Genomic DNA, 144179 nt, shown 5'->3' on the forward strand with positions numbered 1-144179 from the left:
ATTGGAAAGTGATTAATTTTTCAAAAAGCAAACTACTAGTGCCTTCTCTGACATAACAGGGAAACTCTGGTTTTATAAACTTGGTGGCACCAGGTTCTTGAAGCAAAGGTTGATTGGTTCTTAAAAATAAACACAATATAAGCAGATTATGTACTAATAAATTATAAAATAATTTCCTATTTGTTATCAAACATACAGAATAATCCAATGTATTTATTTTCACTTAATTTCTCAAACCCATTAATTGGAAATGAGATTGCTGTTATTCTTTTTCAAAAATGACCTCTAAAGTTAACTTAGAGCAGAAGAATGTGTCCACTTCCAGCAGTGGGAAGAAGTTAGAAATATTTGCCTTGCCCATCAGAGCTCCAAAGATTATTGCTAAACAATTTGACTATAGGGTAAAAAAAAAAAAAAAAAAAAAAAGAAAAAAAAAAGGTCTTCTTATATCTGAATTCAGAACTTTTTCTTTAGAAAGAAAGAGGGCAGGGATTAGCTAAATTTGTACTCTATTGCCTAAAAGGTGCTAAGAGAGGTTTTCTAATAGGAAATTAGGTATAGTTTTCTGAATTCAGAAAAAAAAAGTCTGTGTTAAAAATAAAAGATTGCTAATAGGTACTACATTTTGGCAAAGAAATGGTTTATTAAGTGAATACTTTTATGATACCAGTATAATAAGAATAACTTGAAAGGGAAAGTCCAAATCTTTGCAGTATGATATAACATAATGTACAAGGATAGTAGTAATATTCAGTTCTAATTTTATTCTTTCTTTTACACCAAATGGAAGAAAAAGAATTGGATAAAAATAATTTCAAAGAACAGAAATGTGTGAAAAGTATTTGTTGAAAACTTAATTTCTTCATAGTACTAGTATAATTCTATAGAAAATAATACACATAGAAAATGATACTTGTATATCTCTATAGAAAATAATATATATAGAAAATAATTTTGGAGTGCCTGGGTGGCTCAGTGGGTTAAGGCCTCTGCCTTTGGCTCAGGCCATGATCCCAGAGTCCTGGAATCGAGCCCCCCATCGGGCTCTCTGCTCAGCGGGGAGCCTGCTTTCTCCTCTCTCTCTGCCTGCCTCTCTGCCTACTTGTGATGTCTGTCTGTCAAATAAATAAAAATAATCTTTAAAAAATAATAATTTTATCCTTCAGTTTTGCTAAACATTTAATTAATTTAACCTATCATGGGACAGACAGAAGAGTGATTGATAATTCACAATTTATAGAGATGATACTTAAACACAATCACAAGATTATAGCTCAGAATAATTTCATAGGATAAAAATCACATTTTGACAAACAAATCTATGTCAATATCAGAGGAGCACCTACAACTCCATGAATTTGTCAATGGAAATTTATTGGAAATTTAATCCTTCCATCAATAAAAATTAAATGTAACTCTTGTGTTATCTATTGAGATCTTTAATGATTGTTTATAAATAGTATTTAAGTAACTTAGCCAAATACTTTAATAATATGCATAAAAATACCTTTAAAAATCAGAAAAACTCAATGAGTATACTACTATAGAGAAACAAATTATACAAAGTCAAATTGACCAGGAAATTCAAATTAAGTATAAAAATAACCAACAGGTGTTTAGAACTGGTTTAACAGCATGTTGGAGGAAGGGTCAGAAAAAAATCTTGGAATTTTAATGAAGATAAACTAGCAAAATGGTTAAAATATGTGCTAATATCAATTACCAGTGACTTCCAGATCAAGAGAAGGAACACCCTTGTATCCCATTTTAAAGATCATACTTTAAGTAAAAATCATGGATAAGTTAGAATGTGTATGTAAGATAAACATAGTAGTATATGGGGGAAAAAAGCATATTAAGTTGAATATTAAGGAATAAGGTTTTAATATGGAGAAGTGGATGCGTGTAGAGAATGTATAAAAACTCCATGGCTAAACTCCTGGACTACTAACCAGGTGATCGACTGACGTTGCAAATGTTCTGCAGTTTTCAGCTTCCATAGTTTTCTGTTAATCCCTCAAACTGTAATGCCTAATCACTTTCTTCACTTTTAATTTCCAATGATTAATTCCAATGATGCTTTAAAGACAATCTCTAAAACTATCTCCTGGACATGTCTCCCTTCAGGAACATCTTCCTCTTTCTTGAATTCCAATAAAACAGCACATTAGAGATCACATTCTCTCATGTATAACATCCTGGAAGTTTATTTCATCCCCACAGAAAAAATAAGAACATGTCTTGTTCAACTTTATAACTCCCGTGGTCTTTGTACAGTCTAACAAATACTTAACAGAAACATTCCGTTAATTAAATATCAAGATTATTCACATTTCTTTATATAAACATGACATAGTCATAGTACAAAAGAGAGAGGGCATGAATGATTTTATTGAGAGAAAAAATTATGGGAAATGATTAAATTTCACATGTTTTAGAAATTTAATGATGGTTATTTAAAGAAAGTAGGCTGTTATTCATGAATACATAAGGAGAGGGAATTTAAATTAACATTGGTAAAATGTATTTAGAAATAAAGGAAACTTTCAGAAAGATACAGCTCAAACAATTGTACAAATTAGAGGTGAAATGTCCTTTTGCAATAATGAAGAATAAATCTTTGATAAATTTCAGATTTTAATGCTTTTAATGAATTTAAATTTTCATGGGATCAGTAATAAAAATGAAGTAGTGTTAATATATATTTTTGATAGCATGACCATTTTATATAGGATGGGAGATTATATATATTACATACATTTTTTGGATTTTTTCCAAAATACTCTTCATATTAATAGTAAATCAATTTGTTTTACTATTTACCACATTTTATTTTATTTTTTAAAAGATTTTATTTATTTATTTGTCAGAGCACAAGCAGGGGAAACAGCGGGGAGAGGCAGAAGCAGGCTCCCTGCTGAGCAAGAAGCCTTATGCTAGACTTTATCCCAGGCCCCTGGGATCATGACCTGGGCCAAAGGCAGATTCTTAACTGACAGAGCAACACAGGTGTCCCACATTTTGTTTTAAATTAGAAGTAATTGGTTGAAATCAACTTAGATAACATAAGTATACTATCTGAATTCCTTATAAGAAAGAATTACTAGTCATTCATGGGGATAAAAATGAAGCATAGGGAATATAGTCAATGGTATTATATAGTATTGAATGGTGATTGATGGTAACTATAGTTGTGGTGAGCATAGAAGAACATCTAGATTCGTCAAATCACTGTGTTGTACACCTGAAACTAACACTATATATTCCCTGTACTTCAATAAGAAAATTACTAGTCATTGTCCTGATAACAGTCCTACATATTAAATGCTTAATTAGGTTGATTTTTACTTTAGAAAAAGTTAGGGTATTGCTATTAGAAATTATTGGACATATAGAGGTGCCTGGGTGGCACAGTGGGTTAAGCCATCAGACTCTTGATTTGGGCTCAGGTTATGATCACAAGGTCAGAGATCCAGCCCCACATTGGGCTCCAAGCTCAGTCAGCTTGGGATTCTCTCTGTCTCTTCCTCTGGCCTACGACCCTGCACAAACACTTGCATGCATGCACTCTCTCTTTCTCTCAAATAAATAAATCTTTTAAAAAAGAGAAATTATTGGACATATGGAAATGACTAATTTTTGAGAATTGAAAATTTTTAGTTTTGGTGAACATAGTAAGACTAGAAGTTTGAGGAGATTTAATGATGAGAAAAGAATTTGATAAATCACGGTAGCCTTTACATAGAATCATAAGGCATTCCATATCAGAATATGTTCTGTTTCTGGAAACTTCAGAGAAAGTTATTGTTTTTTAATTCTCAACTCAGATTTTTTTTTTGTCATTACAAATTGTGTTTAATCCTGAAAAATTATTAAAGTGGTAAAGGATACAGAAGGTTCAACTAATCAATATTAAAAAATTTTGTCTAGGTTTTTATCCTATAAAGTACTCACATTGTGTGGTTAAATGTTACTTTAAATATTAAGTATGTTTTTTGAATTTCCATTTGAGTAGAAAATTTTAATCTTCTGAAGACTAACTTATTTTGGGAAATACCAATAGGTCTTTTAGTGCCAAGTAGGAATATAGTGCATGATCACTGAAATAGTATTTGATGTCCAATATTGAGCCTTGCTGTAAAGTGAGAGTTTAAGCTTTCTTAAGTGGTTTCTGTAAACTGAAAGGACCCAATCAAAAAAGGATTTCTAAAGTCATTTTTAGCAATAATAGCATGTAGATTTAGGCTGTAATGTAATTCTTTTGGTATCAGAAATAAAGTAGTGTTGTAGTAGTGAGCAATGATCTACAAAGGGGAACCAGGGAAAGACAACTCTGATTTGGATGTTGTGTTTCACTAAAATCCATTTTTGCACTTCCATGACATCAGCAAGAAATATTCTTTAATGCTAATTCAGAGGACAGCTGGAGCACATTAATACTTGGTCACAGCAAATGGATGGTAAAAATCTTGTGGTCCTTATAAAAAATATATATAAATACTAAATCTTTAGCACTGTGAGGACATTTGGCACAGCAGAATCATTTGTTTATGATGCACCTTTTCTTTCTGGCATTAATTTCAGTGGTATTCACTAAGGGGAAAAAATGCTTGGCATAAACAGCAAACTATAGTCTTTCAAAGAGGTTCTTGCATGACGCTATTCTTGAGATTTGCTTCAGCTAAAAGCATTCTTCTGTCCTGTGGATATTTGTGTACATGTCTGATTGAGTGGAAAAAAGTGCTGGAGAGAAATGAGATCACAAATGTATGTTTTGGCTGCCATCAAGTCAATACAGTAATAGGTTGGTGAAAACATCAAAACACAATTTAAGCTGCCTTCGGTGTCTGAGTGCAGAATTCACTGGGCAGTCAGCCAGAAAAGGTCATTTTTTCTTTTTTCCCATCTCATCAGTAATCATGAAGGAAATAAATATGAGGATCATGGTTTTTATAAAAAAGTTTAAGTGATTGCTCTACAGCAAACAGTTTTTGAATACTCTGGAGTATATGTGCTCATTTGACTTAGGATAGTAAGTGGAAATGTAACAAGGAGGTATCAAAAACCAGGTGAATTTGTGCTTGCATATGTTTAACACAGAAAAACTGACTACAATTCAAGACATTAGTTATGGAAATTGACACCTATTTAACATGTCAATCCTTGAAAAATCCTTTGATACATTTTTGAAGATGTTAAGGAAAATGCAAATGTATCTCACAAAGTTTGTAATCAATAATTTCATGCTAATTATAACTTGAATCTGAATAAAGGCTTTGTGTGATCAAATCAATATTACTTTGCACAGTCAAAACGGTAATGCTTTTTTATATTTTTTCTTCAGTGTTCCAAGACCCGACCCCCCTCCCCTCCAGAACCCTCAGTTTGTTTCTCAGTGTTCAGTCTCTAATGGTTTGTCTTCCCCTCTGACCTCCTCCAATTCACTTCTAAAACAGTAATTCTTTAATAATTTTGAAATATAAATCACAAGAAAAAAAATATGGTACCTGAAAGTTTGAAATCCTCATCCGTTACTATGTTGAAAATCTGTTCGTTTAGTAAACATTTTAATTATATGCCTTACTGGAAAAAACAAATTCTAATATATAAAACAATTTTAAAATTTACTGCTCATTTTTATAAATTATGCAATGTGCTAATTGGTAACCATTTAAACCATTAAACTAGAAACTAGAAACAATGTTTCTCTTTGAGCAGTAATGTAAAAACACACAGTGGTTTTACTATGGGACCATGCTTACATTCAACATGCATTTTACACAGGGTGAATAGCTTACATGTTAGAATAACTCAGATTTTTATTATGAGTGGGAAGGATAAAAACATAAATATAATGCAATGTAATAATTGTTAGGAAAAGCTGTGGAAAAACAAAGATGAAAACACCAACTCTGTCAAATTTGACAATATTTTTATAAATTGGCAAATGTTGAATATTTTTACTAAATTACATTGTGCTTAATCAGGGTACTTGATACTATTTGTATTATGTGGGGGTGGCAATAGACTACTTTACTTAAATATATAATAACATATAGCGAATATATAGTATATAAAACATCAAAATAAATTGCATGTAGTATTTTGTAATATTTTATTTCAGTTATATCTATCTACACACACCCTGGTGACCAAATAAATTATACTTTTTAGGATTGTTGCCTTAAAACTTGGAAAAACATAATTTTACTTATCTAGCAACTTATAAAGTGGAAAAAAAATCTATAAAGAAAGACAACTGCTACAAACTTAATGTCTATTTCCAGAGATACTTACAGGGACTATTTTGGCCTTTATGCATTCACAATAAAATTGTGCTGTTAGACATCTAAGACTTATATACTTTCATTCCAGTTTTTTTTTTTAGCTTTGTTTATTTTTTATTGAAGTACATAAACAATATCACATTGATTTCAGGTATATAATATAGTGATTTAATGCTTACATAAATTAAGATCACCATGATAAATCTCGTTACTGTCTTCTACCATACAAAGTTATTACAAGATTATTGACTATCGTCCCTATGCTGTACTCTCCTCTGACCACTAACAGTTCTCTTTATGAGTCTGGGTTTTTTTTCCATGTCTATCTTTTTAGATTCAACATATAAGTGAAGACATATGATATTTTTCTATCTCTGACATATTTCACTTAGCACATTACCCTTTAAGTCCAAATATATTGTCACAAATGGCAAGATTTCATTCTTTATGATGGTTGAGTCATGTTCCACTGTGCCTGAGTGTGTGTGTGTACCAGATCTTTATCCATTCTTCTATCAATGGACATTTATGTTGTTTCCATATTGTTGCTATTGTAAATAATGCTGCCATGAACATAGGGGTGCATGTCTTTTCGAATTAGTGTTTTAATTTTCTTAAGATAAATGCGCAGAAGTGGAATTTTTAGACCATATGGTATCTATATTTTAATTTTTTAAGGAATCTCTATACTATTTTCTGTAGTGGCTTCCCAGTTGACATTCCCCCTAGCAGAGCATGAGCATTCCTTTTTCTCCAAATCGTCATCTACACTTATTTCTTGCCTTTTTGATACTAACCATTCTGAAAGATGTGAGGTATATATCTCATTATGGTTTGGATTTTCATTTTTCTGATGATTAGTGATATTCAGCATATTTTCATGTTTTCTTGGCTTTCTGTATGTCTTCTTTGGAAAAATGTCTATTCAGGTCCTCTTCTGATTTTGTGATCAGATGGTTGGCTTGTTTGGTTTTTGGTATTGAGTTGTATGAATTCTTTATATATTTGCATATTAACCTTCATCAGATATAGCATTTGCAAATGTCTTTTCCTATTTAGTAGGTTGCCTCTTTGTTTTATGGATGGTTTTCTTCCCAGTGCAAAAAATATTTAGTTTGGTATAGTCCTAATTGTTTATTTTTGCTTTTGTTGCCCTTGCCTGGGAACACAGATTCCATGTATATATATTGCTAAGACCAACAACCAAAAATTTACTGCTTATGTTTTCTTTTAGGAGTTTTATAGTTTCAGGTGTCTTGAATCCATTTAAAAAAAAAAATATATTTATTTATTTGACAAAGAGAGATCACAAGTAGGTAGAGAGGCAGGCAGAGAGAAAAGGGGAAGCAGGCTCCCTGCTAAGCAGAGAGCCTGATGCGGGGCTCTATCCCAGGACCCTGAGATCATGACCTGAGCTGAAGGCAGAGGCTTTAACCCACTGAACCACTCAGGTTCTCCTCTTGAATCCATTTTAAGGTTATTTTTATATATGGTATAAGAAAGTGGTCTAGTTTTATTCCTTTGCATATAGCTGTCTAATTTTCCCAATACCATTTGTTAAAGAGACTGCTTTTTTCTCCATTGTATAGTCTTGTCTCCTTTTATGTAAATTAATTGACCATATAAACATGGATTTATTTCTGTGCTATTTTGTTCCATTGATCTATGTGTCTGTTTCTGTGCCAGTATCATATTGTTTAGATTGCTATAGCTTTGTAGTATAGTTTGAAATCTGAAAGCATGACATATCTAGCTTTGTTCTTCTTTCTCAAGAGTGCTTAGGCTATTTGAGACTTTTTGTGGTTCCATACAAATTTTAGAATTATTTGTTTTATTTCTGTGAAAAATGCTAGTGGTGTTTTCATAAGTATTACATTGAATTTGTAGATTTTTTTGGAATAGTGTAAACATGTAAACATTAATTCTTCTTATCCATGAGCATGGTATATCTTTTCATTTATTTTGTTACCTCTAAATTCTTTCATCAATATCTTATGGTATTTAGAGTACAGGTCATCTACCTTCTTGGCTGCATGTGTTGACTAAATGTATTTCTAGGTATTTTATTCTTACTGATGCAATTATAAATAAGATTGTTTTCTTAATTTCTCTTTTTGATGGTTCATTATTAGTGTATAGAAATACAATATATTTTCTATGTTAACTTTGTATTCTGGAAATTTACTGAATTTATTAGTTCTAATTGCGTTTTTGGTAGAATCTTTAGGATTTTGTATATAAAGTATGTCATCTGGAAATAGGGACAGTTTTGCTTCTTACCAGTTTGGTTCTTTTATTTTTGATTCGTATCTGATTGCTGTGGCTAGAATTTCCAGTACTGTGTTTGAAAAAAAGTGGTAGGAGTAGACATTTTTGTCTTGTTCTTGATCTTAGAGGAAAAAGTATCAGTTTCTCACCATTAAATATGATGCCAGTTGTGGGTTTATCATATATGGCCTTTATTATGTTGAGGTATATTGCCTCTACATCTACTTTGTTGGGAGTTTCTAATAAAGTGATAGTGAATTTTGTTACATAGTTTTTGTATGTAAATACAAATGATCATAAGATATTTAGCCTTTACTTTGTTAATGTGGTATATCATGTTGATTGACATGCATTCTGGACTAAATCTCACCTGACTGTTGCTGTATGATCCTTTCAATGTATTGATGAATTTGTTTAATATTTCATTGAAGAATTTTGCATCTACATTCATCAGTAATATTAGCTGTAATTTTCTTTCTTTCTCTCTCTCTTTCTTTCTTTCTTTCTTTCTTTCTTTCTTCTTTCTTTCTCTTTCTTTCTTTCAATTTGCCTGGCTTTGTTAAGATAATACCGGCTACATAGAATGAATTTGGAAGTGTTACTTCTTCTTCCATTTTTGGTGAATTTGAGAATGATAGGTATTAACTCTTCTTTAACTTTTTGGTATAATTCACCTGTGAAGCCATCTGGTCTAGGGCTTTTCTTTGTTAGATTTCTGGTTATTGAATCAATTTTATCACTAATTGTCCATTAAGATTTTCTGTTTCTTCCTGATTCAGTCTTGGAAGATTGTATATTTCTAGGAATATACACATTTCTTCCAGGTTGTTTAATTCATTGGTGTATAATTGTACCTAGTGGTCTCATGATCTTTTTTTGTTGTTTTGTTTTGTTTCTGTGATGTTAGTTGTCACATCTTTCATGTCTGAGATTAATTATTTGAATGTCCACTTTTTTTCATGATGAGTCTGGGTAAAGTTCTTCCTTTTTTATTTTATTTTTTAAAATATTTTATTTATTTATTTGACAGAGAGAGATGACAAGTAGGCAGAGCAGCAGGCAGAGAGAGAGAGGGAAAGCAGGCTCCCTGCTGAGCAGAGAGCCTGGTGCAGGGCTCGATCCCAGGACCCTGAGATCATGAGCTGAGCCAAAGGCAGAGGCTTAAACCACAAGCCACCCAGGTGCCCCCAAATTCTTCCTTTTTAAATCTTTTCAAAGAAATTGCTTTGTTTCATCATTTTTTTTTCTTTTTTTAGTGCCTATTTCATTTATGTCTACTTGGATTTTTATTATTTTTCTTCTATTAACTTTGGGTTTTGTTTATCTTTTTCTAGTTCCTTTAGAAGTAAAACTAAAGGAAACTTTCAGATTTTCTTTTTTCTTAAAGTAGGTGTATATTACTATAAACTTTCCTCTTAAAACTGCTTTTTTGTGTCCCATAGATTTTAGAACATTCTGTTTCCATTTTCTTTTTTCTCAAGGTATTTTTTTTATTTCCTCTGTGATACCTTTGTTGAGTCACTAGTTGTTTAATACCATGTTGTTTAGCCTCCACATGTTCATAGTTTTTCCAGTATTTTTTTTTTGTAATTGATTTCTAGTTCATATTGCTGTGATCAGAAAAGATGTTTGATATGATTTCGATCTTCTTAAATTTATTGTTAAGTCCACTTGGTCTAATGGGTCATTTTAGGCCACTGTTTCCTTAACGATTTTCTGTCAGAAAGATTTATTCACTGATATAAGTGAGGTGTTAAAGTCCTCTACTATTATTGTATTATTGTGAATATCTTCTTTTCTCTCTGTTAATATTTGATTTATACATTTAGGTGCTCCTGTGTTAGCTGTATAGATATTTACAATGGTTATATCCTCCTGTTGGGTTTATCCCTTTATCATTATGTAATGTTCATCCTTGTCTCTTGTAATAGTCTTGATTTTAAGTCTATTTTGTCTGATATAAGTATGCTATCTCAGCTTTTCATTCATTTCCACTTGCATGGAATATATATTTCTATCTTTTCACTTTAAAAAATATACATCTTTAGGTCTGAAATGAGTCTCCTGTAGGGAACATATAGGTGGGTCTTTTTTTTTTTTTTTTTTTAAATCCATTTTCCCATCCAAGTACTAACCAGACCTAACCCTGCTTAGCTTCAGAGATCAGACCAGTTCGGGCGTGTTCAGGGTAGTATGGTCATATACTTTTTATCCATTTTCAACTAATGTCTTCTGATTGGAAATTTAGTTCATTTACATGTAAAGTAGTTATTTATAGGTTTTGACATATATATACTTATTGCTTTTTTGTTAATTGTTTTCTGGCTGTTTTTATAGTTCTTCCCATTCCTTTATTCTCTCTCTTTTCTCTTGCTATGTGATGGTTTTCTTCAGTGTTATATTACAATTTATTTCTCTTTGTTTTTTGTGCATTTATTATAGGTTTTTGGTTTGTGGTTACCATGAGATTCATATATAACATCCTATGTTTATAGCTGTTTATATTAAGTTGATGGAAGCTTAAGTTCAAACACATGTTGGAAGCATTACATATTTTATTCCCTTCCCCTCAACATTTTATGCAATTGATGTCATATTTATATATTATTATCTTGTGTATTTCTTAACTAATTAATTAGGTATTATTGGTTATACTATTGTGTTTTAACCTCCATACTATCTTTATAAGTGATTGATCCACAATTTTCAGTGTCTGTTTGCTTTTACAGTGTGATCTTTTTCTTTCACAATTTTCTTTCTACTAGTTCTAGTTTACAATTAAAGAAATCCTTTTAACATTTCTTTTAAGGTTAGTTTAGTGGTGATGAATTCCTGTAAACTTTGTCTGGGAAACTCTTTATCTGTCCTTCAATTTTGAATAATATTTTTCTGTGTAGGAAATTCTTGGTTTAGATTTTTTCCTTTCACCATTTTAAATAAATCATGCTGTCTTCTTCTGGTCTGGTAAGTTTCTGCTGAAAAAACAGCTGATAGCCTTCTGGGCTTTCTCTTATCTGTAATTAATTTCTTTTCTCTTACTGCTTTTAAGATTCTCTCTTTACCTTTAATCTTTGACATTTTAATTATTGTGTACCTTTGGGTTCATCTGGTTTGGGCTCTCTGTGCATCTGGACCTAAATGTCCTAGGTTATTGAAGTTTTCAGTTATTATTTCTTCAAATAGTTTTCTGCCTTGTTTTCTCTTCTTGGACCCATATAATGTTAATGTTACTATTCTGATGTTGTCCCAGAAGTCCCTTAAACTATCCTGATTTTTTACTGTCATACTTGTTGCTGTTGTTCAGCCTGGATGATCTCTGCTACCCTGTCTTCCAGATCACTGATTGATTCTTTTGTATCATTTAATATGATGTTGATTCCCTCTACTGTATTTTCATTTCAGTTACTGAATACTTCAGTTCTGGTTGGTTCCTTTTTTATATTTCCTATCTCATTGTTGAAATTCTCCCTGTGTTCAGACATTTTTCTAAGTTCAGTGAGCATCTTTATGACCATTACTCTTAAATCTTCATTAGGTAGATTGCTTATCTCCGTTTTGTTTAGTTCTTTTTTTTTTTTTAAGTTTTTAAGTTTTTATCTTGTTCTTTCACTTGGAACATATTCCTCTCTCCCCTTATTTGTCTGATTCTCTGTGTTTGTTTCTATGTATTAGGCAGATCAGCTACAGCTCCTGGTCTTGAAGGAGTTGTTTTATGTAGAAGTCTTCCTCTGGGGCCCTCTAGCACAAATCTCTCTTGATCAGTAGAATCAGGCACTCTGGGGGTCCCTGGGTGGCTCAGTTGGTTGAATGCCCAACTCGATTTTGGCTCAGGTCATATCAGGGTTGTGAGATTGAGCCCCATGTGGGTTCTATGCTTAGCAGGGAGTTTGCTTGAGATTCTTTCTCTCTGCCCCTCTCCTACTCATGCTCTTTCTTATTGTGAGTCTCTTGCTCTCAAATAAATAAATCTTTAAAAAAAAAAAAAGGAATCAGGCACTCTGAAGTATCCTCTGTGTGGGGTCATTCATGCTCCTGTTGTGGCTAGACTGTGACTGCTATGGGTGTGCTAGCCCCAAGTGAGGCTGGCTGAGGGGCCCAGCTTCAGCTACTGTCAGTTCACTGCTGGGTGGGCCTAAATCGCCCACAGCCAGGGTGGGAGCTGCTTTGGAGGGACACTAACTATCTAAGGCAGCCTGCCTGACATAGTAGGGCAGGAGCCACTTTGCCAGGGGTACCAGTCATGGCGAAGGGCATCTTCCGTTGTGGCAGGGCAAGAGCTGCTTGGGTGGAGGAGGAAATTCTGCCCTGGTCAATTCTGCTCATTGTGTGTGAAGAGGCAGGAGATACTTTGGAAGGACCCTGTCTGGAGTGGGTGGGTTGGGTGAGATAGATCCATGGGGAACAAAGGACAGGCTAAGTTTTGCTAGGGAGATAAATGGAGAGTGTCAGAACTAGTTCCTGCCAGCACGAGGCCAGCGAGGCTGAAGCATGGCAAGAAAAATTCTGCCTGCCACTACATACATTATCTGAGAAAGTTTCTTCAGATCCCTACCCTTCTAGCGCACAACCTAAAATTAGTCAATAAATCTCTTTTATGTATGGCCCAGGCATTTTTCAGACTGCTGCCTCTGTGTTGGGTCTAAGAACAAGTGAGTTTGTGTGCAGGCCCTTTAAGAGCAGAGTCTCAGTTTCCTATAGTCCCCCCCACCCCAATCTCCCAAAGTTAGACCCTGCTGCATTTCAAGGCTCCCAGAGTAGAGCCCTGATTTTCAAAGCCAGACATATGTGCACCCATCCTTCTGGTACAGATCAAGGACAGGGGATGGCAGGGAGTGCCTAACGTGTGCTTTGAACTCTTGCTTCCCAGGTAGAACTTCTACAGGTGCAATATGCCTCCTGCTCCTCAGTCACTATGCCAGGGGTGTGGATCCTCACCAGACTGCAACTCTGTCCCTCCTAGTTTTCTTGATGTGGTTTTTATTTAGTTGTGGAGGAGTTTTCTAATAGTCTTCAACTTATTCTTAGAGTTGCTCTAAATGTAGTTGCAACCTCAGTGTAGCCCTGGAAGGAGGTGAACTTTGGATCCTCCTACTCTGCATTCTTGATACCAAGAACCACCTTCAGCCCAGTTTTAAAGTGATATTTACCCCTAATAGTTCCTTATTATTCTCTTAGTTTATAACAAAAATATTATTTAAGAAAGAAAACCATAACACCTAAAGTATATAGGATGATGAGGATGATAATGATGACAATGATGATATTGTTTTGATTTGATGGTAGAGGCATACATTAAGAATTGTGTTTGCCTACTTAGCAGGAGAGTGGAGATTAATATATAAGTCAGGATTAATAAAAGAAACCAGAAATAAAAATGGCAATAAGAAGCATATTGAAGAAGTAAAGATTTTATATATACACAGTTGCTCCATATCAGATGTAAGAAGCATGGACTAACATGGACTTTCAGTTTAATCATAGATGTAATTATTTTGGCATGCCAATGAAATTTTTATAGATGTAAGAGACATAGTATTTTGGTTTGCATATTATTAAAGGTGTACAGATTACTGACAAGAAGATTACCTTAGGTCACTCAGAATTGATGCTTTGTTTCAAGTATTTTGCACTGAATTATAAAAGACAACATTTTTGCAAAAGAACTTTTGACGGAATAGGTATGGTATAGGAAAAAAAATACTGAAAACTTGTATAACTAATATTCAGATTAAGACATAAAACATTAGTATCTCTGAAGCCTCCTCTCTTGTCAAGCTTTTTCTTTATCCCCTGATGTGGTTAACAAAGCTTTAATTTACATGATATGGCAAAATGCAAAGCCAGTTTCAGCACTCATCTTACCTTTCCTGGTTTCTAGATTCACTCAGTTTTTGGAATATTCGTTCTCTACTTTCTTGCCACCTTATCTTTACATTTATGAGACAACCTTTTTGAAATATGTTATTCCACTATCATAATTGTTTACATTAGAAAGTCTGCTCAGTGTGCCATAATTCTTATTAATGTACCAATTAGTTATATGTTTTTATATTTGAAATATAATAATAAGTATCAAGTTCATTTTAATCCAAGAAGGTCCTATTTTATACATGCAAGTGGATTTGTAGATAATTATAGTAGATAGCAGGAAGATGGATAAACCATTTGTTGCTTTTATAAAGGAGAAAATAAGCATTTACTCCTCCAGAAGTGCTATTTTAAATACTATCCTGAAGATAATAGGCGAGAGCATTGAACCTAGAGCAGTTTTCCATGCCTACCAAATGTGGCAACAAAACAATTCCAAAGCAGGAAAAATTTGTATTTTTACTAAAATGGGCAGAATACCAGTGCTGATAACTGTTAAGAGAACCGAAAGAAAAAAAAAAATAACAATATTATGATTTAAAGAGATATGAAATTGTGGTGCCTTCATTTCAAGAAATGTTTTCTCTACCCAAGCAATTTTTGAGAACTTAATACAAAAATAAAGAAAATAGATAGGGAGCTGGAATAAAAAATAATGTCATCAGGACAGATGTTTCAGGCTCAGTTAAAATGGTTATTGTGGCAATAACTCAGCAGTAGTCGGACAAAGAACAGAAGATAAGCAACTGCGTTGTAGATATAAGGAATGACAGTGTTCCCTAAACCAGCATCATAGATGAATCAGAATGCATCTAACAAATAATCAGTAAAATATTTTAAGGTACATGTATGTACATATCACCCTGATAATCACTCTTAAGGAATATCTAAAAGAATCAAAAAGAATGTTAGAATTTGACCTATTTCTTTATCTTTTCACCTAAAACGCACCTATAATTATAAAATTTAAACGATAAAAAAAAATTCTGTATATCTTTTCATATCATTGTTCTATTAAAATGTAAATCATTCCAGGAACTATTTGAACAGTTAGGTCTTTCTTCCTTAATCCTTTCCTGCCCTTTGGAAAACAGAACTCAAAATCTCTTTTTCTTCTAAAGCATACTTAATTTAGCTGCATCTGACATATTGATTGTTTGCATTTCATTCCTGTCTGTGCATAGGCTTGAAATAATCCTTGAAGTATTCAGGAGGAAGGTGTAGGCTGGAGGCTTCCACCTACATCACTCCTTGCTCTAGAACTTTTTATTTTTTAGCTGTAAATTGGTAATTCTATGTTAATTTTCATTTAGAGAATTTCTTGGCTTCCATAATCTGAAACATAAAAAAAAAAAAAAAAAGAAACCACATTTCTGTGAATACAGGATTGATACAGAGATTGTTTTTGTTCTACTTTAAGGTTGACTCTGGATTTGAGCAATTAATTGTTCAGTTATTCTTAACAATTATTATAATAATCAAATAAGGATTTCTATTTAAAACTATTTATACATGTAAAATTTCTTATTTAAGTGATTTTAGAAATACTTCCATCAGTATGTATATTTGACATTTTCAATATAAGATTCATTTACTAAGAGATTAATTAGCCCTGTTTTCCAGTCTATGCTCAATCAAAAATATACATTTTAAATAATGTCTTTTTTTAGAAAGTGAAAAATATAGATTTTTCAAATATAGCTGTCTTTTTTTCTGAAGCTTTTTCTTATATAAAACACTCTGAAGATGGTTAACAAGTATGATTCATTGCTGACAAAAAAAAAAAAACAAGAAATGTGAAAGATTTTCTAAGTATCTCGGCTTAAAAAAAAAAGTAGTATTTTTGCTGTTCACTTCATTATTCCATAGTTGACATTTTCAGTGGTGGGAATTTAATGGTGTTTTGTTATTCATTGTTAACCTGACATGGCCTTTGTTTGCTGTAATATGTTATTGGTAGGAATCAATACATCTATAGGATTTGTAGCTGTTAACATGCAAGAATAAAAATTATGATTTTTAATTATTTTAGAGTTTAAAAATCACTGAAAATCTCTGTAATAGCAATATATTTGTTTAAAAAAAACTGCATTAAGGCACAAGGAATTGTATATATATAACTTCAGCTTTATTCCCAAATATTATACTTATTTCTTTCTTGTTAGTAGAAATTTCCCTGCTATAAAACTTAAGGATACTTTTAATTCTTTTTTTAATTTTTAAAAAAAATTTTTAAAAATTTTATTTTTTTTTTAGTGTTCTAAGATTTATTGTTTATGCACCACACCCATTGCTCCATTCAATATGTGTCCTCCTTAATACTTAACCACCAGGCCCTCCCAATTCCTCACCCCTCCCCTCCAAAACCCTCAGTTAATTTCTCAGTGTTCACAGTCTCTCATGATTTGCCTCCCCCTCTGATTTCCCCCAACTCACTTCTCCTCTCCTTCTCCCAATGTCCTCTGTGTTATTCCTTATGCTCCACAAGTAAGTGAAACCATATGATAATTGACTTTCTCTGCTTGACTTATTTCACTCAACATAATCTCCTCCAGTCCTGTCCATGTTGATACAAAAGTTGGGTATTCATTCTTTCAGATGGAGGCATAATACTTCATTGTATATATGGACCATATCTTCTTTATCCATTCATCAGTTGAAGGGCATCTTGGCTCTTTCCACAGTTTGGTGACTGGGGCTATTGCTGCTATGAACATTGGAGTATAGATAACTCTTCTGTTCACTACATCTGTATCTGTGGTGTATATACCCAATAGTGTAATTGCAGGGTCATAGGGTAGTTCTATTTTTAATTTTTTAAGGAATCTCCACACTGTTATCCAAAGTGGCTGCACTAACTTGCATTCCCACAAACAGTGTAAGAGGGTTCCCCTTTCTCCACATCCTCTCCAACATTTGTTGTTTCCTGTCTTGTTAATTTTGGACATTCTAACTGGTGTAAGATGGTATCTCAATGTGGTTTTGATTTGAAACTCCCTGATTGCTAATGATGATGAACATTTTTTCATGTGCCTGTTAGCCATTTGTAGTATTTTTTGGAAAAGTGTCTGTTCATGTCTTCTGCCCATTTTTTGCTGTGATTATCTGTTTTTTTGTGTGTTGAGTTTGAAGAGTTCTTTATACATCTTGGATATCAGCCCTTTGTAGTGTCATTTGTGAATATCTCCTCCAATTGCATGGGTTGCCTCTTCATTTTGTTGACTGTTTCCTTTGCTGTGTGGAAGCTTTTGACCTTGATGAAGTCCCAAAAGTTCATTTTTGCTTTTGTTTCCTTTGCCTTTGGAAATGTCTCTTGAAAGAAGTTGCTGTGGTTGATGTCAAAGAGGTTACTGCCCATATTCTCCTCTAGGATTTTGATAGATTTCTGACTCACATTCGGATTTTTCATCCATTTTGAGTTTATCTTTGTATATGGTGTGAGAGGATGGTCGAGTTTCATTCTTCTATACACAGCTGTCCAGTGTTCCCAGCACCATTTATTGAAGAGATTGTCTTTTTTCCATCTTTTTTCCATTGCATATTTTTTCCTGCGTTTTCAAAGATTATTTGACCATAGAGTTGAGGGTCCATATCTGGACTCTATATTCTGCTCCCTTGGTCTATGTGTCTTTTTTGTGCCTGTACTATGCTGTCTTGGTGATCACAGCTTTGTAGTAAAGTTTGAAATCAGGCAACGTGATGCTCCAGCTTTGTTTTTCTTTTTCAACATGTCCTTAGCAATTTGGTGTCTTTTCTTGTTCCAAACAAATTTTAGGATTGTTTGTTCCAGCACTTTGAAAAATGCTGGTGTAATTTTGATCTGTATGTCATTGAAAGTACAGATTGTTCTAGGGTGTATAGACATTTTAACAATGTTTATTCTCCTGATCCATGAGCATGGAATGCTTTTTCATCTTTTTGTGTCTTCTTCAATTTCTTTCATGAGTGTTCTGTAGTTCCTTTAGTACAGATCCTTTACCTCTTTGGTTAGGTTTATTCCCAGGTATCTTATATTTCTTGGTGCTATAGTAAATGGAATTGATTCTCTAATTTCCTTTTCTATATTTTCATTCTTACTGTATAAGAAAGCAACCGATTTCTGTACATTGATTCTGTATCCTGCCACATTACCAAATTGCTGTATGAGTTCTAGTAGATTGGGTGTGGAGTCTTTTGGATTTTCCATATAAAGTATCATGTTATCTGTGAAGAGAAAAGTTTGAGTTCTTATTTGCCAATTTGAATACCTAATTTTGTTGTTGTTGTTGTTGTTGTCTGATTGCTATTGCTGGGACTTCTAGTACTATACCGAACAATAATGACGAGAGTGGGCATCCTTGCTGTATTCCTGATTCAATGGAAGGCTGCCAGGTTTTCCCCATTGAGAATGATATTCACTGTGGGTTTTTCATAGATAGATTTTGTGAAGTTGAGTAATGTTCCCTCTATCCCTATACTTTGAAGAGTTTTAATCAGGAACGGTTGCTGTATTTCATCAAATACTTTTTCTGCATCATTTGAGAGGACCTTGTGGTTCTTCTCTCTTCTCTTATTGATTTGTTCTATCACACTGATTGCTTTGTGAATGTTGAACAACCTTGCATCCCAGTGATAAAACCTACCTTGTCATGATGGGTAATGTTTTTAATTACTGTTGGATCCTATTAGCTAGGATCTTGTTGAGAACCTTGGCATCCATATTCATCAGGGATATTGGTCTGAAATTCTCCGGTTTGACAGAGTCTTTGCCTGGCTCAGGGATCAGGGTAATGCTGGCTTCATAGAAAGTGTCTGGAAGTTTTCCTTCTGTTTCTGTTATTTGAAACAGCTTCAGGAGAATAGGTACTATTTCTTCTTTGAATGTTTGGTATCCATCAGGTCCTGGGCTCTGGTTTTTTGGGAGGTTTTTGATCACTTCTTCAATCTCATTACTCGATACTGGTCTATTCGGCTTGTCAGTTTCTTCCTGCTTCAGTCTTGGAAGTTTATAGGTTTCCAGGAGTGCATCCATTTTTTCTAGGTTGCTTAACTTATTGACATGTAACTGTTGATAATAATTTCTGATGATTGTTTCTATTTCCTTGACGTTTGTCATGATCTCTCCCCTTTCATTCATAATTTTATTGAGTCCTCTCTCTTTTCATTTGGATAAGTTTGGTCAGTGGTTTATTGATCTTATTAATTCTTTCAAAGAACCAGCTTCTAGTTTCATTGATGTGTTCTAGTATCTCTAGTTTCTAACTCATTGATCTCTGCTCTAATCTTAATTACTTCCCTTCTTGTTTATGGGGTTGGCTTAATTTTTGTTGATTTTCCAGTTCTTTAAGGTGTAAAGAGAGCTGGTGTATTCTGGATTTTTCAACTTTTTTTGAGTGAGGCTTAGATGGCTATGTATTTCCCCCTTAGGATTGCCTTTGCTGTATCCCATAGGCTTTGGACCAATGTGTCTTCATTCTCATTGGTTTCCATATATTGTTTTAGTTCTTTGATTTCCTTGTTGATTCAAACATTCTTGAGCAGAATGTCCTTAGCTTCCAAGTGTTTTAATTCCTTCTAAACTTTTTGTTGTGGTTGAGTTTCAGTTTCAAAGCATTGTGGTCTGAGAATATTCAGGGAATAATCTCAGTTTTTTGATATTGGTTAAGCCCTGATTTGTGACCCAGTATGTGGTCTGTTCTGGAGAAAGTTCCATGTGCACTTGAGAAGAATGAGTATTCTGTTGTTTTAGAGTGGAATGTTCTGTGTGTGTGTGTGTGTGTGTGTGTGTGTGTATATATATATATATATATATATATATATATATATATATATATGGTTCATCTGGTCCAATGTGTCATTCAAACCTCTTGTTTCTTTATTGATTTTCTGCTTATATGATCTATTACTGAGAATGGTGTGTTTAGATCCCCTACTATTAGTGTATTCATATCAATATGACTCCTTATTTTGATTAACAGTTGGCTTATGTAGTTGGCTACTCCCATATTGGGGACATAAATATTTACAATTGTTAGGTCTTCTTGGTGGATAGACCCTTTAAGAATAATGTACTGTCCTTCTGTATTTCTGACTATAGTCTTTAGTTTAAAACCTAATTTATCTGATATTAGAATGAGTAACCCAGATTTCTTTTGAGGCCCATTGGTGTGAAAGTTGCTTCTCCATCCCTTCACTTTCAGTCTGGATGTACTTTAGGTTCAGAATGTGTCTCTTGTAGACAGCATATGGGTGGGTCCTGTCATTTTATCCAATCTACAATCCTGTGCCATTTTATGGGAACATTTAGGCCATTCATGTTGAGAGTGATTATTAAATGATACATTTTATTGACATCATGTTGCCTGTGAAGTCCTTTTTCTATAGATTATCCCTGTAAATTTCTGTTCTATGTCACTCTTGGGTTCTTTCTTCTTTTATAGAACTCCCCTTAATATTTCTTATAGTGTCAGCTTGGTGGTCACATACTCTATTAAACTTTGCTGGTCTTGGAAGCTCTTTATCTCTCCATCCATTTTGAATGTCAACTTGCTGGATAAGTATTCTTGGCTACATGTTCTTCTCATTTAGTGTCCTGAATATGTCTTGCCAGCCCTTTCTGGCTTGCCAGGTTTCTGTGGACAAGTCTGATGTTATTCTGATGGACCTTCTTCTGTATGTACGGAATCTCTTCCCCCTAGTTGCCCTTAGAAGCTCTTGTCTAAAATTATGGTTCATGAGTTTCTCAATCAAGTGGCTTGAGATCTTTTGGATTCATTAATTTTGGTGGATGTTCTTTCTGCCTGTAGGGCACAAATACTTGATCCATTCTCCAGACTGGGAAAATTTTCATCCAGTATTTGTTCAACTATATCCTCTAGTCTACTGTCTCTTTCCATACCCTCAGGCATCCCCAAGGTTGGAACATTTCATGGCATCATTTATTTCCCTAATTCTGTTTTCATGGTTTCTAAGCTGTTTGTTCCATGCCTCCTCCTGATCCATTTTCTCTATCATTTTTCCTCTAGATCACTAATTCTAACTTCTGCCTGGTTACCCTATCTATTAGAGTATTTAGATTAGATTGGATCTCATTTATAGCATTTTTAACTTCTTCCTGGGTGGCTTCCACTTCTACCCTTAGAGATCCTAAGAAGTCACTTATGGTTTTCTCCAACTTAGCCATTGCCTGGATAATTGTTACCCTGAATTCCCTTTCCAACATACTATTTATGTCCATATCCAGTAGTTCTGATAGAGAGGGCAGAGTCTCTGAACTTTTCCTCTGTTGGGTGTTCCTCCTCCTAGTCATTTTGGTGAGAGGTGGTTAGGGGATGTATAACTGAATATATCAACCATCAACCTTTCAGTATAGCTGAATATATCAACCACAGAGGCAATTCTGTGTGCTCAGAATTCTCATTAGAATCTTGGATAGGGTCTCCTCTGCTGGTGTATCCTCAGTAGATATGAGGCATAGCCTATGTGAACAAACTGTATGAAACCTTAGGTTTACTACCTTAGTGTAGAAAACCTTTAGGTTATAATCTCCCACAAGCCTCTCTCTCCCAGCCCACCTAGCTCCACAGGAAACAAATTTGCAGGACACTTTTAATTCTTAATACATTTCAAAGCTTTCATTAAATTACCTCAGCTATGCATATTATACCTTATTGTCCTATAAAATAATTTATTTGCCTCAATTTAAAGAAAAAACAGAAATTACATTGAATTCCAGTGTACAAGTCAGATTCACATGGTATTAATTTTAATTGAAAATACTTATTCAAAATCATGATCTCCTTCTTCATATTGTTGCTAGGTGACTATTAGTTGCATCAGATAATTTGGAGAGAATTTAAGGAAAAAAGATCTTCATATACCTTTGCAAAAAATATAATTATTTTATCGTCAAAGACAAAAATTCGCACCATTCTAGAAAAAGAATAGAAAATAGGTTAATAATGACATGTCAGTAGAAATATAACTTTTATGTTTACCACATTTTTTATGTACATCACTACAACCCATCCCAAAAAATATCTTTGTTGAAGAGGTAGTGAAACTGAGGAGGAGGATGGGCACCTGGGTGGCTCAGTAGGTAAGTATCTGCCTTTAGCCATGGTCATGATCTCAGGCTCCTGGGATCAAACCCTGTATCAGGTTCCCTGCTCAGCAGGGAGTCTCCTTTCCCTCTCCCCCTGCCCCTCCACCCAGCTCATGCTCAGTTGGGTTCTCTCTCCCTCAAATAAATAAATAAAATCTTAAAAAAAAAAAAAAAAAGAAGAAGAGGTAGTATAAACTGATTATTGATGATCATAAGGAATATTATTTATAAAGAGAAATTTCTTGAGTTGAAAAGTTGATAAAAATGAAGATAATAAAGATATTGAATAAGGGACAAATTTCTGATAATCATGGCTCTGTAAAAAATCTATGTGTATAGAAAACTGACAATTTCTATGTCAGTTGGAATGACAGATGTCCCTCAGTAAAATAACTGATATTAACTAGATAATATACATATTGCATAGATATTGAAATTAATATAAAACATTTTGAATAAAGAACACAAATAGTGTTGTATGGTTATTTAGAATTAATTATGGTTATAGCAGTAATGAATGCTTGCCACTGTAACTTAAGAAACATTCTATTGGGACCTGGGATCTAAGCAATGTAATTCTGATAAATGGGACAAGTGATAAGCTTAAATCAGCATAGTGTTGGGTAGTAACATCTCCAGGAATCTATAAGGAAATGCACTTGAGAATGGTTATGTAAGAACAGCATTTGTACCTAGGAGAAGGGGAAGAACTGGTGCATAAACAATGAATTCTGGAACACTGAAAAGAAATAAAAAAAATTAACATTAAAAAAGAAAAAAAATACTTCTAAGAAGTAATCAGAGGAAAAAAATAATTTTTGAGCAAGAAGGAGATTAGAGAATAAAATGGTGACAGAAGTGAGAGTGGGGAACTGCTGAGTTTCCTTCTTTTTCCTTTTCATATAATGGACCTTCTACAACTTAAAAAAAAAAGTTAATTATAATCTTTGATAGTATTACTAAGGCATTTGAGTGGTTCTGCACACTTTTTACTGCTATACAATGTTTAAGAAAAGCCATGCTAGTTGAAAACTTTACTTATCTGTCCTCTCAGAAAGACTGAAACTTCAACTCAATTATCTAGATGTCCATCTTCATTCCATCTCATGAACTAAGTTTTTGTTTTATTTTAAATATTTTATGTATTTTTTTGAGATAGCAGAGGGAGAGCTAGAACTTGAGATGGGGGTGAGGGTGTGGGCAAAGGGAGAGGGAGAATCAGACTCCCCACTGTGCTGGGGGTCTCATGACCTAGACTGATCATCACCTGAGCCCAAAGCAGATGCTTAACTGACTGAGTCACCCAGGCACTCTCCATCATGTGAACTTAGTACTGGACTATGAGTAGGTGTACAGGTGGTTGTTGAATTCTAGATCAATGTACTCACCAGTGAGAAATCTGGAGCCATTAGATAACCTAGTCGGTAAGCACTCCTCTGGAAAATTAATCTGTAGTTTCCTTTTTCACACTCTTGGGAATATCTTCAGTTAATTATTAAAGAAGAATCATTTATTAACTGAATTGTATTTTTTCCTGTTATAAATGAATTTCCAATGTGGAGCTTAGTAACACAAAGATCTCTTACTATGGCAGTAACAAAAATTAGTGTATTAGTAATTATGGAATAATATTTTTGTTTTCTTTATATTGTTATCCCATTAACTGATAAGATCCATATTCTTCTAGGGTATATGGTTAGAGAGTATTGGTTAAACAGATTTTCCCATTTGTCACAATTATAGACATTCTAGGAAACCTGGAGAAAAATTATAGTCATAAGTAGAAATTAGTGTCAGTGACTCTTGGAAAGAAAGTAATTCACATATAATAATATAAGTAAAATAACCACGGACTGAAATATTAAATCAATAATTTATTTACTTAAGACTCATAGTATGGTCTTATCACAAAGTAGTTAATATAGCAAATACAATATAATGGACATATAAAGAATATTAAGACTGAGTAAAAATATAAAGACTGAAGCTAAGACCTGAACCACTGAGATCATTGTCAGAATCTTTATAAAGAACACAGATTTAATTTTTTCTCATACTTCTAGGAATGTATTTTTATATTCTAAATGTTCTCAAGGAGCCTGCTATGTAGTCTGCTCAGAATGACCCATGTTGTATTCTTATAGATTGTCACATACCTCATTTTATCTAATATGTAACACAAAATTTGCTTTATTTCAGGCAGTCTAGTAGCAAAATCATTCAGAAAGCTAGATTACTTTTTCAGATCTATTTGATCCAATTTTTATTGGATTATTATTAAGATATACCAATGGGCTTTGCTCTATTTGATTTTTCAACTCTTATAAAATATCATTAGAAAAAAAATTCTATTTATTCCTGCAATTATTAAACCAGAAAGAATGCTTTTTTGTTTTATTTTGTTTTGTGATGAATGTATTTGAATCATGATAGATTTATGGAAAACATCATTTCCTAACTTGAAAAAAATATATAATTATAGAAGTGTTGTGTTGTGCATTGAATTATGTTCCCTCTCCCCCAAATTCACATATTGAAGTCCTAATCCCTAGCAACTCATAATATAACCTATTTGGGCATAGGCAATTATGTTTAAATGAAGTCTTATTTATGACCTTAATCCAATCAAATTGGTGTCTTTATAAGGAGAGGAAATTTGGGCACTCAAAAAAGATATCAGAAAAACAGGCTATATGAGGAGAGTTGAGAAGGTGATCATCTGCAAGCCAGGGTCTTCAAGAGAAACAAAACATAATGACAACTTAATCTTGAATTTTTAACCTCTAGAGCTATGAGAAAATAAATTTCAATTGTTTAAGCCACCACTCTGTAGTATTTTGTCATGGTAGCTCTTGCATATTACTATAAGTGGGTAGGATGGCACAATTGATATATTTAATAGTTGAGAGAAAATAAAAGATCATATGCAATTAATGGCATGTACACACAGACACAAAAGATGTGACATTTTCTGATTGGAAAATTCTGAATATGGTTTGAAAGACACAACAGGATGTCAATTTGGTGATTGAGAAGGTATCAAATTGTGAAAAGCTTCCTATGCCATGGTATGTGGTTGGTTTTTAATCTGTAGATAATGAAGATCTATCACACACATTTTCAAGGAAGAGCTATAAGATTGAGTAGAAGAATACAAGGGTCAAGGGATGAAAGAAAATTTTGTGTTCAGGAAACACATTCAAAGTATTTTTTTTTTTTAACACTTAAAAATAGTCATGTGATGTCCTTGTCCCAGAAAAATCTAGGAAAGGTAACTATCAGGAATACTCCTGAGTCAGAAATGATTTAAAATAAATTCTAAACAAATAATTACAAATACTTTTCTTAATGGCTAAATTAATGAATACATTTGGCAGAAGCATTGCCTGGTTTTAGCATGATAAGGTTATTAATACCTGGTGTGACTTTTTGCTGCCCCAGTCAACCAATCATAACTGTTTTTCTAAATTTTTATTTTAAGCAGTGTTTCTAAATAGATATGACTGATGTTTAGTATTTGTCAAAAAAAGGAAGTCATGAATAGATTCAAGGAATCCATTGTTTTTTCTCATTTGAAGAATGGTGAGATGAAGGAATTCCATTAAAATTTTGAGGTATTTTAGGAATCTTAAAGATAAAATCCAGTGGAAAAAAAAAAAATGCCGTGAGCTGACTGAAACTTGCCTGAAACACCAAGATATAAAAGTAGTGTAAGTTATTTGTGATATAGAAGTACCCGTAGCTCTGAGATCCAGGAAAGAAAGAAAACAGAAAAAGAAAAGGACTTTGATAGATGCTCTATAGCCCTCAGATTCCCAACAGTTTTGATTCTGTTTCTTTCTTTATCTTTCTTTGGACTGTTATATAATCTGATGTCTGAGCCACCAAAACACCTCTGAACTAATGTTTAAATAGGCCACTGAGCCCTGAGTCTTTCAGGGTTAATTATGGGGAAAATATAGTACTTAAGAGAAAGGTAAAAATGAATTACCTACCTGAAATATCCTTTCAGGTTTATGACTCTCTGGATGCAGAAATATTTTGTTCCCAGTTGCTAATGGCATCCATGATGCCAAGATTTAGTGTAAGAATGCACTCAAAGTGACATTTATATTAAAGAAAGCTGCCAAGATGAAGGTATCTAGAAAATTGGTTCACTATGAGAATTGCCTTACAAAAGAAATGCAAAAATCCATGCAGCTGTGTACTGAGTGTGATATACAATGTATAGTTGGAACATCATTTGATTTCATTTTTATTTAATAGGATCTTTGGAAAAATAAGCTGTCTTACCTCTAAGTATGTTTGAATGTGCAGACTGCTTTATGAAGAGACTGGTTTAACTTATGGTCACACCAAATTCATTATGAATATTTTGGGGAGAAGAAAATCTCACTGAGATGACTCTTCTGTAACAGGAATTCTGAAAGTGATTGAAAAACTATGCTGGGTGTCTAGGTTCTCATAAATCCCTATAAAGGCAAAAATCTATTACAAGCATATTTCTAAGTTCCTGTATTTTTCAATGTAGTTTAAAAAAAAAAAACAAGAAAGCAGTCAATAAAAAAGTCAAATGCCATTTTTAAATAAAGAAGCTAGCCTTAGATAGCAAAATAAATTGTTTTTGTTTGTTGTTAATGTTCTGCTAGAAAACCGGGATATCTTGCAAGTACATCTCTGTGGCTCTTCAAGGAGATGTAATGATGAGGAAGGGATATTCTCATTATTAATTTTTTTCCTGCAGGAAACATATTTGCACATTCATTTCTTTCAACCTGCCTCTTTACTCTGTACAAGTGAACATCTATGCAGCTTGAGTAATTTTTTGGTCTGGTTGTGTGACATTCTCAAGTGACCTTTTTCCAGGGTCCATGAAAAATTTAGTGGTAATGTGAATGAGAACTTCTTGAACTGGTTATAAAACAACAACAACAATAACAGAAAAAAACCTTCAAATTTCAACAGAAAAATACCAATAGGCAATAAGAAAATATATTTTCTCTTCTCTGAGCAGGCTTATATGTTTGAGAGGATTCTACTTTGTCCCTACTTTTGTTTTTCTCAGTTTCACAATTGTCACAGCTACAAGTCACTCAAATTGCCTTTCACATGGGGAAGGTTTGAGGTTCTAATCAGATCTAATTCCAGTGATTGTGTCCTCTATTACTATGTCAAAGCGCCTTAATGATTTGAAGGATTTAAGTAGTATACTCTTAACTAATTTAATTAACATTTGATTTTGAATTGCTTATTTTTTTTCCACTGGAACAATAGTATGGAAGTCAGAATTATGTAAACAGAATAATTGCAGGGTTCCATTTCATTTCCAGGGTAGAGTCTAAGCAATTAATTATTTTCTGATTGGTGGCTGGGGGTGTGGCGGGTGAGGGTGAGGGGTGAGTGTTGGAGTGGGTTGGGTAAAATTCCCAAAGGAAGGCAGTGTGTGTTTTATCTAGACTGCTTTTCTCTGAGTATTTCTCACAGGTATTGCTAACAGCCAAATGAATCCCATTTTAATATTCTAATAACCATTAATTTACTCATTTGTTATTTTTTTTTTTTTCATTCAATGACTGTTAAGCTATATTCTGGGACTCATGCTGGGCACAAGAAATACAAAAATGGAGGTTATTAGCTGGTTATTTATGGAGGTTATTAGCTGGTACTGAAATATTTCAAATTCAATATTTAAAAATGTTTAAAGAATTTATTCTCTGTGATGTATCATAGATTTACTAGACAATATTATAACTAGACACAGTTTCATGATATTGTTCCTGGCTATCCTTATAGTCTTATTTCTTATCACTTAGCCTTACTTTTTATGTTATATGAATATTAAACATTTAACTCTTCAAAAATCCTCATGTTATCCCCTTATTTTGCATAGTGTTTTTTTTCCCTTCATTCCCTTTATCATAATCATTTTTGACACAGTCAATAAAGTAAGCAGGCATATCATTTAATTTTATTAATGGTGACACTTGAGAGTTGTATGTTTTTCTTCTGTTTTTTAAAAAGTATTTAAAATACACTCTGGAAACAATCCCTTAACAAATATTATTAAACTTTATTTAATAGTTTGATTTTTAATTTATATTTTAGAAGGTAAGAAGTAGAAAATACAATTTATACATCCAAAAATACCCACAAAAATATTTAAAAAATCACTTTTTATATTAATTCCTGTTAGTTAACTGTTATATTAGTTTCAGGTGTACAGTAGAGTGATTTAACAATTCCATATATTATCCATCACAAAAAATGTATTCCTTAATCCCTATCACTTATTTAACCCATTACCCCACCCCCCACTCCTCTGGTAACCATCCATGTGTTCTCTATAATTAAGAATCTTTTTCCTAGTTTCTCTCTCCTTTTGCCTTTGCTTTTTTGTTTCTTAAATTCCACATATGAATGAAATAATATGTCTTTCTCTGAGGACTTATTTTACTTAGAATTATGCTCTAGTTCCATCCATATCATTACAAAAGGCAAGATTTTCTTCTACTTGGTTGAAAAATATTCCATTGTGTGTGTGTGTGTGTGTGAGTGTGTATGTGTATGTGTGTATGTGTGTATATATATGTGTGTATATATGTGTACACACACATATACATACATGTATACATGCATGTATATACATATATGTACCTATATGTATGTGTATATACATGTATGTAGATATACACACATGTATACATGTATGCACATGCACATACATTCCCCATCTTTATCTATTCATCATTTGACAGACACTTGGGTTGCTACCATATTGGGCCTACTGTAAATAATGTTGCTATAAACATAGAAGTGCATGTATCCCTTTGAAACACTGTTTCTGTGTTCTTTGGGTAAATATCCAGTGGTTGCTAGAACATAGGGTAGTTCTATTTTTTAACTTTTGAGGTACCTTCATACTGTTTTCCACAGTGCCTGCACCGGGTTGCCTTTCCACCAATAGTTCAAGGAGTTTCCTTCTTCTCCTTTTTCTCCACAACCTCATCAGCACCTGTTACTTCTTGTATTGTTGATTTTAGCCATTCTGACAGGTGTGAGGTAATATCTCATTGTAGTTTTGATTTGTATTTCCATGATGGTAAGTGTTGATGAACATCTTTTCATATGTCTGTTGGCCATCTGTTGTCTTTGGAGAAATGTCTGTTCCTGTCTTCTGTCCATATTTTGATTATTTGTTTTTTTAGTGTTGAACAGTATAAATTCTTTCTATAATTTGGAGAGACACTTTACTGGATATGTCATTTGCAAATTTCTTCTCCCTTTCCGTAGATTGCTTTTTGGTTTTGTTGATTGTTTCCTTTGCTGTGCAGAAGCATTTTATTTTGATAATGTCCCAATAGTTTATTTATTTATTTATATTCCCCCCTTACCTCAGGAGACATATCTAGAAAAAAGGTTTCTATGGGCAATAAGAGGTTACTACCTGTGTCCTCTTCTAGGATTTTTATGGTTTCAGGTTTCACGTTTAGGTCTCTAATCCATTTTGAATTTGTTTTTGTGTATGGTATATGAAAGTGGTCCAGTTTTCTTTTTTTTTTCTTTTGCATGTTACTGTTTAGTTTTCTCAATACAATTTGTTGGAGACTGTCCCTTTCCCATTGGATAATCTTTCCTACTTTGTAGATGATTAATTGACCATATAATTATAGTTTTATTTCTGGGCCTTATATTATGTTCTATTGATCTTTGTGTTTATTTTTGTGCCAGTACCATACTGTTTAGAGTATTACATCTTTTACTATAACTTGAAGTCTGGAATTGTGATGCCTCCAGCCTTGTTTTTCTTTTTAAAGAATGTTTTGGCTTTTCAGGGTCTTTTCTGGATCCATACAAATTTTAGAGTTGTTTGTTCTGGTTCTATGAAAAATTCTGTTGGTATTTTGATAGGGATTGCTTTAAATGTGTAGATTGCTTAGGGTAGTGTAGACATTTTAATGATATTCATTCAACCCATGAACATACAGTGTTTTTTTTTTTTTCCATTTCTGTGTCATCTTCCATTTCTTTCATCAGTGTTTTGTGGTTTTTAGAAGATAGATATTTTACCTCTTCGATTAGATTTATTCCTGGGTATCTTATTATTTTTGGTGAAATTGTAAATGAGATTGTTTCCTTAATTTCTCTTTCTGCTCCTTTGTTGTTGGTGTGTAGAAATGCAACAGATTTCTGTACATTGATTTTGTATCCTGAGACTTTACTGAAGTTGTTTATCAGTTCTAGTATTTTTTGGTGTCGTCTTTCAGGTTTTCTATATATAGTACCATGTCACCTGCAAATAGTGAAAGTTTAACTTCTTCCTTACCAATTTGGATGCCTTTAATTTCATTTTATTTTCTGATTGCTGTGACTCAGACTTCCAGTACTAACTATGTTGAATAAAAGTGTGGTTAGAATGGCAATCCTTGTCTTTTTTCTGACCTTGGGGGGAAGCTCTCATTTTTTTCCCACTGAGGATGATGCTACTTGTAGATTTTTCATATATAGCCTTTACTATATTGAGATATGTTCTCTCTAAGTCTACTTTATTGAGGGTTTTTATCTTGAATGGATGTTGTCCTGTCATATGCTTTTTCTGCATCTACTTAAATAATATGTTTCTTTTTTCTTATTGATGTGATGTGTCATATTGATTAATTTGTGAATATTGGACGACACTTGCAACCCAGGAATAAATCCCAGGTGGTGATGGTGAATGATTTTTTTTTTTTTTTGATATATTGTTGGATTTGGTTTACTAGTATTTTGTTGAGGATTTTCACATCATCGAGGGATATTGGCCTGTGGCCTGTGGTCCTCTTTCTTAGTGTTGTCTTTGTCTGGTTTTGGCATCAAGATAATGTTTGCCTCATATAATGAATTTGGAAGTTTTCCTTCCTTTTCTATTTTTTGAAATAGTTTGAAAAGAATGGATATTAAGTCTTTAAAGGTTTGGTAGAATTTGCCTGTAAAGCCATCTGGTCCTGGACTTTTGTTTGCTGGGACTTTTGCTGTTTGATTACTGAAACATTTTATTTGCTGGTTACCAATCTGTTCAAATTTTCTATTTCTTCCTGATTTATTTTGGTAGTTTATATGTTTCTAGGAATTTATCAATTTCTTCTAGTTTGTCCAGTTTGTTGGCATATAGTTTTACACAATGTTCTCTTATAATTGTTCGTATTTTTGTGGTTTCAGTTGTTATTAATCCTCATTTGTTTTTTTGGGGGGTTTCTCTTTTTGATAATTCAGGCTAGCTTTTATCAATTTTATTGATTTTTTTCAGTGAACCAGCTCCTGGTTTCATTGATCTGTTCTATTGTTTGTTTAGTTTCTATGTGATTTATTTCTGCTTTAATCTTTAATGCTTTATTCTGTTGGCTTTAGGCTTCATTTGTTCTTTTTCTAGGTCTTTGAGGTGTCATGTGAAGTTGTTTGGGGTTTGTCTTGCTTCTTGAGATAGGCCTATATTGCTATAAATTTCCCTCCTACAACCACTTTTGCTATGTCCCAGAGGTTTCAGACCACTGCGTTTTCATTTGTCTCCATCTGCTTTTTGATTTCTTCCTTTATTTCATGTTTGACCCATTAACTGTTTAGTAGCATTTATTTAACCTCCCTGTATTTGTGGCCTTTCCAGATTTTTTTTCTTGTGGTTAACTTCTAGTTTCATAGTATGCATGGTATGATTTCACTCTTTTTGAATTTGTTGAGCCTTGTCCAGTGGGCTAATATGTGATCTCTTCTGAAGAAAGTTCCATGTGCACTTGAAAAGAGTGTGTATTCTGCTGTTTTAGGATAGAATGTTCTGAATACATCTGTTAAAGTCATCTTTTCCAGTGTGTCATTCAAAGTTATTTTTCCTTATTGTTTTTTTTTTGTTTGTTTGTTTGTTTAGATGATCTGTCCATTGATGTAAAATGGGGTGTTAAAGTCCCTTGCTATCATCCTATTATTATTATTATTGGTTAGTTCCTTTCTATTTGTATGAACTGTTTTATGTATTTGGGTTCTCCTATGTTGGGTGCATAAATATCTATAATTGTTGTATCTTAATGTATTGTCCCCTTTATTATTATATATTGTCCTTCTTTGTCTCTTGTTATAGTCTTTTTTTTTAATATTTATTTTGTCTAATGTAAGTATTGCTTCTCTGGCTTTCTTTTGACATCCATTTGATGATAGATGTTTCTCCATCACCATACTTTCAATCTATAGATGTCTTTAGGTCTAAAATGAGTCTCTTTGGGGCAGCACATAAATGAGTCTAGCAGAAGCTACTGTTTCTTTAGGGGTAGAGATCCAGCTATCACTTGTTCTCCTGGCTTGCCCTGTCCTGAGTCAGCTGAACTTTAAAGCTCTGGCTCTAAGTCCCACTGGTGTTAAATTCTGTGAGTTTTTAAAGTCAAATATTATGGGGTTAGTCTTCTCTGTATAAGTTCCTTGATGCAAAGGATAATTTCTCTGCCCTCTCCTCACACACATCTCCCTCCCTCCTGCAGTGAGCCTTCTACCTTTCTGACTTTCCTAACTTTTCAGATGTAGCTTCTTCTCTATATTTAGTTGTGAAGTTTGTTCTGCCAGTCTTCATTCTCTAGTTTATTGACTTGGATGTGAATGGTATCTATTTGTAAATGTAGGCCATGGAGTGCTCCTAGTCCTCTACTCCACCTTCTTTCCCAGACCCAGTACCAGTTTTGATGAGCTTTTGATGCTGACATTTAAGTTGAGTGGTATTATTCCTCCTCAGGTTAAATCAGTTCTCTTTTATTGTAGTGTCCTTATCTGGCTTTGGTATCAACAAGGTAATGCTGACTTCATAAAATAAGTGTGGAATGTCCCTTCTTTTTATTTATTATACTGTGTAAAAAAAATCATATTAGTTTTTCTTTAAATGTTCAGTGGAATTTCTAGCATAGCCTTCTGGTCCTGGAATTTTTTTTGGGTGCTGTAGTGCCCATTAAGAACTGCTTTTTTATTTGCTACAGTCCTGTGTGATACATAAATGCAAATCCCATTGGTTATCAGAGCCAGGCTCTCTAGGGTCCTCAGGCAGAAGCCATAAAAGCTGTAAACCATAAATGTATGAAAGCTCTTCCAGGCAGTTATTAGTATCTTGGTGTGAAGCAGAGAAAGAAGCGGCAGATGTCTACCATTTTTCCCAGTCTTGGGAAAATTATAGCCAGCCCCTAAATATGTGTTAAATTAGAAGTCTGGTCCTCAAACCATAGCTTATAAAATATGTAGCTAGACTCCTTTCAGAGAAAAACTTAGAGATGGTCAGATTTTGCCTGTTCCCTATACATTGAGACCAGGGGGAGTATCTGCTGCGAGTGCTCATGTGCTTGTTAGCAACTGCTGTTTGTTTACTGTAATCATGTGGGTCTCCTGGATACAAGCCTCATTGGTTTTCGGGGCTGGGTATATTGGGGGACACATCACTTAGGAGGAACTCTTAAAGGTTGCGGCACTGGATATATGATCCAAATGCTTTGCTGCTCAGGGAGAAGCTGGGTGTTGGGGTTTCTCTCCCAATTGGATGTTACTGTGTCCGAGGTAATGTTTATGGTGGGAGTGCCTCAGATTTTCCTACCTACTTCAGTGTGACTGTATTCCCACTTACCCACTCTGTAAGGGTTGTTCAACTCCTTTTGGATTTTCTTCAGTGGTAATTGCTTCATGTATAGTAATGTACATGCAATATACCTATGGTCAAAGGTGAGTTTGGGACCCTCTTATATTGCTATCTTCATATATCCCCAACTGTAATTTTGATTTTTAATTTAAATACAAGTGTAAGGGTCTTGTTTTCATCCTACTAAAATAACTAGTACTAGAGTTGGTCCTTTTTCATAAGCTACTAAAAAATTGGGCAAAATATAAAACAAAACAAGTACTTTCATGCATTGGACCATTAGGGACTCTAAGGGAAACATACGATGAGAGTCCTACAATTTCCCTGGCTGATTTCTGAGGTGATTTTCTAAGCAGTAATGTATTTAAGAAGTCCATACAAAGTACAGCAGTTTTGCTGAGTGGAGGAGTCAGAGATTAGAATATAGGAAGTATTTTGGATGGAAGTTGTGGACAGGAATGGAAGTAGATTGGAAAAATGGACTGCACAGAAAAAGAACTCCAGAAATCTGCATGAAAGTATTATCTTTACTAGTTTAGACTGCTATAACAAAAATACCGTGGATTGAGTGGCTGGAAAAATAGACCTTAATTTCTCACAGTAGTGGAGGCTGAGAGGTCCAAGATCGAGGTGTCAGACTATTTAGTCCCTCATAACAGTAATGTTCCTGATTGCAGACAGATGCCTTCTTGCTATATTCCCATACGTTGGAAAGGAAGACCATCTCTCATGTTTCTTTTTATGGGGATACTAACTTCATTCACAAGTGCTCTAACCTCATGATCTAATTACCTCCCAAAGGTCCAACCTCCAAATACCATTACACTAGGAATAAAGCTTCAACATATGAATGAGACAGATATTGTCTGGAGCAGGTATCTTTGAATCTATTGCTTGAATACTAATGCATTCATGCATAGGGTAAAGTGTTATATGACGTCAGATGGCAAATGTCAGGAATACTATCAGGTAAACATTTGTAAAAGCTCACACAGTCTAGATGTCTTCATTGAATACTTGGGAGTTTAGTAATAAAACAGGGCATTTCTTAGTAGTAAGGTTAACATAGTACTAGAATAATTTAGACACTATACTTAACAAAGCTTACAAAGTCTTAACAAGATCAAATTGATTTATAAATAATCAAAATGTCTGACAAACATCAACAGTATTAAATAAAAGAAAACAAAATTCTGTTACATATTCACACTGTTGGTCTGCAATTAAAACAAACAAACAAACAAACAAGTACTTTATGAAGAAATGGGAAACTGAATGACAGGAGAAAAATCAGTTCTTACAAACAGACACAGAAATGATAGATATGATGGATTGCAAACATGATTTTGAATCACCTATTATAAGTATGGTCAGCCTAGGGATGCCTGGGTGATTCAGCCCATTAAATGACCAACTCTTGATTTCTGCTCAGGTCATAACCTAGGGGTCATGAGATTGAACCCTGTATTGGGCTCCATGCCTAGTTTGGGATTCTCTCTCTCCCTTTTTCCCTTCCCCCATTGCTTGTGTGCATGCACTTGTGCTCTCTTTCTCTCTCTCTCTCTCAAAAAAATGTTATCAACTTGCTAAAATATTTAGAAAAACATAAACAATATGTGGACAGAAATAGAAGATATAAAATGAAACAAAGAAAATTCTTAAGCAGAAAACTATACTATAGGAAATCTGAAAGCTGCTGACTGAGAATAACAAGTGATTAGATCCAGTTGAAGAAAACACTAGTGAGTTTAATGACATGGTGATCAACAATATGCAGAAACTCAAAGAGAAAAATGTTGGCAAAAGAAAAAAAAATGAACAGTATTTCAGTGAATTGTGAATCAATATAAAGCAGTCTAATATATATTTAATTTGTGTTGACCTCAGGTAGTCTAAAAACACATTTAAGAAAATGTTTAAAAATTTCCCAATTTATAAAGGCATCCAAATTGGCAAAGAAGAAGTCAAACTATCACTCTTTGCAGATGATATGATACTATATGTGAAAAATCCAAAAGATTCCACTCCAAATCTGCTAGAACTTGTACAGGAATTCAATAAAGTGTCAGGCTATAAAATCAATGTACAGAAATCAGTTGCATTTCTTTACACCAAAAACAAGACAGAAGAAAGAGAAATTAAGGAGTCATTCCCATTTATAATTGCACCCAAACCTGTAAGATACCTAGGAATAAACCTAACCAAAGAGGCAAAGCATCTGTAATCAGAAAACTATAAAGTACTCATGAAAGAAATTGAGGAAGATACAAAGAAATGGAAAAAAATATTCCATGCTCATGGATCGGAAGAACAAATATTGTGAAAATGTCTATGCTACTAAAGCAATCTACACATTTAATGCAATCCCTATCAAAATACCATCATTTTTTTTCAAAGAAATGGAACAAACAATCCTAAAATTTATATGGAACCAGAAAAGACCTCGAATAGCCAGAGAAATGTTGAAAAAGAAAGCCAAAGTTGGTGGCATCACAGTTCCGGACTTCAAGCTTTATTACAAAGCTGTCATCATCAAGACAGTATGGTACTGGCACAAAAACAGACACATAGATCAATGGAACAGAATAGAGAGCCCAGAAATAGACCCTCAACTCTATGGTCAACTAATCTTCAACAAAGCAGGAAAGAATGTCCAATGGAAAAAGACAGCCTCTTGAACAAATAGTGTTGGGAAAATTGGACAGCCACATGCAGAAAAATGAAATTGGACCATTTCCTTACACCACACATGAAAATAGACTCAAAATGGATGAAGGACCTCAGTGTGAGAAAGGAATCCATCAAAATCTTTGAGGAGAACACAGGAAGCAACCTCTTCAACTTCAGCTGCAGCAATTTCTTCCTAGGAATGTCGCCAAAGGAAAGGGAAGCAAGAGCAAAAATGAACTATTGGGACTTCATCAAGACCAAAAGCTTTTGCACAGCAAAGGAAACAGTTAACAAAACCAAAAGACAACTGACAGAGTGGGAGAAGATATTTGCAAACAACATATCAAATAAAGGGCTAGTGTCTAAAATCTATAAAGAGCTTAGCAAACTCAACACCCAAAGAACAAATAATCCAATCAAGAAATGGACAGAGGACATGAACAGACATTTCTGCAAAAAAGACATCCAGATGTCCAACAGACACATGAAAAAGTGCTCCACATCACTCGGCATCAGGGAAATACAAATCAAAACCACAATGAGATACCACCTCACACCAGTCAGAATGGCTAAAATTAACAAGTCAGGAAATGACAGATGCTGGCGAGGATGCGGAGAAAGGGGAACCCTCCTAAACTGTTGGTGGGAATGCAAGCTGGTGCAACTACTCTGGAAAACTGCATGTAGGTTCCTCAAAAAGTTGAAAATAGAGCCACCCTATGACCCAGCAATTGCACTACTGAATATTTACCCTAAAGATACAAACGTAGTGATCTGAAGGGGCACGTGCACCTGAATGTTTATAGCAGCAATGTCCACAATAGCCAAACTATGGAAAGAACCTAGATGTCCATCAACAGATGAATGAATAAAGAAGAGGTGGTATATATCTACAATGGAATACTATGCAGCCATCAAAGAAATGAAATTGTGTAATTTTTGATGATGTGGCTGGAACTAGAAGGTATGCTTAGCAAAATAAATCAATCGGAGAAAGAAAACTATCATATGATCTCCCTGATATGAGGAAGTGGAGATGCAACATGGGGGATTTGGGGGATAGGAAAAGAATAAATGAGACAAGATGGGCTTGGGAGGGAGACAAACCATAAGAGACTCTTAATGTCACAAAACAAACTGAGGGTGGCCAGGGGGAGGGGGGTAGGGAGACGGTGGTGGGGTTATGGACATTGGCAAGGTTATGTGCTATGGTGACTGCTGTGAATTGTGTAAACCTGGTGATTCACAGACCTGTACCCCTGGGGCTAATAATACATTATATGTTTATTAAAAAATTTTTAAAAATTCCCAATTTGATAAAACTTATACAAATCTTAAACAATTAGAAGGAAAATAACATATAAATTTGGATGGCACATAATAATTTAGTTTTTGGAAATAATAGAGAAATAAGTCACAAAGGCAGCTGATAGAAATATTACATAAAATAGAATAATAAAATGATTGGTATTCTTATTCAGAAACAGTGGAAGCCAAAAATATGAAAAAAAGAATTTAAGGCCTTAATGAAAAAAAAAACAAACTTCTTTATTAAGCATAAATATTTTAAAAATACATTAACCAATATCATTTGGGGAGGAATATGGAATATTCAATAGCTTAATACATTGTTGATGAGAGTGTAAAGTTGTATTGTCACTTATCAATAACTGAATTGTCTGAGATTCACTGTAACTTGCAAAGTAATATTTTTTAAAGATTTATTTATTTATTTATTTGAGAGAGAGAGAGAGAGAATGTGAGAGAGAGAGAGAGCGTGAGACATGAGAAGGTTAGAGGGAGAAGCAGACTCCCCACTGAGCAGGGAGCCTGATGCGGGACTTGATCCCAGGACTCTGGGATCATGACTTGAGCTGAAGACAGTTGCTTAACCAACTGAGCCACCCAGGTGTCCACAAACTTACATTTTAATCTTTTACTATTTCCAGCATGCCAACAGAAAATGCAAGATTTCTGGGCCATATATAAATGACTTTATTACTCAGGGCACAGTAAGCAATTAGGCTTCATGTTTGCATGTTTCCTCTGTCTTCCAAGTCCTATAAAAGCAATGCAGAGTGATCCCAATACATGGGTCCAGTGGGTCACATCATAACTGAGGAATCACAAACTTCAGGACTTTAATTATTTTATAAAGTGCAATATAGCTGTCTGACCTTTGCCTTTTAGGAAGACATATTTTCACTTTGGATACTAAATGAATCTGGAGGGAGAGTGAATTCTCAGTCTGCTCTCTCTCTCTTTATATATATCTGTGTGCATGTGTATGTATGTGTATACACAGAAAAAAATGGAAAAATGGTCTGAAACAAAGACTGTCAGTGTCTTTGGAAAGAAATATAGAAATATAAGAAACCCATAAAGAATTATCCTGAATAGCACTCTGGAAACTCGCTGTCAGTTTCTTATAAATCTAAATATATATCTTATAAATAATAAATAAATACAAATATATATCTTATAAATCTAAATATATATATTTAGATTAAAAAAAATATATATATACTCTGTGACCCGGAAATTCCAATTCTAGGCATTTCTTCAAAAGAAATGAATATATATATATATATATACACATATATGTATATGAATATATATGTATATATACTCATCAAGGCATGCACAAGAATGTTTATAGTAAAATGTATGAATAATATTTACAACTCAGTAATAATTCAAACAACTCAAAAAGTGCGTAAAAGAATTAAAAACATTTGAAAGGCTAAGAAGCAGATAAAAGGATGCTCTAAATTGTTATCCATTAGGGGATTAAAAGTTAAAATCACTCTTTGTTTTGTTGACTGTTTCTTTTGCTGTGCAGAAGCTTTTTGTCTTGATGAAATCCCAAAAGTTTATCTTTGCTTTTATTTATTTGCTTTTGGAAATGTGTCTTGAAAGAAGTTGCTGTGGCCGATGTCAAAGAGGTGACTGCTTTCTTTTCCTCTAAGGTTTTGATAGATTCTTGCCTCACATTCAGGTCTTTCATCCACTTTGAGTTTATCTTTGTGTATGGTGTGAGAGAATGGTTGAGTTTCATTCTTCTATACACAGCTGTCCAATTTTCCCAGCACCATTTAAAAGACAAAAGATAAAAGATAAAGATAAAAAAAAAGACAGAAGAGACTGTCTTTTTTCCATTGGATATTTTTTCCTGCTTTGTCAAAAATTATTTGGACATAGAGTTGAGGGTCCATATCTGGACTCTCTATTCTGTTCCATTGGTCTATGTGTCCTCTTTGTGCCAGTACCATGCTGTCTTGGTGATCACAGCTTTGTAGTAAAGCTTGAAATCAGGTAACATGATGCCCCAGCTTTGTTTTTCTTTTTCAACATTTCCTTAGCGATTTGGGGTCTTTTCTGGTTCCAAACAAATTTTAAGATTGTTCCAGCACTTTGAAAAATGCTGGTGGAATTTTGATTGGAATGGCCTTGGAATTATAGATTGCTGTGGGCAGTATAGACATTTTAACAATGTTTATTCTTTCATTCCATGAGCATGGAATGCTTTTCCATCTTTTTGTGTCTTCAATTTCTTTCATGAGTGTTCTGTAGTTCCTTGAGTACAGATCCTTTACCCCTTTGGTTAGGTTTATTCCAAGGTATCTTGTGTTTCTTGGTGCTGTAGTAAATGTGATTGATTCTCCAATTTCCCTTTCTATATTTTCATTGAAAAATAGAGCTATCCTATGATCCTGCAATTGTACTACTGGATAGTTACCCCAAAGATACAGATGTAGTGAAAAGAAGGGCCATATGTAACCCAATGTTCATAGCAGCAATGGCCACAGTCATGAAACTGTGGAAAGATCCAAGATGTCCTTCAACAGATGAATGGATAAAGAAGATATGGTCCATATATACAATGGAATATTATGCTGCCATTGGAAAGATGAATACCCAGGTTTTGCATCAGCATAACCTGCATAGGCAGGACTGGAGGTGATTATGTTGAGTGAAATAAGTCAAGCAGAGAGAGTTAATTATCATATGGTTTCACTTACTTGTGGAGCATAAGGAATAACATGGAGGACATTAGGCGAAAGAAAGGAAAAGTGAATTGGGGGAAATCAGAAGGGGAGAGGAAGCATTAGAGACTGTGGACTCTGAGAAACAAACTGAGGGTTTTGGAAGGGAGGGGTTGGAGGGACAGGTGAGCCTGGTGGTGGATATTAAGGAGGGCACGTATTGCATGGAGCACTGGGTGTGGTTCATAAACAGTGAACCTTGGGACACTGAAAAAATTAAATTAAAAAGAAAAATGAAAACCACTGAGTTACTATCAAATATCCAATAGAATAATTAAAATAGAAAATGTTTAAAATATTGAAAATACCAAGTGTTTGTATAATGGTAAGCAACTATAATTCATATGCATTTCTAACAGATATGAAATGGTTTGTTTTTTTTCCAGAAATAGTTTTATTTCTTTGTGCACACTGCTGCATCATACTCAGATTGAAGGCAGGAAAAAAAGAAAAACAAAACAAAACAATAAGACAATGCATATTTTTTTTCTTAACCGTGAAAAATCCTAGAAAGATTATTATACTTTATTATTCAGAACTCTGTCACATGACCTACTCCTATCAATCAGAAATTTGAACAACTGCTATTTTACTATACAGTGGAGGAAAAAAATGAAGTTTGGGAATTGGTGGTGAAGCATCAAAATAGTGATAGTGTGAGGAAAATATATTTTGCATCCAATAGCATAGAGAATATCATGCAATATTTGTTTTCAGAAAATTAAATAGAGTTATCACAGTTCCTAAGAGAAATCCCAACAGTTAGATGAAATTTCTATTTATGTATATGTTAGAAAATGTTTGCTATGCATTATTTCTTTTTGATCTTTTCACAGAATAAAAGACAATCCAGATTTCTACTCATGATTCTGTTGACAAGTTCTTAATGCAGATTTTATTTAAAAATAGCCATAAATATAATAGTTCTACAAATATATTTCAACTTTAACCATGTTAAATGAACCATTTTACATTCCTAGAACTCATAGGGTTTTGAACTACATGTGGTAAGAGACAAATGAATTATATATAACAAAAAACACAAATAATATTCTGACCACCTACCAGTCAGAACTTTTTATAGAACATATAATTTTAAAATCACTTTTAGAAGTTGTTATAATAAGTTTATATAATAATTTATAAACACATTTACATAGTTTCAACATAAAGTAGACTGTTCCTATGAAATTTTAAAAATGATTAACTTGACTATGTAGTTTCTGGTCATTTTTCTAATTATGGCATTTGTTTTCATAGCCATCAGTCCCCCACCCTAAGAGGAAAGCGCCCTTAAAAACATTTTAAACACCCCCCCGCCCCACACCGAACGAGCCCTCCATGCTTTCCCATGTGGTAAGTAGATGACAGAAAATGATTGAGTGGCAGGCACATGGAGGGTTAATCAGATTAAAACAGCCAGCCAACAAGCCCATAAAAACCTGCAGATTTAGATACTTTGGTGACAACCCTCTCAGGTCTCCCTCATCAGGAATTTTGTACTATTGCTCAATAAACTTTGCTATGCTGCTCACCACTCTTCATCTGGTCTACCTCTTCATTCTTCAAAGCAGGGTGACCAAGACCTGTGGGCACTGAAAGAGAACAATCTGGAGGAAATAGTATATTCTATTGCTTGTCTTATCCAGTTAGGTTGTTTTTCCTACTCAGCAGAGAAATAGTCTTGTTTTTCTTTCAATTTATAGCATAAATGTGGAATTACCTGCTCTTTTCAAAAGATATATTTTTTTTCCTTTTAAACATTCTTATCATAGTGTCTCGATTTTCTTTCCTTCATTCTTTATATTTATCAATCCTAGCTAGCTGAATAAATTGATTTCAAAAATTGCTTTTTCTAGAAAATCTTTCTTTACCAAGTAAAGAAAGTGACCTAGAATTTGTGCTCCTCTCATAGACCCTGTAATGCCTGCATTGATCCCCTTCTCTTGTTTTATTATGCTACTTACTCTGAACTTCCTCAGCCATGATGTCTTTGTAGGCATGTACACTTTCCTTATTTGTTTCCCTAGCACCTAATGCAGTCCTTAAAATACCATACCAACACAATATGTGTTGAATAAATGGCCATTTAATTCTATATCTGCATCTATGAATTTAATAAATTCAATCACAATTGCTGGTACTTTAACTACTATGCTATGCATTTTTTTAAGATTTTATTTATTTATTTGATAGACAGAGATCACAAGTAGGCAGAGAGGCAGGCAGAGAGGAAGAGGGGGAAACAGGCTCCCCGCCGAGCAGAGAGCCCAACGCGGGGCTCGATCCCAGGACTCTGGTATCATGACCTGAGCCGGAGGCAGAGGTTTTAACCCACTGAGCCACCCAGGCACCCCCATATTATTTTTTGGTTAAACACCTGACCCATGACTCTGATTAGAACTTGATAAAATCATGATGAAAATCTGAGAAGGAATTTTATTATAGGACTAAATATTATTAAACTATTGATACTCTTATCACTCCAGAGATTAGAAAGAAAGCTGTCCACTTAGATACATTTTTTAGACTGTCAAACTGAAAATGTAAGAAACTAAACATGCATTCCAACTGATTCTTTTGCAGGGTTTTTGAGCGCAATAGTCAAGAATACTTAAACAATCTTACAAAGTTGTACCATAAAAAGGCTTGAGTAGCACGGGGACAGGAACAATGGGCAGAAAAAGCTGTATTTTTTTGCTGTATGAAGCTGGTGGTTATATGCTTAGTGCTCAAGGGGGAGGGCACATGCAAAGAGTATAAGATCATAAATGTTTTCTTCAATTTTCTACTCATGCAGCTACTTTCACAAGATTTCTCTGGTGCCTATCATTTAGCTTATTATTTTATTTTTTTTTATGTTCAGTTAGCCAGCATATAGTAAGTACATCATTAGTTTTTGATGTAGTGTTCAATGATTCATTAGTTATGTATAACACCCAGTGCCTATTACAACATGTGCCCCCCTTAAGTTTAATATTAACTATCAGTGAGATGTAGAAGCTGTCATGAGAACCTTTAAGAATGTAGCAACCAGTACATATTTGATCCTTATCAGAACTATGAAGGCTATAGGTCAACCTTCTGGGCTAAAGGTGAATACTTCCTGTTTCTATCCCTTATGAATTCCATAGGGTTCAAGTCAAAAGTCAGTCATGGAACTTAGAAAAACATTCAGTGGTCTCATGGTTAATTTCATGTGTCAACTTGACTGAGCTAAGGAATGCCCAGATACCTTGTAAAACACTCCTTCTGGGTGTGTCTGGCAGGGTGTTTCCAGAAGAGATTAGTATTTTAATCATTAAAGAAGGTCTTTCTCATCAGGTGAGTAGGCATTATCTAATCTGTTGGAGGCCTAAATATCACAGAAGGTAGAGGAAGGGTGAATTCCCTGTCTTTGCTTGAGGATGTCCATCTTCTCCTGCTCTCACATATTGGCATGGTTGGTTCTATGGCTCTAGGATTTAGCCCAGTATTACTGACTTTCCTAGTTATCAGGCCCTTGGAATTAGAACTTATATAACATTGGCTTTCCTGGGCCCTCAGCTTACATAGGGCAGTTTGTGGGACTTATGCTTCTTAACTGTGTGAGCCAATCCCTCATAATAAATCTCATTTACCATCTATCTATCATCTATCTCCTATTGGTTCTGTTTTTATGAAGAATTTTAATATAAGTAGATGCCCTTAGCTTTTTAACATAACAATGCCCAAATATTTCCTGCCATATTTGTCCTTATTCTCTAGCTTTTCCTCAGTTCTAATTTATTCCTGCATTAGGGTCTTCACAAATGCTTTCCCAGCCTGTCTAGTTGTTTCCAGTTCCGAAGTCAATTTGTAATGCCCTTAGCTTTTTAACATAACAATGCCCAAATATTTCCTGCCATATTTGTCCTTATTCTCTAGCTTTTCCTCAGTTCTAATTTTATTCCTGCATTAGGGTCTTCACAAATGCTTTCCCAGCCTGTCTAGTTTTTTCCAGTTCCGAAGTCAATTTGTAATGTTTTTGTTTAAAATCATAACTATGTTATATTATGCTGATTATTCTTGGATTATGTATTTATTTATGTATAATAATCTCAGAATATATATATATGTATAAAATCTCAGAGGAGATTATATATATGTATATATATACATGCATAAAATCATAAATATTATACTGTCCTGATGGTTCTTGAATTACATATTTATTTATAATAATCTCAGAGGAAATATATGTATATATGTATGTGCATATATATGTGTGTATATATATATGTATATATATATATATATATATATATATATATATATCTTCCTTCTTAAGGAGATTCTGATCCTTCTTGAATCATGTCATAAATATCACATTTATGTCTTGAAGAATAAGAATATTTTTATGTATTTTTATGGTGAGGAAAGATAGAAGTCTTTTCCTACACTAGAAGAGAAGTATAAAACACATGGTAGAAAAAAAAACAAAAACTCATAACTAGCTTGAATGAACTGCCTTGTATTTCTCATCCTACATTAGTCTCATTCTTCATGAAATCAAGATAGAAGATCAGAAGATTAGTATAGGAGATTAAAATAGCATCTATATTTCATTAAAAAAATGAATGATCTTACTTTGTGTTTTTTTTCTTTTCATCTTCTCTCTTCTATTTGTTCACTTTATTTTGTACTCTTATACCATGTTAAAATATGGTAATTATGCTCAGTGGAGGAAAGAATATACAAGCATAATTTTTTTTCAAACCTCTTGGAAATAAGCAAAAAAGATTAATGATAACTGGCTTCAAGTTGAGTGAAAGACCATATTTATATATTCTCTCTCTTCACACACACACACACACACACACAAACACACACACATATACATACACGTAGATGTCTATACATATGCAGGTATACCTCAGAGATATTATGGGTTTCTTCTCAATCACTAGAATAAAATGTTGCAATAAAGTGAGTCAAATAATTTATTATTGGTTTCTTAGTGCTTTAAAAGTTATGTTTACACTATACTATAGTCTATTAAGTGTGCAATAGAATTATATTTTAAAAGCTATTTATATTACATATATATATATATACCTTAATTAAAAATACTTTATTGCTAAAGAATGCTAACCATCATCTGAGATTCCCACAAGTCATAATCTTTTTGTTGTTTTAATGTTGATGGTTGCTGATTAATAAAAGGTTGCTGTGGCTGAGAGTTGGGGTGGCTATGGCAATTTATTAAAATGAGACCATGTTTGCTGCATCAATTCCTTTCATGAATGATTTCTCTGTACCATGAAATGCTGTTTGATAGCATTTTACCCACAGTAGAACTTCTTTCAAAATTGATGTAAATTCTCTCAAACCCTACCACTACTTTATCAACTAAGTTTATGGAATATTCTAAACTGTTTGTTGTCATTTCAATAATCTTTATGTCATCTTTACCAAGGGTATATTCTCAAGAAACCACTTCCTTTGCTCATCCATATAAAGCAATTTCTCATCTGTTACAGTTTTGTCATTAGATCCCAGCAATTCAGTCACATCGTTACAATCTATTGCTAATTCTTGCTCCCTTGGCTAATTCCACCACATCTGCAGATAGAACACACACATTTGTCAGTTAAATTTGCTCTCTTGTGGGGACATCATTTGTGGTGCCCCCAAAATAATTACAATGGTAACATCAATGATGACTGACCAAGATCACCATAAAAAATAATGAAAAAGTTGAAATATTGTGATAATTACCAAAATGTTACATAGGGACACAAAATGAGCAAATGTTAGAAAATGGTGCCTATACAGTTGCTTGTTGAAGGGTTGCCACAAGCCTTCAACTTGTAAAAAGCACAGTATCATGTGATCTGAAGAAAAGATTCACAGAAGCCATACTCTTTATTTTGAAGGGGGAAAAAAAAAACTGTATTGATATTCTGAAAATCTAATAGAAACAAAAAGAAGAGAAGGGAAATCTAGACAAGGATGAGGGCAAAGTAATCAGTAAAGGAGAATAAGACAAAGTTACATCAAATTGGGTACTTAGCATATCCAACCTCATTAACTGGGGAAGCCCTGGGGAGAGAGCCAGACTGGAGTTCTGATTGAGAGACCCATGTAGAAGCATCCTTCCCTCAGGTGAGACTTCCAACTGACCATCCACATAAGGGTCATATTTATAGGGCAAATGGTGGGGTCTGAAATTAAAGATTTATTTGCATACATGCAGTTTGGAGTGAGCTGCATTTCTATGTTATCATGTCTTTACAACTTCAAGGACCCTAGAGTAGGTGTGCTTTCCTCTCCTCCCAGATTCCACTGGAGGAGCAGGGGAGCTCAGCCTGGACTCCTAGGGGATGTAAGGAAAAATTTATAGCTCTAGGCATCCAGACCCGAAGGGCCAATTCTGACCTAGAGACCAGTTAATGTCAACTAACCAGGCTCCTAAGATTGCTTATGCAGCACAAGTTTCACAACTTTCTTTAGCTTGCCTGTGTATGTGCAGGTTGGGGTGGTTGGTTATGAAGGAGAAATCACAGAAACCTCCATCCATACAATACACCACAAAACACAGTAAAGTGCAGTAAAACAAGGTATGCACATACATACATATAAAAGCTTATAAATATGCATATGTGCATATATAGGCATGTGTACATATTAAATTATGACTATCAGCTATACAACATCCATGTAGTAGTATCCTGCTAATTATCACTCATTCACTTCACATACCTCTGTCAATTTACACTTTGCAAATGGCAATTGGTTAGGAGAGAACAAAAATATCACATTCAGTTAAAATAGTTGGTTATTTTAGAAAATAAGGACTAATAGATGGGAAGGAGAACTGAGAAGTTTAAACAATGATTTGTATAGATGTGTCTTTAAGGTGTAAAATGAGCAGAGTAGACATAAAAGAAATGAAACACATGATATGTTTTAAAACCCATTAGGGTGTAAGGTCAAAAAATAGTAATGAAGAAATTTGCCTATGGCGATATACATGTTTTGTTTATATAAGAGATGAAATTTTTATAGTGATACTTATATGTCCACAATACAGTAATAATGTAGGATTACTTACATTTTGGATACAATTGTTGTAAGAATAGACCAACTAACATCTATCAACTTTAAAAACATGAAGACATAATTTAATTGTGAATAGGGAAAATATATATTTGAGATGTTTATCTTCACAGAAGAAATTAAATTGGAGGCAGGAATTTAAAATGAAAATAAATTAGTTTTTATCTTTATGTTAACAAGCACATGTCATAACTGCAATTGTACATTGATTTTTATATGCTATTTTGAAAATATTATTAAATTATAGAAACATGTTTATAACCTTATTGAAGTTCAGGCCAATATTGTATTATAATTTGTACAATTCAGGAGAGAATTGTACCTCTTGTCTTACTCTGCTATTTTATTTTCCAAATTTTCTTGGCAAATATTTGGAAGCACTAAAAGCCATTCTTCATTTCATAGCAGATTTTTATAGCCTGATTATTGAACACATTATTTTTGCTATAGACATATTATGTCGGTTTCCTAGGTCTGTCCTCCCAAATAGTTGCCTGGGACAGAGATGTCTCTGGGCTGAGGGGCAGAGAATCTTCCTCTCCCTACTGAATGTCAGATCCAGTGACAACAGAATTTGTCTGTTTTGTTCCAGTTTTAGTCTCAGAAACTAGAATATCTGGGAAATAATGGAACCTGGCTTAGTATTTGTTAACCAAACCAATTATCAACAAATTAGTTAATCAAATTCATTATTCTCCATGTCTATTTATTTTTATATAAATCAATCTCTTTAACATCTTCCCACTTACAAAGGACTTGCAGATGTTCTCAAACTAGTAGCTGCTTTGAATTTTCATGAAATTTCAAACATTTGCAGTCTCATTTTGAAGTTAATTTGTATGACATTATCTTACATGAACGAATTTTAAAAAGTGTTTAAGAGATCAATGGAAAACAAAGCCATTGTCATGATGGAGCTTGTTGGGATGGGATGTAAAGTTAAGTGACAGAGATGTGCCTTTGTATAAAATGGGGAAGGGCATTTGAAAGAGAACTGCTGAGTGGCTGTTTCTTTGGTGAATATTTTTGTGCTGTGAGAACCTTTGCTTCCATATATAGACCTGTACCTGAATACTTTGGTTTATGAATACTCCTTTAATGTATTAATGCCTAAACACAAATGCTACCTTTCTTGGGGCCCATGATTTATATATCTACTACACATACATTATATTTATATACACATATTATATATCTAATATCTATATATATGATAAATGCACATGTGTATATGTATATATGTCCATAATATACCATTCTGGACAAAAAGAATATGCCTTAACTTAGTGTATCCAGACATAGATATTGTCTAAAAATACAAAATATTTAAGTTCTATTGGTCACATGTTTGATTGGATCATTTTGCAACAGCACTTTTTACGATGGGCCCAGGGCTCTGGTGGATTAAGCATATAACGGCAGTGCTATTCCACCTACTAACTGGAATTTAATAGAAGTATTGTCGGAACATTGAGTGATTTTAGGTTTTCCGTGTACTTATTTAATTTTAAAGAATACATCTTTGAAAGAAGACTACCACAAAATTCAGATGTCTTTTACAAATGTTTGCTTTTTTTTTTTTTTCTTTTTAAGATTCTCCAATGGTAGCATTTCTTTTTAAAGCATTACTGTTTTAGGTACTCAGCATATTTTTAACACTGTCACCAACCATACTTCTGCTAAGCACCTTACTTGAGATTCTCAACATCTTAAGTCACTCAAATATTGCAAAGTTCCATTACAGATAAATTATGCCTATAGGACAGCATTCTCTGGCATTTGATCTCTAAACAAGTGCCTTCCAGTAGAGTTTTCTGCAATGGAGCGGTATTCTATAATCTGAGCACCCAGTATGGTAGCTACTAGCCACATGTGGCTTTTATACACCTGAAATATGGCTAGTGAGTCTGAAAAAAATTAAAGTTTTAAATTTCACTTAATTTTAATTAATATAAATTTAAATCTATGTAGCTACATATGGGGCACCTGGGTGGCTCAGTGGGTTAAAGCCTCTGCCTTCCGGCTTAGGTCATGATCCCAGGGTCCTGGGATCGAGCCCTGCATTGGGCTCTCTACTCAGCAGGGAGCCTGCTTCCCATTCTCTCTCTCTGACTGCCTCTCTGCCTACTTGTGATCTCTGTCAAATAAATGAATAAAATCTTAAAAAATATATAAATCTATGTAGCTACTTGTAACTACCATATTGGACAGCAGTCTATTCCAAACCTTAACAACAACAACAACAACAAAAAAGGATTTTTCAAGACAGAAAACAGAAAGGATGGCTTGATTTAAATCAGGTTTTATTCCTTAATTCAACCTATCCTTCCACATCAATATTTATTGATTTCTCACTATTTTCTAGGCATTAGACTAATTGCTAATTAGAGAGTATGCAATCATAAAGACCTATCTTATAAGAGAAAGGGTCTAGTGTAGGGAGTACTGTTCTTCATTCCCAAACATACCCTAAACGTAAATAAAAATAGGAGAAAGACAAGCAACAAAATAGGTTTGTGTATGTGTGTTTGTGTGTGTGTGCCCATTTAAGAAGTATGTGTGTGCATATTTGTATGTTGTGATCCATTGTTTAAATTTCCTGGAAAAAAGTCTCCAAGAGGGAGATATGTGTGAGGAAATTTATCAGGGAATGTCGAGATTGGAGAGAGAAAAAACTAATCTGAATTGAAGTGTCATTGTGAAATACACCTCAGTTGATCCTCCAGAAAGCTCTGGAGCCCAGTTATCAGACCATGGCTGGGATGGGGAAGCTTCCATTAGTTACTGGGTTGGAGTAGTTCCTTAAGAGGGATTCAGCAGACAAGCCTTGTTGCCAACAGTCTAAACAGCTGGAAAAAGGAATGTGTCTGTCTGGGAAATGGAGAAGGGCAGAGGCAAGGTGATGAAAGTGAGAGGAAGGGGACTGAGTAGTGGAAGATCAATGGAAGAGAGAGCTGCAGACTGAGCTCTTTTTTTGTCAATACTCATCATTTTATTATCTTAACCTTATGTTACTAAGGAATTTGAGGTAGTATGCAGTATCATAGTCTTTATTTTGATTGTGTGGTAAGTTCTTTAGTTGAATGATCATTTTAATGATTCTGAGGGTCATAGTTTGTTTGTTTATTTATTTATTTATATTTCTTATAGTCAAAAAGAACCCCTTCTTTTTTTTTTTTTTGTTTTTGTTTTTGTTTTTGTTTTTGTTTCGCTTTCTGACTCTACTTGGGCATTCAACACTTCCATAATGGGTTTCTGCTCATCAGTAAGGAAAGCACACTTGATCTTGTCAGGAACACACTTGACTCACATAAAACCACCTTAGGCCCTGCAGATGTGTATTTTTGTTTTAGACAATCTCATACAAACTTTAAGTCTCACAGCACAAACTCCTCGAAGTTGGCCACATGCAGATTTTTGTGCTTCTTGGTATAAAGGTAAACAACTCTATTACCAGGTATTTGGGACAGCCTAGTTTTGTTGCAGACTATATTGCAGGGCAGTCTACAACAATATGTCAAATGCTGGGCCATTCTGAATGTCTGTGGATACCATTCCCAGAAGAGGACTAAGGTTCATAGTCCTCTTTTAATGAAGATTTTATTTTTCACAGAAAATGTTCCATAATTTTAAAACACATGAAAACTATAATGTCCATATTATCTTATATGTTAACTTATTTCAGACTTGGCCAATTTTCAGGCCTACCATCCTGAAGTAGGAATCTGTCTGTTTTGCCTCTAATTCCAGTAGATCTAAACAAAAATTAGTCAAATTAATTAGGGTACAAAACTCTTATTTGTGTCTATGTAGAAATTATCATCTGTGAACATAGGAGAATATTTGTATATATATATTAGAAGTGGATTTCTTTTTCTTTATTTATATCCCAGTTTCTTCCCCCTCTGTCCATCCTTGGTAAAGCACAAAACTAATCATGCCATTTTCTAATGGCCTCACTCTCTGTGGAGATAAAATTCCTTTGCAATTTGTCTTCTCCTCTGTTAAACTTCCTGAGGATTTTCCAACATTAGTTACTACTGTTACTCTTTTCCCTGCTCCTGACATGCAGCTTACACTTCAATGACACTAACCTAACTATACATTATCTTGGTTTTTTGTACCTCTGTACTTTGAACACTCATTCTCTTCTGCTTGTCGTGATCTTTCCAAATGACTCACCTAATAAGTTCTTACCCTTCAAAACAAACAAATGAACAAACAAACAAAAAACACAGTCTCACTGTTGGTTGCTTTTCTAAACTCTTACAATTAAGAAGTAATATCTCCTTTTATTATTATTTCTTTACATTTTTCTGTTTCTCATTGACTACTAACCTCTTCTGTGCTCTGCTGGTAAACACATTTGCCAGACTCTGTTACTGGTTTCTGGATGGGCTTCCAGTCTTTCTGGTGAGATGCACTCAGAAAAGAACCTTGGGAAGTGGAAGAGGGGCAGAGTTTTCTTCTTGAAGTTGGGTGGCTCCTATGTAAAGTTTAGCTGACTTGAGTTTGCAGTGGCCAGATTCTGTCTTCCACCCTTTGGTTGATTTGAGGCTCTGGGATAGCTAGAGGTCAGCAGTAACCCATAGATACTTCTTAACCTCTGAGTGGCAAGTGCAGTGACTTGGTTTCAAACTCTACAAGGCACTCCCTGTGTTCCACCTTCTTAGCCGTTGTAACAGTACTATAAGCAACTTGTTCCTATATTAGGCTCTTTTCTGCTTGAAACAGCTATAGTGGGTCTGTTCTCTCATCTCTGCCCTAAATAAGGCTATTAGCTTATTTGATGAAATTGGGGATCAAGAGTTAGTAGACAGACTGAAAAGATAAATATTACATATATTTATTTAAGTATAATATATTATTATGTATTTATATATCTAATTAATATTATAATTACATGTAAATATATAAAATAAATATAAGTATAAACATATAGAGAGGAATATATGAAAGTATTCATCCTTTAGTATATCATTCTAAATTGTCACCCTGAAGTACTATTAACTTCCCTTGGGAAAGATACAGATGTATTTTTTTTTTTTAAAGATTTTATTTATTTATTTGACAGAGAGAGATCACAGTAGGCAGAGAGGCAGGCAGAGAGAGAGAGGAGGAAGCAGGCTCCCCGCTAAGCAGGGAGCCCGATGCGGGGCTCGATCCCAGGACCCTGGGATCATGACCTGAGCCGAAGGCAGAGGCTTAACCCACTGAGCCACCCAGGCGCCCCTACAGATGTATTTTGATATAGATGAAAAGATGTATATAAACCTTTTATATAAAATTATTTATGTATACATATTTTTATATATAAAAACATAAACTTTGATTTCTTTTGAATATGGAAAAACATAGAATTTAGCTATTCCCTCCATTTAGTAAACTGCTTGAATGATTGTAAAATTAGTCTAAAACAGTTACATATAATTACTTTAAAAACATTTAGTAGTTAACTGCTTGACTATTCTGATGGAAGTTGTATGTAAAAAAGGATAGATTTATAATACAATTATAAATATTATGTAACTCTAGATATATCATATTATATCAAATAGTGTTTATTTTCATAAAAAATAAATGTACTTTCACAATAATAGCAATAGTAGTTTATGTTCTGCATTTTCCTAGTGTATTTAAAATAGAATTTTGATCAAAATAAAATTTTCACACAACTCTTGAAACATAGCTAAAAGATAGGATGTCACTGGAACTATACTCATTCTAGAAATAAAATAAGATATGATTAATAATGATAATAAAGTACCACTGGTAACAACCAGGTGTGAGGATTTTATGCCCTTAAACCTCATCTTTTCATTTTTAAAAGGCAATGTTTCTATCAGTTGTTTGATAAATATATAAAAACCTCAGATAGCCTATAGTTTGCTTTGATGAGACTTTCTACCAAGATATCAGTAATCTTTATAAGACTGATGTATCTATTCCAACCTAACATATAGCAGACTGAATTATTCAGAAACAAACAGCAAGTCATTCCTCTTTGCCTAAATAGAGTATTCCTCATTTTTCAAAATCATATTCCAGCACACGGTAATGCAATCATCGTGCTGAGACTGTCAGTAATAACCCTTACTACTCAAGTGGCTTCTTTGAACAGCTGCTCTGACACAATTTAAAATCCCATATTCCTCTGAAGGATAACAAATAATGACTATGGCTCTAGAAACATTTGAAATCTTAATGAGATACTGTATGAAGACATTTACATAGTATCAGTGGTGTGTCAACAGAGGGCCCATTTTCTTCTATTAGATATTTATTGTCTTTGAACATTTTAGGAATATCAAAGGCATCATGCATTCTCTACATGTGACATTCAAAAACTTCTGAAATTTGAGCATACAGATCTAAAAGTATCCAGCACATTTTCCTATTCAGTGGATCAGTTCTTCATGCTTCAGTGTTTCTGACATAAAGCATTGTCATAAAGTGAGGCAAATCATGAAAATCTGAATTACAAATTATGAATTTAAGGAATTCATTTGTAAGTAGTTATTATTTCATATGGTTTTTCAAGTCTCAAGCTGTTATACCAATTTACTTTTGCAAAAAAGGAATACAGGGATGCCTGGGTGGCTCAGTCGGTTAAGAGGCTACCATTGGCTCAGGTCATAATCCCACGGTCCTGAAATGGAGTCCTGCATTGGACTCTATGCTTGGTGGGGAACCTGCTTCTTCCTCTGCCTCTGCCTGCTGCTCTCCCTGCTTGTGTTCTTTCTTTCTCTCTCATTCTGACAAATAAATAAATAAAAATCCTAAAAAAAAAAAAAAAATACATAACTCAGAGATTGAAGAGCCTGATCAAAACAAACACAAAAATAAAGGAAGAGAGAATAATATGGAATATGAATTGATGTATAGGAATCTATATTAGAAGATAAATATGATAGAAAGCCATGTTTTCATCATTCCACTATAATTATAAATTATTGCAAGCACACACAATTAAAGAGAAGAGAATTATTTCAATGTTAACCAAAGAACTTGGCATCCTCTTCTAACTTTATTGTTGGTAAGATTCATTTTCCATCAGCTAGATAAAGTTTGCCTCAGAAAAGAGAGTCTCTGACTTCTATCTCTTACCCCAAATTCTACTTTTAGAAGCTCACCTGATTTGATCAGGCTCACACAAGGTAGACTTGTATGTCTACATACAACTCAACTGATTATAGACCTTAATTTCATCTGTAAAGTTCCTTCACTTTTGCCATGGAACTAAATAGAAGGCCAGAATGATATTTCCAAAATGTGCCATATTTTACTGGGTAGAAGCAAATTTCAGGTCTGTCTACACTCAAGGGAAAGTATTAAACATGGGTATGGAGCATGGGGTTTGTGTTGGTATTCTTCCTAGTATAACACATAATAATATTTATTCAATATTAATGCAAATATTTTTGCAGTCATTTTACTATTGTTTGTTTGTTGGAAGTTCATCTGTTAATTTTTTTTTCAAGGTTCATGAGGAAGGCTTTCTTTGACCTAATGAATATTCGACTATATAGATTTGTTATTTTGTCTTTAATAATTTGTATGTTATAACTATTTGTTTATATTTTCTATTTTTTGGTGTGGGATTTGCAGGCATTGCTAGAGTCCTTTAGAATTTACTGTTGATGTTGAAAACTCTTAGGTCAGGCTCTTATTTTGTATTTATAGGTAAAATGATATTGTACTTTGTCATTTGATTCTTTGGTAAGCTTTGAAATCAGTTAACTTTATTAAAATAATTCCAAACTGATCACTGTTTTTTTTTTTTTTCTAAGATCCAATATATCCTTTAATTTGGTAATTTTACCATTTTTTTTCATTAGTTTTCTTGAATTTCATTGTTTCACTTTTTTTTAAATGTTATTTTTTATTTTGCGGATTTTTTTACTTCTCTCTTTCTTGCCCTGTGTTCCATCTTTTGTTCTACCTCAAAGTAATTTTTCTTTTTCTTCTAAGATAATTCATTTTTCTCTTATGATACTTTTCAGAGGTCAACCAGTATCTAGTTTATTTCTATAGTTCAATATGTTGTTCCTGAAATTTTGTATACTCTAATATCACAAAAATAATATGACATACTGATTTATCATATATTTTTAAGAAATAAAATGATAACATTTTTGGTCGGTGTTTACATTTCTCTGTACAGTAATCCCTCATGCACTCAGCATCGTCTGAAATCAGATAATGCTGATGTATTGTCAGAAGGTCAGTAGTGAGCTAACACTACATTACAGTGCCTACATTACTCACTAACTTTATCTCATCATGCAAGCATTTTATCATCTCACATCACTACAAGTAGACAGGTGAATACAATATAATTTTTTTAAAAAAGATTTTATTTATTTATTTGACAGAGAAAGGGGGAGTACAAGTAGGCTGAGTGGCAGGCAAATGGAGAGGGAGAAGCAGGCTCCCCGGCTAGCAGGGAGTCCAATGCATCACTTGATCCCAGGACCCTGGGATGATGACCTGAGCCTAAGGCAGACACTTAACTGACTGAGCTACTTAGGTGCCCCTATAATAAGATATTTTTAAAAATATGATATTAACTTAACTTTTATTACAGTATATAGTTATAATAGTTCTATTAGTTATTATTGATTTCTTACTGTGCTTAATTTATGAATTAAACATTATTGTAGGTTTGTATGTAAAGTGGAAGAAGACATATATATAGAGTTTGATACTATCTGTGGTTTCAGGCATCCACTGGGGGTCTTGGAACATATCTTCTGCAAATAAATCATGGGGGGAGGTTACTCTGGTTAAAAAAAAAAAAATCTGATTAAGTGTAACCATCTGGTTTCTCTCCTTTTTTTCCTCTCCTTACATTTGTAGATCCTATGCTTGGTATTTTACACTTTTTTTTCCCCATTTTTTTCAGTGTTCCAAAATTCATTGTTTATGTACCATACCCATTGCTCCATACAATATGTGCCTTTCATAATACCCACTGCCAGGCTCACGTATTTTACACTTTACTTAGATTTGAATGTTGTAATTACTTCCTGAACTTGATTTTTATGGAGGACTAGCATCATATTATAGTATGCAAAGAATTTCTTGCAAACAAGGTTATCTATTCGAATACAGTCTCTGCCAAACAACAACCATCAACTGCTTATGGTCTACTCACAGTGCAGCATGGTTCTCCTTTCCCAACCCATCTCCCTGAAAAACCTACTTTCTGCAGATAGCTTCTCTGCATAATTGCTCATACAGAGCTACCTTCCAGCTTCTTCTTTGGGCCAAATGAGATTAGAAAGAGGAAAGTTCTGCTACTAGCCATAATATATATTCCCTGTTCCAATTTTGTCTTTGAATCTTAAGCTGCATCACTTAATTTGGAGAATTTGCCTCACTTATAGTAGTATACATTTTCAACCATGGACATCTTCTCTTGAGATCATTCTGAACCATTACCTCCATTTGCCTCCATTAAGCAGACTTATCTCACAATATGTAAAAGGTTACATACATTTTTGAAAGATTTCTGAAAAAACAATGAGACAGGCACATGCCTTTTGAAATCCTTAAGTTATAGTTCTACTCTTGAATTCCATATAAGATTTTTTTTAATTGTTCAACATTTCTATTCTTTATTCTGGCTGAAGAAAATCCTTATATGTTAGTTTTGTTTTGTGTTATAGTTAATGATGGTTGTTAGGTAGCTACCTTGGTCATTGTCTTAATATTAACCTCTTTTGAATTACAGTGTAGATAATATTCTAGTTTGTTAGTTATTTTTCCTCAGTATTTCCTCAGATATTCTTTATAGCTGGTTAAAAACAATCTGCTATTTTCATTGAGCTGATTTTTTTTTTCTGCAAATGATGTTGTTTTACTCTTACAACTTAAAAAAAAACCAAAAAACAAAAAACAAAAACTGGATTCTTTTTTCTTCCAGAAGTTTTTCATATGCTGGACATAGGTAGATATATTTTATTTATCCTTCTAAGCATAAGTATAATTTAAAAACAGAACTTATTTTTTCTTTGATGATCATAAAATCACATTGATTATATCTTCAAATATTACCATTCTGATATTTCTTCCATTTTTTTCTTGTGAAACTTAAAAGTCTATTTCAGAGTCTCTACACGTCATACCACTGATCATTCTTAACATTATACCCATGCAAACTTCTTAATATTTTGGTGTATTGGTGGCAAACTCCTTAGTAGTGTTTGACAAGTTACTAAGCTTTTCTTCATTAATGTCATGTCTATTTTATACTATCTATTGCGTTTCCATTTCAAGGATAATATATATGTTTTTTAGTGTTTCCAAAATTTAAAATTTTTCCATTGTCATAAATTCTTATTTTATTCTTTTATTTACTAATTTTCATTTAATATTTTTATATAACTATTTGTGCATCACAAACATGCTGAATTTAATCTCTTCATTAGACCACTTTATAAAATTATATTTTAATCTATATTTATTTAACAGTTTTTAATTTGTTTTTATTCATTACCATTATATTTTTGTTTACTGAAATTTGGTATGTAGCATCATTTGGAAAAGGAGTTTTCTGGTTTTTTTTAACATATTAATTTTATTTTTTTCAGTGTTCCAAGATTCATTATTTATGCACCATACCCAGTTTTCCTTGCAGTATGTGGGCTCCTTATAACCACCACCAGGCTCACCCATCCCCCACCACCCTCCCCTCCAAACCTTCAGTTTGTATCTCAGAGTCCACAGTCTTTCATGCTTCATCCCCCCTCTGATTTCCCCCAATTCACTTTTCCTTTCCTCCTCCTAATGTCCTCCATGTTATTCCTTATGCTACACAAGTAAGTGAAACCATATGATAATTGACTTTCTCTGCTTGACTTATTTCACTCAGCATAATCTCCTCCAGTCCTGTCCATGTTGATACAGAAGTTGAGTACCCATCCTTTCTGATGGTTGCATAATATTCCATTGTATATATGTATCATATTTTCTTTATCCATTCATCTGTTGGGCAGATAACTTTTTCCACAGTTTGGTGACTGTGGCCATTGCTCCTATGAACACTGGGGTACATGTGGCCCTTTTTTTCACTACATCTGTATCTTTGGGGTAAATACCCAGTAGTGCAATTGCAGGGTCATAGGGTAGCTCTATTTTTAATTTTTTGAGGGATCTCCACACTGTCTTCAAAAGTGGCTGCACCAACTTGCTATCCACCAGCAGTTTAAGAGGGTTCCCCTTTCTCCACATCCTCTCCAACATTTGTTGTTTCCTGTCCCATTAATTTGGGCCTTTCTAACTGGTATAAGGTGGTATCTCTATGAGGTTTTGATTTGAATCTCTCTGATTGCTAATGATGAACATTTTTTCATGTGTCTGTTAGCCATTTTACGTCTTCTTTGGAAAAGAGTCTGTTCAGGTCTTCTGCCCATTTTTTGCTGTGATTATCTGTTTTTTTGTGTGTTGAGTTTGAACAGTTCTTTATACATCTTGGATATCAGCCCTTTGTCTGTAGTGTCATTTGTGAATATCTCTTCCCATTGCATGGGTTGCCTCTTTGTTTTGTTGACTGTTTCCCTTGCTCTGTGGAAGCTTTTGACCTTGATGAAGTCCCAAAAGTTCATTTTTGCTTTTGTTTCCTTTGCCTTTGGAAATGTCTCTTGAAAGAAGTTGCTGTGGTTGATGTCAAAGAGGTTACTGCCCATATTCTCCTCTAGGATTTTGATAGATTTCTGACTCACATTCAGGTCTTTCATCCATTTTGAGTTTATCTTTGTATATGGTGTGAGAGAATGGTCAAGTTTCATTCTTCTATACACAGCTATCCAGTGTTCCCAGCACCATTTATTGAAGAGACTGTCTTTTTTCCATTACATATTTTTTCCTGCTTTGTCGAAGATTATTTGACCATAGAGTTGAGGGTCCATATCTGGACTCTATATTCTGCTCCCTTGGTCTATGTGTTTTTTTTTTGTGCCAGTACTATGCTGTCTTGGTGATCACAGCTTTGTAGTAAAGTTTGAAATCAGGCAACGTGATGCTCCAGCTTTGTTTTTCTTTTTCAACATGTCCTTAGCAATTTGGTGTCTTTTCTTGTTCCAAACAAATTTTAGGATTGTTTGTTCCAGCACTTTGAAAAATGCTGGTGTGATTTTGATCCGGATGTCATAGAAAGTACAGGTTGTTCTAGGCTGTATACACATTTTAACAATGTTTATTCTCCTGATCCATGAGCATGGAATGCTTTTCCATCTTTTTGTGTCTTCTTCAACTTTTTTCATGAGTGTTCTGTGGTTCTTTTAGTACAGATCCTTTACCTTTTTGGTTAGGTTTATTCCCAGGTATCTTATATTTCTCGGTGCTATAGTAAATGGAATTGATTCTCTAATTTCCTTTTCTATATTTTTATTCTTACTGTATAAGAAAGCAACCGATTTCTGTACATTGATTTTGTATCCTGCCACATTACCAAATTGCTGTATGAGTTCTAGTAGATTGGATGTGGAGTCTTTTGGGTTTTCCATATAAAGTATCATGTTGTCTGTGAAGAGAAAAATTTGAGTTCTTACTTGCCAATTTGAATACCTCATTTTTTGTTGTTGTTGTCTGATTGCTATTGCTGGGACTTCTAGTACTATACCAAACAATAATGACGAGAGTGGGCATCCTTGCTGTATTCCTGATTCAATGGGAAGGCTGCCAGGTTTTCCCCATTGAGAATGATATTCGCTGTGGGTTTTTCATAGATAGATTTTGTGAAGTTGAGAAAAGTTCCCTCTATCCCTATACTTTGAAGAGTTTTAATCAGGAACGGTTGCTGTATTTCATCAAATACTTTTTCTGCATCATTTGAGAGGACCTTGTGGTTCTTCTCTCTTCTCTTATTGATTTGTTCTATCATATTGATTGATTTGAGAATGTTGAATAATCCTTGCATCCCAGGTATAAATCCCACATGGTCATGGTGGATAATCTTTTTAATTATGGCATATTTTAATTAATTATTATAATTGATAATGAATCATAATTTATAATTAATTAATAGATCCTATTAGCTAGGATCTTGTTGAGAATCTTGGCTTCCATATTTATCAGGGGTATTGGTCTGAAATTCTCCTTTTTGATGGGGTTTTTGCCTCGTTTGGGGATCAATGTAATGCTGGCTTCATAGAAAGAGTCTGGAAGTTTTCCTCCGGTTTCTATTTTTTGAAACAGCATCAGGAGAATAGGTATTATTTCTTCTTTGAATGTTTGGTAGAATTCCCCAGGGAATCCATCAGGTCCTGGACTCTTGTTTTTTGGAGGTTTTTAATCACTGCTTCAATCTCTTTGCTAGATATTGGTCTATTCAGGCTGTCAATTTCTTCCTGTTTCAGTCTTGGGAGTTTATAGGTTTCCAGGAATGTATCCATTTCTTCTAGGTTGCTTAACTTATTGGCATATAACTGTTGATAATAATTTCTGATGATTGTTTCTATTTCCTTGGTGTTAGTCATGATCTCTCCCCTTTCATTCATAATTTTATTAATTTGGGTCCTTTCTCTTTTTGTTTGGATAAGTTTGGTCAGGGATTTATTGATCTTATTAATTCTTTCAAAGAACCAGCTTCTAGTTTCATTGATGTGTTCTAGTATCTCTAGTTTCTAACTTATTAATCTCTGCTCTAATCTTAATTATTTCCCTTCTTGTCTGTGGGGTTGACTTAATTTGTTGTTGATTTTCCAGTTCTTTAAAGTGTAAAGAGAGCTGGTGTATTCGGGATTTTTCAATTTTTTTGAGAGGCTTAGATGGCTGTATATTTCCCCCTTAGGACTGTCTTTGTTGTATCCCGTAGGTTTTGGACTGATGTGTCTTTATTCTCATGGTTTCCATGAATAGTTTAAGTTCTTCTTTGATTTCCTGGTTGATCCAAACATTCTTGAGCAGAATGGTCTTTAGAGTCCATGTGTTTGAATTTCTTCTAAACTTTTTGTTGTGGTTGACTTTCAGTTTCAAAGCATTGTAGTCTGAGAATATGCAGGGAGTAATCTCAGTCTTTTGGTATTGGTTGAGGCCTGATTTGTGACCCAGTATGTGGTCTATTCTGGAGAAAGTTCCATGTGCGCTTGAGAAGAATAAATATTCTGTTGTTTTAGGGTGGAATGTTCTATATATGGGTCCATCTGGTCCAATTTGTCATTCAAAGCTCTTGTTTATTGATTTTCTGCTTGTATGATCTATTACTGAGAATGGCATGTTTAGATCCCCTGCTATTAATGTATTCATAGCAATATGACTCTTTAGTTTGATTAACAGTTGGCTTATGTAGTTGGCTGCTCCCATATTGGGATCATCAATATTTACAATTGTTAGATCTTCTTGGCGAATAGACTCTTTAAGAGTGATGTAGTGTCCTTCTTTATCTCTGACTACAGTCTTTAGTTTAAAATCTACTTTATCTGATATGCGAATCACTACCCCAGCTTTCTTTTGAGGCCCATTGGCATGAAAGATGCTTCTCCATCCCTTCACTTTCATCTGGATGTAACTTTAGTTTCAAAATATGTTTCTTGTAGACAGCATATGGATGGATCCTGCCATTTTATCCAGTCTGCAACCCTGCACCATTTTATGGGAGCATTTAGGCCATTCACATTGAGAGTGATTATTGAAAGATATGTTTTTATTGACATCATGTTGTGTGTAAAGCCCTTGTTTCTAAAGATTGTCTCTGTAAATATCTGTTCTATGTTACTTTTGGGTTCTTTCTTCTTTTATAGAAGCCCCATTAATATTTCTTGTAGTGCCAGCTTGGTGATCATATACTCTTTTAAAGCTTGCTGGTCTTGGAAGCTCTTTATCTCTTCATCCATTCTGAATGTCAGCTTTGCTGTACAAAATATTCTTGGCTGCATGTCCTTCACATTTAGTGCCCTGAATATGTCTTGCCAGCCCTTTCTGTCTTGCCATGTTTCTGTGGTCAGGTCTGATGTTATTCTGATGGTCCTTCCTCTGTAAGGAATCTCTTCTCCTACCTGCCCTTAAGACCTCCTGTCTGAATTTATGATTCATGAATTTCACAATTTAGTTTCTGGATGTCTTCTAGACTCATTGATCTTGTGGGGTATCCTCTCTGCCTCTAGGACAAGAACACCTGTTCCATTCGCCAGAATAGGGAAATTTTAATCCAGTATTTGTTCAACTATATCTTCTAGTTTCTCTCTTTCTCCACTCCCTCAGGAATCCCAATAATTCTGACATTGGAATGTTTCATGGCATCATTTATTTCCCTAATTGTTTTCATGGCTTCTAAGCTGTTTGTTCCAGGCCTCTTCCTGATCCTTCTTTTCTATCAGTTTTTCTTCTATGTCACTAATTCAATATTCTGCCTCAGTTGCCCTAGCTCTTAGAGTATTTAGATTGATTGGATCTCATAGCATTTTTAACTTCTGCCAGATCAGCTTTCACTTCCACCCTTAGAGATTCTATGTTGTCACTAATGGTATTCTCCAAGCTAGCCATTGCCTGGATAAGTGTTGCCCTGAATTCCATTTCTGACATATTTTTTATGTCCATATCCAATAGTTCTGTGGCAGAGGTCACAGTCTCTGAATTTTTCCTCTGTTGGGTGTTCCTCCTCCTAGTCATTTTGATGAGAGGTGGTTGAGGATTTGTATAGCTGAATATATCAACCACAATCTACTCAAAGTGCCCCTTGGAAAGTTTTAGAGCAATCGGAAGTCACAACCAAAAAAAGAGAAAAAGAGAGGGGGAAAAAAAGAGAAAAACCTTGACAAAATGAGCCCCCAAAATAAGATTTATAAGGTACATAAACAAAAATAAACAAACAAAAAGACTGACAAAATGAACCTCAAGAGTAAGATTTATGTATTACAAAAGAAAAACTAATACACAGAGACACTGACAGATTAATAAGATGGGAAGGTGGTTATAAGCCCTCAGTGTGGGTAAGGAAGGTTACATCAGTTCTTTCTGGGTGTATCTTGTTATCTTTATTAAAGGACTTAACCTTTCAGGGATACAGGGAAATAATAAGTAGTTTATATATAGGGGTAGTATTGAATAGGGAAAAAAGAATTGCCTTGAAGCTTATATCTATATATATTAAAGAAAAAGTAAAAGAAATACAGGAATATGTGTGTAAATAGTTCAAGTTAAAATGTTATTATGTAATATGTTGTATTAACTACCTAGTTATAGTGGTAAGTAGGTTAAAAAAATAAGAATTGTGAGAATGAATTAAAAAAAAAAAAGTTGTATCTGTGAAATATACCAGTTTGGGAGCAATACCGGGAGCTTAATATATTGTTTTCCCCTGATGTTGGGCTGTACAGTTTTATGGGGACCTTGTGGTTATTGTCCTCTTGTTCTTTTGGCTTGTCTTCTGGGGGAGGGTCCGGCTGCATTGTTTTTCAGTCAGTCTAGCCTGGGCTGAGTTGCCCTGAAGGTTATCAAGGGGTTGGGCTCTGTGGAAACCAGTTTTTCAGGCTTTTGTTCTCTGGAGGTTTTTGTTCTTTGGCAGGTTTTTGTGGCTTTTCAGAAGCAAACTGTCAGCCCCCAGACCTCTGGTTCAGAGAGAAGCCTCAGTCTGCTCCCCTCTGGATGGTCCAGAATACACAGTCTCCTCCTCTGCAAACTCTGGTGGTGCATATTCCCAGCCACCACCTCAGGGGTCACCCATTGCCCCGCTTTTCTCTGCACCCCTGTGCCACTAAAACCATGAGCATTTAGCATGCCACTAAAACCATTTAGCATGCCACTAAAACCATTGCTCCTGGTGGCTTCCATTGCCTGGACTATTGTCTGGAGACCACACCCATGCTGGGTCCATTTAGACCTGGCTGCCACCTAGGTCATGGAAGGTGGTGGTCACAGAATCCTGCAGGTCCAGGGACCTCAGGCAGGAGCATGTGCAGGTCTCTCTCAGGCATGGGCAGAGGTGCATGCAGCCCCAGCAGTGATGCAAGCAGTGGGAAGCCATAGGATCAGGGACCATGGACTGGAGCTTCCCCCCACCCACCCCTGACTCTTTCTGGCAATGGTGGGCACTGGCCCTGGGACCGTGGGCTTAGGTCTGTGCCTATGGCTGCCCAATTCCTCCAGTTGCCCTTTAAGACCCTTTGTTCCTGTTGAGTGTTTTTAACCAGACTTTAAGTTAATGCTGGTCCTCAAGCACAGGGCACTTTTGTATTGGGGTATTACTTCACAATGGGTTCCTTCTGGTGGCTCCCTCTCCTTTCTGTTTATCTTTTGATATCAGTCTGAGCACTCCCAATCACTTACCTCTCCACTGATGATCTCCTGCCACTATAGAGATCCAGAAGTGTATAATCTTACATCTCAGGCTGATTTCATGGGTGTTCAGAGTGTTCTGGTAGATACTTAGCTCACTTCAGGGGACCTGTTGAAACAGGGTCTCCTACTTCTCCACCATCTTGCCCCAAGTCCTTTCTTTTTTAATATATTTATGTTTTTTTTTTCTTTGTTTTGATTTTCCTTTGCTATCTCCTAACCAACAATTTGCTGGTGTCTATTCCCTGGCCCACTAGTCCTTTGGACTTTGGACTTGAGTCTTATGGTGAAATTTTGCAGCTTTATAATATTAATAAAATAGTGGGCTTATGAAGTGTATGATGGTATTGGGGAGACAATTTAAACATGAAGATTACATCACCTTTTTTCAGTTCTGAAGCTGTTCATTTTTCTTTAATCTGTAGCCTCAGAGTACAGTTGCCAGATAAAATACAGGCTGCCCAGTAAAATTTGAATTTAAAGCAAACTGAATAATATTTTTGTAGAGGTGTGCCCTTTTGTAATGATTTTATTTATTTATTTGACAGAGAGATAGAGAGTACAAGTAGACAGAATGACAGGCAGAAGGAAAGGGCAAAGCAGGCTCCCCACTGAGCAGGGAGCCTGATGCAGGGCTCAATCTCAGGACCCTGGGGTCATGACCTGAGCTGAAGGCAGATGCTCAACTGACTGAACCACCCAGGTACCCCAAAGCATGCCCTTTTAACTCGTATTTCTATTTGCTAAATGTGGCAATCCTATTGGGAAGGTGGTCCATTAGTAATATGGCTAGCCTCATTTGCTGAAGATAGGGAACTTGACAAATAATGCTTACATTAAAGTAGGGAGCCTGACTCTTCTTCTCATATCATATGGTGTACATATCCCTGGAGCCAAATCCTTGGGCATCACTCTATATTTATGGGTCAAGGACCTATAGTTTCAAAACTGTATGCATTCTGTCCATTTCTATTTTTTCTTCCTTATTATCTCTTTTTAATTACCTATACTTATAATGGTTTATTTTTATTTAATGTTAAGAATGGACATTGTAATCTGAACATACTGTGTTATCTTGACCAGAAATTCATCATTATTTTAGGAATAAAAAGTACATAGAAAAGAAGTAAAGCATCACAATGTTTTTCAGAGTATCCAGTTATCTACATAAATTATTTATCTCAGAAAATAAAGGCTGCCCAAATATTTAAAGAGAGATAGTCATAATTCCACAATTAAATCTAAAGCTAGTGCAATATATTATTGAAATTCAAATGTGAACATTTTTTATGGAATCACAAGCCCAGTAAATATTTGGGACAACTGGACATTCGTACTTTGCATTGTGTATAACACTGAACTTTTATGAAGTATTTTATTATTAGGGATTAACTATAACATTACCTTTTAATGGAATCATAAATCTTTAATTACAGTTCAATATGTTGCTGACTTAAATTGGTTTTGGATTGAAAATTCTATTACAGTATATAGTATGAAGAAGCAATTACTTTTTGCTAAAATAAATATCCTAATTTCTAAACATAGAAGAAATGCATTTTGCAGTACATATCTTTTGGTGGCCAGGGGGTGGGGTGGAGAGGGACAGTAAAACATCTTTCCTAGCAAAGAGATGTGACATTATTTACATGTCTTTACTAAACAAGAGAAAATCAGAAGGGGAGGAGGTACTTTAAAGATCTTTAGTTTAAACCACAAATGGAAGCAGGATTTACTTTTATTGTCCTCATAGTGATATTAACACAACAACAATAATAACAAAGACACTAGTAGCAGCAGGAGCAAACATTTGCTTGAACATGGTCTATTAAAATAGTATCTAAAAATTGTGTTTAAAATTATCTTTATTCTTTGTATGTATTTAACTCAGCGTATATGAAACCTCATGTATATGCACATGTATTTATGTGACTTAACATGTAAAATAAAAAAGACATACCACTTGAGTGCAAATATGATACCAGACTAATTTAATCAATATTTTTAACACAGACTAGAAAATATTGTGTAATAAGATAAAACTGGGCTTTAAATATCATCTTCACATTAAATTTATTAATTTAACATTTTTCAAATAAACTTTTCAGTTTTATGGTTCTATGAAAATTTGAGAATACTAATACCAGTATAATAATAATAATTTATTAAAATATGGATGTACCATGTTTAATAACATAATGCCTGGGTCATAGTAAATACACAAATAATAGCTCATTTTCTTGTTCGATTTATATTCCCAATAATATGAAAATATATAGTAAATATCTACTTAAAAGTATACTATGCTGGGATTTATTCTAGGTATACAAGCCTGGTTCAATATCCAAAAGTCAATTAATAGGCTAAAAAAGTCACATGATCACATTAATAGATACAGAAAAAGCAATTGACAAAACCAACACCTATTCATGATAAAACATCTCAGCTAAGAGGGGATAGAAGAGAACTTCTTTAATTTGATACAGAATATTGACAAAAACAAACTATGACATAATACTTACTGGTGAGACACTCAAAATATTCCCAAGATCAGGAACTAAGCAATGATATCTTCTCTCACCAATCCTATTCAGTATTGTACTGGAAATTCTAGCTAACATAAAAAGATAAAGAAATAAGTGGTGTACAGATTCAAAAAATAAAACTTCATTCAAAGATAACTCCATGGGCACCTGGGTGGCTCAGTGGGTTGGGCCGCTGCCTTCAGCTCAGGTCATGATCTCAGGGTCCTAGGATTGAGTCCCGCTTCGGGCTCTCTGCTCAGCAGGGAGCCTGCTTCCCTCTCTCTCTCTGCCTGCCTCTCTGGCTACTTGTGATCTCTGTCTGTCAAATAAATAAATAAAATCTTTAAAAGAAAAAAACTCCATAATTTGTAGAAAATATGAAAGATTACTCTAAAACCTCCTGAAACCAATTAATAATTATAACAAGATTGTAGGATATAAGGTTAATATGCTCAATTGCTTTTCTGCATGTCAACAGTGAGTAAGTGGAATTTAAAATTAAAAACACAATGCTATTTACATTAAAACTCCCCAAAAGAAATATTTAAGTATAAATCTAACAAAATATGTCAAAGATCTATATGAGGAAACCACAAAATTCTGATGAACAAACTAAAGAACTGAATTAATGGAGAAATATTCAATGTTCATAGATAAGAAGGATCAATATTGTCAAATGCAAGTTCTTCCTTACTTTATAAATTCAGTGCAATCCCAATTAAAATTTCAGCAAGCTATTTTACGATAATCTATAAACTGATGCTGAAGTATATATGAAGAGGCAAAAGACCTAGAACAACCAACAAAATGTTGACAGAAGAACATTTTGCATGGCTGGTTTAGCCGTGATAAATGTCCTTAACCTTTAACTGGGTAACTCATAACATCTCTCATTCAGTTCTGAATGATAACCTTGCCAGGTAGAATATTTTTGGTTTAGTTTAGTTTTTGTTTGTTTGTTTGTTTGTTTTTGTTTTTGTTTGTTTTTTTTTTGTTTTTCCTTTAAGTACTTAGAATGTATTATGCCACCCTCTATTGGCCTGCAAAGTTTCTGATGAAAAGTAAACTGAGAACCTTTTGGAGTTTCCCTTATGTAAAACACATTGCTTTTTCTCTTACTGCTTTTAAAATTCTTTTTTTAATCTTACACTTTCACATTTTAACTATTGTGTATCTTGGTGTGGACCTCCTTGCATATGTCTCATTTGGGGTTTACTGTGCTACTATTAAATACCTGTTTCCTCCCCCAGTTTAGGGAAGTTTTCAGCTATTCTTTTCTTCAAACAAGGTTTCTGCCTTCTGGGATGCCTTAAATGTGAATGTTAGCATGCTGATTTTGTCCTAGAAGTTCCTTAATCTACCTTTATCTTTTAAATTCTGTTTTATTTTTGCTGTTCAGTTTGGTTGCTTTTCATTATCAGGTCTTCCAGATTTGCCAATCCATTTTTCTGCATCCTCTAATCTATTGTTGAATCCCTCTGGTGTATTATTTTAGTTACTCTATTTTTCAACTCCGATTAGTTCTTTTTTAATATTTTCTCTTTGTTGAAGTTCACACTGAGTTTATCCACTCTTCTTCAAGTTCAGTGAGCATTTTTATGACACTACTTTGAACTCTTGATGAGGTAATTTGATTATTTCTGTTTAGTTCTTTTCCTGAGATTTTTTTCTGTTTTGTTTGAAACATATTTCTCTGTCACAGCATTTTGTTTCTCTGTTTGTTCTATGCATTAAATAGGTCAGCTATTTACTCCTGGCCTTGAAGATAGTGCCCTTATGTATAAGTCATCCTGTGGGGTCCAGTGGTAGAATCCTCCCTAGTTACCAGAATCAGATGTTCCAGGAATGCCTTGTGTTAGGCTTTCATGCCTTCCTGTTGTGACTGAGCTGTGACTACTACATGTGTATCCTGGTGTATGAGAATGGGCCAGCCTAGTTGGATACAATGACTAGTTGTGACTACTGTATGCCCACTGGTTGGCAGGGATGGCCTTTGGCACAGGTGGCTGAGAGGCCCAACTATAGCAGGCAGGCTGGTGGGTGAGGTTGGCACCCAGCCTGTCTGGGTATAACAATGAATTGTGACTACTTTGGTAAAACATGGTCAGCACAGCTGGCCCCCAGTATGGCTGGCTAGAGGTCCACCTGTAGCTGGTGCAGACATGCTAGTTGGTAGGATTATCTCCTGGTACAGCTCACTGAGAGGACTGGCTGTAACTGTTGGCAGGTATGCAGGTTGGCAGAACTCTAACACCCTTCCTGATATAGACTGTGCTTTGTAGTGGCACTGGTCCTGCCCAGGACTGTCCACTGGGTGTGGTGGGGTGGTAGTTACTGTGAGGGGACGTTGGTCCTGACTGCTGCTGCCCACTGGATGTGGCAGGAGAGTATGCACTTTGCAAAGGTGTGTTTGCTTATGTGGCCTGGGTTTACATGGTAACTAGGGTGAGTGAGTAGCACCAGAAAGTTAAATGGGAAGTGTCAGATGGGCATCCACCATCGTCAGGCCAATTAGCCTGAAAGGAAGGCAAAGAAATGCCCAATAGCACTTCCATTCCTGGAGAAATTTCCTACAGTTCCCTGACCATCCGGCACATCTTAAAATTAGTCAACAAATGACCTTCACTTATAACCTTTTGAAATTGCTGCTTCTGTGCTGGGTCTCAGATTAAGTGATATAGTGTGCTGGCCCATTAAGAGCAAAGTCTGAATTTCCTATAAACCTTTGGTTTCATGGAATTAAGCCCCATTGATTTTCAAAGCCAGACATTATGGGACTTGTCTTCCTGGTACAGATCCCCAGGGTGGGGTGTGCCTGATGTAGGGCTTGATTTTCTTGCTCTTCAGGGAGAATCTCCATGCTTGTGATATCATTCCTGCTTATGGGTCACTACACAGGGAGTATAGTTCCCAATCATGTCTCTGGCCCCTCCTACCCTTCTCACTGTGGCTTTCTTTTTGTATCTTTAGCTGTGGAAAAGTTGTTCTGTTAGTCTTCAGGTCATTTTCAGAGTGAGTTACATTATATGTAGTTGTAATAGTATGTCTCTGAGAGGAAGTGAACTCGGGATCCTCTGACTCTGACATTTTCCTTGACTTCCAATGCTATCTTAGTTTCAGTATATTAATGTGCTTTGATTTTTATTGATAACTAAACAGTAAATATCCACTGTTTAAAAAAAACAGTAATTATTAAAAATAGCAACTATTCACTGTTTAAAAACGGACACAGTAGGATTAACAAAATAGTATAAACAGAGACAATTCTGTTAGTACCACAATAAAAACAAACAGGTGCAGTGCCAAAAGCAGGTACTCACGGATTATATTTGGAATAATAAAAGAAATAGAATGTATCTGATCCTCATTTGTACACATAAATCCAATGACTTGATCAAAGTGGTACTTTTTGATTCAATAAAAACTATATCAACTAATATACACTTTACAAAGGAATGCAAAGAGGAATGAGACATAACTCATTTCTCATGTGAAGGAATATACTTTATTGGAAAAGAATATGCATACTTAAAATATGCAGATAATTAGTAAGAGAAGGAAAGTGTTTTCTAAATTGAAACATGTATATTGTGTGAAAACCATTTTACTTTGACATAAGTTCTGCCTCCATTATCCCTGTAAAAATATGGAAAGTACTTAAAAATATTCTTAAATGTTCTATGACTACCTACAAATATTAAGCTATATATTTCCCACCAGTTAAGGGTAAAAAAATAAGATTTCAAAGGAATTATTACCTCAAAACCTTAAAATTTTAGTAAGAAATTATTATACTAGAAGTCAACTAATTGGAATTTAAATAAAAACTTGGAAAAATACATTCTGAAATTCTATATTTTATTAGTCTAATTTAGTTCAAAATTGAAATACATACATGTCTGTCTGTGCACATGTGCATACATGTGCAAACAAACCTTGCTTGAGTGTATATTTCCAGAAAGTTGAGTGTATATTTACAGAAAGTTAATTGTGATTATTTCTCATATGTTACTGCTAGCTTATATTCCCTGATTCTCTTTTATATTCTCAGATTTTGGTGGGGATTTTACATGCATGTATATTGTATATATGTTAATACACATATATGGCATATATACATGTATATATGCCTTATATATTATACATGCAACATGTTATATATGACATATATTATATAATATTGTAGACATATAACACATTAAATATATAAATGTATATATAATAACTATAATTAGACAAATATAATTAGACATATGAAGTAGTAGAAATAAAAGGTCTTTTCCAGAATATAGAAGGATGAATACTTAAAGATATGTTGAGTTTAAATTCTCTGTTTAGTGGAATAGTAGTGAGTCATTCAAACTGTATAACACTTTTAACATCAAGGCAGTCACCAATGCATATAGGTCAACTCCAAAGCAGAAAGTGAAGAGGGATTAAACATACATAAAATAAAATTACAGAAACCAAACTGTCAAATTTTCTGAGTAATCATATGTGCAAAATAAGAAGAGAAAAATCTCAGTGAAACCTGGTAAATATGTATTATTTTAAAAAGCTTTTATAGAGTCCTATACTGTGTACATCACTGTATTTTAAAACATGACAGCAAAGCTGCTTTTTTTTTTTTTTTAAATGTTGAGAATCTTTGACACATTTATATGCTATGGAGAACTATGAAAAGTTTGAAATTTCAGTCAATCAACCAGATGGTTTATCTGCATGAAGCCAAATTACCACCTGCTTAATAACAGTTGCATGATTAACTGTACTTAAAAAAAAATTGTATCCACATGTTTGGCAAAATGTAAGAATAACCATTATTTTATATGATATTTTAAAGCATTTAATGATGCCATATATTCGAAAGCATACAAAATCTTTATATTTCATGAAAAACAACTCTAGTAAGGACATAGTATAAAAGCACAAAATGTACTGTATGGTGTAAGTGTTCATATCATTTTAAGTCTTGTACTTTTTATTGTTTCTAGAAAATATTTTGTAGACTCAATCTTTCACCTATCTGCTACTCTGTTTCTTTGATTACAAAAGGTCTGAGGAGAGCATTTATATTCAATTTTCTGAGTACCAAAGCTGCTTTGCAATGCTACCTCAGAATTTGATTAGTAAAATAACTTAGAGATATGATATTTTGTGTCTTTGTATAATTCATATAATAGACTTACTTTACACAAATATTAGAAAATTTAATGAATATTTTCTTCTTGTAGCAACACGTTTTAGTACCACTATAGCTATCATACAACCAGTTATTTAGCATTGGATGCATTAATATAGACCATAAGCACAACTTCCATGTTTTATGCAAATAAATGAATAAATTACATTCTGATAATAAACTCATAAAATTTTGAAAGCAAGTTGTATACAGGGCATTTAAATAAATAACACATAAAATGGAATTCAAAGTGACAAAGTTAGCTTAAGGGTATCAATATTTTCATTATGAATATATATTTTAAAAAATATAGGTTTTCTACATTTCTTTTCTCTTTTACTGAACATCATAGTATACAAATCTTTGCACAGTAATTATTGAAGTTGTTTTACTGCTTGGCATCTATTATGTATGTTTTTGTGAGTGCTGCACAAATGTTGCTACCTGTCAACTTTTTCTTCCAAATTAAATATTTCAATTATCCAGCATGTGTTATCATTAAAAAAAGGCACAGCCAAAGTTTTCCTTTTTAACCCCATTAGTCTCAGGAGTAAGTTTGTCTTTAGTAAAGATACAGAAATGGAACTTCCAAAAGTCTTCAAAACAAAATTTAAAATATGGCAAAGAATCTCAAATATAAGGATGATTGGACACAGATAAAATAAAAGAAATAAAACTGCTTTAAAATTATGTTATATAATACAGATTTTTTTATATATTTGATCACAATTCTTGCAAATTACTAATCTAAAATATTGGCTTTACTTAATGTTTTGGAGTTTTCTGAAGCTATATTTTGAAACTCAAAACTTTCCCTGACTCTTCTAATCTTGTTTACTCATCCATTCCTTAATTTCCTCTTTAAAACAATTTTCTTCTCATATTGTTTTCTTCTCACTAATGACTTTTACTCGATTGTGACAACTATGGACACTAAGTAACTGTACTCAAAGTCTAACAATACTCTCTCCCTCTATTCTAAGCCTCCCTACCACATGAAAATTTAAATCAAGGATGTTTGATAACTATGACATATGATGTTTTGGATTTAAAAAACACAAAAATTTCTGTTTATTAAAATAGACAATGTTTTTAGAGACACTATAGGTACATGCTGATTATTAATATTTTGCAAACTTTTTTTCTTCAAAAGAGTTTTGTCAAACATACCTCAAATATTCAGTTTGTTCAGGTGCTTAGAATTATTTCTAATGAAAAGAAAAATGAAGACACTGATACTACTCTACAAAGACCATAGAAAGAAAACACAATATTGTGTGAATATTTCTGTTTGTGTATGTGTGTGCACACACATGCACCTGTTCATTTATAGATTTATTATATTTTCTAGGCAAATCGTCTCCCTTCCTTTTTTAAAAAAAAATTCAATTTCATAAGAGATTTAGTGTCTAATCACTATTACAGTTTATAATTTTAATTTTTGCATATAGGATCCTTTGCCAATTTATAGAATATTTATAGTTTTATATTTTTTCAGATAAACACATTCTTTACACATTAGTCCTTTATTTTTGTATGATTTTTGGTTTGACACCCTTTTTTGAGACTAGTTGTTAAACCTGAGTAGTTTTTGGCTGTTGGATTGGATTTAGAATGGCACATGATTTCTTCTAAACTATAAGTAGATTTATATTTTTATTTTCTAGAAGAAAAAATAGAATTTTAATTTGTTATGATATTTAGAATTAGATAGTATATTTTGGCTTAATATATAAGAAAAATGAGAAGTTGAGTTACATACAAATACTACTATCATCCTTAGCAAAAAGCACATCTATATTTACATTCAAAATTTTTAGGCTAAAAAATTGTCTTAAATGGTACAATTAAATCTGTGACATAATCTGATTAAATGTGTGTTTTAATTTCTAATAATTTTACATTTGTTCAATGAAATAAAAATCTTATCCTTGAGATCAAAGACTTGGGAATAAGCAGGTCACTGAGAATATAACCTGAATCTGGTAAAAGGCTTTGGAGGAAATGAAGAGGAACATGAATTTGCTTATTCAGATCTTTTGAGACTCCACACAAACCTGTTAGCTTTCCTAGTAAGAGCAGAACAATCTTCCGTGTAGGCCCAAGTACAGCTAGGTCTTTGGCCTAGTAGATACATTAATCAATACCTCAATGGTTTGAGATATCCCCCACCCCCAAGGAGTAATGCAAAGGTTTTGCTGAGGAAGAATCCCCAAGTTCTGAGAACCTTTAAACTTTGTACTTAGCTTGGAAGCTTAGAGTGTTGAACACTGACTGCATTTAAAAAAATATATATATATTGTCTACATACCCAGCATTCCTTGTCCCTTATATTTAATAGCACTTATGTCATTGAACTATCAGGGAGAATAGAACTATGCAGGTCTCTCTGAAGATAAAAGTAACATACATTTTACATATTTCATGGGAAATTTTGTTTTCTTCTAATACATTTTTTGTATCTCATGCTAACTTAGTTGTGTATTTATCTTGCAAAGTAGCCATTTGCTAGGATTTTTATCAGTTTTCAATTTGCATTACTTTCCTGGTACCACTTATTCCAAGTTTGACTTAATTTATAGGTACTTTGCCTAGAAGGCCACCCCAGGGTATGTCATTAATCCCTGAGTATTATATTGCCACATATTGTCAATACTCCCAAGGAATTAACCTGCTGATTATCAATGCCAAAAACAATAAAAAACATTAAACAGAGGCTGCTAAGGGTGAAGTCCTACACTGTCTCTATATATGAACATAATGAGAGAAGATTTAGCAAATCCAGTTTTCATGGCATATAATATAAGTAATTTTTTTAAAAAATCTGTGTGCACATTTATGTGAGATTTTTAAATTATAATGAAGGAAAATGTGGTTTATTATGGAAAGAAAATCATTTATTTCAATGTCTATATAATGCACATATGCATATAGGTAAGAATATCTAAGTCTATTTGAAAGAATGTGTGTGTATTATATATATGGGCCCAGATATGTATGTTGATATTTATCATATGACACTGTCATTTTAAAACTAGAATATTATTAAATACATTGTCTTGTTCCTTACTTTAAAAAGCCCTCATATACAAAGAAATCAAGAAAAGTACAAGTGAAATTAAAGGTAAATTTCTAAACTCTTAAAGACCAATAAAGTACTTACTAAAGTTTTCCACTAATTTTAATAAAATTAATAAAATAATTATTTATTTTTCTCTTTGCTTCCCCTGACACCTATTTCCTACATCCCCTTTCTCCACATTTCCTACATTTTCCTCCTTATCCTCTCCTATTCTCCCTCCCAATTTCATTCTCCTTCATTGCTACCTTTTCCTTTCCTGCTTTCTCCCTTGTTGGCTACTATCATTATTGTCATAATTAGCGTCTTCATAATTATTTACCTCCAAAAGATCACATACTTCAATTTCACATTAGGCCATTCAGGGAGAATTTCACAATATTAATATTTCTTATTTTTTGTGGTTATGGATTTTGATGCCATAACAGAAAACCTCGTGAGCATTTGGTATATATTTATAAACATAATTTCAGTAGTGGTGTGGTTCGTATTATTATTTTTTTAATTATTTTAATTTTTTATTTGAGGAGAAAGGGAGGGAGAGAGCATAGGCAAAGGGAGTGGCAGGCAGAGGGAGAGGAAGAAGCAGATTCCCAGCTGAGCAGGGAGCATGATGAGGGTCTCTATTCCAGGACCCTGGGATTATGACCAGATCCAAAGGCAGACGCTTAACCGACTGAGCCACCCAGGCGCCCCTGTAGTTACTGTTACTTTAAAAAGAGAGCTCTACTGCTTGTCATTTCCTCTTCCTAAGCAGAGGTATTTTAACATTCTCCATTTTTCTCTTATTTGTTTGATTATCATCTTTTTTTGTGTGTGTGTGCATTTTTTTTTTAATTTTATTTTTTATAAACATATATTTTTTTCGCCAGGGGTACAGGTCTGTGAATCACCAGGTTTACACAATTCACAGCACTCACCATAGCACATACCCTACCCAATGTCCATAACCCCACCCCCCTCTCCCAACCACCCTCCTCCCAGTTGATTATCATCTTAATAGAAAATAATTAGACACCTTGTGAAACATTTGGTCGTGAAAAATAGGAATGTGATAGACAAAAATTTCAAGAGAACTACATTTCATATAACGCAGATGTGTCATGCATTTTTACCTAAAGAAATCCCCACGATATTCAATATTGATAGTCTGCTCCATTATCAGGTGAAGTAAACACACTCAAAAACACTATTTTAGTACATAATGAAATCAAACAACCAAGTAAAACTCAACTTTGTTGCTTTATTGCTGTTCTCTTCTCACTTTAGGAAGGTCAGTGCCTGGACATTGGCTAGAAAAACTTCGATTCTACAATCTAAGAATCATGTAAAATGTATTTGTTTTTTAAAGTGATAAACACTATGAATATCTTTTTACTTAACAGATTTCTACTAGAGGAGTTTCACCATTTTTTTTCTTTTAGATCACTTTTTATTATGATTCAACAAGGTATTAAAGAAATTAACCAATATTTAATAAATGCCTGCCATGTACAATGCAGTATGTTCCCTGTTCTTTAATAAAGCCAGTATCTCAAGTGTATCTCAGTAAGTTATTTTTCTATAGAAACACTAGAAAGTGAAAATAATATTTAAAACAAATAAACACAGAAACATTTATTTTACCTCCCTGTGATACAGCAGCTTAGTAATAAAGCCCTTCACTGTCACTTTAGATCTTGAAGGGTTGGTTTTAGATATTCTCTGGGGACATATTTGCTTCTTCTTCCTCATCTCCCCATAAATTGTGTAATGGTAACTCTATGCAATAGAAGAAAATTTAGGTTAAAAAAAAATTAGGTTAAAAAAAAAAAAGACATAAGAGATTATGAGAGTCTTGACAGTCCAGGAGCTTCTCCAACACATTTCCTTTGTATTTTAAACTTCATCCGAATCTAATTGGATTTTGTTCTTTCAACTGGGAGATGCTTGAATAGTACCAAAGAATGTCTTCTTTTCCTTGGTTGGATTAAATCAATGAAGATACATGGACAAACATTTATGCATAAGTAATTAAGAAGTTTCTAGTAAAAATCAGGAGAGTAAGGAAATTGCTCAACTGGGGCAAAGTTCAGTAAAGATAAAGTCTTTTATAGGAAAATTTTAGTTCTGTTGTGCCGAGATCTCTTTGAAGAGTGTAAGTAAGTAAATAGTGTAAGTAAATAGTGCAAGTAAATAATGTAAGTAAGCAGTTCAGAGTGGCTCTGACAATATAGAGAGGAGCTGACATATTTGTCAATCACTGGGTTACAAAAAGCTGAGGGGATGCTGGCTTAGCTGTCTGTTAAAACAGGTAGAATATGATCAGGCAGCCTGAAGGGCAGGACCTTTGATAAGAAGATGCAATTGCTATTAGGGGTGGAAACACATAAGTAGCCAATACACATGAAAGTGATAAGGAAACAGAAAATACATGCCTGGACAAGAGTGAGCTTCAATTCTTACAAAAGAAGAGGTATAATCTCAGTTTCTGAATGATATAAACTTTCTTTTAGCTGAAAAAAAAATGACAATATAAAAAATAAATCAGATTAAATTTCACACTTTGAGTACCTTTGATGAATTTTGGCAATTATATATAGTTATTATCTCATCAATCATGATACAAAGCATTTCCAACCAACTAAAATATATCCTTGGGCTCCTTCACAATTCATGTCTCCTCTAGCTATCCTTCTCATTGTTGGGAACCACTGATCACCTTTTTGTCCCTATAATTTCACCTTTTCTATAATGTTGTATAAATGTTATAATAATGTTTATATGATTGTGTTAGATTTTTTTGACATAGCATAAGTTTTGAAATTCACCCATGTTTTTCCAATGTTTAAATATGTCTTTATTTTAAGTGGTTTCAAGTTCAGTTTCTGTTTATTCTGAAATAGCTCATCTAAAGTTCATTTTTTCAAGAGAATTTATTGTTTGGCCTTATATGAATATGTTTCCAGCCCAGTAATTTATATTTGGTTCCCTTTCTTATATATTGTATTGTATTATATTGTATTGTATTGTATTGAAGTCTTCTTTTTTCTCCTTTAATTCCCCTTGCCTTTGAATCCTTAAACATAATTATAAAAAGCAGCTGTGTCAGCAAAATCCATCATGCTTATCATTTCTGAGTTTGTGTCTTTTGATTGGTTTTTCATCCCTTTTTAAAATCAGTAATTTGCTATTTTGTACAGAACATTGCATTTCTTAGGCTATTAATCTTTGGATTTTTGTTCTCTTAAAAGAAGGTAAAGTTTTATTCTGGCCGGTAGTTGATTATTTGCAGATGAGCTTGATTCTTTTGAGCTTCTTTTTAGATTTTTCTGAGATGAGTCTGAGGTTACTTTTTCTAGGGCTATATGTCTTATTTTTAATGCATTGCCTTTCTGAGAGTTTGCTGAATAGCTGGAGTATAAAATGAGATCTCTCCACTCTAGCTCATGGGATTTGAACATCTAGCACCTGTGTTCAAACCCAAACAATTGTTCAGCTCATGTCTCTGCAACAGCTCTTCTTTGGTAAATTTATTTAATTTTTTTTTTCTTTCCTTTTTTTCTCCTTTCTTTTTCTTTTTTTCTTTCGGTTGTGGAGCGGTTAGCCTTCCAAAATCTCCTCTTACAACTTCTCAGCTTACTGTTTAGATAAAGAGTCAAGACAACTGCTGTGCATATTCCTGGAGTCCCTTCATTGTATAATTTTTTCTTCAGTTTTTGTCCCATAAAGCCGATAGCCACAAAACCATAAATTAATCTCTTTGGATTTAACTTAGTATGATTTTCTGCTCTATTTGGATTTGCTGCACTCCAGAAAGGTTTCCAGGCATAAAACTGAGTTTATAGAAACATCTGACAGTTTTTCCTTCTTTTGGTGATAACACTATTGCTTTACTTATCATGCAGTATTGAATTAGTTGTTATAGTTATTAGAAGAGTTGTTATAGTTATTATGCTAACTGTTTGGTCTTTTTAATCATATATTAATATGCCTATTTATTATCTTTTTCTATGAGTTTTTATTTTTTAGTTTAAGTATAGCTGACACATTATGTTATGTGTGCATCAGGTATATAACATAGTTGACAAATCTATATATGTTATTCTCACCACAACTCACCATGTAATGCTATTACAATACCGTTGACTATATTCTCTAAGCTGTACCATTTATCCCCATGATTTATTCATTTCCTAACTGAAAGCCTGTTTCTCCCACTCCCCATCATCCTATTACCCTCCCCTCTGTCAACCATCAGATTTTCTTTGTATTTATGGATCTGTTTCTGCTGTTTGTTTTATTATAGATGAAATCATATATAAGTGAAATCATATAGTATTTATCTTTGTCTCACTTATTTCACTTAGCATAATATCTTCTAGATCCATATATGTTGTTGCAAATGATAAGCTCTCATTCTTTTTTATGGCTGAATAATAGTCCATGATAGACACACACACACACACACACACACACACACACCCATCTTCTTTATCCATACATTTATTTATTGAATGTCCCTATATTTTTAAAGTGAGTTTTTCAACCAATTGTTTTGATTAACTGGACAGTTTTTCATATTTTCTGAGAAATATTTTTGATATATAGACATTCTTGGAAAATCCCCTTCATAATTAATGACAATTTTCAATGGTGAAAAAAGAATAGTATACTTTTATCGACAGCAGAAAAAGAATAGTGTATTTTTGTGGTATTATCCTAATAATATAATTAGGGCTTACGGTATAAGTCATTACTGAAAAAAGAAATAAAACTTCCAGAATAATGTCTATTATTTCTCATGAATGTAAGGTTTTAAAGATCACAACATTAAGTGTGTTTGTGAAAATTAGTACTGTGTCCTTGATTTGGTTAGCTATGTCTAAAGGTGAAATAATTATGGAAGAACTCAACTTTACAAAATAAGTTACTGAGTATACTACAGATAGGTAAGAAATAGTGAGTAGTGACCTAAATCTGAAAGTTGTCTACCAATTACTTATAGTTGCAACATCTTTCATAAACTAGTTAAAAAGATATACCAACCAATGAACAGAAAAAGCAACCCAAGGAGAGAGTGTAATGGTTAATTTTATTTGTCCAATTGGTCAAAGAACCCAGATATTTGAATACTACTCAGATGTTGTCATGATGGTATTTCCTAGTGGAGATTAATATTTAGTTCTCTTTGCATTGCCTAAAGCAAGTTACTCTCGATAGTGTAGGCGGGCCTCATGCAGTAATTTGAAATTCTTAAAAAAAAAAAAAAATACCAAAGTCACCTGTCTAAAGTCTGCCTCCAGACTGTCTTCAGACTCAAGCTGCAGCATAAACTCTTCTCTGGTCTCTGGGCGTCTGGGAAACACTACAGATTTTGCACTTATCAGCTTCCACAACTGTGTGAGCCAATTCCTACAAAGACTCTTCTTCTACTCTCACCCTCCTTTCCTATATATATACACACATTCTGTTTTGTTTGGAGAACCTAACACAAATGATATCTTCCATTGTCCTTAGCTATGTGCATATGTTCATGTTTCATTTCATTTGCGAGTAATTCTTATATGTTGTTATATTAATCTCTAATTATTTACATATATTTTCTGTTGCAAATTAAAGTATAAAATTCCCTACAACTGAGGTAGTATATAATAGCACTTTAATATCTATGTTTATTCTATTTTTCAACTATACAAGTAGAATGCCAGTGTATGTAAAAAAAAAATCCTTTTGCTTTATATTTTGCTACTGACTTGTGAATAAATATGAAGCATCTGATACATTAAACCTCAAAAAGTATGTGTCTGAGTATGTGTTTCAGAAAAAAAAATCAAGTAATACCAATAGTATTTGCTTCTAATGAGTCTCAAAAGAACAAAAACTAAATGAAATGTTTGTGCTACATCTGTTCATGAGTGTGCTTAACTCTGTGTATCATGATTAGTATCATGTCATAATATTTTAGATTGTTTGAAGTTAAATGTAAAGAGAGAACAATGCCATTTCTATTTTAAGTATACTGCTGTTTTATACACAAAGTCAATATAGGTAAGTTTACTTTTACTGCCAGTTTATTTATTTATTAATTTATTTATTTATCTTTCAGTGGTGCACTGAAAACAATTCTTTTTCTTTTTAATTTTTTACTTTTTATAAACATATATTTTTATCTCCAGGGGTACAAGTCTGTGAATTGCCAGCTTTACACACATTATAGCACTCACCATAGCACATACCCTCCCCAATGTCCATAACCTCACCCCCCTCTCCCAACCCCCCTCCACCAGCAACCCTCAGTTTGTTTTGTGAGATTAAGAGTCACTTATGGTTTGTCTCCCTCCCAATCCCATCTTGTTTCATTTACTCTTCTCCTACCCCCTTAACCCCCCATGTTGCATCTCCTCTCCCTCATATCAGGGAGATCATATGATAGTTGTCTTTCTCCGATTGACTTATTTCGCTAAGCATGATACCCTCTAGTTCCATCCACGTCGTCGCAAATGGCAAGATTTCGTTTCTTTTGATGGCTGCATAGTATTCCATTGTGTATATATACCACATCTTCTTTATCCGTTCGTCTGTTGATGGACATCTAGGTTCTTTCCATAGTGTGGCTATTGTAGACATTGCTGTTATAAACATTCGGGTGCACGTGCCCCTTCGGATCACTACGTTTGTATCTTTAGGGTAAATACCCAACAGTGCAATTGCTGGGTCATAGGGTAGTTCTATTTTCAACATTTTGAGGAACCTCCATGCTGTTTTCCAGAGTGGTTGCACCAGCTTGCATTCCCACCAACAGTGTAGGAGGGTTCGCCTTTCTCCGCATCCTCGCCAGCATCTGTCATTTCCTGACTTGTTAATTTTAGCCATTCTGACTGGTGTGAGGTGATATCTCATTGTGGTTTTGATTTGCATTTCCCTCATGCCAAGTGATATGGAGCACTTTTTCATGTGTCTGTTGGCCATCTGGATGTCTTATTGCAGAAATGTCTGTTCATGTCTTCTGCCCATTTCTTGATTGGATTATTTGTTCTTTGGGTGTGAGTTTGCTAAGTTCTTTATAGATTTTGGACACTAGCCCTTTATCTGATAAGTTGTTTGCAAATATCTTCTCCCATTCTGTCAGTTGTCTTTTGGTTTGGTTAACTGTTTCCTTTGCTGTGCAAAAGCTTTTGATCTTGATGAAATCCCAATAGTTCATTTTTGCTCTTGCTTCCCTTGCCTTTGGTGATGTTCCTAGGAAGATGTTGCTGCGGCTGAGGTCGAAGAGGTTGCTGCCTGTGTTCTCCTCAAGGGTGTTGATGTATTCCTTTCTCACATTGAGGTCCTTCATCCATTTTGGTCTATTTTCGTGTGTGGTGTAAGGAAATGATCCAATTTCATTTTTCTGCATGTGGCTGTCCAATTCTCCCAACACCATTTGTTGGAGAGGCTGTCTTTTTTCCATTGGACATTCTTTCCTGCTTTGTTGAAGATTAGTTAACCATAGAGTTGAGGGTCTATTTCTGGGCTCCCTATTCTATTCCATTGATCTATGTGTCTGTTTTTGTGTACCATGCTGTCTTGATGATGACAGCTTTGTAATAGAGCTTGAAGTCTGGAATTGTAATGCCACCAACTTTGGCTTTCTTTTTCAATATTCCTTTGGCTATTCGAGGTCTTTTCTGGTTCCATATAAGTTTTAGGATTATTTGTTCCATTTCTTTGAAAAAAATGGATGATATTTTGATAGGAATTGCATTAAATGTGTAGATTGCTTTAGGTAGCATAGACATTTTCACAATATTTGTTCTTCCAATCCAGGAGCATGAAACATTTTTCCATTTCTGTGTGTCTTCCTCAATTTATTTCATGAGTACTTTATAGTTTTCTGTGTATAGATTCTTAGCCTCTTTGGGTAGGTTTATTCCTAGGTATCTTATAGTTTTGGGTGCAGTTGTAAATGGAATGGACTCCTTAATTTCTCTTTCTTCTGTCTTGTTGTTGGTGTAGAGAAATGCAACTGATTTCTGTGCATTGATTTTATATCCTGACACTTTACTGAATTCCTGTACAAGTTCTCGCAGTTTGGAGTGGAGTCTTTTGGGTTTTCCACATATAGTATCATATCATCTGCAAAGAGTGGTAGTTTGACCTCTTCTTTGCCAATTTGGATGCCTTTAATTTCTTTTTGTTGTCTGATTGAAGAGGCTAGGACTTCTAGTACTATATTGAATAGCAGTGGTGATAATGGACATCCTTGCCGTGTTCCTGACCTTAGCGGAAAAGCGTTCAGTTTTTCTCCATTGAGAATGATATTTGCGGTGGGTTTTCCATAGATGGCTTTGACAATATTGAGGTATGTGCCCTCTATCCCTACACTTTGAAGAGTTTTGATCAGGAAGGGATGCTGTACTTCGTCAAATGCTTTTTCAGCATCTATTGAGAGTATCATATGGTTCTTGTTCTTTCTTTTATTAATGTGTTGTATCACATTGATTGATTTGCGGATGTTGAACCAACCTTGCAGCCCTGGAATAAATCCCACTTGGTTGTGGTGAATAATCCTTTTAATGTACTGTGGATCCTATTGGTTAGTATTTTGGCGAGAATTTTCGCATCTGTGTTCATCAAGAATATTGGTCTGTAATTCTCTTTTTTGATGGTATCCTTGTCTGGTTTTGGGATCAAGGTGATGCTGGCCTCATAAAATGAGTTTGGAAGTTTTCCTTCCATTTCTATTTTTTGGAACAGTTTTAGGAGAATAGGAATTAGTTCTTCTTTAAATGTTTGATAGAATTCCCCCGGGAAGCTGTCTGGCCCTGGGCTTTTGTTTGTTTGGAGATTTTTGATGACTGTTTCAATCTCCTTACTGGTTATGGGTCTGTTCAGGTTTTCTATTTCTTCCTGGATCAGTTGTGGTAGTTTATATGTCTCTAGGAATGCATCCATTTCTTCCAGATTGTCAAATTTGTTGGCGTAGAGTTGCTCATAGAATGTTCTTATAATCGTCTGTATTTCTTTGGTGTTAGTTATGATCTCTCCTCTTTCATTTATGATTTTATATATTTGGGTCCTTTCTCTTTTCTTTTTGATAAGTCTGGCCAGGGGTTTATCAATCTTATTAATTCTTTCAAAGAACCAGCTCCTAGTTTCGTTGATTTGCTCTATTGTTTTTTTTTATTTATTTTTATTTTTATTTTTTTTGGTTTCTATTTCATTGATTTCTGCTCTGATCTTTATGATTTCTCTTCTCCTGCTGGGTTTAGGGTTTCTTTCTTCTTTCTCCAGCTCCTTTAGGTGTAGGGTTAGGTTGTGTTCTTGAGACCTTTCTTGTTTCTTGAGAAAGGCTTGTACCACTATATATTTTCCTCTCAGGACTGTCTTTGCTGTGTCCCACAGATTTTGAACCATTGTGTTTTCATTATCACTTGTTTCCATGAATTTTTTCAATTCTTCTTTAATTTCCTGGTTGACCCATTCATTCTTTAGAAGGATGCTGTTTAGTCTCCATGTATTTGGGTTCTTTCTAAATTTCCTCTTGTGATTGAGTTCTAGCTTCAGAGCTTTGTGGTCTGAAAATATGCAGGGAATGATCCCAATCTTTTGATACCGGTTGAGACCTGATTTATGACCCAGGATGTGATCTATTCTGGAGAATGTTCCATGTGCCCTAGAGAAGAATGTGTATTCTGTTGCTTTCGGATGAAATGTTCTGAATATATCTGTGAAGTCCATCTGGTCCAGTGTGTCATTTAAGACCTTTATTTCCTTGTTGATCTTTTGCTTGGATGATCTGTCCATTTCAGTGAGAGGAGTGTTAAAGTCCCCTACTATTATTTTATTATTGTTGATGTGTTTCTTTGATTTTATTATCAATTGGTTTATATAGTTGGCTGCTCCCACGTTTGGGGCATAGATATTTATAATTGTTAGATCTTCTTGTTGGACAGACCCTTTGAGTATGATATAGTGTTGTTCCTCATCTCTTATTATAGTCTTTGGCTTAAAATCTAATTGATCTGATAGAAGGATTGCCACTCCTGCTTTCTTCTGTTGTCCATTAGCATGGTAAATTGTTTTCCACCCCCTCACGTTAAATCTGGAGGTGTTTTCGGGTCTAAAATGAGTTTCTTGTAGGCAACATATAGATGGGTTTTGTTTTTTTTATCCATTCTGATACCCTGTGTCTTTTGATTGGGGCATTTAGCCCATTAACAAGCAGGGTAACTATTGAGAGATATGAATTTAGTGCCATTGTATTGCCTGTAAGGTGACTGTTACTGTATATTGTTTCTGTTCCTTTCTGATCTACTACTTTTAGGCTCTCTCTTTGCTTAGAGGACCCCTTTCAATAGTTCCTGTAGAGCTGGTTTAGTGTTTGCAAATTCTTTCAGTTTTTGTTTGTCCTGGAAGCTTTTTATCTCTCCTTCTATTTTCAATGATAGCAGAGCTGGATATAGTACTCTTGGCTGCATGTTTTTCTCATTTAGTGCTCTGAATATATCATGCCAGCTCTTTCTGGCCTGCCAGGTCTCCGTGGATAAGTCTGCCTCCAATCTAATATTTTTACCATTGTATGTTACAGACTTCTTCTCCCGGGCTGCTTTCAGGATTTTCTCTTTGTCACTAAGACTTGTAAATTTTACTATTAGGTGATGGGGTGTGGACCTATTATTATTGATTTTGAGGGGGTTCTCTGCACCTCCTGGTATTTGATGCTTGTTCCCTTTGCCATATTTGGGAAATTCTCTCCAATAATTCTCTCCAATATACCTTCTGCTCCCCTCTCTCTTTCTTCTTATTCTGGATTCCCAATTATTCTAATATTGTTTCATTATGGTGTTACTTATCTCTCGAATTCTCGTGGTCCAGTAGCTGTGTCTCTCCTTTGCTCAGCTTCTTTATTCTCTATCATCTGGTCTTCTATGTTGTTAATTCTTTCTTCTGCCTCATTTATCCTAGCAGTGAGAGCCTCCATTTTTGATTGCACCTCATTAATAGCTTTTTTGATTTCAACTTGGTTAGATTTTAGTTCTTTTGTTTCTCCAGAAAGGGCTTGTATATCTCCCGAGAGGGTTTCTCTAATATCTTCCATGCCTTTTTCAAGCCTGGCTAGAACCTTGAGAATCATTATTCTGAACTCTAGATCGGACATATTACCCTAGCCTTTGGTACTGCCTCTTGTTCTTTTTTTTTGTGGTGAATTTTCCGCCTTGTCATTTTGTCCAGATAAGAGTATATGAAGGAGCAAGTAAAATACTAAAAGGGTGGCAAAGACCCCAGGAAAATATGCTTTAACCAAATCAGAAGAGATCCCAAATTGTGGGGGGGAGAACGGGGATAAAAAGAGGTTCAGAAAAAAATAAAAGTAACAATTAAAAAAAGAAAATGAATAAAGAAAAAATATAAAAAAGGAAAAAATATATATATATTAGATAAACTAGTTAAAAAATGTTAAAATAGAAAAGGGTAAAAGTTAGAATAAAATTAGCAGAAGGAGAAAAAAATTTGAAAAAGAAAAAAAATTAAATTAACTACAAGACTAAAGAATCATGGGGAGAAAGCCATGAGTTCTGTGCTTTGCTTTCTCCTCCTCTGGAATTCCGCTGCTCTCCTTGGTATTGAAACTGCACTCCTTGGTAGGTGAACTTGGTCCTGGCTGGATTTCTTGTTGATTTCTGGGGGAGGGGCCTGTTGTAGTGATTCTCAAGTTTCTTTGCCCCAGGCGGAATTGTACCACCTTTACCAGGGGCCAGGCTGAGTAATCAGCTCGGGTTTGCTTTCAGGAGCTTTTGTTCCCTGAATGCTTTCTGTAGAGTTCCAGAGGACGGGAATGGAGATGGCGGCCTCCCAGTCTCTGGCCCAGAGGAGCTGTGAGCTCGGGGCCCCACTCCTCAGTGAGCCCTCAGGGAATAGTGCCCAATTACTCCCGTCTCCCTGGCCTCCGCCCGTGCTCCGAGCTCATCGAGCCTGCCGTCGGTTCAAAGTAACCCTGAGCTGAGAAGTCACTCCTTGGCTCTCTCTCTGTAGCAGGCTTCCCCGTTCTAATACTGCAAGCTCTGGGACACTCAGATACCCCTGATCCTTCTGTGACCCTGCGGGACCTGAGGCCATGCTGACCCCGCGTGGGCTTCACCCGGTTTAGCCTCTGGAGTGATGTCCCTCAGTGGAACAGACTTTTAAAAGTCCTGATTTTGTGCTCTGTTGCTCCACCGCTTGCCGGGAGCCGGCCCCTCCCCCCGCGGTCTATCTTCCCTTTGCTTTGGATTCACTTCTCTGCCAGTCCTACCTTTCAGAAAGTGTTCTTCTTCTCTTCAATCTCTAGAATTGCTGTTTCTAGAATTGCTGTTCTTCTTCTCTTCAATCTCCCATTGGATTTGTAGGTGTTTGCAATGTTTAGATAAGCTATCGAGCTGATCTCCTGCTACCTGATGTGGTCTCAGCCTGCTACTTCTCCGCCATCTTGACTCCTCCTGCCAGTTTATTTTTAATGAGAATATTTCATTGGCAGCCACAGTAGGATAGTCTGATTGTCTTCAAATTAGGGAAAGAAACTGTACTTCATAATTTACTTTTGCCTCTCTACTTCAGAGAATATCCTTTATTTCTTAGAAGTATAGTTTCCTATAAATGATATAAAAATATAAATAATGATCTTCATCCTTCCTTAAATTTCTGAGACAAAGGCTAATTGAAAATTTGTGTTCACCCATTTTATTTTCATGGGAATTATTTAAGAAGAAAGAGAAACAGAAGTTTCTCTTTCTTAATGTGCAAATTCACAATCAAATTGACACAATCAAATCAATTGATCAAATATAGGCATAAAATATAGAAGTATAAAATATAGACCCAAATCCACTGGACACATGCAACTAATATATAGACTCTGCACATATTTTGAATGATTTCAGTTAACACTACTCTTCTGTCCACAGGCACATGTAATGGCAATGCAGGCATCTAGAGACTTAGCTGTCCTCCTCTTCTTCTTTTTTTGTCTCTAGGCTTTTCAACTTTTATGTTTTTTCTTTGACTCCACTAAGCTTCTCTTGAGTTTTCTAGGTTTGACAAAGTTGTCCTCTGGCATGTTTTTGCCAGCTGTCATGGCTCATAGTGCAATTTAAGCCTCTGTTGCACACTATTGTAAATCCAGGTAATGAAAGCCACAAACTTCTCACAAGCATTATAAAGCTGAAATCTGTCGAGATAAATATTGTGTAGTCAGCAAGGAGGGGATGGCTTAGATGGCTTAAACAGTTAACCTGATATTTCACTTGAGAAGGCTTTAGATGTTCCTTCAAAATATGGTGTATTCATATGTTGTTATGTAAAATCTGCAGATCACTTTCATGTTCTTAACAAGAAATAGTTTAAGTTTTTAAAAACATGTTTGTGTTTTGGAGAAAAAAAGGATGAATTATTTCCTAAGTTCACTATTTAAAAACATGGTATGATTTTCTGGGTAAGTTTTTCTTTTAATGTGTTTACTATTTTATTATAATATTAATACCTATTGCTTAAATAAAATACATTTGCATGCTAAAGTACACACATGAGGAATATTACACAATTTTCAAAGTTATTTAGTGATATTTTATGTTCCTTTAATATTCTTTTATTTTTACATTGAACACTACATGTAAATTTGCAACTTCTTATATTTCAGAAAAATTTGTCATAAACATTTTCATGTTAATCATATTAACATAACTAGCTAACTAAAATCTAACATAAAGTTACCATGTAGCTTTCTGGCTATTACTAATAGTGTTCATAGTGTTCTTTAATTCCAACTAATATAACAACTGTACAAATAAGCTCTAACATGACCACTTCTTATGGTTTAAACTATTTCCTATCTGGTGTATATAATCCCATTTAATTCTAACGATTGTCTAGTCATATTATTATATATTATATACATTAAATACTATACAAATAATTATATAAATACAATAACCATTATATTCTTATGTTTTCTCTATATTATAGTCAATGAAGCCAAAGGTTAGAGGAGTAAAATAAAATGGTTGAGATAACACAGCCAATAAGGGAAAGAGCTGGCACTTGAATACATTCTTGAAAGCATCTTTAGAATTAGTTCTTATAATAGCCTATCATATGCACCACTATGTAATAGGAAAATGAAGACTGATTCTTAGTTACAGCACACAGGCTAGGAAAAAATTCTTCTTTCACTCTAACCTATTCCTTTAGTATATACTGAGAACACTGTAAAACCAGAACATTGATCACTAAGAAAAGAAAGTACAGCTGATTATAAAAGAATAAAGAGACAAACTTTGGTCATTCCCTTTGAGCACACACACACACACACACAACTAAAAAATTATGTTTTTTGCCAAGGTATAAGCAAAAACTCAGAAATGAGAATGCTGTAAGAATTATATTCTCTCTTATCAGGCAGTAAAACACTCAAGATCAAGAGTAGACCAGAAGAAATGTTGTTGACATAGACATGCTTTTTATCATGTCTTATTTTTTTTAAGGAAGGAAGTAATGAAAACTGGTTTGGAACCCATAAAATCCTTTAGAATTTTTCTATATAAATATTTACATAATGATCGAGACCCATATTCTACATGTGTGAATCTTTTGATATACCTCTGTGTGTGTGTGTGTGTGTGTGTGTGTGTTTAAATAGTAATAAACAAGAACTAATTATTCTGTTTATTTTTGTAGGGAGATTGGGAATAAAAGAAAGAACCTGTCATTAGAGTCTAAATTGTGGTACTCTCATCTACAAAAAATCTATCAATTTATTATGAGAAAGAATAAGGAAGAACTTAATGAAGTCAGATTGAGTAACTCTGGGGGCGTGGAGATGGGGAGGAAAAGCTAATATAGCAAACTCTTGCTCTTTACTGTAGAGGTAAATAACATTAACCTACATATTTGTTTAATTTCTCAAGAGAAACAAGAATGAAATATAAACTACTTAATTTTATATAAAACTTAGAAAAAGGGGAATACAGAAAAGCAGGTATATTTATATGATTTTGACACTGAACCATATTTCTTTTACATTTCCAAAGGTGATATTCACCCACGAAAATAGGGAAATACCTTAAAGGTAGGAAAAATAGGGGTGCCTGGGTGGCATCATAGGTTGAATGACTAACTCTTTGTTTCAGCTTTTGTCCTATCTCAGGGTTGTGAGATCCAGCCCTGTGTCAGGCTCCCTGCTCAGTGGGGAGTCTGTTTGAGATTTTCTCTCCCCAACCCTCTGTCCCTCTTACCCCCGTAGTGCTTAGGTGCTTTCTCTTTCAAATAAATAAATAACTCTTAGGGGAAAAAAAGTAGGAAAAATAGATGCAAAATTAAACACAAACTTAGAAAGTTGGGGCACCTGGGTGGCTCAGTGGGTTAAGGCCTCTGCCTTTGCCTCAGGTCATGATCCCAGAGTCCTGGGATCGAGCCCAGCATCAGGCTCTTGCTCAGCAGGGAGCCTGCTTCCTCCTCTCTCTCTGCCTGCCTCTCTGCCTACTTGTGATCTCTGTCTGTCAAATAAATAAATAAAATCTTAAAAAAAAAGTAAATCCAACTCTACATTAAATTGACAACACAGCTGTAAAGCATAAATAATATTTCAAGTAACTTTAACACAGTTCTCTATATAGATTTAAATATATCTATTTATATATGTAAACAAAATGAACTATATACTTTTGGTACATTTTTAGTAAAAATGCACAATAGGTTTGTTGTTGGTAATAATGTTGACAATGTATTTAAAACTACATTAAAGTACATTCTTTTAAACTACAGTAAATATATTATAAGTGAATTTAAAATTATCCCATAATGTATGTTATAAAAAAGTATGTAAATATACTGCAATTATTTGGAACTAGTATTTATAAAATAAAAGTATTAAATAAAATATCTTTTATAGCACAAAAGTACTAAATAAAATAAATAAAAACCTTATGGTTAAATTCGAATTAGAAATAAGAATGTAAGTTGTAATTTAAAGTGTATATATTCCCTGGTTTTTCACTACTAAAATAATCTAGAAACAGTGACCTCCCAGGAGTAATGTGTACATCTACACCCAGCTCTTGATTCTAAAAACCATTCTCCAGTATAATGAAGAGGTGAGACTCGAAGAAATAGCTATTTCCAAGTCTGAGAACAGGGAAAATAGAGAGAATGAAAAATGCACACAAAGAACTGATCAAATATGAATGTATTCATATCAAAAGGACACAGGAATGGGATTGGCAGTTTGTGTGGAAAATTTTATATATATATATATATATATATATATATATATAATATATAAGATATATATATCTCTCTTATATATATAAGATATATATATCTCTTATATATATATATACTTATATATTTATATATATACACATTTTACTGTTTTCTTAATTTTTTCCTGTGTTCTAACACTCATTGTTTTTTCAAAGCTATATATCTTAAAAACTTGATTAGTTCTTCCAACATAAATAATATGACACCCACTTTAATTTTGGCATGTATACTTAGTTGATCTTTCCATTCTGTTTATTTTTAAACTTTTTCATCATTTTGTTTTAAAATGCTGTTGTGCAAAAATATATATAACCTTAGAGAGGAGACAGTAAGATTCTAATGCAAAGGTAGTGTGCTTTAATCAGTAGGCTTAAACCTACTAGTGTGCTTTAATCAGTAGGCTTAAACCATTTATATGCATACTGATTTTTGATGAATTTGAAAACATTTATTTTTGTTTTATATTGTCCTATTTGTCATTATTTTATTTGCTTGTTTTATACATTCCATTTCCTACATTTTGGTGATTTTAGTTTTCATTGGTTCATTTTGTTAAGATATTTAAACCTACATTTCTACTTTAAAATTTTCTTATTAATTTTAGGTACATATTTGACAGGTAATATTAATCAAATTTTTAAATTAAAGTTGAAGTTTCTTTGATCAATTTTACTTTCTGCAAAGACATTAGTACCTATTTAGTTTTATCTCCTTTTTTAATCCTCTTCTATAAACAAACACACACATACATACACAAACATACATACACACACACATAAACACAGTATAATACAAAACCTTGTTATGTTTTAATCTAGGTTGTAGTTTAATTTTTAACCAAAACATTTTTAAAAAACAATTAGTAATTAGACATATTGCAGACATATTTGTGGTAGGAAATTCTTGAATAGTATTATTCAAATGCCAGTAAGCTAATTAAATAATTTACAGAAATACAGTATATCCAGGATGAAATATTAAAAAAAATTATTTACTTTAGGAGGGGATAGGGAGAGAGAGAATATCAGCAGATTTCCTGCTGAGAGTGAAGCCTGACATGAGGCTGGATCCACAAACCTGAGATCATGACCTGAGCTACAATCAAGAGTCCCATACCCCTTAACCAAATAAGCCACCCAAGCACCCCAAGAAGAATATTTTATCATTAATAGTGATTTATCCACATCAGAACATATTTGAAATACTCAAAATATATTGTAAAGTGAAAAAATGAATTCATATGAAGATGTGTATTTTAAGATACCATTTTATTCAAACTCTATCAATAGTTATGTCTAGAGAGATGCCTCAATAGATAAATAGGAATATGTATATACACATATGTGTATATATATATATATATATATGACACACTTATCTTTTCTGAAAATAGGCACCATTATTTTATAAACACACTTACCTTTATTGAGGGGAACTGGTACAACATATTACATGTGCATTTGTAATGTTGAAATTTTGCCATGTTTATGTCATATGTAAATAAAGGGTATTCAAAATGTCTAACATAAAGTGACAATTTTAAAAGAAGTTCTTACAAGTCAGTGGTTATATGTTACATGGGCATCTGAGAAAAGTTATTTAAAAAATTAATTCATTGATAAAGAAAAACATATGTCCCTAAAATAAGAAGAGTTGAATCTTCACAATCAGTGAAATGTGACTTGCCTATAATTTTGTCATCTCAATTTTTGCAAAACATTTAAAAATAATCTGGTAGAGAATATGAGAAAAATGTTACTAAGATGAAAATTGGTGCTTAATAGCAACACCTATATCAACATTTAGTTGGTAGGAGACAATTAATCATTGGTGTAGAGCTTTAGCAAATTTATGTGCATTCTAAGAATTTGTTTAATGATATTCTGTCATCCATCATGAGAAATTTATTACTTCTGTTTTTATTTTCCTTCAATTCAATATTAAGAAATATGTTGATTGAATTTCTAAGGATCATGTCTTTGAGTCAGTATTTTTGATCCAGAGACGATGTCCCCAGTTAGAGCCCAAAGGGGTCATTGAGAGTAACTGGAATGAAATTCTTGATAGCTTTGATGACATGAACCTCTCTGAGTCCCTTCTCAGTGGTATCTGTGCCTATGGTTCTGGAAGCCTTCTGCCATCCAGCAGTGAGCCATTCTTCCTTGTATCAAAGGTTATGATGTGATCACTCAAGCCCAATCTAGGACTGTGAAAAAAGCCACTTTTCCATGATGATTCTGTAACAGATTGAATTGGATCTAAGGGCTACACAGGCCTTGGTCCTAGCACCCAATAGAGAGTTGGCTCAGGAGATACAAAAGGTAATCATGGCCTTAGAGAATTACATGGGTGTCTCTTGCCATGTCTACCTTGGGGGGACCAATGTACTTGCTGAGGTGCAGAAGCTCAACCCCATTCATATTCTGGTCAAAAAAGAGGAGTTGACCCTGGGGGAGGTTATCTACCAGTCCTATATCAGTGTGGAATGAGAGGAGTGGAAGCTGAATACACTGTGTGACTTGTATGAAACTCTGATCATCACTCAGGCAGTCATATTCTTCAACAACCGAGGGAAGGTTGATTGGCTCACTGAGAAGATGCACACCTGCGACTTCACCATATCCACCATGTACAGAGATACAGACCAAATGGAACAAGATGTTATCATGAGGGAATTCTGCTCTGGCTCTAGCAGAGTATTGATGGCACATTGACTGCCAGAGTCATTGATGTACAGCAGGTTTCTTTTGTCATCAACTATGACCTTCCCACGAACAGGAAAACTATATCCACAGAATCAGTCATTGGACAGATATGGCTATAAGGGTGTTGCTATTAACATGGTGGCAGAAGACGACAGGAAGATTCTTCAAGACGTTGAGACCTTCTACAACATCTTTTTTGAGGAGATTCTTGTCAGTGTTGCTGATTTCCTTTGAGGGGTTGTCTTGGTACCTAGCCCTACCCAGGGTTCAGTCTGTGGAAGGCTGAAGAAGAGCAGGAGAGGGGAGGGAAGGGAGCCAAGGGATGGATATCTTATTATTTTTGTTTTTCTTTTTCTTTGAATAAATGTCACATTTTGAGGCAAAAAAAAAAAAGAGTTATTGTCATTTTTTATTATGTAGGCTATAATTATCAATATAAACAGCAACATTTTTAATATATTTTATAAATTAAAAGAAAACAGCACAGTTGGCATCAAAAAACAGTATTGGTTGAAGTTTATCTATTGCATATATTACAAATAATTTCAGAATGACCTCATGGAATTTGTTCCTTTTTTTTTTTTTCCACTTTCATGGGTGTGAGTTTGCAAAATCTATTTTATTTTTTTTAAAGATTTATTTATTTAAGAGAGTGAGGAAGTGAGCATGAGTAGGAGGGGCAGAAGGAGAGGTGAGAGAATGCAAACAGACTTTGCACTGAGCATCAAGCCCCACATGGGGCTTCATCTTACAACACTGAGATCATGACCTAAGCCAAAACCAAGAGTCAGATGCTTAACCAACTGTACCACCCAGGTGCCCCAACAAAATCTATTTTAAAAAGAAACTCATATTAGTTTTCATTTGTCCAGAATGATGGATGCAGTTTATCATTTACAGTCATTTTCTATTTTTTACTGAAGTATAATGACATGTAGTATCCTATTAGTTTATGTCAATAGTGCATCATAGTAAGTCAATATTTTTATCCATGATGAAATGATCTCCATAAGTCTAGTTTCCACCTGTCACCATACAGTTATTACACTATCATTGACTGTATCCCCTATGCTATATATTATATCCCTATGATTTATTTATTTTAAAACTGGAAGTTCGTAGTCTTAATCCTCTTTACCTATTTACCCATCCCCTAACTTTGGTAAGCACCAGTTTCCTATATCTATGAGTCTGTTTCTGTCTTGTTTATTTTTAAACTCCACATACAACTGAAATCATATGGTATTTGTCTTTCTCTATCTGACTTATTTCACTTAGCATAAATATTCTCTATATCTATCCATGTTGTCTCAAATGTCAGAATCTTTTTTTTTATACAGCTAACTAATACTTTATTCTATGCACAAGCACACACACACACACACACACACACACATGTTGCTTATCCATTTGTCTACTGATAAACATTTAGGTTACTTTCATGTCTTGGGTATTGTAAATAATGCTGCTATGAACACAAGGGTGCATATGCCTTTTTGGATTGGTGTTTTTATTTCCTTTTTATAAGTGCTCAGAAGTGTAATTGCTGGATTGTGTGTTAGCTTTATTTTAAATTTTTTGAGAAACTTCCATACTATTTTCCATAGTAGCTGAGTCAATTTACACTGCTACAAATAGCATATGAGGTTTTTCTTTTCTCCACATTTTTGCCAGCACTTACTTTTTGTCATTTTGATAATAGTCAATCTGAGAGGGGAGAGGTGGTATCTCGCTGTAATTTTGATTTGCATTTCCTTGATTATTAGTGCTATTGAGAATTTTTTCATGTTCTGTTGATCATCTGTATGGTTTCTTTGAAAAAGTATCTATTCAAATTTTCTCCCCATTTTTTTAATCAGGTTGTTTGTTTTTTGATATGAAGCTGTGCAAGTTCTTTATATATTTTGGATATTAACCCCTTAATGGATGTATGGTTTGCAAATATCTTCTCCGATTCAATAGTTTGTCTTTTCATTTTGTTGTTTCCTTCTCTGTACAAAAGCTTTGTAGTTTGATGTAATATAATTTTTTTATGTTAATTTTTGTTCAATAGTTAAATACTAGGTCCAAAAAGTAGTGCTCACATGGGTGTTAAAAAGTTTACTGCCTGTGTTTTCTTCTAAGAGTTTTATGGTTTCAGATCTTACATTCCAGTCTTTAATCCATTTTGAATTTATGTTTTAAAGTTATAAAATAGTGGTCTAGTTTGATTCTTTGCACATAGCTTTCCAGTTTTGCCAGTACTATTTATAGAAGAGACTATCTTTACCCCACTAAATATTCTTGTATCCTTTGTCATAGATTAATTGGTCATGTACATGAGGGTTTATTTCCAGGCTCTTTATTCCATTGGTTTATGTGTCTGTTTTTGTGCCAGTCCCACACTGCTTCGATTTCTATAGCTTTGAAGCAGCTTGAATTCAGAGAGCACTATACATATAGTTTTTTTTTTCCCCCCAAAATTGCTTTAGCTATTTGGTATCTTTTCTGGTTCCACACACATTTTAGGATACTTTTGCCTTGTTCTGTAAAAAATGCCATTGGTATTTTGATGCTAATTGTATTGAATCTGTAGATTGCTTTCAGAAGTATACACATTTTAATATTATTTCTTCCAATGCATGAGCACAATGTATCTTTCCATTTATTTGTGTAGTCAACATCTCTCATCAAGATTATCTAATTTTCAGCATACAGGTATACCTCATATTATTGTATTTTTCTTTAGTGCACTTCAGAGATACTGTATTTAGTACAATTGAAGGTTTGTGGCAATCCTACATTAAGCAGGTCTAGTGGTGCCATTTTTCCAGCAGTATTTGCTCACTTTGTGTCTCTATGTCATACTTTGGTAATTCTCACAACTTATCAAAAAATTTTAATATGATTACCTTTGTTATGGTGATCCATGATTAGTAATTACCACTCCCTGAAAGGTCAAATTATGGTTAGCATTTCTGGACAACAAAGTATTTTTAATTAAGGTATATGCATTGTTTTTTTAGACATAAAGCTATTGCACACTTAATAGCTTACAGCATAGTGTAAACATAACTTTTTCATGCAGTGGGAAAGCAAATTGTTTATTTTATTCACTTTATTTCAATACCCATTTAATCACAGTGGTTTAGAATTAAACCCTCAGTATCTCTGGGGTATATCTGTAGAGGTGTTCTACCTCCTTGGCTAATTTTTTTCCAAGGTATTGAATTCTTTTTGATGAAATTGTAAATGGGATTGTTTTCAAAATTTTTCTTGCTGGTAGCTCATTGTTAGGATATAGAAATGCAGCCAATTTCTGCATGTTAATTTTGTATGCTGCCAGTCGAATGAATTCAATTATTAGTCCTAACAGTTTTTTGATAGAATCTTTGATTTTATATATATATATATACAATGTTATATATATATAATACATATATAAATATAATGTATATTATATATAAATATATATATAAATATAATGTATATTATATATACATATATATATTTTTATATATGTATATATAATGTATATTATATATACATATAAATACAATGTATATATATATATAATACAATGTTATATCCAAAATGTGAGAGTTTTATTTCTTACTTTCTAATTTGGATGTCTTTTACATTTTTGCTGTGCCTAGGACTTCCCATTGTATGTTGAATACAAATGGCAAGTCTGGGCATCCTTGTCTTCTTCACGATCTTAGAGGAAAACTGTTTAGTTTTTTACCATTAAATATGATGGTCTCTGTGGGTTTTTCATTCATAGCCTTTATTATATTGAGGTATGTTCGTTCTCTACCCACTTTGTTGATGGTTTTTATCATAAATGCATGTTGAATCTTGTCAAATGTTTTTTTCTGTACCTAATGAGATCATCATGTGATTTTTTATCATCCAGTCTAGTATTGAAAGGTCTTCACAGTATGCTGTGCCAGGGTCACATTGGTAGGTTGGCTCTAGCTGATGTGAAGTAGGAGCCCCTGGCTTGCTGAGGCAGCCCTCAAAGCCTGGCTAGAGTACCTGGACCCTGCTCCTATCTAAATTATTAAGGTGAAAGGGAAACATTAAAAAAAAAAAAAGATGCTTGCTGGAGCCTTTGACCCTGGAGAGAGTTCCAGCTGTTCCCTACCTGTTTGGCAGACACTCTAGAATTAGTAAAATGATTTCCTTTATTTATGGTCCAGTTGCCCTTTAAACCACTTTTTTTCCCCCTCCTGTGACTGAGTGTGGGCAAGTCTGCACACAGGCCCCTCAGTGATATCCTTCCCTACTGCAGGTCATAACATTGGGGGTGGAGATGCCATCACTACCATGTCTTCATCTCTCCTATCTTTTTCTGTGTGTACCCTCTGTTGCTGGTTATGCAAAAACTGTTTAGTCAACATCGGCTCTTCTTCAGGAGAAATTCCTCTGTCTGTGGGTATAGATTTAGTGTGTCTGTGGAGGAATTGAGTTCAGAGTTTTCTTATGCTACCATCTTGGACAGCCTCCTACCCACAGTCATTTTCTATTGACAATTTCAATGGGCATTAAGCAACTAAACTTAGTCTAAACTTAATCACAAAGTAGGGAGCTTCACTTATGCTTTGATATTAGTTATGTTAAACGTAAGTATGTCTTTGTCGACCCCTGTAAATTTATATTAAGAAATAATACATCTCAGTAACTATATATGTTCTCCATTTACTATAAAACATTTACATATGTTATGACTCATTATGCTGCCAGTCATCATATGTTATAGAAAAATAAAACATTTTATTATCACCAATAGGTATGGAAGGTATTTTATATAATATTTCAAATGAATATTTTCAACAACTTAAAAAATATTTATTTAACAAATTATTCTATTAAGGAGTCGGGCAAATTTCAGTTACAAACATTAAACAAATATTAAATATTAATAATTATAAAAATTACTATAAAATAAACTTAACCAGCACACTGTTATCATGTTACTTTGTTACAGTCATTTAGCTAAATATAAAAATGACAAAAATGACCCTTAGATTTCTTTTTTTATTCAAAATTCTCTAGATGTTTGCTGGAAAGACTATTATGTTATGGTACTGGATTTTAGTCCAAGTCCTACCACCTACAAATTTCATATATGTGTGCATATTATTATTATATGATTTTTAATCTCATTTGCTTTCAAAGAAAAGAAAATATTAATATATACCTCATTTTTAACTGTGAGAAGACCAGCTGAGAATTAAGAAGATACTATATATGTTATGAAATACCATGTGAATGTCAATTATTATTTGATATGTAACAGTGTATTTTTTATATTTTTTCTTTCATTCTGTCTCTGATATTCTCCTGTTATTCTAAATTTTATCTACCTAAATAGTCAATTTATCTTTGTATGAATGCTAGGATATTTGTTTCTTTCTTTTAGACATTGTAAAGAAAGCCCGATGTTGGTTATTAGAAAGAAACAAATAACTTTTCCCCTATTGTTCTGAAGAAAAGATTCACAACAGCCATAGTCTCAGTTTGAAAGGGGAAAAAACACTTTATTGATGTTATAAAAATCTAATAGAAACAGAAGAGGGAAATCTACACAGAGATGAGGCAAAAGTAATCAGTAAAGGGGAATAAGACAGGAATATATCAAATCGGGTACTTAAAACATCCAACCTCATTAGCTGGGGAAGCCCCATAGAGAGAGCCAGGCTGGACTCCTAGTTGAGGAGTCTGTGTGGAACATCCTTCCCTTAGGGAGACTTCCAACTGACCATCCCCATAAGGGCCGTGTTTATAAGGCAGATGATGGGGTCTGAAGTTAAACATTTGTTTGCCCTCATGCAGCTTGGAGGAAGCTGCATTTCGGTGTTGTCAGGTCTTTACATTTTCAAGGAGCCTGGGGTAGGTGTGTTTGCCTCCTCTCCTAGATTCCATTGTAGGAAGGGCAGTGGGCCAGGCCACCCTGGAGCAGGAGGGGATGCAAGGCCAGATTTACAGCATTTGGTGTCCAGACCAGAAGGGCCAGTTCTGATCTGGAGGCCAGCTAACATCAAGTAACCAGGCTCTGAGATCGCTTATGCAGCACAAGTCTTACAAACAACATTCTTTAACCTGCCTGCATATGTACAGATCTGTGTGGTCAGTTATGCAGGACAAATCACAGAAACCTCCATCTATACAATATACCTATGTATACATAAATCAAAACCAAAAAGTCTATGGCAAAGATTTGTTGAATTTGTTTATTTCTTCTTGGTGGTGGTGGGGGTAGTTGTGTGTGTGTGTGTGTGTGTAAGTGTTTTACCCCTAGCGATAGACACAGAGTTTAATAAATGGTAACTGCTTCATAAATACTGTACTGATTGGAAACATATAAACCTATATGAGCCTTGTTTAAAACCCAAATTTATGTGCATGGCTGTATAAATTACCATTAAAAAGTGCAAATTACTGTTAACATTTATTGAGCACTTATTGCATGTCATAACTTTTTCTAAGAATTTGATACAGGTAATCAATATTAGAGTCAAAATTTAAATCTGGGCATTTTGGCTCAGAATCAATTCCTAACCACCACACAATTCTGTCCTCTAACATTAACTGAGTGAATATAGATTTTGTGAGACAATGTTATTCTGTTAAGAAATACTTTCTAATGGGTAAGTTTTATCTACATTTTAAGGAAAATAAGAATAAAAAAGTGAATCTGGTTTGTGAGTCATCTCTGAGGTTTGTGAGGGTAATTTTTACAAAGGCGTAGGGAAAGCATATCCATTTATTTGAAGATAAGATGAGTATTCATGAGGGGGATAGATGATGTAGAATCTAGAAAAAAATAAGCTCAAACTCGATTTTTAAAAATTATAGTTATCTTAAAAATTTCTATAAACTTTCTTTTTTATTATTAATTTTTTTTAATTTATTTGACAGACAGAGAACACAAGTAGACAGAGAGGCAGGCAGAAAGAGGAAGGAAAGCAGGCTCCCTGCTGAGCAGAGAGCCCAATGTGGGGCTCGATCCCAGGACCCTGGGATCATGACCTGAGCCGAAAGCAGAGGCTTTAACCCACTGAGCCACCCAGGCGTCCCTTCTATAAACTTTCTATTAGGAGAAATATTTTTGGTATAAGGAATGTTGAAATTGAATTTTATGTAAAATTCTTCTGACCTGTGTAATATTAGACACATTTCTTAACACCATAGACCCTCAGTTACCTCATTTATCAAATAAGACTAATAATAAATCCTTGATTCATGATTATCTGAGGATTAACTAAGAAAAGGAACATAAAATGTATAATTAAATGATAAACGCTAATGTAAATAACAATAATCTTGATTAAAAAAAAAATCTTATGTTGGTGTCCCAGGATGGTAACAGAATAAGACGTCCTAAATAAATAAATGAACAAATGAACAAATGAATTTGTTGGTTCATTCATTCATTTATCCATTCAGTTACAAAATAATCCACTTTCAAGAAGACCGTATTTATTGCTTGTTATATAACAATTCCAAGGTGAGTTGCCTAGGCCAGTGAGAAAACTCTCTGTGTATTAGACCACTTATTCAGGGATCTAAGTTCCTTCTATTATATGGCTCCAGCATTCCATAGATCCTTCTTACTATCTGTGAGTGAGCTTCCAGGAAGGAGAAAAAAGTTCATGAAAAGTACACACCTGTTCTGTTAAGAGCCCTGCACCAAAAGCAGTTCAGAGTGTTTCTACTCACTTTCAGCTGAATAGAATTAATCACATATCTCACTATGTGCTTAAGTGTGCAGCCATGATTCTATTATGATTAAAAAAAAAAGATGGTATAGTGATTTTTGTTAAAATCTGGCAGTCTGGGAAAAAGCTGAGTAATAAATTAAAATCACTTTAAACAAATTCTGACCCTGTATAGAGCAAATTTGATTCATTTCCTACCTTTCCTATTTCACCAAGTCTGTATACCTAAAGTTATTGTTTCAGTGACAGCATTTAAAATTGTAACTTAGCAAATGCAAGAGACAATTAACCTACTTTTTTTTCCTTTTTTTTTTTTTAGCAAAGTGGGTTGAATGAGGAGAATGACATTAAGGAAAATAAATAGTCTAACACTAAAATTCTATTTTAACTATCATTACTGACCTCATTTAAACCAACCAAGCAACAAAGGTATTTCACAAAGCAAAGAGCCAATGAAATCTGTCTTTTCCACTTGGTTTATTTTCCTTCATAGTTGTCATAGCATGGTATCCTGAATCCAAAAGTGGAACTCTCAGAAAGAAGTGGTCAAGTAATGGCCATTCTATGGAATGTATTTAATCAGGCATACCAAAGCCTTTGGGTTATCTCTTATTTTAGCAACAGTCTGTGCAGTTTCAGACCTACTCAGATGTACCTCGAGCTGCATATCTGCTGATGCAATCTTGCACCGTATCTTGTTCTGATTTTTGCCTCACAATGTAACCCGGAAGCACAGGAAAGTCAGTGGGAGCAAGAACACTTCATACACTGGCAACAGAAGCTGGTGGACAAATACTCCAGCTTCAGTCCTTAAGATGGAAGATTTCTGTGTTTAAGAGACCCCACAACAAGTCTAATACAACCTTATGTCTCCTCTTAACTTGTTTCACTCTCCCTCATCCTAGATAAACTATCAGCATATAATTCTTTTCCTAAGGCTCTCCTTTTGGAAAAACCTGTCATGCTATTCATCATTTATTTATTGAGAGTTAATTGTATTTTTAAAAAACCTTCTCTTCCTTTGGAAAAGGTGTTTATATTTAATAAAAGAAAATGAAAGATACATTATCTACATCTATCTATATCATTCATATATATATATATTTCACACACATTTATCATTATCTTCTCTACTGTGGAAATAATGAATTATTAGGCACTTGACTTATAAGAGCTTTATAATGGGAATTTCCATTTTTAATCCCATACCAACAGGTGACTATGGGAGTTTTTCTAATGAATTATTTTGCTTTTGACCTTTTTTTTTTTTTTTGAGTGAGAGAGAATAGTAAAAAAAAAAAAAAAAGGATAAAAGACATCTGTCTATTTTAATCATCTTACTTTTCTAGAGTCATTTTTATCTGTATACCAGAATTCACAGCAATAGCAAATGTAATAAGAGAAAAATATCATGCTAAAGATAAGAGTTAAGGTGAGAGATTAAAGAACAAGATCAATATATCAAATGTTGAAAGCTGGTATTCCTGGTAGACACTAAACCCCTATAAAGATGAACAGTGTGTGGTTACAAATCTAATTAACACGTATGGAAACACATTCCATTCATTTCAGTGTACTTGTCATACCCAAGGTGAGGATTTGTCAAAAGGGAATTATTTTCAAGTTCATATTTCTCTATTAGATTTTTGCAAAACACAACATGAATTTTCACAAAAAAATAGATCGGTTTCCCTTTCAATTCACTATTCTTGGAGTGTCTTAGCAGGAATGGTGTCTATTTCCATAGCAAAACCAATTTCTGCTTTATGAATCACTTGTCTACATTATAAACCCTGCTAAACTGTGAAAGAAGAATTACTTGTGGACAGAAAATATTGAGCTGTAAATTATTTTGCTCTCCTTTTACCTAAATTTAGTGTTCCATAGCCTTATGTTTCACATCTTATTGCATTATTCCTGTCTCTATTTTGACAAATCAAACACACTATAACTTTGTTACAATAACACTAAATTAGCAGCTCTGTGCACATACAAATATATGCACACACACACACACACTATATACTCAAATATTTGTAAATCAGTAAATCACTGCCTTTGTTTTTTCTTAGAAGCATTAGGTAGAATAACACAAGGCCATGAAAAACATCTATACTCTTGAAAAAAAAATCTAAAATATTTTTAGGAACAGGCAAATTAACTGGGACATCTACCAAATTCTTATATACTTATGCTTTTGCACCAGTATTGCATTTGGTTGTCTTTATGGTCTAAATATAAAATTATCTGACAGTGATATATTTTCTACAAGATCCTGTAATCTATCAATGATCCTAAAACTGCATATTGCATTAACAGTTACTATTTTCATTATTTAAATGTTCATTTCAAGATTATGCTCTCAAGCAAGCATATGAGTGAGAGGAATAACAGCTTTGCATTCATGGTGAATGTAAATGAGTTCGCTAAATGGACTTTCTGAGGCAGGTGTTCCTGAACAAGGACTATCTTTCAGAGACTTTTAGCTGCTCTCAGCATTGTGGATATACTACAATGTAAGCAAGAGCTATTTTCTTTTTTCATTCCCTCTAAATATGGAAACAACTCCCTTATTCTTGAGCTTCTATTGGTTCAATAGATGAAACAGAAAAAGACAATTGCCTTCAAGCCATTTCACTTCTATGTCTGTTCTCTGCATCCTAACTAGTACTTGTTAGCTATCAGTTTGATTTTTACTTTTTTTTTCTTTTTTTTAGCCAATCTAATAGGTATGTCATTGTGGTTTTAATTCGCATGTTTCTAGTGAATCATTTTAAGCATCTTGTCATCTGTTTACTTGCAAACTGCATACATTTTTGATGAAGTGTTTATTTAAAATTTTCGTTCATTTTTCTGTTGGGTTGTATGGTTTTTTTTTAATGGCTTAGTTCTGAAATCCCTTTATATATTCTGAATATAAGTAAATTTTAAATTATTTCAAATATATTCTCTTGATGTGTAGCTTGATTTTTATTCTCACTAATGTTATCAAAGAGCAAAAGGTTTAACTTTATATAAAGTTCAATTTTTATATTTTTCTCATATAAACTATGCTTTTTTTAAAATCTAAAACCTGTTGCCTAACCTGTTTATAGCTTTATTCCTCTAAGCTTTCAATAAAAGTTTGTAGTTTTATATTACATACGTGATCTTGTTTTGCATATGATTATGTAAAAAATTGTCATTGTTTCAGCACCTTTTCATCATAAGACTACTCTTTCTCTTTTCAAGTTGAAGTACATTTGAAGTTCATCAAAAGAAATTGCTACACAAATTTAAAGAAAAAAACAATTAACAAAAGCCTACTTTCTCTAGCCAAAAGACCATGAAAGGGGGAGGCTAATAAGATCAAACATTTAAAAAAAATTACCAGTTTACTCTAGCCAAACACCATAGAAAAACAGTGGTCCATACAGACCAGAAAAAGCTAGAATGGGAAGCCTGGACATTTACCCTCATGAAGCTGCAATGAGAGCTAGGTAGGAAACCAAGACTTATCAGCACCTGAAGATAAGATGTTTCTTCTGGTGGTGATAAGTCTTTCCTTCCCCCATGCTGCAGTGTCATTGGAGACCACATAAGTAGCCTAGATATCCACCCCAAAGGTGCAGTAGAAAAGTTTCCCTGCCCTTCTATGCTGGATGATGTCAGACAAGGCCTCGTGGATGCTTAGAACTTCCAAAATTACCTGATAATAAATAACAACAAGCCACTCTAAATATAGTATCAGTAGAGACTATGTAAGAAATTAAGACTTCTGCCCCAGCCAAAAATTCTGAGGGAACTCCACCTAGGTATCATCTAAGGACACCTAGCAAGAATGAAGCAGTCCTCCTTCCCTTGCTAGACTAAAGTCAGAGAAAGATAGTTAAAATGAAGATCTAAAGACTCTCATAGCATAACATGAAAGTGTCCAACTTTCCATAGAAAATCACTCATCACCTCAAGAGCCAAGAAAATCTCAAACTAAATGAGAAAATTAAAAAAGACAATCAATTGATGCCAACACAAAGATGCAAAGATGCCAAAATTAATCCAACAAATATTTAAAACTAGTCATGCTGAAAATGTTTCAGTTTGAACATGCTTCCATTGTGAACATGCCTGAAACAAATTAAAAAAAAAATAGAATCTTAACAAATAAAAAGAATGTTTCAATATAGAAATAGAAATTAAAGATAATCAAATAGAAAATTTAAAACTGAAATATATAATATCCAAATAAAAAGCTTTGTAGACAGGCACAATAGCAGATAGATGGAACAACAACAAAAAATCAGTGAAAGAAAAAGACAACAAAATTACACAATATGAACAAGGGAGATAAATGGAGAGATAACAAAAGATTTAATATTTTTGTTCTTAGAGTTCCAGAAGTAGAGGCAAAAGAGATTGAGACTGCAAAAGTACTTGGATATAATGGCTAATAACTTCAAAATTTTGTCAAGAGATATAAAACTATAGATTTGAGAAATTGAACTACAAACAGGTTAAACACAAAGTAATCTATGACAAAATACATCATAATTAACTACTTAACTAAGGACAAAAAAATTTCATGACAACAGCCAGTGAAAAATGACACAGTACCTATAAGCAGAAATACTATTTGACTGATAGATCTCTTACCAGAAACTATGGAAGCCAGAGGCAGCAGCACAACACTTCAGATACTAAAAGAACTGTCAATCCAGAATCTTATATCCAGTGAAAATACTCTTTGGGAAATGAAGAGAAGTCATAAATTATCAGATAAAGGAAAACAGAATTTATGATCAGCAGATTTACCTTAAAATGCAGTCCTTTAGGGTAATAGATGGCTTAAGAAAATTCTTAGGTAGAAAGAAACAATAAGAGAAATAATGTTGGGACATAAAATAAAAGAACAAAAACACAGTTTAAGCAAAACTTAGGGAAAATATATTTTCCTTTTCCTTTTGAACTTTATGTATTATAGTTGATGTTTAAATATAATACTGCCTAACGTGGCTGTAACTATCTATAGAGAAAATGTTTGACTACTATAAACCAGAAAGGGCAAAGAAATATAAAGGGAGGGAAGGAGTGTGTGTGTGTGTGTGTGTGTGTGTGTGTGTGAATTATAGTTGAAAAACAGTGCTATGTTTCACATGTATGACATAGTGATCTGATGGCAAGTCTATCTGTTGTTATGTTATGTTCACTGTTAAGTGTAGCTACCATATCTTATTATGCAATGATGTAACAAACACCAATTGACTATATTTTCTATGCTCTACCTTTTATCCTGATCATTCATTCATTCCATAATTGGAAACCTGTATCTCTCACTCTTCATCACCCATTTTGTATCCTCCCCTTCCCTCCTCTCTGGCAATCATCCCTTTTTTCTCTGTGTTTACTGTCTGATTCTGCTTTTTATTGTTTTGTTTTGTTTTTTAGATTTCACATATAAATTAAATCATTTGGTATTTGTCTTTCTCTATCTTATTTCACTTAAAGTAAAACCCTCTAATTCGATCCATGTTGTTGCAAATGGCAAGAACTTATCTTTTTCTACAAATGAATAATATTCCATTGTGGATATATACTACATCTTTATCCATTCATCTGGACACTTGGGCTGCTTCCATATCTTGGCTATTGTAGATAATACTGCAATAAAACAGGGGTACACAGATATTTCTGAATTAATGTTTTTATTGAGGGAGGGGAATACCCATTAGTGGAATTAGTAGAATTACTGGATATTTATCATTTCTGTTTCTGTTTTTTAAGGGAAATCTGCATAATGTTTTCCAGAGTGGCTGCATCAATTTACATTCCTAACAACAGTGTGCACAAGGGTTTTTTTTTTCTCCACATCCTCTCCAACACTTGTTCTTTCCTTTTTCTTTTTTAAATTTTTTTTTTTATTCTAGTCATTCTGACAGGTATAAGGGGATATCTTACTGTAGTTTCGATTTGCATTTCCCTGATGCTTAGAGATATTGGGTATCTTTTCATGTGTCTGTCAGCCATTTGTATGTCTTCTTTGAAAAATGTCTATTCAGGTCCCTTACCCACCTTTTAACTGCATTATTCATACCTGCTTTGTCATAAATTAATTGACTATACATGTGTGAGTTTACTTCTTGGCTCTCCATTCTGTTCTATTGATCTATGTGTCAGTTTTTGTAAAGATACCATACTGTTTTAATTACTATAGCTTTGTAATATATCTTGAAATCTGGGATTGTGGTAGCTCCAACTTTGTTCTTTCTTATTGGCTATTTGGGGTCTTTTGTGATTCCATAAAAATTTTAGAATTTTTTGTTTTAGCTATAGGAAAAATGATGTTAGTATTTTGAGAGGGATTGCACTGAATTCGTAGATTGTTTTGGGTAGTACAGACATTTTAACAACATTAATCATTTTAATTCATGAGCATAGGCTATATTTCCATTTTTGTCGTCTTCAATTTCTTTCACCAGTGTCATAGTTTTCAGACTACCAGTCTTTCACCTGGTTACTTAAGTTTATTCCTAGGTATTTTACTCTTTTTTGTACCATTGTAGATGCAATTTTTTTTCTTAGTTTCTCTTTCTGATACTTTGTTTTCAATATATAGAAATGTTTTTCTATTTTTTTAAGGTTTTATTATTTATATTATTTTTACTTATTTTATTATATATTTTAATTTTTATTTATTTTATTCTTTTATTTATTTTTATATTTATTTATGCATTTATTTTTATGTTTTATTTTTATCTGTTTTTCAATTTTTGTGTATTAATTTTATATCCTATGGGGAGGTAAGTCTTATATTCCACTTGAACCCCATTATTTAAATACCATGAACTTCAGAAGATACATACAAGGGATGCCTGGGTGGCTCATTTGGTTAAGTGGCTGCCTTCAGCTCAGGTCATGATCCCAGCTTCCTGGGATCAAGTCCCACATCAGGCTCCTTGCTTGGCAGGGAGCCTGCTTCTACCTCTGCTTCTGCCTGCCACTCTGTCTTCCTGTGCTCACCCTCTCACACACTCTCTCTCTCTCTGACAAATAAATAAATAAAATATTAAAAAAAAAGAAGAAGATACATACAAGGTGTGAACGATGTAGTTTTAGACTATTACATAAGGGATTTTTTTTTTTTTAAGATTTTATTTATTTATTTGACAGACAGAGATCATAAGTAGGCAGAGAGGCAGGCAGAGAGAGGGGGGGAAGCAGGACCCTGGAATCATGACCTGAGCTGAAGGCAGAGGCTTTAACCCACTGAGACACCCAGACACCCCTACATAAGGGATTTAAACTAATTAGCAATTTAAACTAATTTGCAAATACCAAATCAAATAAATAAATAAAAACAAAAATTGTTATCCTACACACTTTGCAATGGTTAATTTTTTGTGTCAGATTGTGCAGGCCATGACACCTATATACATAGACAAACATTATTGTAGATATTTCTGTGAAAGTATTTTTTAATTTGCTAGTATTGACATAAGTGGACTTGGAGTAAAACAGATTATCTCCCATTTTGTGGGTGTGCCTTATCCAATCAGTTTTAAGACTTAATAGAACAAAGATTGACCTCCTAGCCAGAAGGAATTCTGCTAGCAGACTGTTTTTGTACTGGACTTATAATTCTTTCGTGAGTTGCTAGTCTTTTGGTCTACCCTAACAGATTTTATAACTTTCCAAGCATCCATAATTGCTGAGACAATTTATTGAAATAAATAAATCTCTGTCTATACATATATATATATATATATATATACACACACACACACATACACACACATATATCTATATATATACATATGCATACACACATATCTATATCTAATTTATCTACACACACATAACCTGTTATTTCTGTTTCTCTGAAAAATCTGGCTAATACACTCTTCAAATTTTATGCTTAGTTAACTGTTGACAGGGAAGTGCTGAACTATTCAACTTAAAATTTGGATTTGTATACTACTTTCAGTTATAACAGTTTTTTTGTTTGTTTGTTTTGTTTTGTTTTGTTTTCCCCAGTTATGTCAGCTTTTCTCTGCATATGTTTCAACTTTGTTGTTTGGTTCATACACATTTAGAAATGCTGTCTTCTTGGTAGATTGACTCTTTGGTCCTCATAAAGTGATGTGTGAATGCTTTTTTTTTTTTATTAATCTTTTTTTTATTTATTTTCAGCATAACAGTATTCACTGTTTTTGTACCACACCCAATGCTCCATGCAATCCGTGCCCTCTCTAATACCCACCACCTGGTTCCCCCAACCTCCCAACCCCCCACCTCTTCAAACCCTTCAGATTGTTTTTCAGAGTCCATAGTCTCTCATTGTTCACCTCCCATTCCAATTTCCCCCAACTCTCTTCCCCTAACTCCCCTTGTCCTCCATGCTATTTGTTATGCTCCACAAATAAGTGAAACCATATGATAATTGACTCTCTCTGCTTGACTTATTTCACACAGCATAATCTCTTCCAGTACCATCCATGTTGATACAAAAGTTGGGTATTCATCCTTTCTGATGGAGGCATAATACTCCATAGTGTATATGGACCACATCTTCCTTATCCATTCGTCCGTTGAAGGGCATCTTGGTTCTTTCCACAGTTTGGCAACCATGGCCATTGCTGCCATAAACATTGGGGTACAGATGGCCCTTCTTTTCACTACATCTGTATCTTTGGGGTAAATACCCAGTAGTGCAATTGCAGGGTCATAGGGAAGTTCTATTTTTAATTTCTTGAGGAATCTCCACACTGTTCTCCAAAGAGGCTGCACCAACTTGCATTCTCCCCAACAGTGTAAGAGGGTTCTCCTTTCTCCACATCCCTTCCAACATATGTTGTTTCCTGTCTTGCTAATTTTGGCCATTCTAACTGGTGTAAGGTGATATCTCAATGTGATTTTAATTTGAATCTCCCTGATGGCTAGTGATGATGAACATTTTTTCATGTGTCTGATAGCCATTTGTATGTCTTCATTGGAGAAGTGTCTGTTCATATCTTCTGCCCATTTTTTTATATGATTATCTGTTTTGTGTGTGTTGAGTTTGAGGAGTTCTTTATGAATGCTTCTTGTCATGCTGCCACCGAATTCATAATTTATCTCAGAGTAGTAAAGTGAATATAGGAGAGTCAAATTAATTTTGGAGGGCATCTGACTTCAGCTCAGGTCATGATCTCAGGGTCCTGGGAGAGAGCCCATGTGGGATTCTTTCTGCTTGGTGGGGAGCCTGTTTCCTCTCTCCCCATTGTCCCCCCCCACCCACCCAGCTTGTGCTCATGCAAGCTCTCTTTCTCTAAGAAAATCCAAGGGCACCTGGGTGGCTCAGTCATTTAAGTGTCTTTCTTTACCTCAGGTCCTGGATCCAGCTCTGCATTGGGCTCCCTACCCAGTGGGGAGTCTTCTCCTTCTGTCCCTTCCCCAGATTATCCTCTCATGTTCTTTTTTACTCTCTCTCCCTCTCTCTCTCAAATAAATAAAATCTTTAAAATTTTTTTTTTTAAATTTTGGTTTCCCAGTGCCTATGAAAGTTATATTTACATCATACTGTTGTCTATTAAGTTTGTAATAGCACTATGTCTGAAAAAAATAATGTACATACCTGAGCTTTAAGAGTCATCATCTTTCTATTGGTAGAGGGTCTTGTGTCAGTGTTGATGGCTGCTGACTGATCAGGGTGGTGATGGGTAAAGGTTGGGGTAGCTGAGGCAATTTAAAAAAATAAGAACAATTTAAGTTTGTTGTATCAATTTACTCCTCTTTTTATTAATGACTTCTCTGTGATATATGATGATAGCATTTTTATCCACAGTGACATTGATGATATTTTTATCACAGCAGAACCTCTTCCAAAATTGGTGTCAGTCCTCTCCAACCCTGCTGCTATTTTATCAACTAAATTTATGTAATATTCTACATGTTTGTTGTTATTTCAAAAATCTACACAGCATCTTCACCAATAGTATATTCCATCTCAAGAAGCCACTACCTTTGCTCATTCATAAAAAGCAACTCCTCATTAAGTTTTGTTATGAGATTGCAACAATTCAGTCACATTTTCAGACTCCTTTTTTTTAATTTAATTTTTTTGTGTGTGTCTTCCAAAATTCATTGTTTATGCACCTCACCCAGTGCTCCATGAAATATGTGCCCTCCTTAATACCCATCATCAGACTCACCCAACCTCCTATCCCCCTTCCCTCCAAAACCCTCAGTTTGTTTTTCAGAGTCCACAGTCTCTCATGCTTCCTCTCCCCCTCCAATTTTCCCCAATTCACTTTTCTGTTCCTTCTCCTAATGTCGTGTTATTCCTTATGCTCCACAAGTAAGTGAAACCATATGATAATTGACTTTCTCTGCTTGACTTATTTCACTCAGCATGTTCTCCTCCAGTCCCATCCATGTTGATACAAAAGTTGGTATTCATCCTTTACGATGGAGGCATAATACTCCATTGTATATATGGACCATATCTTCTTTATCCATTCATCTGTTGAAGGACATCTTGGTTCTTTCCACAGTTTGGCAACTGTGGCCATTGCTGCTATGAACATTGGGGTACAGATGACCCTTCTTTTCACTACATCTGTATTTTTGGAGTAAATACCCAGTAGTGCAATTGCAGAGCCATTGGTAGCTCTATTTTTAATTTTTTGAGGGATCTCCACACTGTTTTCCAAAGTGGCTACACCAACTTGGATTCCCACCAACAGAGTAAGAGGATTCCCCTTTATCCACATCCTCTCCAACACTGTTATTTATTGTCTTGTTGATTTTGGCCATTCGAACTGGTGTAAGGTGGTACCTCAATATGGTTTTGATTTGAATCTCCTTGATGGCTAATGATGATGAAAATTTCCAGACTCCACTTCTAATTCTCCTGCTATTTCTATCACATCTGCAACTACTTTCTCCATGGAAGTCATGAACCCTTCAAAGTTATCCAAGGAGATTGGAATCAATGTCTTCCAAACTCCTCTTGATGACATTTTTATTTCTTCCCATTAATCACAAATGGCTTTTATGATATCTAGAATGGTAAATCCTTTCCATAAGTTTTTGCCCACGTCTATCAGAGAAATCACTATCTATGGCAGCTATAATCTTACAAAATGTATAAAAAAAAGACTTGAAAGTCAAAATTACTCCTTGATCCATGGACTACTGATCCATGGACTACAATGGATATTGTGTTAATAGGCATAAAAACAACATTCATGGGGCACCTGGGTGGCTCAGTCAGTGGGTTAAAGCCTCTGCCTTCGGCTCACATCATGATCCCAGGGTCCTGGGATTGAGCCCCACATCGGGCTCTCTGCTCGGTAGGGAGCCTGCTTCCTCCTCTCTCTCTCTGCCTGCCTCTCTGACTACTTGTGATCTTGGTCTGTCAAATAAATAAATTAAAAAAATCTAAAAACAAAACAAAGCAAAAAAAAATTCATCATATGATCTCCCTGATATGAGGAAGTTGAGAGGCAACGTGGGGTGCTTGGGGGGTAGGAAAGGAATAAATGAAACAGGATGGGATCGGGAGGGAGACAAACCATAAGAGACTTAATCTCACAAAACAAACTTGAGGGTTGGTGGGGCGGGGAGGGAGAGGGTGGTTGGGTTATGGACATTGGGGAAGGTATGTGCTATGGTGAGTACTGTGAAGTGTGTATATCTGGTGATTCACAAACCTGTACCCCTGCAGATAATAATACATTATATGTTAATAAAAAAATTAAAAAAGATATATAAACAACAACAACAACATTAATTTCCTTGCATATCTCCATCAGAGCTCTTGGGTGACCTGGTACATTGTCAATAAGTAGCGATACTTGGAAGAAATATTTTCTGAGTAGCAGGTCTCAACAGTGAGCTTAAACTATGTTGTAAACAGATGTCCTTCCATCCAATCTTTGTTGTTTCATTTACAGAGCATAAGCAAAGTAGGTTTAGCATAATTCTTAACAGCCCTGGGATTTTTGGAATGGTAAATGAACATTGGCTTCAACTTAAAATCACCAGCTGTAGTAACCCTTAAAAAGAGAGTTAGTCTGTCCTTTGAAACTTTGATGCCAGGAACTGACTTCTCCTCTCAAGCTATGAAAATATATCTAAAGATACGTGAAAGGTATCTTCTATCAATAGAAGGCTGTTTTGTGTGCATTGAAAATCCACCATTTAGTGTAGCCACCTTCATTATCTCACTGAGATCTTCCAGATAACTTCCTGCAGCTTCTACATCAGCACTTGTACTTTTGTGTTACAATACAGTTTCTTTCTTTGAAATTTATGAACTAACCTCTGCTAGCTTCAAACTTTTCTTCTGAAACTTCCTCATCTCTTTCAGCCTTCCTAGAATTGAAAGAAAGTTAGGATTTTGTTCTGGACTAAGTTTTGGGTTAAGGAAATGCTGTACCTGGCTTGATCTTCTGTTGAAACCAGAAATACTTTCTCTGTCTCAGCTGTTTGATTTTCTTATCATTCATGTGTTCACTGAAAAGCAACTTTAATTTCCTTCAAGGACTTTTCCTTTGCATTCACTACTTGGCTAAGTGTTTAGCATAAGAAGCCTGTCTCAGCTTTCAATATACCTTTCTCACTAAGCTTAATCATTTCTAGCTTTCGACTTAAAGTGAGAGACATGTGATTCTTCCTTTTGCTTAAACATTTAGAGGCCATTGTAGGGTAATTAATTGGTCTAATTTATTGTTGTGTCTTAGGGAATAGGAAGATCTGAGGAGAAAAAGAGATGAGAGGGATGTGATTTCCTCTCATTTTTTGTCATAGCACAGAAAACGTCCATTCCTAGTTTCCATAATAAGAAGATAGAGGGTTTGTTTTGTTTTGTTTTCTTGGAGATGCTTCTGTCTGTATCAGCTATGTAGTTATGCACTTCTGGGATTCAGGCTGACTGGCATGAGATATGGGATGAGAAAAACAAAGAAGAGAAATGAAACAAAGCAAAGAAAGCTAAAACAGGGAATTTACCATTGTATTGGTTGTGCTCTGAGTTTTTATTTTTCTTCAAATTTCCCCTGCAATTATTTACTTTTCAGGATCTGTAGATAGTTGCTTATATATTCCTGTCAGGATTTTGCTGTTGTTTTAGTCATTGGGAAAGATTGGGTGGAATGTGCTTATTCTATCTTAGGTGGATCTGGATGTCTGTCCTATAACTTTTAGATTAGCAAATTCTATTATTTCAGTACAAACACATAGTGGTAGCAATCGATATATTTCCTCACGTCACATTTGCGTGGAGCTACCCATAGTTAAAATGAGACCTATATTTGAAATGAAAATGAAAGAAAAATAATGGTAGGAATTATTTCCTTTCTATGATTATATTTCTTAAAAGCTCTTCTTTTAGTACTATTAATAGTTCAGTCAATAATAATATTAACATGCTGGATTCATATTTCATTTATTAACTTGTGTAGTAGTTAACATGAAAAATTGAACATTATTAATCTCCTTCCTTTTTTGTGTCCATTGATGCTTGGCAGCCGGCTTTTACTTTTATTTCCTATTCTTTACTAAACACTGTATTGAGAATAATTAATTTTCTTGAGTCAGGCAATAATTTTTTTCTCTGAGACTTTCAAACCTTGCTTATGTTGTGAAAATAGTAGAGTAAAAATACAGTTTTAGTCTATGAATAAACAATCAGTCACAAAATGCCTTTCTAATTAAATTCAATATTTCTACTAACTCTCAAGTTATTACACATCAAGTTAAATCAGAAGAATAGAACACCTAATGAATCCATATGTAGATATGTGCCCATTTGGCTTCTTGTTTGGTCACTAATGTAATCAACTTCTCAACACATTTTATTATCATCAGAACTATTAAATCTGATTTAAAGTTATTGATACTGAAAGTAAATCGATTTTGAGATAAATTCTTTCTGTAAATATTTTGTGTACTCTTGAGACTTAGGGAGAAATTATTTAATATATTGAATTTGCATATGGACCTTATTAATCAAAAGGAAAGAAACATTTTATTACTAACTCTATTATTCATAACCTGCAAAGTATTTATTTACCTGCTCAGTTTTAGAATCCACATAAAATTATTTCAAGATTGTTAACCCACAACCCTGTTAGAGACATATATGTATATATTAACAGGGTTATATATATATCAGGGTTGGTGGCCAACTCTCTTTTTGTCTTTAGCTTTACAGTATCACATCAAAATAGTCTTTTCAAAATTACTGAGGTTAATTATCTGCTGTACCTCCATCATATTGTTATGTGATTCACTTGTAATGATGTTAAATTGTGATGGCATGCATTATGACTATTGTTTTCCTCACACATATCCCAGTTGACATTTTAAATTGGTATACATTAAAATTCAGCTCTTGTAGTAGACTTCAGTGGGTTTTAAAAAAGATATAGAGCCATATATCCACTACCACAATCATAACATCCATCCCATTAGGCTGAAATGTTCATGTTGTCTCTACGTAGCACATCCCTTTGACCGACACTACTCTCTAGCAATTATTGAAATATATTTCACCTCTGTAATTTTATCTTTTCCATATGACATATAAGTTAAATCATACAATATATAAGCTTTTGGATCTGACTACTTTGGCTTAGTAAAATGCAGCTTAGATGACCATATGTTTTGTGAAACAGGAGCAAGTTTCATTTTATTGTTGAGAAGTATTCTGTTGTATATACCAAGTTTTATCATTTCACCAGTTGATGGATAGCTGGGTCATTTCCAGTTTGGGGTAATCATCAACAAGTTCTTCTCTAAACATTTATGTGAAGGTTTTCATGTCAATATGTTTTGATTTATCTTGGGTAACTTTGTATTGGGGGGTTATTTTTTGAAGTATTTGCCCAAATTTTTTGGACAATTTTATAAAATGTTTTTTTAAAAAACTGTTTTGGATTTACTAAAGAATCAAATATGGTAAAGGATATTTTATACATCTGTGCCTAGTTGCCCCTATTATTAATACCTTATATTAATGTTACTTTTGTTATAATTAATGATGCAATACTGGTACGTGATTACCTAGATTCTACAACCCATTTAAATTTCCTTAGTTTTTATCTATTACACTCTTTCTGTTCTAGGATCTCATTCAGGATGTTGGAATATATTTGGTCACTATATATCCTTAAGCTCCTCATGTTTGCAAAATTTCTTAGACTTTATTTCTGATGACTTTGATAGTTATGAAAAATATATCTTAGCTATGTTATAGAATGTCCCCAAATTGGGAATTGTATGATGTTTTTCTCATACTGAAATTGAGCTTGTGGAATTTTGTGAGGAAGATCACAAAGGTGAAAGTGTCATTTTAGTGCATCATATCAAGGGTACGTACTATTAATATGGCTTGCCATTGTTGAAGTTGACCTTGGTCTCCTGACTGAGTTTGTATGGTTAAATATTTCCACTGTAAAATATTTCCCACTCTTGTATGCTGTATAAATAGTTCCAACTTTGGCCATTAACAGCTGCTTCAGTTGGTTCCTGTGTCACTTTAATATATCTCTATCATTGCATTTGTGTATTTTTTAAAATACTTTCCTACATTCTGGAACTGTACAATTGTCCAGATTCATCTTGCATATTTATGCTCCATTACTAGAACAAGCAATTTTTTTTAAGAGTCCTGGTTGTTTTTACTGGAAGTTCTTTTTACTCTTCCCATAAGAAACCAGAAGCTGATCACTAGGTGTCCTTATTACTATCGTAGTGTCATTTCATGTAAATGCTTTCAGTTGAGAGAGAAAGAAACTATATGCGTGTATACTAACCTGTGTATATGCATCTACCAATCTTCTTTGCGTGATCATCCGTATCTAAAGTTAAATAAGTTCACTTCTTATGTTTTTAATTTTAATCCATTATCTCATGGATCATTCAAGATTTCCGTCCTTGTTTGCCTATAAACTACCACTCCAACAGTAAGAAAACTAGCTCCCACTATTCCCCCTTAGGTTTACTTAATTGTTCAATTCCAGTATATATGTGTATAGCAGTTTCAGAATTTTAACCTGTATCCCATGAGAAACAAATTTATCAGAGTGCAGTGCTTATGTGCAATTCCCTTTGTCTTCAGTCTTACAGACCCTGTTTATTTCCAAGTTTTCTTAGGTTAAAATGTTTTCTTCCAGACCCTTCAGAGGTTGCTTCATACATTTGTAATATAGGTAGCTTCCCTCAACACTGCACATTTTTTCCTGGAATCCTCCAGCCTCCTAAGTGACCTTTTTTGTTGTTGTATTTGTATACATTATGGTTCCATTCTTTGTGCTGCAAAACTGTATGAGGAATAGTGTGATGTATCTATCATTACAATACTATATGGTATAGTTTCATGACCTGAAAAAAAAAAAAACAAAAAACCTGTGCTTTGCCTAGTCATCCCTCCTCCCAGTCTACTGGCACTCACTAATGTTATCATTGTCTCTATGTTTTTGCTTTTCTGGACTGTATATAATTAAAATTATAAGATACTTAGCCTCATTAGACTGCTTTCTTTCACTTAGTAATATGCATTTAAGATTCCATCCATATCATTTTTTGGCTTAATATACCATATCTTTCTATCATTGAATAACAATCCATTGTACATACACTTTTTTTTTTTTTTTTCATTTATCCAAGGGTATCTTAGTTACTTCCAGTTTGGGCAATTATGAATCAAGCTGCTCTAAATATTGATGTGCATATTTTGGGATATATGTTTTTAAATCAGTTGGGTAGATATACCTAGGATTATGATACCTCCTAGGATTGCATGATAAATATATTTTTAGATTTGTAAGAAACTTCCAGTTATCAAAAGTGACTGTTTTGAATTTGAATTTACCGGCAATGAATAAGAATTCATGTAGATATGCAGCCTCAGCAGTAATTGTTATTACTAGTTTTTTAGGTTTTAGGAATTCCACCAGGTGTGCCATAGTATGCTATTGTGGTTTCCATTCTTTAAAATGTGATCTGGTGTTACATTTTGAGAATTCTCTGTATATACTGGATATGTTTTTCAGAATATGATTTATAATTTTTTCCTCCAAGTCTACATCACTTTTTTTTTAAAGATTATTTATTTATTTATTTGACAGAGAGACACAGCAAGAGAGGTAACACAAACATGGGGAGTGGGAGAGGGAGAAGCGGGCTTCCTGCTGAGCATGGAGCCTGATTTGGGGCTCAATCCCAGGACTCTGGGATCAGAACCTTAGCCAAAGGCAGATGCTTAATGATTGAGCCACCCAGGTTCCCCTCTACACTACTTTTTTAAAGTTCTTACCTCTATCTTTACCAGAAAAAAATTTATTTACCATTTATCATATAGGGTTTTTTTTTTCCTATTAGTGGTTATTTTTTGGCGTTGTATATAAAACCAAACTTTTTGTCTAGCTCAAAATTCGACAGATTTTCCACTATGTTTTCTTCCAGAAGCAGTGTAGTTTTAGATTTTATAACAGATTGATTATCCATTTTAAATCTTTTTCATGACATGCAATATTAAGATCATGAAAAAGATTTAAAATGATCGACTCTGTCTACACAAATATTTGGACTAAACTGGATGACCAATGTCATTATGGATTCTATAAAGAAAAATAAAATACAACAAATAACCTTAAAATATGATGAATTTGGGACACCTGGGTGGCTAGTTGGGTTAAGGTGGGGTGATGATCTCAGGGTCCTGGGATTGAGCTCTGCATCTGGCTCTCTGCTCAGCGGGGAGCCTGCTCCCCCTCCCTCTCTCTGCCTGTCTCTCTGCCTATTAGTGATCTCTGTCAAATAAATAAAACCTTTTTTAAAATGTGATGCATTTTAAATGTAGTGTCTTAATTTAATTTAAAATTATAGATTTTGAGGGCACCTGGGTGGTTCAGTTGGTTAAGTATCTGACTCGATTTTGGCTCAGGTCATGATCTCAGGGTCATGAGATTTGGAGCCCCATATCAGCTCCATACTCTGCATAGATTCTGCTTGAAGTTCTCTCTCCCTCTCTCCCTCTGCCCTGACCTACACTTGTGCTCTCAGTCACTAAATAATTAAATAAATAAATAAAATCTTCAAAATAAAATTTATAGATTTTTTTTTGAATACAGTTAAACATATACACATATAAAATATATACAACATATGACTTGTCAAATATGCATTTTAAGGTAAGTTTTGCCACAAGTTAATCATTAAATATGTAGAGTTTATTTTGGCTCAAAATTAAAAGGTTTTTCTTTTACTCTTTCACAGACCTGTACCCCTGGGGAAAAAATAAATATATGTTTATAAAAAAAAAAAAAAAAGGTTTTTCTTTAGTCTGGCATAAGTACTACAACTGCAAGGTAATAAGGATGCTGAACAAATGCTCTGATAACTATAAATTTTTTAATTAATTTTATTTTTTTAAACATATATTTTTATCCCCAGGGGTACAGGTCTGTGAATCGCCAGGTTTACACATTTCACAGCACTCACCATAGCACATACCCTCCTAATCTCACAAAACAAACTGAGGGTTGATGGGGGAGGGGGACTGTAAATTATTTTAATGCTTATGAGAGCATGAAATTTAGTCACAACCTGTTCTTCTTTTCCCTCACATTACAAGAATGAAATCTGAACAAGAATGTGTAGTTCTCTTTTGTAGATTTGAAATCTACTTGTATTTCAGAAAAACTGCTATTTTCAGGTGGGGATAGTGATTGTCTGAAATCTACTTAAATGTACTTATTATGCCAGGAATAGGTATTAAATCATACATAACATCTAAGCCAAACAGTATAGCAACATGTGTGTTTGTGTGTATACACACACTCACATACATAGGAAGCACTGCTTCTTTTTAAACCTACGCTCTCTAAATAAACATTGTTTTCTACTTTGCTTTATATATTTACAGACTACATTTAAAACTGTTTTGAAAAAGAAATGTTAACATTTCTCTTGCATCCAAGTTTTCACAATGTTGTGGATTACTTTTATTTGTGAAATATTTTCTGATAAAGAAATAATTTAATAGCATGAGAAAGTTTAATAGAATGGCCTTTATGGTCAAGATACATCTAAATTGGTATTCCATCATCAGACTTCACAACACTGTCTTAGATTTAGAAAGTTAGTTATCTCTTATCATCAGTAAAATATGTGGATGATACTACCTCTGTTTCAGAGTTAACATGAATATTAAATGAATTTCTTTTAGTTCCAGAACCTTTGTTATTCTGATCACCATCTTCTAAAAACCCCATGCTTACAACTGACTACAATAGTTGAGTCATGGGTGATTAACAAAAATCATTAATATATACTTGTTTTTGCAGTAAGATCTTATATTAATGGATTTTTTAATATGCTAGACATTTTTAACAGCTGTCTAACATTGCTGGCTTATTCACCTTAGAGTAAATTAAACTTCAAATCTGAGTGAAATGCATGTTTCAAATGTTGTAGTCATAGATATTCTTTACTTCCCAACAACAGGTTATTTGTTAGAATTGCAGTTATACAAATTGCTATGGGGAACAATTTTGTTCTCAAAATTTAATCAGGTAAAGCTGTAAACATATCAAAGTACAGAAACTGCTGTCACTTTAATATGATTTGTTTATTACAATTTTTCATGTATGTGTAAACATAATTGGGAAATATATTCCCTATGAACAGCAATCTGTTATCAAAATAAAAGAATATATAGAGATTGTTTTTAACTCAGTAGATAGTAAATAAAGTCTTCTACAGTCTATGGAGGTGGGGCTTCTGTATAAAAAGTTTGCTAAAATTTTTCAAACATAATTGAGAATTTCTTAGTATAAAACCAGGGAAGGGAAAAAAAAAAAAAAAAGAAAGAAAGAAAGAAAAAGAAAATATGACAGAAGGCCTATTCAAAGGAAAAAAAAAATAGAGTTGCAGTTCTGATCTTTTAAATTTTCCATATCAATAAAAGACAGAAACAAAAACAAAAGAATAGGGTAATATGGTCAGGGAAAGAATATTATATTCATATTATTACAGACAGAATTCCACTAAAACAGCCTACGCATGCATAGGCTGTTTTATATATATATATATATAATTACAGAATTCCACTAAAACAGCCTAAACATGCGTAGACTGTTTTATATATATATATATATGTATATATACAATATATAATGTATACAATGTATATAAATATATACATATACACATTGTATAAATAATGTGTAATATATTTATATATAACAGACATTTAAGAAATATTTAAAGAGAAAATAAATACAAAGTGAATGATGAATGGATGAATGAATAGTTAATTGAAAATTCCACCTTTACTGTGAAAATTTATCTTTTAATAAGTTATTATGTATCAATGAAAAATATCATAAATTAAAAAGACCAATTATTTAGTGAGTACCTGATAAATGTAACATGTATCAAGCATTGAAAGAAGGAAATAAAAGACACAGAATCTATGTTTAACTGTTTTATCATTTTAAAAAGATCACATGGTTATTACATGAAAACAATACAAAGCCAGAGATAGATGTAGTAACAAATATACGGGAATTTGATATCAGTTTCATTTTAAAATAAACTTTTAAAACTTTAGATATAATTTAGAAATACTGAAATCTGGAGATCTTATATGTATCTTTGTATAAGTTCTGACAATTATAAAATCTGTATAATCATCATTTAAAACAAGGTATGGGATATTTCCAGTGCCGGTTGGGGGTTGCCGCTGTAGAGCTGCAGCGGCTCTGGGTGCAAGAAGCAGTGGACTCCATGGTGAAGTGTCTGGAGAGAGAGAACATCTGGAGGATATGGGGCCTTCTGTTCTAGCACAGCACCAGCTGTTGTGAGGACAGCAGATTCAATGCAGCTGGTGCACCAGTGCATTGAGCACTGCCATGTACCTCAGGCTCAAATCCAGGCCCTGGTGACCAGTGCCTGGCCCAATGCACCATATACTGCAATGACAAAGCCAAAAATTCAACAGATGCTGGAAATAAAGAGTTTCAGGTGAAGCTGCAGCTGGAGATCTGTGTGACCAAATATGTGGATGATCACATATACCTCATCCCAACCATGACAGAGAAGATGTCCATTGGGAAATAGAAGTCTTCCCAATGGGCCATTGGGGCTGACAGCAGGGATCTATTTAAAAAGAAAAATGGGAGTTTTGTTCTTTTAAGTAAAATTTATGAAGGAATTAAAGATGGCAACTAGTTGGAGGCATGTGTCATTTTCCTCTGGACATGTTCCATTGTTTCAATCCTAGAAAGTGAAATGGAAAATGCTGCTAAATTTGGGTTAGAGATGGCACAAGAGTTTAAAGGCCTAAACTGCACATTCTTATCCTGGCACTAGGGATCTATCTCCCTTATACCAAGACAGAGCCCTTCGGGGTACAAGATTCTTCTTAGTACACAGGTACCAGCAAGCTGGCAGTTTCCTCTAACATGCCTATGATCTGACGGAGTGTGAACAAAGGCATTTCCATTTGTTGTCAACCTCCTGTTTACCAGAAGGATCACCAAATCATTTCCTATAAGCTGTAAAACAAAATCTATGAGGTCACTAATTTAGAAGGGAGAAAGAAATATTTCTGGGTCTTTGTTTTGCATGGGGTTTTGTTTGTTTGTTTTGTTTTTTAATATACAATGGTATGAAGTTGTTTTAAAATGTGGAGTTGGGAGGGGCACCTGGGTGGCTCAGTTGGTTGAGCATTGGTTTCAGCTCAGGTCATGATCTCGGGGTGGTGAGATTGAGCCCCACCTTGGCTCCACGCTCAGCAAGAGTTTGCTTAGGGTTCTTTCCCTCGGACCCTCCCCCTCCCCCAGCTTACTGTCTCTCTCTCTCAAATACATAAGTTAAAAAAAAAAAAAGATGTGGAGTTGGGAGAGGTCATTTGCATAAGAACTTTGAGCAGTTCCTTGTGGCTCTCTTTTCCGGCTATCAAAATGTGGATATGCCTTTCTTGAAAGGCACATTACACATTTCAGTTGAGAGACCATGTAAAAAGCATGAAGTAACGTGACACTGGGTATAGGAAGCAGACCTTCCCTCTCACTGGTTACCATGATGAGCCCTGAGGCTATCTGTTTAGGGCCACAGAACAATCTTCTAGTACCACTCTCCCTTGAAGAAAAAGGGGGTTATGATTGCACTGTATGCCAGTATCCATGAATGAACATTGAAGGAAGAACATTTGCCTTCTTAATTAAGAGAGTCATTAAGTACTAGATTTGAAAAAATGTGGTTTTTATAGAACAGAATGGAATGAAAGCCTAAACTCAGTATTACTCACTTAGCCCCCCAAAATAACAGCGCTACTGAAACAATCCCTTGGCAACAGGAAGGTCAAAGGAGAAAAAGTAAGCAACTCAGGGATGATCTGTCATTCCTTTATAACAAAAGAAGGGCAACTCTCCCATTACCAAATACCACTTTGGTTGGGGTCTTTGCAGAAAAAAAAAAGGGTTGCTGTCCCAGCTCCAGCACCTTATCATTTTGATAAGGACCTTATCTTTTTGCCAGTTTATTACGTAAGTGATAATATAGCTGTGTTTGGTGTTTCAAGGCTGTGATCTGTTTTCCTAGTGGATCAGTTTTACAAAATAACATTTAGTTTTTCACAAAAAGGTGGGGGGAGGTATGGGATTTCTTTCATCTCAGTTCCTTCTTGCCCATTCCATGGCCCACAGACAACCACTCATTTCTATCAGCATGGATTATCGTTGTCAGGTCATGGACTTTCTATAAATAAAAAAGAGACCACAAAGAGACTACTCCTTTGTCTGGCTTCTTCTGCATTGTGTTTTAGAGATGAAATAATGTGAATATCATAAAAATATGTGTTTAAAAGTCTGAAATATATAGAAAACAAAATAGTATGTGCTCTCCTCCCATAATAACTTGAAAGACCCTCCTCTGTTTTTGCTTACTTTCTGCCTGATACTTGTTGGGATAATCAGAAGGAAGAAATTCTAGGAACCCTGAAGGGTGGTATGGAGAGAAACCTACTTTTCATATTAGACTTGCATGAATAAGTCATGTATCTTTGGTTTGTGAAAACATTGAGATTTCGGAGCTGTTTATTACTGATGTTGGCATATCCTGACTAACATATGAGTGGAAAGTAGATGTCCTGCTTATTGCCATTGTGAGAGCAAAATACAAATAAAAATAAGAAGCTTCATTCTCTCTATTAACAATACGACAAGAGACTAACTTTTCTTAGAGCATTTACTTTAGAAAACTTGTAATAGTTTTATCTGTCTCTTTGAAATATTTACAAATCTTTTTAAAAGTGAAATATGCCACTTGCCAGCTTTATGACCCAGAAATATTTCTTTTAACAAGCAGGGAAACATCCCCTTGAAATGTAACCATCAACAAGGACAGGACCCATATCTCTCAGTTTCTGTGGGAGAATAGGTGCTTCACTTTTGAGGCACCTTTCTCCAAGTTTCAGAACTACTCCCCATCAGTAAGATATGAAAATTTTATTTTTCCTTTGGATAAAACCAATTAACACAGTAGTTTCGGCAATTAGAATGAGAATGTATAATAAATTGTACATGACAATAATGTTGTCAAGCCATCCTATTGAGGACTGGTTATCATTTATCTTGAAAACATGTATGAAAATGGAGTCTGCTTGGCTCTCTTAAAGGGTAAAGTATCTTTCTGTTTTTGCAGTCTCTTAGCAAATTATCTGTGATGCACATCACATTCTGGTTTAATGCTTATTCAATAATGAAATTGTTTTATCTCTCTTCTGTCTTTGTGCAGAGGTTTTCTGGGTTGAGAGAAGATTTTGTTTTTAATTATACTTCCTCAAAAACTCTGTTGTTAAAGCCAAGATTATTGGAAGTTCCTGAACTGAGCAAAGCTGCTGAAGGTCTGTGGCCACAAAATAGTCAGGTAAGGGGCCATGAATTATAAATATGTTCCCCTTCTAGCTCTCAACTCTTGTGGAATACTAACTAAACTAAACTAACTAAACTAAATCCAAGATTTTACTCTTGAATAATGATGGGTAATACTGATTCTCTCTCTCTCTTTTCTTTTCTTTTTTTTTTTTTTTTTGAAGATTTTATTTATTTGAGAGAGAGAGCACTAGAGGAGGAAGCAGCAGGCAGAAGGAGAAGTAGGCTCTTTGGAAAGCCTGATGGTGGACTCAATCCCAGGACCATGAGATCACGACCCCAGACAAAGGCAGATCCTCAACCTACTGAACTACCCAGAAGTCCCAAGTAATACAGCTTTTAAAATGTCATTAAGATTGTATGGTTGGAAAATATGAAAATCTAGGAATGTTGCCTATAGCTCTTTCTCTTAAAAAACTAATATCTTTCTGTCATATTTTGAATATGAAAGAATCTGATTCTTTAATGGCATAAGGACAATTCTTTTAATTTGGATAAATTAATGTGTTTTTTGGGATTCTTAGATTTCATCCCTTAGATTTCATCCCAAATTAATTATTGATATTTTTGGATATCATTCTAAGAAGAAAATTGATTTGGGTAGCCAGAAAAAAATATTAAAATTAAAAAAAATTTAAAAATGAAAAAAAAAATGAAAGAGGGAATGTGAAAATTATAAGGGCTTTCTCTTTATCAGAATTTTCCTTCTTTCTCTACTCTTCCTGTTTCATCCATCCCCTTGGTTTCCCTTTATCCTTCCTTGCCTCAAACTGACTCCTTGAACAAGAAGGTGATGATTTTTTGAACAAGTAATTCCCCCATTAGAGGATTTCCCTAAAAAAAGAAATAACGGCACAATTTCTTTACTGGTTAATGGATTACCAGACTAATTAGATGGCATCAGTTTATGTATCTTACAGCTTAGCACTGAGTCCTTTTCATATTTTAGCCCAGATTCCACCTTCAAGAGTTCCCTATCATCCATATACTCTGTAACTAAGAAAGCAGACTTAAAGATATCCAATTGGGGTATAATTGAGAATATGATAAAAAAAACAAAAACAAAACAACAACAACAAAAAAACTATGCCCCTATGAAGACAACAGGATGGAGAGTAGCTGCACTGGTTTACCTGGAAAAAGATAAGCAAGCAAGTTATTAAATTGATGAATGCCAATATGAGAAGGGAAACATAATTGCCACGTAATTTACATTTTTTCTTGTTTCAATGCCAGGAAATCAAGCTCTTTCTATTTGAATTGACAGAAAAGCTGATGCCATTGAATATCCAGAATGCCTATCCTTTCACTTTCAGTCTGAATGTGTTTTTAGGTCTGAAGTGAATCTCTTGTAGGCAACATATAAATGGGTCTTGTTTTTAAATCCATTCTGCTACCCTGTGTCTTTTGACTAGAGCATTTACTTCATTTACATTTAAAATAATTCTTAATAGGTATGTGCTTATTGCCATTTTGTTAAGTGTCTTCTGATTGTTTTTGTAGTTCTCTATTTTTTATGCTTGGTTTTCTTTCTATTTGTTGTATAATTGTTATAGGTTTTGGTTTTGTGGTTAACATAGAATTCATCTATAGCAACTTAGGTATATAGCGATCTATATTAAGTTGATAGCCATTCTAAAAGAAATTTTTGCTTACTCCTACCTCTATATTTTATGTATATATTGTCATATATTTTTACTCATATCTTTTTATATCTTTTTATGCATAATTTTTCTTCTAATTATGATCTTTTCTTTTCCCCTTAAAGAAGTCCCTGTCACATTTCTTAAAGGCCTGTTTGTAGGTTATAAGCACTTTAAACTTTTGTTTGTCTGTGAAACTTTTTATCTATCAATTCTGAGTAATGACATTGTCAGTGGAGTAATCCTTATTGTAGATTTTTTTTCCTATCAGAATTTTGGGTAAATTATGCCATTCTCTACTGGCCTGCAAAGTTTCTGCTGAAAAATCATTAGATAGCTGTATGGGGTTTCCCTTATATAACTTTTTTCTTTCCCTTGGTGCTTCTAAATTCTCTTTTTCTCTAAACTTTCACATTTTAATTATGTGTATGGTGTAGACCTCCTTAGGTCCATCTTGTTTGCAATTCTCTGTGCTACCTGAACCTGGATATTAGTTCCCTTCATCAGATTAGGAGAGTTTTCAGGTATTATATTTTTAAATAAGTTTTCTGGCCCTTTTTCTTTCTTCTCCTTCTGGGACTCCCATAATGTGAAGTTTATGTGCTTAAGGTTCTCCAAGAGACCTTTTAACCTATCCTCATTTTTTTAAAGTTCATTGTCCCTTTTGCTGTTCAACTTGGGTAATTTCTATCACCCTGTCTTCCAGATTGTCAATCCATTCTTCTGCATCCACTAATCTATTGTTGATTCCCTCTAGTGTATTTTTCATTTCAATTATTGTACTCTTCAACTCTGATTGGTTCTTATTTATATTTTCTGTCTCTTTTTAAAGTTATTACAAAGTTTACCCACTTTTTTCTCTGGTCTGGTAAGCATCTTTACGATCACTAAAGTCTTTTTAAGGCATACTGCTTATCTCTGTTTCATTTAGGTTTTGTTTGTTTGTTTGTTTTTTCCCTGAGGTTTTTTCTTGTTATGTCATTTGAAGCATCTTTCTCTGTTTCCTTATTTTGCTTGACTTTCTATGTTTCTATGAATTAGGCAGAATAGTTACTTCTAAACTTGAAGGAATGATCTTGTGTATGGTCTTCTACTTTGTAGTCTGTGTGTGCCTGTGGCTCTCTGGTTTGAGCTGTGGCTGGCATGGGCTGGGGGTCCTGGAGCACTCTGTACTGGGGATAGCCAGAGCTGAAGTGGTCATGGGTAGGGATAGTCCTGTGGATCTCCACACAGAGGCCACCACAGTAGGGCAGCTAAAGCTGAAATGGATACAACCCAAGGCTTTTTGCAAAGAGAGTGCCCTGGAAGTACAGCTAAAGTTGAAATGGGCATGGACATGGCAGTCCCTGGGCTCTCTACACAGAGGGACTCTTGTCAGAATAGTTAAAGCTTAAATTGGTACAACCTAAGTGGTCTCAGAGCTCTTTGCACAGAGGGTGGTCTGATAATATAGCCAAAGTTGAAGTGGACATGGGCCACAGCAGTCCCTGGGCACTTTGCACAGAGGACATCCTGTCAGGATAGTTGAAGCTGAAATGTGTGCAAATTGGGAGTGCCTGGGGCTTTATGCACAGAGCTCTATGCATAGAGCACATCCTGGCAGGATAGCTGAAACTGAAGTGGGCATGAGTCAGAGTGACCCAGGGTGCTACACAGAGAGTATACCCTAACAGGACAACTGAAGCTGAATTTGGAGGAGCTGGGGTGTCTCAGGGTACTCAGTGAAGAAGGTACCTTGGCAGGGCAACTGGAGTTAAGGTCAGGGTATCCCAGGGTGCTTCATGGAAAGGATATTCTGATGGGGCAGCTGGTTCTGAGGCAGGATGCTGACTATGGCATCCTAGGGTGCTCCACACAGGGATTACCCTGGTTAGGTGGCTGGAACCAAGGCAGCATGGACCTTCCTGGGGCACTTTGTGCAGGGGACACCCTGGTGGGGCAGCTGGAGCTGAAGTCGGTGTGAGCTGGGGGATGCAAGAGTGCTGTGTAATGGCAGTACCCTAGCAAGCCATCTGAAGTTGAGGTGATATGGACCTGACCTGATATTTGTTCTGACCCTGTGTCACTGTGGCAAGATAGGTAGATATAGTGTAAATGCTCACCAGGGGTTTCCTGGTATGTGATGGGTAGGAGCTGCTTTTGTGGAACAGCTGGGACTTGTGTGGGATAGGGACTTAAGGCTCACTAAGGTGGTGCCAGCTATGGTGCCAAGACCCTTCTTTGCTAATTCTATCAAGGTGGAGAAGGAACATAAATCATGGTTCTCCCCAGGCCCTCCAACAGTGTTCCATCCAGCAGCTCCATCACCTATTTAGCAGGGTTCTATGGTTACTTCCTTTACATTCTAGCTGCTTTTTTAAAACATGGATTTTTTTCTGTGTCCCAGGGCATCTGGGGCTGGTATGGCTAGGAGCTTGTGCTTAATGAGGCAGTAGGCCAGCTATGGCATCCAGACTCTGTTCTGGTCTGTGCTATCAAGGTGGAATAAAAATAAACATTAAGTCCATGTGACACATGAACATGTATGTAAGAGTGCAAAGAGCAAAGGTTCTTACATATGTAAAATTACCCATATTATAAGTAAAAAGAATGGTAGAATCAGAACAGTAACCTTTTTCAATCATCGATGTATAAATGATTCAGTTACTACATATTTCATAATATGATTATTAATATGGTAAAAATTTATTTTTATACTGAAGGAATCTGGAGACACTACCCTAAATCAAGTAATGGAATTTAATATCAATAATCTTACAAAATGACCTAATGGCCTTACTAAGATGATGAACTGAAATTGACACCTCATTTTTATATTACTCTTGATAAAAAATTTTTAACCTGAAAAAAGAGATAATAATCAACAAATTCAAATATGTGAAAGGAATTAGAAGAACAAGTTATAAAAATAAATAATTCATAGGCATGAAAAATGAATAGGGGAATGAGTCAATTATATTATAATAACATTGTATGGTGACAGATGATAACTACACTTATCAGAGCATTTTGCAATGTATATAATTGTTCATTACTCTCTTATATACCTGAAACATAATATTGTATGTTAACTCTAGTTCAATTTAAAATATTACATACAAAATTTAAGTTGGGAGATGTATTAAAAACATGCACATAAACCTGAGTTCTTTAAGATATCAATGACAGAAAAGACAAAAAAACAAGCACATAGTTCTACTTTAAGGGAATAAAGAAAAAAAGAAATTAAGGGAGATTTTTAAAAGAGATTAAGGATATCAAAGGAGAAAAAGAAAAATTATAATTAAATGTAACATATGGTCCTCAGCTGGATTCAAAAATGACCGAACATAACAAGGTATTAAGTATATTATTGAGTCAATAAAAAAATGTAATATAACTGGTTATTAATTTTATTGTTTTAAATGAAAGTCCTTTAGTATATCATAGTTAAGAAGTATGCACTTTTTGAAATATATATTATAGTAACTAAGAGTGACATCACAATGTTTATAATCTTTTTTCCTTTTTAATTAAATTGCTCATTTCCTTTGATCTCTTTTCCCCACTATCATTTCATTTTCTCCCCATAAGTCTAATTTTCTTTTTTTAATTAAAGTATAATTAACATACAATGTTATATTGTTTCAGATGTACAAAGTATCAATCTGAGAATTCTGTACATTACTCAGTGCTTGCCATGATAAGCTTAGTCACCATCAATCATCATAAAATATTATTGGCCATATTCCCTATACTATACTTTGCAACTCCATGACCTATTTATTTTATAATTGGAAGTTTGTAACTCTTATTGCCCTTTATTTTGCCATCCCCTTCACAATGTCTCCTCAGGCAACCACAAATTTGATCTCCATATTTAAGTTTGTTTTATTTTTCTCATTGTTTGTTTTTAAATTCCATATGTAAGTAAGATCATATGTTATGTATCTTTCTCCATCTAATTTCACTTAGTACCTTCTTGGTCCATCATGTTTCAAATGGCAAGATCTCAATAAACAAAGGGGTGCATATACCTTTTTTAATTAGTATTTTTGTTTTCTTTGGGTAAGTACCCAGTAGTTGAAATACTGGATCATATGGTAATTCTAGTTTTATTTATTTATTTTTTTAATTTTTTTTGAGAAACCTCCCCATTGTTTTGAGGTAATTGCACCAATCTGCATTCCCACTAACAGTGTATGTGGGTTCCTTTTTCTCTACATGTTTGCCAATGTTTGTTATTTCATGTGTTGTTTTGTTTTGTTTTGATACTAGTCATTCTGATAGGTATGAGGTGATATCATTGTGGTTTCGATTTGCATTTCCCTGATGCTCAGTGATGTTGAGCATCTTTGTATGTTTCTGTTGGTCATCTGTGTTCCTTTTTAAAAGGTCTGCTCAGGTCCTCTGCCCAGTTTTGAACCAGATTGGTTTGTTTGTTTATATGTTTATTGGAGTTGAGTTAAATAAATTTATATATTTAGATATAAACACCTTATTGGATATATCATTTGCAAACATCTATTCCCATTCAGTAGGTGGACTTTTTGTTTCACTGATGGTTTTCTTTGTTTTGAAAAACCTTTTCATTATAGTGTACTCCCAGTAGTATATTTTTGCTTTTGTTTCCCTTGCTTGAAGAAAAATATCCATAAATATGTTACTAAGGCTAATGTCCAAAAAGATTCCCATGTTTTCTTATAGGAGTCTTATTTATGGTTTAAGGTCTTACATTTAGGTCTTTCACCAATTTTGAGTTTACTTTTGTATAAGTATACTTTTGAGTCTAGTATGAGTATACTTTTGCAGTCTAGTCTCATTCTTTTACATGTAGCTGTCCAGTTTTCTTTAGCACCGTTTATTGAAAAACTGCCATTTCCCTATGGTATATTGACAGTTATGCTGCATGTTAATTGTCCATATAGGTATGGCTTTATTTATAGTCTTGCACTCATGTTCCATTGATTTTTGTGTCTATTTTTTTGCCGGTGCCATCCTTTTTTGGTTACTGTAACTTTGTAATACAGTTTGAAACCTGGAATTCATACTTCCAGATTTGCTCTCCTTTTTCAAGATTGCTTTGGCTATTCAAGGTGTGTTGTGGTTCCATACACATTTTATGATTCTTTCATAAAATTTTATTGGTATTTTGATTGAGGTTGCATTGAATTTTATAGACTCCTTTGGATACTGCACACATTTAACAATATTAATTTTTCTGATATATGAGCATGGTATATGTTTCCATTTGTTTGTGCCTTCTTCAGTTTATTTCATCAGTGTTATAATTTTCAGAGTTTAGGTCTTTGACATCCTTGATTGAATTTATTCTTAGGTATTTTATTCTTTTTGGTGCAGTTATAAATGGGATTTTCTTAATTTCTTTTTCTGCTATTTCATTGTTCATGTATAAACATGCAACAGATTTTCTTACAGTAATTTTCTATCCTGCAACTTTACTAAATGTATTTATCAGTTTCAATAGTTTTTTGATGGTGTTTTCTATATATAGTATCATGTTATCTATAATTAGTAACAATTTTGCTTCTTTCTTATTAATTTGGATGCCTTTTCTTTTTTATTCTTTTCTGATTCCTGTGGCTAAAACTTCCAGTATTCTGTTGAATAAAAGTGGGAAGAGTGGACATCTTTATCTTATTCCTGATCTTATTCTTTGTTGTTTTACCAGAAAGGATGAAGTTAGCGGGGTTTTCATATATGGCTTTTACTTATTTATTTAAATATTTATTTATTTATTTGAGAGAGAAAGTGTATGAGTGAGGGGTAAAGGGCAGAAGGAGAGGTAGAGAGAATCTCAAACAGACTCCCCACAAAGCATGGAACCTGATGTGGGACTACAACTCAGGACACTGAGATAATGACCTGAGCTGAAATCAAGAGTTAGACACTTAACCAACTAAGCCACCCAGGTGCTACCATATATGACCTTTATTATATTCAAGTTATATTTCCTCTAAATCCACTTTGTTGAGAGTTATCATATACAGATGGTACATTTGAACATATTTGTTCATTTGATACAGATAGTTTGTTAAAAATGTTATCTTTGGAGATAATTTTTTTATCCTTTCTGTTAATTTGATATAGCACATTAATTGATTTGCAAATACTGAACCACACTGAATCTCTTGAGTAAATCTTACTTGATTATGGTGAATGATTTTTTAAATGTATTGTTATACAGTTTGTTAATGTTTTGTTAAGGATTTTTGCATCTATGTTCATCAGATATATTAGATATATGCCTGTACTGTCTGGTTTTAATATTAAGATAATGCTGATCTTGTAGAATGAATTTAGAAGTTTTTCTTCCTCTTATATATTTTTTATTTATTTTTATTTCCTTAAATAATCTCTACTACTGTATGTGGGGCTCGAATTTGTAATCCTGAAATGAAGAGTTGCATGCTCTACCAACTGAGCCCTCTAGGCACTGCTCTTCTATTTTTTGGAATAGTTTGAAAAGAATAGGTATTAACTCTTCTTTAAATAATTGGTAGAATTCACCAGTAAACACATCCTTTCCTGGGTTTTTGTGTATTGGGAATTTATTACTGTTTCAATTTTGTTACTAGTAATCAGTCTGTTCAAATTTTCTAATTCTTTCTGATTTAGTTAAGGAGATGGTGTGTTTCTTGGAATTTATCCATTTCTTCTAGGTTGTCCAAATATTGGCATATAATTTTTTATAATATTCTCTATAATTAATTGAATTTTGATGTCACCTATTTCTCTTTTTTCATTTCTGATATTATTTGGGTCCTTTTTGTTTAGTCGGTCTAAAGATTTAATCAATTTTGTTTATATTTTCAAAGAACCACGTCTTGGTTTCAATCATCTTTTCTATTTTTTTCTCTATTTCTTCTCTAATCTTTATTCTTATTTTTCTAGTTCCTTTAGGTGTAAAGGTAGGTTGAGATTTTTCTTGTTACTTTAAGTAGGCCTGTATTGCTATAAACTTCCCTCTTTGAACTACTTTTGTTGTGTCCCAGACCAAATTTAGACCATTGTGTTTTCATTTTCATTTGCCTCCACATTTTTTTTCTTTCTTAATTTCCTTTTTGATTTCTTGGTTGACCCATTGGATGGCTAGCAGGATGTTGGTTAATGACTTCATGTGTTTTCTTCCAGTTTTTTTTTTTTTTTTTCTTGGAATTGATTCTTAGTGTCATACTGTTGTGGCTGGAAAAGATGCTTGATGCAATTTCAATCTTCTTAAATTTATTGAGATTTTATTTGTGGCCCTACATGTGGTCTGTCTTGGAGAATGTTCCATGTGAACTTGAAAAGAATGCATTCTGCTATTTTGGAGTGGAATGTTCTATGCATATCTGTTAAGTCCTTGTGGTGTAATGTAGTGTTCAAAGACACTTTCCTTATTGATTTTTTTTTTCTGGATGGTATATCCATTAATATAAGTGGGTGTTAAATTCCCTAGTATTTTTTGTTATTGTCAATTTCTTCCGTTATGTCTGTTAATAATTGGTTATGAATTTTGGTGCTCCAATGTTGGGTGCATAGATATTTACAACTGTTATATACTTTTGTTGGATTGATCCCTTTATAGTTATGTGGTCCCTTCTTTGGCTCTTGTTACAGACTTTATTTTAAAGTCCATTTTGTTTGATGTAAGAATTGCTACCCTGATGTTTTTTTCACTTGTAATTTTATGGTAGGCTTTCTCATCCTTCTACTTTCACTATGTGTCTTTAGGTCTAAAGTGAATCTTTTGGGTCTTGTTTTTTTAAAATAAATGGGTCTTTTCTTCTAAGGTATTCCATAACCCTATGTTTTTTGATTGGAGCATTTACCCCTTTTAGATTTAAAGTAATTATTAATAACTATGTATTTATTGCCATTTTGTTCATTGTTGTGTGTTTGTTTTGGCAGTTCTCTGTTCATTTCTCTTTTGTGTACTCTTCTCTTGTGGCTTGAGAGTTTCTTTAATGTAATGCCTAGAATATTTTTTCTTTTCTTTTGTACCTATTGTAGTTTTGAAATTTGTGGTTACCATTGCATTTATGTATAACATCTTATATGTATAGAAGTCTATTATGTTAATGGTCATTGAAGTTCAAAAACATTCTAAAAATATTAAATTTTTACTCTCTCCTCCACATTTTATATATATGTCATATTTTAGATTTTTGTATATCCATTGACTAAATTTTTGAAGATATCATTGAGTTTACTACTTTCGTGTTTCAATATCCATACTGTTTTTATAAGTGATTAATCTACCACCTTTACTATATGTTTGATTTTACCTATGAAACATTTTCCTTTCATAATATTCTATGAGTTATAGCTTTTTCCACTTAAAGGGTTTCCTTTAACATTCTTCATAAGACTTGTTTAGTGGTGATGACCTCTTCAGTATGTCTGGGAAACTCATTTCTTTTTGTATTCTGAATATAATCTAGTGAGGGAGAATATTCTTGGTCATAGGTTATCAGTTTGTTTATGCATTTTTTTTTTCCTTTTGAGTATGTTCAATATATCATGCTACTCCCTTCTGGCCTGCAACATTTCTGAAAAATCAGCTGATAGCCTTATGGGGTTTCCCTTATATGTAACTGTTTTCATTTGCTGCTTTTGAAATTCCCTATTATTATTTTTAAATTAATTTTATTTTATTTTATTTTTATTTTTTTATTAACATATAATACATTATTTGCCCCATGGGTAGAAGTCTGTGAATCATCAGGCTTACACATTTCACAGCACTCACCATAACACATACCCTCCCCAATGTCCATAAACTAGCCACCATATCCCTACCTCCCCACAACCAGCAACCCTCAATTTGTTTCATGAGATTGAGTCTTTTATGTCTCCCTACTGATCAAATTTTGCTTCATTTTTTCCTTCCCTACCCCTCACAAACCTCTGCCTGTCTCTCAAATTCCCTATATCAGAGATATCATATGATAATTGTTTTTCTCTGATTGACTTAATTCACTCAGCACAATACCCTCTAGTTCCATCCACATCATTGCAAATGGCAAGATTCCGTTTCTTTGGATAGCTGCATAGTATTATTCCATTGTGTATGTGTGTGTGTGTGTGTGTGTGTGTGTGAGTGTATCTCACATCTTCTTTATCCATTCATCTGCTGATGGACATCTAGGTTCTTTCCATATTTTAGCTATTGTGGACATTGCTGCTATAAACATTCAGGTGCATGTGCCTCTTTGGATCACTACATTTGTATCTTTAGGGTAAATACCCAGTAGTCCAATTGTTGGGTCGTAGGATAGCTCTATTTTCAGCTTTTTGAGGAACCTCCATACTGTTTTCTGGAGTGGCTGCACCAGCTTGCATTCCCACCAACAGTGTAGGAGGGTTACCCTTTCTTCACATCCTAGACAACATCTGTCATTTCCTGACTTGTTAATTTTAGCCATTCTCACTGGTGTGAGGGGGTATCTCATTGTGGTTTTGATTGGTATTTCCCTGATGCTGAGTGATATGGAGCACTTTTTCATGTGTCTGTTGGCCATCTGGATGTCTTCTTTGCAGAAATGCCTGTTCATGTCCTCTGCCCATTCTTGATTGGATTATTTGTTCTTTGGGTGTTGAGTTTGATAAGTTCTTTATAGATTTTGGATACTAGCCCTTTATCTGATATGTCATTTGCAAATATCTTCTCCCATTCTGTCAGTTGTTTTTGGTTTTATTGACTGTTTCTTTTGCTGTGCAAAAGCTTTTGATCTTGATGAAGTCCTAATAGTTCATTTTGCCTTTTCTTCATTTGTCCTTGGTGATGTTTCTAAGAAGAGGTTGCTGCCTGTGTTTTCCTCAAGGATTTTGATGGATTCCTTTCTCACATTGAGGTCTTTCATCCATTTTGAGTCTGTTTTTGTGTGTGGTGTAAAGAAATGGTCCAGTTTCATTTTTCTGCACATGGCTGTCCAATTTTCTCAACACCATTTGTTGAAGAGACTATCTTTTTTCCATTGGACATTCTTTCTTGCTTTGTCAAAGATTAGTTTACCATAGAGTTCAGGGTCTGTTTCTGGCCTCTCTATTCTGTTCCTTTGATCTATGTGTCTGTTTTTGTACCAGTATCATATTGCCTTGATGATTATAGCTTTATAATAGAGCTTAAAGTCTGGAATTGTGATGCCACCAACTTTGGCTTTCTTTTTCAGTATTCCACTGGCTATTCAGGGTCTTTTCTGGTTCCATACAAATTTTAGGATTATTTGTTTCATTTCTTTGAAAAAATATTGATGGCATTTTGATAGGGATTGAGTTAAATGTGTAGATTGCTTTAGGTAGCATACACATTTTCACAATATTTGTTCTTCTAATCCATGAGCGTGAAATGTTTTTCCATTTCTTTGTGTCCTCCTCAATTTCTTTCATGAATACATTATAGTTTTCTGAGTACAGATTCTTTGCCTCTTTGGTTAGGTTTATTCCTAGGTATCTTATGGTTTTGGGTGCAATTGGAAGTGGGGTTGACTCCTTAATATCTCTTTCTTCTGTCTTGTTGTTGGTGTATAGAAATGCAACTGATTTCTGTGTATTGATTTTATATCCTGACACTTTACTGAATTCCTATATGAGGTCTAACAGTTTTGGAATAGAGTCTTCTGGGTTTTCCACATAAAGTATCATATCATCTTCAAAGAGTGAGAATTCGACTTCGTTGCTAATTTGGATGCCTTTAATTTCTTTTTGTTTTCTTTAATTTCTTTTTCTGATTGCCGAGGCTAGAACTTCTAGTATTATGTTGAATAGCAGTGGTGATAGTGGACATCGTTGCCATGTTCCTGACCTTAGTGGAAAAACTCTCAGTTTTTCCTCATTGAGAATGATATTCACTATGGGTTTTTCATAGATGACTTTGATGATATTGAGGTATGTACCCTTTATCTCTACATTTTGTAAGAGTTTTGATCAAGAAAGGATGCTGTACTTTTTTTTTTTTTAAGATTTTATTTACTCATTTGACAGACAGAGATCACAAGTAGGCAGAGAGGCAGGCAGAGAGAAAGGAGGAAGCAGGCTCCCTGCTGAGCAGAGAGCCCGATGTGGGTCTCGATCCCAGGACCCTGGGATCATGACCTGAGCTGAAGGCAGAGGCTTTAACCCACTGAGCCAACCAGGTGCCCCAAGAATGTTGTACCTTGTCAAATGCTTTTTCAGTATCTATTGAGAGTATCATATGGTTCTTGTTTTTTCTTTTATTAATGTATTATATCACATTGATTGATTTGCAGATGTTAAACCAACCTTGCAGCCCAGGAATAAATCCCACTTGGTTGTGTTGAATAATCCTTTTAATGTACTCTTGGATCCTATTGGCTATTATTTTGGTGAGAATTTTTGTATCCATGTTCATCAAGGATATTGGATCTTAATTCTCCTTTTTGATGGGGTCTTTGTCTGGTTTTGGGATCAAGGTAATGCTGATCTCATAAAAGGAGTTTGGAAGTTTTCCTTCCATTTCTATTTTTGGAACAGTATCAGGGGAATAGGTATTAATTCTTCTTTATATGTTTGGTAGAATTCCCATAGTAAGCCATCTGGTGCTGGGCTCTTGTATGCTGGGAGATTTATATTTTTAAGATTTTATTTATTTGACAGACAGAGATCACAAGTAGGCAGAGAGACAGAGAGAGAGAGAGAGGGAAGCAGGCTCCCTGCTATGCAGAGAGCCTGATGCTGGGTTTAATCCCAGGACCCTGAGATCATGACCTGAGCTGAAGGCAGAGACTTTAACACACTGAGCCACCCTGCATCCCTGTTGGGTTATTTTTGATGACTGCTTCAATCTTCTTAATGGTTATGGGTATGTTCAGGTGCTCTATTTCTTCCTGGTTCAGTTTTGGTGGTTAATATGTCTCTAGGAAGGCATCCATTTCTTCCAAATTGTCAAATTTGCTGGTGGATAGTTGCTCATAATATGTTCTTTAATTGTTTGTATTTCTTTGGTATTGGTTGTGATCTCTCCTCTTTTATTCATGATTTTATTAATTTGGGTCCTTTCTCTCTTCTTTTTGATAAGTCTGGCCAGGTGTTTATTGATCTTATTAATTCTTTCAAAGAACAAACTCCTAGTTTCATTGATTTGGTCTATTGTTTTTTGGTTTTTATTTCATTGATTTCTGCTCTGATCTTTATTATTTCTCTTCTCTTTCTGGGTTTAGGCTTTCTTTTCTGTTCTTTCCCCAGTTCCCTTAGGTGTAGGATTAGGTTGTATACTTGAGACCTTCCTTGTTTCTTGAGAAAGGCTTGTATCACTATATACTTTCCTCTCAGGACTGTCTTTGCTGTTTCCCAAAGATTTTGAACAGTTGTGTTTTCATTTTCATTTGTGTACATGAATTTTTAAAATACTTCTTTAATTTCCTGGTTGACCCATTCATTCTTTAATAGGATGTTCTTTAGCCTCCATATATTTAAGCTCTTTCCAACTTTCCTCTTGTGATTGAGTTCTAGTTTCAGAGCATTTTGGTCTAAAAATATGAAGGGAATGATCCCAGTCTTTTGGTACCAGTTAAGACCTGATTTGTACCCAGGATGTGATCTATTCTGGAGAATGTTCCATGTGCACTAAAGAAGAATGTGTATTCTGTTGATTTGGGATGGAATGTTCTGAATATATCTGTGATGCCCATCTGGTCCAGTGTGTCATTTAAAGCCTTTATTTCCTTGTTGATCTTTTGCTTAGATAAACTGTCTATTTCAATGGGGGGGGGTGTAAAGTCCCCTACTATTATTGCCAATGTGTTTCTTTGATTTTGTTATTAATCGGTTCATATAATTGGCTGCTCCCTTGTTAGGGGCATAGATATTTAAAATTGTTAGGTCTTGTTGTTGGACAGACCCTTTACATATGATACAGTGTCCCTCTTCATCTCTTATTATAGTCTTTGGTTTAAAATCTAATTGATCTGATATAAGGATTGCCACCCCTTTTTTCTTTTGATGTCCATTAGCATGGTAAATTGTTTTCCACCCCCTCACTTTAAATCTGGATATATCTTTGGGTATAAAATGAGTTTCTTATACACAGCATATCAATGGGCTTTGTTTCTTTTAATCCATTCTGATACCCTGTGTCTTTTGATTTGAGCATTTAGCCCATTTACATTCAGGGTAAATATTGAAAGATATGAACTTAGTGCCATTGTATTGCAAGGTGACTGTTATTGTCTATTGTCTCTGTTCCTTTCTGGTCTACCACTTTTAGGCTCTCTTTGCTTAGAGGACCCCTTTCAATATTTTCTGTAGGGCTGGTTTGGTGTTTGCAAATTCTTTTAATTTTTGTTTGTTCTGGAAGCTTTTTATCTCTCCTTCTGTTTTCAGTGATAGCCTAGCTGGATATAGTATTCTTGACTGCATATTTTTCTTGTTTAGTGCTCTGAATAGATCATGCCAGTCCTTTCAGGACTGCCAGGTCTCTGTGGATAGGTCTGCTGCCAATCTAATATTTCTATCTTTGTATGTTACAGACCTCTTGTCCTGAGCTGCTTTCAGGATTTTCTCTTTGTCACTAAGACGTGTATGTTTTACTATTAGATGACGGGGTGGGACCTATTTTTACTGATGTTGAAGGGGGCTCTCTGCACCTTCTGGATTTTGATTTTGTTCCCTTTGCCATATTAGGGGAATTATCTACTATACTTAGCTCCAATATACTTTCTGCCCCCTCACTCTTCTTCTTCTGGGATCCATATTATTCTAATATTGTTTTGTCTTAATGTATCACTTATCTCTTGAATTCTCCTCTCATGGTCCAGTAATTAATTGTCTCTTGTTTGCTCAGCTTCTTTATTCTCCATCATTTGGTCTTCTATATCACTAATTCTCTCTTCTGCCTCATTTATTTCAGCAATAAGAGCCTCCATTTTTTATAGTACCTCATTAATAGCTCGATTTCAACTTTGTTAGATTTTAGTTCTTTTATTTCTCCAGAAAGGGATTTTATTTCTCCAGGAAGGGATTCTCTAATATCTTCCTTGTTTCTTTTGACCCCAGCTAGCACCCTGATAATTGTCATTCTGAACTCTAGTTCTGACATATTACTAATGTCTGTATTGATTAGATCCCTAGCTCTCAGTACTGCCCTTTGGGGTTTGTTTGCTTGTTTGTTTGTTTTGTGTGTGGGTTTTTTTTTTTTTTTTTTGGTGATTTTTTCCACCTTGTCATTTTATACAAATAAGAATAGATGAATGCGAGAACAAAATACTAAAAGGGTGGCCAAAACCCCAGAAAAATATATGCTAACCAAATCAGAAGAGGCCTTCCAGAAAGTGGTCGATTTTCTGTTCCTAGAATTGCTGCTCTTCCTCTCTTCTATCTTCCACTGATTTTTTATGTGTTCAGAATGGTTTTATAACTATCTATCTGAACTCCTGGAACCTGATGATATTTCAGTCTCCTACTCCTCTGCCATCTTTCTTCCTCCCCTTCTATCATTACCTTTTACCATTGTGTTTCCTTATGTGGACTTCCTTTACTTGATCTTGTTAGGGCTCATTTTGTTTCTTGGACATAAATGTCTCTTTCTTTGGGCTATGGAGGCTTTCAGGCATTGTTTCTTCAAATAATTTTCCTGCACTTTCCTCTATTTCTCTTTCTGAGACCTTAATAATATAAATTTAGTATGTTTGATAATGTCACCAAATTCCCTTAATCTGGTCTCTTTTATTTTCTTTTTGCTGTTCAGTTTGATTGCTTTCCATACCCTTTCAGATTGCTTTCCATACCCTTTCAGATCATTGATCCATTCTGCATACTCTAATCTGCTATTGATTCCCTCTACCATTTTTTTTTATTCTAGTTACTGAATGTTTCAACTATGACTAGTTTTTAAAACATTTTTGAAATCATTATTGAAGTTTTGAGTTTAACCATTCTTTTTTCTAGTCCAGTGAGTATCCTAGGACCTTTAACTTAGATTCTTTATCAAGTGTATTGTTTATCTCTGTTTTATTTAGCTTTTACTCTGATTTTTCTCTTGTTCTTTCAATTGGGAGGTATTCCTTTGTCTCCTGATTTTAATTCCATTTGTCTCTATATATTAGATAGGTCAATTATGTCTCCTGTTGCTAAAAGTCATACACTTTTATAAAACAGTTTCTTTGGTGGCCTGTAGCACAGATATCTCAGGCTTATCTCCTGTATGGGCTGCATGTGTCCCACTATTATGACAGAGCCATGATTACTTTTAGGCCAGCTGGCTGGAGTTAGCTTCACCAGTCAGAGTTTCATCCCCACTTTGTTGAGAGACCTGAGGCTATTGTGGTTTGTTTGTGGGGCCAGTGCTCACCTTAGGTTTCTTCACTTCACCCTCTGTCTCAGTTCTAAAGCACCATAGGGCAGGGCTGGCTCTCAGTGTGGTTAATAGAGAGGCTCTTATAGGTGGCAAGGCTGGCAGTCAGCCTAGATGTCTTCAATTAGTCTCTCTGCCATAGTTTATGTATACTACAAGGCATGACCTGCTTTTTGCATAGTCACCTAAGAGGCTGAGCTGTTGGAAATGTGAGTACCTTAGTGATGACGTTAGTTCCCCACTTCCTCAGAGTAGCATGAAGCATTTCTTCCTCAAAGCAGGCCCGGCCATGTTTGCCTTCAGGGTGTGGCAAAACAGGAACAACTTTGGAGAGATACCTGCTGAGGTGGAGTTGGATATGGTAAATTCATAGGAGAACATAGTACTTATGGTGTAGGTAGAGAGTGTTAGTGCTGACTCCAGCAAGCAGCCAGCACTGTAAACTGGTGGAGGGGAAGAGAAATAGCACCCACTAGCAGTTATTTTTTAAAGATTTGTTTGAGAGAGAGCCTGTGTGGGGAAGGGGAGAGGGGCAGAGGGAGAAGCAGATACCCCTTTAGCAGGAAGCCAGATTTGGTGCTAGATCCCAGGACCCTGAGATCATGACCCAACCCAAAGGCAGAAGTTTAACTGACTGAGCCACCCAGGAATCCCAGCCACCAGCACTTTTGTTCCCTGA

The 144179-nt window shown here is 34.3% G+C and overlaps 1 pseudogene; it reads left to right on the forward strand.

Annotated features, from left to right (window-relative positions):
• The first annotated feature begins 94581 nt into the window (after positions 1-94581).
• Positions 94582-95193, forward strand: LOC116882051 (annotated as a pseudogene).
• Positions 95194-144179: the final 48986 nt, after the last annotated feature.

Source organism: Lontra canadensis, unplaced genomic scaffold (assembly GCF_010015895.1).
Source record: "Lontra canadensis isolate GAN:19392208 unplaced genomic scaffold, GSC_riverotter_1.0 scaffold80, whole genome shotgun sequence".
NCBI lineage: Eukaryota > Metazoa > Chordata > Mammalia > Carnivora > Mustelidae > Lontra > Lontra canadensis.